The sequence below is a fragment of the Dermacentor andersoni genome, chromosome 1, assembly GCF_023375885.2.
Source record: "Dermacentor andersoni chromosome 1, qqDerAnde1_hic_scaffold, whole genome shotgun sequence".
NCBI lineage: Eukaryota > Metazoa > Arthropoda > Arachnida > Ixodida > Ixodidae > Dermacentor > Dermacentor andersoni.
This window is the reverse complement of record NC_092814.1, coordinates 345558203-345702381: the sequence shown is the minus strand read 5'-3', so window position 1 is coordinate 345702381 and position 144179 is coordinate 345558203. Positions and strand designations below refer to the sequence as shown.

The 144179-nt window shown below is 46.5% G+C and overlaps 1 protein-coding gene across 1 annotated transcript; it reads left to right on the top strand.

The window, feature by feature from the left end:
- The first annotated feature begins 83279 nt into the window (after window positions 1–83279).
- LOC126516550 (ATP-binding cassette sub-family C member 3-like) lies at window positions 83280–143615 on the top strand. The gene is made up of 8 exons (XM_072289296.1): window positions 83280–83609; window positions 88776–88877; window positions 108864–108935; window positions 109989–110159; window positions 112736–112894; window positions 119545–119711; window positions 130306–130500; window positions 143486–143615. Exons 1-8 carry the CDS (start codon window positions 83280–83282, stop codon window positions 143613–143615), a joined length of 1326 nt encoding a protein of 441 aa, XP_072145397.1.
- The last annotated feature ends 564 nt before the right edge of the window (window positions 143616–144179 follow it).

Here is a 144179-nt window from a genome sequence, read left to right as displayed (position 1 = left end):
CCACGCAAACACAACGCCCACGACAGCGCAACACACAGAACACGTACACGATCTGGCAGTGGAACTGCAGGAGGTACAGGAGGAAACGGGGGCATCTTCAACAATTCCTACGCAACCGGGAACGGCCCGACGTAATACTATTACAAGAAACCAACGACCCGGTCAAGCTGGCCGGCTACAAAGCGATCGACGAGGCCGTGACCGCGGGAGCACCGCCTGCCTCTGCAACGCTAGTGAGACGCAACCTCACTGTGGCGCAACGCGAACTCAAGAACGTTAGACTACCGCACGTACTGATCGAACTTATTCCGACGAAAGGGCGCGGCCTGTTTGTATTGAACGTGTACAGTAGACCCAAAGGCAAACACCGCTTTAGCATGTTACTGCGAAAGGCGAGCGAGGCAGCCGGCGACGGGCCCCTAATAATCGCGGGTGATTTCAACGCGCCTCACGCGGCGTGGGGGTACAAGTACGAAACGCCGAAGGGTAAGCGCCTGTGGGAAGACGCGCAGAATGAGGGGCTGGAGCTCGTTACGGACGCTTCCGCGCCCACACGCAAGGGCATCAGCGTATGTACGGACACCTCGCCCGACCTCACGTTTACGAAGAACGTCGCTGGCGCGCGGTCGCATAACACGCAGGAGGACTTGGGTAGCGATCACTTGGTGATCGAGATCCAGGTCGACGCGGGACCGCACTACCATCACCACGGTCATCGGTACGGCACCAAGGGCAACCACTATCGGCTGGTGGAATGGGACGCGTTTCGCAAAGCCCGGAAAGAGCATAACCGCGACACTCAGGAGGGACGTTGAAGCGGCAACGCGAGAAGTACCGCAGAAAGCACACCTAGAGGTGATAGATAGTAAACTCCTACACATGTAGGAAGCCAAGCGCAGCCTGCCAGGTGGAAGCCAAGTGGAAGCGTCAACGACGCAATCGAACGCTACGCAGACGCATAGCACGGCTAAACAGGGACATAGAAGACCACGAATTGCAGGTATGCAAAACGCAATGGGAGGAGTCGTGCAACGGTATGGATAACCAGCTAGGAATGGTCAAGACGTGGTACCACCTCCGGCATCTCTTGGATCCTGAGGAGACTAAATCAGCGCACGCGCATAAGATCAACAGGTTAGCACACGACTACGAAGGCACGTCCGCGGACTTTCTAGAAGCCGTGCGAACCCGTTTCTTTCTAGAAGCCGTGCGACTAGCCCAAGAACGCCGATTCCGCAGCCGAGCGTGCAGACAGAAAAATTAGAGTACTCACATCGGACGGCATCGTCATCCCGCATGTTCACAACATTAGGGTACTGGGATTACACCTGTTGGCCAACGGCCATAACGGCGAAAACGTACGCAGACTGGCGCGTGCGGTCGATGAAACTATCCGGTTACTGAAACGTATCACAAACAGACATAGTGGAATGAAAGAAAGTAATATAATCCGCCTGGTACAGGCGTTCGTAACCAGTCACATAAAGTACGTCGCCTCCTAACTCAAGTGGCAGGTGGCCGAACGAACGAAACTAGACCGCCTAATCCGCAAGGCGTACAAACGTGCCATAGGATTGCCGATCAATACCAGCACGGATAAATGTCTCGAACTGGGTTTACACAATACCCTAGACGAGATAATAGAAGCGCACAACGTCGCTCAGTACGAGCGTTTGGCAACAAACAGAACCGGACGGCACATCCTCGAGACGCTGGGCATCAGTTTTAGCCACACGCAGCAGGGCAAAAAGGTGACCATACCCACACCGATTCGCAAACGCATCGTCGTTTCGCCGTTGCCCAAGAACATGCACCCGACGCATCACGTTGACCGGCGCAACAGGTGCGCGTGAGACTTGCAAAAGAAATACGGCAGCAGTAAAGAAACCGTTTACGTAGACGCGGCCCGTTACTAGCGCCGACGCGGTTTCGCGGTCGCAAGTTGCAATCACGGACCACAGCGGAACTTGCGTCGCTAGCGCGACGATACGCACGGAAGAGACGGAGGCGGCCGAGGAAGCAGCGATAGCCCTCACGGTAGCCCTCGCGGTAGCCACCACGGACGTCGAGGTGATAATAAGCGACTCGCAGGCAGCGATACGCAACTACGCTAGCGGCCGGATATTTGCCGCAAGAACGAGTTTCCTCGTATGGATCCCCGCCCACACGGACCCTCCGCTCCTGGGAAACGAGACGGCCCACGCCACGGCTCGAGGACTTTCATGCCGAGCCGCGGCGCCCGCAGGCAATCCCGACGTCTCGCCCACTGCGACAGCGATGCGAGAGTGGACGTGGGGGGATCGCATGACCCCTTTCAGAGACATCACGCAACACTACGGATTGAACAAATGTAAATACCCACCACCGCACGCCAAACTAAACAAGAAACATGCGGTTTCCTGGAGGCAATTGCAGACACACACATATCCGAACCCGGTGATCTTTCACCTCTGCTGCCCCGACATTTATTCGTCCGACGATTGTAAAGCGTGCGGAGCCAGAGCGACGCTGCAGCACATGCTGTGGGCACGCACCGGTAGCCAGCAGCAGGAGTCCCCTACGAACGGGGTAGACATGGCAGTCTCGAACCGAGGGGCGCGTTGGGAGGCGGCCCTGTCAGCCACGACTTCGCTGATCAACTGTGGGCCGTCCGGCACGCCGAGGAAGCCGCTCGAGTCCAAGGACTCGAGGCCGTCACCTAGGCTGGGGTGCTTATGGCCCCACCCCACCAAAATCGCAGGACATTTACAATAAAGTTTTCACTCACTGTATGCAACAACTGCTTCCTATTGTATGCAACTGAGGAAAGCGGCTTATAAACAACGAAAGAATTGCAATAAGGAGAGCTCTCATCGCATTAGTTTTCCAACCTGCACGAGCCAATCCAGCCTTGCTTTGAGAAGATTGGCGGCTTTTCTAGTAAAAAGGCTGCCATCCGTGACTTTAAACGCCTATATGTACGGCATGCTTGAAAATGAAATATTAAAGCTCTTGCGCTGCAATATTGGGGCCATCTGTCGGAAGTGCCTCACTTGCGTAGTATGAGGAATCACGCGGCGCGCTCCTCATAGGTTTCGCTTACGGTGCTGAATAAAAACAACACGGGGCAGCCCTCCTAGACATTTATGTAGGTACTCTCAAAACGAGGGAACTTTTTGACTGACGATATAATGATCTTGGCCAAACTGAAAGCACAGAATCGTTTACAGACGCTGTCTCTTTACCGAATATGTACAGTGAACGCCACTGCGCGAGGTCGCCGCGATGGAGTCTCCCGAACCGGCTTCTTGCGTGAAAGGTAGGCAAACGATGAGATTAAACTATGTGAAATATGTTCTTATATTTGGCTGTCTGTATAACGAAATGGGGCATAACAGAATGAAGCCTCAATGCAGCGATCGCACGGTTTCGCAGCGACCGACTGCGCGTCTCCATGCATGTCCGCGCACAATGTTTTGCTTTCGCTGTGAGCGCATTTTCGCACCGTGCCGTGAGCTTTAGGCCGCAGCATATGGGCATTTGACAGCAGACCAGTAACCACTGTTGTGTGGATGGTATCAGAACTGTTTAGAAATAATTTCGTTATAGAGTCTTCGACGGCTACGGCGACTCTGATATGTCGTCGCGACGATTCAATCTTTTTTTGTCTTCTAAATTCTTGGACATTTCAATATTATTTCTCAAGTTGCGTCGCGCTGTATGTTTATCGGTCTTCTAGGCGTGCGATTTCCCTCTGCTTCTTTTTCGTAATCCAGTGCATTAATTCGTGACACAAACATGACCATATGCCATGCCTCCTTTTAATGCGCTTCTTACCGCTCCCTTTCCATTCCAGTGAACTTGGCAGAATCTAGTATCAACAAGTTCGTAGACCTAATAAAGCGTCATGACATTAGCCGGTCAGCGGGCGCAGGCGAGCGCAGGCGAGTTTTCTGCCTACTCACCGAACATAGCGTAGTCCAGGCGCCGTAGCAGAAACCTTCCTCGCATCTGTGCTTGCTTCATACCCGAGTTGTAGGCGATGGCTGTTTGCCGGTTGTAAGTTTCGCCAGCCAAACTTCACGCAGCTCCTTGCCCTGCGGCTACGTGTGAATAAGGCTGACAGCGGGCTCCGTTGCGTACATCCTGCACTGCGGCACCGAGCAGTAGCCTACCATGCTGCACGCCTCCAAAGGCAGCGAATACCTATTATAGTACTTCCATATGTTGTCAAGCAGACACCCAAAACGGTGAAGCCTCACCACTTAATCAGAACCGCGGCGCAGGTGGGACTTTAAACTTTTGCTTTCAGCTCGCTTCGGCGCTGCCGAAGCAGCCGACCCGGCCACTGTGTCCACGTGATCCCTCATGCCACGTCACACCGACGGTGGCGCCAGCTTTTTCAGTGGTGGAGCTCGCCCCCAATAGAGCACGTAGTTGAACATTTTAGCAGCCAAAGATAAACCAGAATCAAAAGCACTGCTATCGAAACTGAAACGAAAAGAGAGCTAAACCACGTGTATACAATTTCCGAAGACAAACTAGCGGTCTGACGAGCCGCTCAGGGCGCTGGCGGCAGTGCAGTAGCTCGGCCGCAGGGCCCTACGAGAGTGTCCGCTCTTTACCGATATGTTTCTCTATGAAAAGCGTGCTAAAACCTATTGCCAAAGATATCAATTTGAGGTGCACGATTGAAGCGCGACTAAGTGAGGGGGGGGGGGGATAAACACTGAAACTAGAAAACCTATCTGAAAAAAAAATCTTCGGAAAGTTTAAATCAGAATACTGTCATATACGAGTAAATACTTTGTTTCAAATAAATTTGCTGTACTAAAACAACAAATATTTTTTTTTTCTATTTCACAATTTATTCGTTCGCTCTTGCTGACCACTACCAATAAGTTATTCTGGCGCAAGACTGTGCAAGCCAGTTATTATGTCGTGCGGAATGGCATTGCTCACATGAACACGGTGATTTCATCCGAGTTATTTTATTTGCTTGCATGTGATGTTAAAAGTGTGGCTTGTGCTTCATTTCAAATTTTGCCTGAATTGGCGCACGGCATTCCTTGGCGAAACGTATGAGTGAAGGTTTTTGTTATCGTCCAAGTTCACGCTGCTGTATCCGACGCGCTGTGTCTGGTCCTTACGATAAATGCGGAACGCTCCGCGAAGAAACGTCGCGCTATGTTCGTTCATTCTCCGTAACACCGGCTATGGGTGTCCGACGGGCAGCAAAATTAGTAAGTCGAATGTTTTCAAAATGATAATGTGTGACAATGTTGTCTTGTCTAATAACTGTTGGATATGAATACATGCCGTACGAAATTACGAATGATTTTGCGGAAAGGTTTAGCATATGTTGCTATACATTACGGCTGTGTGCTGGCTACAGTATTTTTGATCCATTGAAACATGTTTGCTTTGATCAATTATATTGGTTGTATTATTCTAGACAAATCAAAGTGAAGTTGCTTTTGAAACCTCTGTGGCCCTGTCATTTATTTTCATCTTATTGGCTCACCTTCCTAAAAAACCTACTGAAGCTGTTGCCGTCAGTAACATCAATTGAAGTCATACCGCTGGATTGACATGGACAAGAAAGACAACAGGACGTGCGTATTTCTTGTCCGTATCAGTCCAGCGCTATGACTTCAGTCGATACAACTAACCAACTAGCCCAAAAATCTGCACGCCGTCAATAACAGCCTAGTTATGTTCGCATTAAGACATACGCCACTCCTACAGTTTAAGGACACGCTGGCGCTTGAGCTGACGCGAGTCGCAAACTCGCCTCAGCCTCAAAAGAAAAACAATTGCTGGCGTATAGATCGAAATTCCGTACGCGAAAAAAATTCAGACATTCGCGTCAAGCAGCATAAGATCTTGACGGCACTGCCATTTCCGGTTGTGATGTGACATTTTATTTTTTATATTTTGATTGCTATTGTTTGTCTCCCCGATGCGTAGATGGCGACGGTTGCAAGGAGCCGCCATTTTATTGACATGTGGGCTTCTTTGGAAGCTTCGCTACCAGTTTACATATACCGTTGATGCGGCGCAGAGAAGGCAACACGGACAGATTGTCAACAAACGCGTGTTTATTAAGCCAGGATATAACACAATGCCACGATCATGGCTTCTGGGCAAAGGCTCACTGCAAGACCGATCGGGCATGTGCGCCTGCACTGAACATGACATAACGCAATATAATCATGTCATGCCATGCAGGGAGTTTTTATATTGGGGCCGCTAAGGTTTTGTGACTGCAAAAAGATAGAGAGCGTCAACGCCACTGCGCATGGGCAAGACGCAAATAGGGCTTTGCGTTTGCTTCGACGACGCTATTTCACCGAAATAGAGCAGCGACCCAAGCTCGACGCAAAAGCTTTGCGTCAACGAACATGGCGGCACCCATCGAAGTGCCCGCTCTCGCGGTGTACTACCTTCGACGTCATTCGCTAATACCATTCTGAACTATGTACCACGTGCGATTCTGATCACAACGGCTCTTTCACAAAGCCCCGCTATCACCCATAGACATCGAGAAACCTTACCTTTATTCCTAAAATGGGACATCCTCCTTCGGAAACCTCCGCGGTACCACGTGGACGCGTTCGATGAATACCGGAATAAAGCCAAAGCAAGACGGTACAGCGGCATTACATTGTACGTCCGTCGGAGAAAAATGCACGAATGACGAACCTGACGACTCCGAAGGGCCTATAGCACTCGTAGCTCTAGGTACGGGCCTCAGTTTTCTTCTATGATGCTGATGACAGCGTGTTGTTGGTTTTGACGTCAGTTTGCTAGCTGCGAAGCATCGACGGAGGGAAGGTTTCGCTTTCATACATGCTATGGCGCAGGCTTGGCGCAATTTTACGCCAATATGCCGTTTTGACGCAAGTTAGCGCAAAGGATCGTTCTCAGCGCAGTTTGGCGCGATTGGCGCAGCTGTTCTACCACTGCGACAGCTTCACACACTTGATTTCGTTCACTCAACCTCGGCGTGCGTTTGCCACGCCTACTATGTACGCATATTCCAGAACCCCCGCAGGCCCGCCGACTAAATCTACCGCTTGCCTACCACGTGAGGGCATATTTCCCATCAACCCATTCCTCTAGATTTTTTATGACTATGCTTCAAGATTGTCTCGTGACTCCCCCTCCTAGTTTTTTTCTTCCACCCTGCCTGGACTTTACACGGAAGATTGCGGCGACGCCTGGAGAGCCCATATAAGTGCTTCCGCAATAACATGACCTAAATAAGTGTAATGTGATAAAACTGTCGCGTGCAAGGGGCTGCCCTTCTAATATTGCCAGCAAATAGCTGTTCCTTACAACAGCTTTCAGTCTTGACAACAGAAATTAAACAATAGGATAGAATTAATTATAATTATGAGCATCATATAACGATGAAAATCAAATTTCTTATGCCTTATTAATGTTATCTTTTCAGGTGATGACCATGTCGGCAGAAAGCGAGGCGCGCTGTGCGGCGGGCCACATCGCCTCGCTTATTTCTGTCGACTGCTCACTCGTTTGCAGCTTTTTCATAGGCGCTCCCACGCCACTATTTGGCACATTGGCCCTGCCAATAGTGTTTTGGATGCTCTCCAGGCGTGTTGGCATTGCACCCACGCTCTGCTGCAGTGCGTGGACTATTCTTATCATCTCTATCCCATTCTTCGCTTCCTTCGTCCAGAAGTGCGTATGGGTGAGTACTGCTCTTCGTGCATAGAAACGGAACATTGGAAGAAGTTTCGTTTTTGTTCATCTACAGTTTCACCGCTTTTATTGCACATACACGCATCAGGGTCGATGCCGCTCGCGAAATGTCGTGAATTATTGCGACAGCGATCCCGCATTGATTGTAATAAATCTAGGATGGTGGAAGCACAACGGCGATTATGTAGCCGTCGTAAATTATTCATGCTGAGGTTGATATACTTCATAGTGTCTGTGAAAGGAAGTAAGCGTCAAAACAAACCACGAACGAACGATAAGAAACGTGGACATTGCCAGCCCAACGAAAAACGAGCTGATGAGTTTATTCAAACAGTTTACTAGCTATACGTTTATCGATATGGGAACATGCCTATCATATTGCGAGGGAAAGAGGTCAGCTAGGGCGATGGGCGTCTTCAGGCGTAGAAGACAAATATCACCGTGAGGCGCATTCATTACAGCTGCTGACAAAGCTGTCTGAGATGTAGGCCTGACATACGATAGACCGTTTAATAGCAACTATCGAATGATTGATTAATTCATTGAGTTTAACGTACCAAGGCCACTCTGAAGTTATGAGAAGCGTCTCAGCGTGGGACTCTGGAATAATTTTGACTACCCGCAATTTTCTAACGTGGATCTAAGTCTAACTGCACGCAATATAATTATATATATATATATATATATATGTATATATATATATATATATATTGTACTGAAGGCACTGGGCAGTGGGCATGGTGCTGGTGCAAGAGAAGACGACGAGAAGTGCTTGCTTCCCCGTTACGATATAGCGCCGACCTGTTTACGCCTAGTGCTACAACCTATATCTAGTTACCCTTCTGCTAGGCGAACACCCCCATGGCATTTGGTGGAGCTGCTGGGTTTCTCTTCGACATCCTGGAACTCCACAGCCGAACGCTACCACCAGCTGTTGCAATGGATGAACCGGGACCGTCCCAGGCTGCCGCTCCCGTGCCCCCCGCCATCGTCTGTTCTGGCGTCATCCGGCAGCGCGATCCGGCTATATTTAGCGGCACAGACGACCACGACGTGGAAGACTGGCTCGCCGAATATGACCGTGTAAGCGCCTATAATAAGTGGGACGACCGCGCCAAGCTCACAAATGTCATCTTTTACTTGACTGACGTGGCAAACCTATGGTTCCGCAATCATGAAGCCGATTTTACCACCTGGTCGGCTTTCACGGCAACTTTGGCGGAGGTCTTCGGCCGGCCCGCCGTTCGCCGGCTTCGCGCTGAGCAGCGCTTGCGTGGTCGAGTTCAACGCCAGGAAGAGACCTTCACTAGTTATATTGAAGACGTGCTCTCGCTATGCAAGCCCGTCAACTCATCTATGAACGAAGCTGACAAGATTAAGCACGTCATGAAAGGCATCGATGACCAAGCCTTCCAGATGCTCGTCGCGAAGAGTCCGCGGACGATTGCCGAGGTCGTACAGCTCTGTCAGCACTACGACGAGCTGCGCAAGCAGCGTGCATCAACGCGCGCTGCTCAGCAGGACACCACGGATCTATCTCCGTTGGATTTCGGCCGCGACGCTGCCGATATCTCTGCCTTAATGCCGGAGATAAAGCAGTTCATCCGTCAGGAAGTGGCACGCCAACTCTCTCTGGCGAACAGCACACCCGAGCCGTCGACAACCTTGGCTCCCTCGCTTCGCCACGTCATTCAGACCCAAGTTGCCGCGGCGCTGCCATCTGCCCCTCCTCCGCAGCCTGCAGCTGGACCGCTCACTTACGCTGACGTTGTTGCCCGGCCTTACGCTCCTCCGGCTCCTGATGCCTTCCGGGCCACTGGCACCTTCCATGTGCCGCCGCCACCTTCACGCCCGATGGTCGTCCCTTACTCGGCCGCTGGAGCCCCTGTCGTCAACCCGTGGCGTACATCTGACAACCGGCCAATATGCTATTTCTGCCATTTTCCGGGCCACGTAGCACGATTCTGCCGCCGTCGCAGCCCCCGTTTACCTGCCAGTGGGGGCGCCTCAAGCTACAGGCCTGCTCGACTTCCTCGTCAGGACCCATCTAGCCTTCCTCCGGACTCATCTTACAGTCGCCTCCCTTTCGATGCACGCCGGTCACCTTCCCCACGTCGCCGATCCATTTCCCCGATGGTTCGCCGACCCAGCCCGGCCCGTGAGGAAAACTAACAGTCGCAGTTCCAGAGGCAAGAACTGCGTTTACGTCGAACATTTCAAGGCCTCATTCTAACCCGGTGAACGAAATTGAACTGTCCGTAGACGGCGTCACCGTACACGCACTTATCGACACCGGAGCCGCCGTTTCTATTATTAGTGAGAAGCTTTGCCGCAATTTGAACAAAGTGACCATTCCCCTTACCTCTCTTTCTCTGCGTACGGCAACCTCGCATCGCATTCAGCCTTCAGCGTCGTGCACAGCCCGGGTTGTCATTCAAAGCGTTATGTATGTTATAGAATTTGTCGTCCTACCTCGTTCCTCACACGACGTTATTCTTGGATGGAATTTCTTATCTGTCAATCAAGCTCTTATCGACTGCGCTCGTGCCGAACTTACGTTATCCGTGCCGTGCTGCGACCATGACGACCATTCTTCTCCTAAAGTTGTTGCCGCCTCTGACATCGATATCGCACTTTTCTCCGCCGCTCTGGTTCCTGTGTCATGTAACTCTGCTGCGAACTCATCTGTTCTGTTTACACCGTCGGCCAATTGTGCGCGCCGCCGGAACTTTCTACTTCCGTTTGCTGTCGTCACTTTTTGCGACGGTTCTGCTGCCCTTTACGTGTGCAATCCGTCCGCCTGCCCATCATCCCTACTCCGCGGCGAGTGCCTGGGTACCGCTGAAGCTTTCGATAGCGTTCTCCCGGCCACCATGTTTGGCGACACGGCATCACTTCCGATTTGTTCCGTCACTAATCCTGCCGCGACTGATGCCCCTGTAGACGTCTTCGCTCGCGCCGTCGACGCAGAACTCACACCTGCGCAGCAAACAGAAACCATCAAACTCCTCCAACGTTTTCGTTCCTCATTTGACATTGACCAACCATCCTTGGGTCGAGCGTCCGCAGTCGTTCACCGTATCGACACCGGTCAGCAAACACCATTGCGCCAGCGTCCCTATCGTGTGTCGGCTGCTGAACGCCGTATCATCGACCAGCACGTTGACGACATGCTGGAGCGTGGCATCATCCAGCCCTCTAACAGTCCCTGGGCATCTCCGGTTGTCCTCGTTAAAAAAAAAGATGGCTCCATTCGGTTCTGCGTCGACTATCGCCGCCTTAACCGAATAACGCGCAAAGATGTCTATCCTCTGCCGCGCATCGACGATGCTTTGGACTGTCTGCAGGGAGCGGAATTCTTTTCGTCGCTCGATTTGCGCTCCGGGTACTGGCAAGTGCCAATGGCAGAGGCCGATCGTCAAAAGACAGCCTTCGTAACGCCTGATGGGCTATATGAATTCACTGTCATGCCGTTCGGCCTCTGCAACGCGCCTGCCACTTTCGAGCGAATGATGGACAGCATTCTTCGAGGGCTGAAGCGGAAAACGTGCCTCTGTTATTTAGATGATATTGTGGTTTTTTCCACCGACTTTGGGTCGCACCTCAACCGCCTCGGGCAAGTACTTGCGTGCCTCTCCACTGCAGGACTGCAACTAAATTTGAAGAAATGCCACTTCGGCGCTCGTACACTTACTATTCTCGGCCATGTAGTTTCAAAAGACGGTATCCTTCCGGACCCCACAAAACTTAGCGCCGTATCCGAGTTCCCTAAACCAACCACCATGAAAGAGCTTCGCAGCTTCATCGGCCTGTGCTCCTATTTCCGACGTTTTGTCCGTAACTTTGCCTCTGTCATTGCCCCCTTGACGCAGCTTCTCACCGGCCGTTCTGACCTATCAGCCTGGTCCTCGGCGTGCGACGACGCATTCCAAGAACTACGACGCGTTCTCACCTCGCCTCCAGTACTGCGACACTTCGATCCCTCTGCTCCAACTGAGATCCATACGGACGCTAGTGGTGTCGGGCTCAGCGCTGTTCTTGCACAACGCAAGGATGGCTTCGAAGAGTACGTCGTCGCGTATGCCAGCCGCACCCTTACCAAAGCCGAGGCGAACTACTCAGTTACTGAGAAGGAATGTCTGGCCATCATTTGGGCTATCGGCAAATTTCGTCCTTATGTGTACGGGCGTCCATTTGACATCGTGACCGACCATCATGCCCTATGCTGGTTATCTTCACTAAAAGATCCAACTGGTCGGCTTGCCCGTTGGGCATTGCGCCTACAAGAATACGACATCCGCGTTGTTTATCGCTCAGGCCGAAAGCATTCAGACGCAGACGCTCTATCCCGGTCACCCCTGCCCTCTGGCCCTGTCCACTCGTCTATTTCTACCTGCGGTGCCTTCGCCCTCAACATTTCCGACATGCCATCAGAGCAGCGCAAAGACCCGTGGATCTCTTCGCTTATTGACTTCCTGTCCAGCCAGTCGCCAGCACCGATCTCTCGGACGCTTCGTCGCCAAGCCACGCACTTCATCATTCGGGATAACCTGCTGTACCGCCGCAACTACAATTCCAGCGGCCGTAAGTGGTTGCTTGTTATACCCCGACACCTCCGCTCCGACATCTGCGCCACGTTCCACGACGACCCACAATGCGGCCACGCTGGTGTATTAAAGACATACTCTCGCCTGCAGCTTCGGTACTACTGGCGCGGTATGTACCGCTTCGTTCGCCAGTATGTCCGGTTATGCCACATATGCCAACGACGCAAGACGCCACCTCAACATGCCACCGGCCCCTTGCAACCTTTACCATGCCCCGCGCGCGCGTTCGACCGCGTCGGCATTGACCTATACGGTCCGCTTCCCAACACTCCAAGCGGCAACCGCTGGGTTATTGTTGCTATCGACCACCTCACGCGGTACGCTGAAACTTCAGCCCTAGCATCTGCCACAGCAAAAGACGCCGCCAGTTTTATCCTTCAAAATCTGATTTTACGCCATGGAGCACCTCGAGAATTACTGAGCGACCGCGGTCGCGTTTTCCTCTCTGACGTCCTTTCAGCATTGCTAAAGGAGTGTCGCATCATTCACCGCACTACCACAGCATATCATCCTCAAACTAATGGGATGACCGAACGTTTCAACCGCACCCTTGGTGACATGATGGCCATGTATGCTTCATCTGACCACTCGAATTGGGATCGCATTCTATTTTTCGTCACCTACGCTTACAATACCGCCACGCAAAGCACCACTGGGTTCTCCCCTTTCTTTCTCCTTTACGGACACGAGCCTTCATGCACTATGGACACGATTCTACCTTACCGGCCAGATGCTTCGGAGTGTACGACTGTTTCTAGAGCGGCTGCTTACGCCGAAGAATGTCGCCAGCTCGCTCGTTCGTTCACATCCCAGGACCAGTGGCGCCAAAAGCTTCGCCACGATTCATCCACTACGGCTCCGTGCTTTGCGCCTGGCTCGCTGGTCTGGTTGTGGGTGCCCTCTACTCCTCCAGGCCTTTCCTCCAAGCTGCTCTCCAAGTACCACGGTCCTTATCGGGTACTGAAACAAACATCCGCGGTCAACTACCTCATCGAGCCACTGGAAACGCCTTCCGACCAGCGTCGTCGGGGCCAGGAAATTGTCCACGTCTCCCGGCTCAAGCAGTGCCATGACCCCCCTGTGTTCTCCTGTCCTTAAGTCTCCAGGATGGCTACTCTTTCGGTGGGGAGTGATTGTACTGAAGGCACTGGGCAGTGGGCATGGTGCTGGTGTGCTGGTGCAAGAGAAGACGACGAGAAGTGCTTGCTTCCCCGTTACGATATAGCGCCGACCTGTTTACGCCTAGTGCTACAACCTATATCTAGTTACCCTTCTGCTAGGCGAACACCCCCATTGCAATATATATATATATATATATATATATATATATATATATATATATATATATATAACAAAAAAGAAGGAAAAGGGAAAGCGAGGGGCTTGATTTGCTGCTTGTTAATCATGACCATATAGAGCCAACAAGCTATATATACGTAAACAGGGTTATCCTTTTAATGTTTTCGGGAATTTCGTTTTTTCGTACGTGCGTGCCGAACGTTCAACTGCATATATATATATATATATATATATATATATATATATATATATATATATATATATAAACCTAAATATCGCCTACTACCTGCCCTGTAGTATATCTACTTACGAAATCGGCAATACAGTTAGTTTCCGCATTGCATACGAGGCCTCTGAGTGCCTAGAAGAAGCTAGCAGGTCTCCTGCATGCCTCGTGGTAGGTGCAATTTTGGCAACAGACTTAAGAGCTAGTAAACGAGTTCATAACAGCAGCAGTTAAAAACGAATGTAAAGGGTGCTTTCTTTTTGACAATGGAGATTTTTTTCTGAAAAAGCAATAAGTGCAGCCAGCATTACGTTATTGCAGACGAGTTCCTAGCCGAGGTGGACATACTTTGCCGCTAATAACGCGACCTTACGAAGGCTAATTAACAAAAAACGTATTAACAACTTTTTATTATTGCCTGAGGAGCAGTTCTTTAAATGGCGCATTTGAAGGCAGTCACGATTTAACGCACCCTCAATTTTCTAAAAAGGATACTGAAAGTGGTGCCTAATTCCAGATATTTATCATCGAAATCCAATGATGAATCTAGGCAATATCGTCACCGAGCCCCGCAGGAGTGCCAAAAAGGCGGCCCCGCGTTGATGTGAGACCGAAACTCGCGTGAGGACAAGCGCGAGGAAGTTTGAAACTGAACGTCTCAGCCAGCGGCGGCAGCTACTGATACGGCACGCTTTGCCTGTCAAGCCTGCGCGGATGTGTGTCGGGTCACGATTGGCAGCGGCATGCGATCATTGAAACTTCGCCTCACTCTTCTTTCTGGTGCGTCGCCGTCCGACGCGTAGCGGGTCGCGCTCTGGCTCGATGTTGCCTCGATTCAGCTTTGGAATTTGATGATGAATATCGCGAATGAGGTGTGGTTTTCCCAATTTTCTAAAAAGACAGTTGTGCCTGCAAATGTCACTGCCTCCAAATCAGCCATTTAGACCACTGGCTCCGAAGAACTAATCAAAAGTTAATTAATGCATTTGTGTTAATTAGTCTTTTAAAGCTCACATTAATAGCCGCAAAGTATGTAAGCTTCGCCCAGGAACTCATCTGCTAATACACCAAGTTTGCTGCGCTGATTACCTTTTCATAAAAAAATATTTATTGTGTAAAAAATACACTTCCCGACATAATCATCATCAACATCAGCCTGGTTACGCCCACTGCACGGCAATGGCCTCTCCCATACTTCTCCAACTACCCCGGTCATGCACTAATTGGGGCCATGTTGTCCCAGCAAACTGCTTAATCTCATCCACCCGCCTAACATTCTGCTATCCCCTGCTACGCTTTCCTTCCCTGGAACCCAGTCTGTAACCCTTAATGACCATCGGTTACCTTCCTTTCTCATTACATGTCCTGCCCATGCCCATTTCTTTTTCTTGATTTCAACTAAGATGTCATTAACTCGCGTTTGTTCCCTCACGCGATCCGCTTTTTTCTTTTCCCTTAACGTTACACCTACCATTCTTCTTTCCATAGCTCGTTGCGTCGTCCTCAATTTAAGTAGAACCCTTTTCGTAAGCCTCCAGGTTTCTGTCCCGTACGTGAGTACTGGCAAGACACAGCTGTTATACACTTTTCTCTTGAGAAATAATGGCAACCTGCTGTTCATGATCTGAGAATGCCTGCCAAACGCACCCCAGCCTATTCTTATTCTTCTGATTATTTCAGTCTCATGATCCGGATCTGCGGTCACTACCTGTCCAAAGCAGATATATTCTCTTACCACTTCCAGTGCCTAGCTGCCTATCGTAAACTTCTGTTCTCTTCCGAGACTGTTAAACATTACTTTACTATTCTGCAGATTAATTTTAGACCCACCCTTCTGCTTTGCCTCTCCAGGTCAGTGAGCATGCATTGCAATTAATCGCCCGAGTTACTAAGCAAGGCAATATCATCAGCGAATCGCAAGTTACTAAGGTCTTCTCCATTAAATTTTATCCCCAATTCTTCCCAATCCAGGTCTCTGAATACCTCCTGTAAACACGCTGTGAATAGCATTGTAGAGATAGTATCTCCCTGCCTGACGCCTTTCTTTATTGGTATTTTGTTGCTTTCGTTATGGAGGACTACGGTGGCTGTGGAGCCGCTATAGATATCTTTCAGTATTTTTACATACGGCTCGTCTACACCCTCATTCCGTAATGCCTCCATGACTGCTGAGGTTTCGACTGAATCAAACGCTTTCCCGTAATCAATGAAAGCTATATATAAGGGTTGGTTATATTCTGTACATTTCTCTATCACCTGATTGATAGTGTGAATATGGTCTATTGTTGAGTAGCCTTTACGGAATCCTGTCTGGTCCTTTGGTTGCCAGAAGTCTAAGGGGTTCCTGATTCTATTTGCGAATACCTTAGTAAATACTTTGTAGGCAACGGACAATAAGCTGATCGGTCTATAATTTTTCAAGTCTTTGGCGTCCTCTTTCTCATGGATTAGGATTACGTTAGCGTTCTTCCAAGATTCCGGTACGCTCGAAGTCACGAGGCATTGTGTATACAGGGTGGCCAGTTTTTCTAGAACAATCCGCCCACCATCCTTCAACAAATCTGCTGTTACCTGATCCTCCCCAGCTGCCTTCTTCCGTTCCCTCCTCAAGTCTAGGCTAATTCGAGTTCTTACCATCCTATGGTCACTGCCGCGCACTTTGCCGAGCACGTCCACATCTTGTATGATGCCAGGGTTAGCGCGGAGTATGAGGTCTATTTCATTTCTAGTCTCGCCATTCGGGCACCTCCACGTCCACTTTCGGCTGTCGCGCTTGTGGAAGAAGGTATTTATTATCCGCATATTTTTCTGTTCTGCAAACTCTACTAATAACTCTCCCGTGCTATTCCCAGAGCCTATGCCATATTCCCCCACTGATTTGTCTCCAGCCTGCTTCTTGCCTGCCCTGGCATTGAAGTCGCACATCAGTATATAGTGTATATTGTTTTGACTTTACCCATCGCCGATTCCACGTCTTCATAGAAGCTTTCGACTTCCTGGTCATCATGAGTGGATGTAGGGGCGTAGACCTGTGCGACCTTCAAATTGGCTTCAAACAGGCCGTAGAGGTCGATGCCGACGCGGTCGAACGTACGAGACGGGCATGGTAGTGGCTGCAACGGTCCTGTGAAACGCTGTGTAGGTGTCTTGCCTTGTTGGCATGTAGTGCAAGACTGAATGTACTTTTGCACAAAGTTGTACATGCCTCTCCAATAGCGCTGACGCAACCTTGTGTAAGTTTTTAGGACGCCGGCATGAGCGCTTAGGGGGTCAGCGTGAAAAGACGGGCAAACGTCAGAGCGCATATGAAGAGGTATAGCGAGGAGCCATTTGCGTCCGTCGGGCATGTAGTTTCGGCGATATAGAATGTTGCCCCGCACTGAAAAGTGGGTTGCTTGGCGACGCAGTGCTCCTTTCGAAGGCACATCAGACGGAGTAGCAAAGTAGTCAAGTAACATTGCAAGGGATGGGTCCTTGCGCTGCTCTGTGAGCATGTAAGTGATGGTGAACGGTGACAGGGTGGACGAGGAAGCTGACAACGACGCCAAATCAGGCGTCAGTGGGGAGCGAGAGAGCGCATCAGCGTCGGAGTACTTGCGACCGGAGCGGTACATGACGCGGATGTCGTACTCTTGCAAGCGAAGCGCCCAACGTCCCAAGCGTCCAGACGGGTCTTTCAAGGAAGAAAGCCAACAAAGGGCATGGTGGTCAGTAACAACGGCGAAAGAACGGCCGTAAAGGTATGGGCGAAGCTTGCTTAGTGCCCAGATGATCGCTAGACACTCCTTTTCTGTGACGGAGTAATTTAATTCTGCTTTCTTTAGAGTACGGCTCGCATAAGCGACGACGTATTCATCATAGCCATCTTTCCGTTGCGCTAAGACCGCGCCAAGGCCAACTCCGCTGGCGTCAGTATGGACTTCCGGGGGAGCATCAGGGTCGTAGAGGCGAAGAATCGGTGGTGAGGTCAACAAGTGGCGCAACTGTTGAAATGCTGCATCGCATTCAGGTGACCATGCCGCTATGCCGTTACTGGCGGAAAGTAAACTTGTCAAAGGCGCCATGATGGATGTGAAATTGCGTACGAAGCGACGAAAATAAGAACATAAGCCAATAAAACTTCTGAGGGTTTTGATAGACGTGGGCCTTGGGAACTCTGCAACAGCGCGGAGCTTGTCTGGATCCGGGAGGACGCCGTCTTTTGAGATAACGTGACCCAATATGGTTAGCTTGCTTGCAGCAAAGCGGCACTTTTTGAGGTTAAGCTGTAGACCGGCAGAGGCGAGACAGGTCAGAATGTCATGCAGGCGAGCGAGGTGCGTCGGAAAATCGGTTGAGAAGACGACGATGTCGTCGAGGTAACATAAACAGGTCTTCCATTTGTGGCCACGAAGGATGGTGTCGATCATACGCTCAAAAGTAGCAGGCGCGTTGCACAACCCGAAGGGCATGACGTTAAACTCGTAGAGGCCATCGGGTGTAACGAATGCGGTTTTCGGACGGTCAGGCTCGGCCATTGGAACTTGCCAGTACCCGGAGCGCAGATCCAAGGAACTGAAGTATTCTGCGCCTTGTAAACAGTCGAGAGCGTCATCGATTCGAGGCAGAGGATAAACGTCTTTCCTCGTTATCTTGTTTAGGCGTCTGTAGTCGACACAAAAGCGGATGGAGCCATCTTTTTTTCCTTTTACTCACCAATACGACAGGTTAAGACCAAGGACTTTGAGAGGGACGGATGACTTTACGTTTGAGCATGTCGTCCACTTGCTCCATGATGATTCGGCAGAGACACGACACGGGCGCTGTCGCAAGGGGGAGTGGGAACCGGTGTCTATGATGTGAGAAACACCGGTGGCACGGCCCCGTGACGTCTGGTGACAGTCGAAAGAAGAGACAAACTTGTGAAGGAGAGCGAGAAGTTGGCGGCGATGAGATGGGGAAAGTGCAGGGTCGATGGTCTTGTCAAAACCCACTGAAGTTGATGAGCCGGAGACCGAAGCGATGGCGTCAACGTGACGGAGGCAGTCGGCAGGAACATCGAGGTCGTCGACATAGTCGACCGCTTGGAAGTATCCTACTGTCTCTCCACGCAGTAGGCTGATCGGGTACTGGTAGTAGTTGGTGACCAGCATCACAGTTGACCCAGATGTTACAGTAAGCACGACAAACGGAAGAACAATGCCCTTGCGTTGAGCAAACACTTCGGATGGCGTGAACACTACGGTGGCGTCAGATGCGGCATCAGACGACAAGACAACAGCCATCGACGACTCAGGAGGTATGGTTGTGTCGGCATCAACAGTGAGTTTGTCGGCAAAGTGATGAGAGCTGGTCGGCAGTGATTCACATAGTGGTAAAAGCGACACTTCTGCACGCGAACAGTCAATGACAGCGTGATGACGTGACAGGAAATCCCAACCAAGGATGAGGTCGTGAGAGCACGATGGTAGCACGAAACACTCGATTATGTACAGAACGTCGTTGATGACGACATGGGCCGTGCATACAGCTGAAGGGTGAATTCGCTGCGCGCTGGCAGTGGCGAGCACCAGGCCAGAGCGAGCTGTAGTCACTTTTCGTAGCTTGCGGCAAAGGCCCTCGTGAATGACGGAAACGGCTGCTCCGGTATCGACTAATGCCACTGCTGGTACTCCCTCTACGAAAACGGTAATTACATTTTGCGGCGAAGATTGAGGTCTTGAGATCGTCGATGTATTTGCAGTTCTTGCCTCAGGAACTGCAGCAGTCAGTTTGCCTCTTCAGTGGGAACTCTACGACGCAGGGGCGAAATCCAACGCCGACGAGGGGAAGGGGAACGCCTAGTTTCCAACCGGCGATCAGTGTCGAGACTTCGCGGTGATAATGGAGGCGTGGCGGCGTATTGTGGTGCGTAGCTGGGCGTGTCAAAGCTGGCACGCGCAGTTGAGGCGCGGCGGCGACAGAAGCGCGCCACATGGCCAGCAATGCCGCAGGCGAAGCAGATAGGCCGGTTGCCTTGAGTGCGCCACGTCTCGGTGGGACGAAAAAAGTGTGGTGACGGTTGGGCAACTGGAAATGAAGCCGGATGCATGGGCGATGAAAAGGAAGCTGTCTGCGCAGGTGGCCGCGCAACCACGGCTGCATAACTGAGCGGCAGCGACGTAGGGTGATTGGCAAAGTTGGTATGGGCCAGCGGCACACTCATAGGGTTGGGTGGGGGGGGGTGGGGGGGGTTTAGGAGCTGCAGGAAGCGTTTCAGATATCTGATTTCGGATGGCTTCCTGCAGCGTTGGAGGCAAAGCTGCCGCAGGTGCGTCACTGTGAGGCAGCAGCGAGAGCTGCCTGGCCACCTCTTCACGGATAAAATCTTTGATATGCTGCGAGAGGGTCGAGTTGGTTATTTCGGTAGAAACCGCTATGCTCGAGACGGAATCGGCGTGCTGAATGTTCTGGCGGGCGATGGAACGTTGGCGGCGCAGCTCGTCAAAGCTCTGGCAGAGGTAAATGAGGACGGGCACGCTAGTTGGGCTTTAGCCAGCAACATCTGGAATACGCTGTCCTCGAAGCCCTTGACGATGTGTTTGATCTTGTCATCCTCTGAAATGCTGGGATTTACCCGCTTGCACAAATCGAGAACATCCTCGATGTAGCTGGGGAATGTCTCTCCAGGCTGCTGTGCGCGCTGGCGTAGACGCTGTTCAGCGCGTAGCTTACGCACAGCTGGGCGATCAAACACTTCAGCAAACAGAGTCTGAAACGCGGACCAGCTTGTAAAGTCTGATTCGTGGTTGAAGAACCAAAGTTTGGCTACGTCGGCGAGGTAGAACGGCACGTGGGTCAGCTTAGACTGGTCAACCCATTTGTTATGGGCACTTACACGTTCGTACGATGAGAACCAGTCTTCCACGTCGTGTTCGGCGGTCCCACTGAAAATGGGTGGGTCGCGTTGACGAGGGACGCCGGCGCAGATGACAGTGGCAGCCGGTGGTGCAGGCAACGAGGTGGCGGGATCAGGCATAGTGCAAGGTGATCTTGTTGGCAGGGTTCGAGTGCGGAGCTCCAGGACGAGGCGAAGGATATCAGCAACCTCCACCAAATGCGATGAGGTTTATTCTCGTTCACAACGTTGTGGAACGCTACGTAAATCAAGGCACTGCAAGGGCTGTCCGAAGCATGGGGGTCGCTCGAGATCACGGCACGGCCCTACGTCTTCCTCTGCAGACGGCACATACACAGGGGCGCGTCTGCTTCATTACAATATATATATATATATATATATATATATATATATATATATATATATATATATATATATGTATATATATATATATATACGTTTCAACGTTTTGCAATGTATTTAAAATTAGTTTTTCATTTTCGTGCGGTTCTTGTATTGTAGTATGTCGTGGGGATTTAACAATTTCAGTCATATTGTGCCATTTGTTCGTAGTTACAATTTTCCTTTCTTCTTGCCAGGCAAAATAACGGCCACCCTGCGGTAGCCACGTTCATGACCATCGCCATAATATTGTGAGAAAAAAAAGAAACCACAGGAGACATGTTTTTCGGCTTCGTGTTTCATTTGCTAGACACAATGGCACCTAGCAATTTTAACCGGACATCTTCAGGAATAAATCTGATTAAGCAAGCATGAGGAGCAGAATGTTGAAGGCGGATCTAGCCTTGAAAATCGTGCCGGAAATTGCTCCGGCCGAGCGCGTTTCGAGAAAAAAAAATCATGCGGCTAAATTTACTTTTGGACATGTCACGGAGGCTCAATGTCTATGGCGTTCTTCAGCTGAGCACGAGGTCGCGGGTTCCATTCCCGGCCGCGGGGACCACAATTCGGTGGCAACGAAATGAAGAACGTCCGCGTGCCGATATTTTGGGGCACGTTAGAGAACTGCATGATATTAAAATTCACTCGGAGCCCTCTACTTTGTATTTTCTAATACCAACTGTGCAGTTTGATGATACACCCCACTAGTATTCAATTATTTTTAATTTGCTCTCGGCAGGAAAAGGTTGTTCGCGCAAGGGACGAGCGTCTCAAGACTACAGCGGACCTCCTGTCCACAATTCGCGTGGTCAAAATGTACGCATGGGAGGAAGCCATGGAGCATAATGTTCTGCGGCCCAGGAACACCGAGCTCAAATGGCTACTTCGGGCGAACATCTTAGACGGTATTCTGGACTGCATATATTCCTCCACCAGCTCAGTGGTGAGTCATGGTTCAGGCACATAGTTGCTCGGTATTCCATAATTTGTAATAACAGCAGGAACGAACGTATGGATGGAATTAACGAAATAAAAACAAAACGGGACGGGCGTGGCCATTTCGCCCTGCTACATAATTCTTCACGAGTATGCATCAAAACAGATTCTGCGCAGTTCTCTATCTCAAACAAATGTGTTTGAGATTGATGCCGTCGATTTCCGCCGTCAGAAGTGAAATGCAAGGAAATTTTCCAGAGGGAACGGGCTTTTATTCCTATTAGTGCAGCTGCACAGAAAGCTCACATGCTTAAAGACTTTCGTACAAGAACAAACCTCGCCAATCCGACCTGCACATCCGTTCTTTAACGCTGCGCGTCAAGGTACTTTCCTCGCAGGAGACCATGCGGGCCTTAGCACGCCATAATGCTTCGGAAAGGAAAGTAACGTGCGATCAGCTTTAAGCAAATTAGACACAATAATGATGACGGTCATTGCAGTGGGTCATGTGCTACGCTACGTAGAAATAAACAGAACTCAATGCTGGTATATACAACGGCACTGCGAAGCACTGTCGGTAAAATTTGCGTAGTTTAAAACAAGTATTTAAAACCTTCGTGACTTTTACGTGAGAAACATCATGTAGCTGTAACATATCCTCGCGCTTTGCATTCGTTGATAATGTAATGATAATTGTACAGCTTTTATGCGTTGTGTAATAATTACGGTGTAACCTTTTCCCTGATATTTACAGCGAATGTTTCTTTTTTTTTCGTTTTGCTCTTAGAGCACACGTTTCAGGGAAAAACGTTATCTGCTGTGCAGTTTCAGGAAGCTAAAACCTACTATTTCTTTATTGTTCATTCTTTATAAAGCAGTGTGGCGTTAAAATAACGAGCGGCTAACAGCTTTCTTCGATGCTGCAAGCATTGTCAGCCCCAGTGGGCACGCAACCACCTGCTTATAACCATGCTTCCTTTCTAGAAGCGACAAAACAATCTCACTTTATCGCAAACAAATTTTGATGGGAACAAAGCACCGGTCTTATTTTGTTCTTGCTTTCAAATATAGCGTGTACTTACTCTAAAGTAGCCAATGGATTCGCATAGGTTTGTTATTTGCACCTTCTGCAGCTTAATATTCATAGTTGAATTTTGTTTGTTTGTTTGAAACCTTATGTCTCTTACCTTGACCAGCAAAAAGACAGCAACCAAGTGTGCTCCGGTGCGCGTGCTTGTCTCTCTGAATGTCTTTCAGCATTTCACTGTTTTACATTTACACCTGCTTCTGATCTCGCGTAGCATTCGCGCACCGGAACTGTGGTGGCGTAAATATATCGTGACTGATGAAGTGCTTTTAAAATGTAAGCTGCTTTATTGTCACCTTCCATTTGGGACATCTCAGTGACCCGACCCGCCGGTTACAATGTCCAGTCCTTGTCCGAAATGCATGAAAGTGTTTTAAGTACATAATGTCCTAAGCTTAGTGTGAGCCAGCGTGTTGCTACAGGTTGGAATATGATGCCACGATTCTAATGCCTGCTTGTGGAACCCACACTTAAATAGAAGCGGAATGCCAACGCAAGAACGAAAAAGATTAAGGTAGAAACCTTCCGGGCAATTTTCTATGTGATGTGAATAGATTATGAAAGCTATAGATGTCGAAAATATGTGCAGAGTGGCGGCGATGATAGCTTCATACAGCAGGGTGTGACGCCGACTACATTACTACCATTGGATGACGACGATGGTGTGATTACGGCCGCGTTACAACCATGGTTTGACAACGATGCTGTAATGACCATTGCATGGTGACGCTAGAGTGAAGACGATGGTGGGACGACGACCGAGTGCTGACAACGTGATGCTGATGCTCGTGTGATGCCGATGGAATGACGATGTTAAATGTTTACAACGGTACGACGACGTTGGCATGACGACAATAGCATGAAGACGACGGCGTGTCTGCAAAGGGATGACAGAAGTGAAACCTCGACGATGGCATGAGCGCAAAGGTATAACGACACTGTATTGACGACAGTGCAATGGCAATGAAAAAATTACAACGATAGAACGAGCACGATGGCATGACGGCGACTTTGCGATGATGACGCGATGTCGACAAAGGCATGACGACGATGGAATGATGACGCCGTCTTCGCGACGATGGCTCGAAGGTGGCCTGATGGCGGTGTGATAACACAATGACAGCAACAGATGAAAAACGGTGGCAGGATGAAGATCACATGACAATGAAAAAATAGTCACAATCTCATGAAGGCAATAAAATCACGGTGCCGGAATGACGATGACAGCATGAAAACGACTGGTTTTTATTTTGCGATATATTGGATGACGCGGACAATGTTTCGCGTGGCAGGTTGCAAATGGAGCGAAGTGGGGCGCGACTACCTCGCTAATCAAGAGATCGCGAGAGGCAGCGTGTGGGTGACGCGTAGGCGCAATTCACAGCATCCGCCGGAGACAGAGCTCCAGGGGACGCGCGCTGCTCTGGCGCCATCTCGTAGCCGTCCTCGCCGCACTATGCTTTTCTTCTCACGCTGTCGCCGTGCCCTCATCCGCTTTCCTACTCGCGTCTTTCATCCCCGCTACGCTCCGCGTTCGCTCTTTCATCCTTCGCTGTGCTCGTACGCTCAGTTACGCTGACGCCAACGCTAGCCGCCGAAACGGTCTCCTAAGAGCTGCGCTCTAAAAGCATAGGTAGCCTATGAATACAAGCACGTGTGGATTCAGTAGCGTCCACATGGGGGAGACGTGAGAAATATAAGCTGCAAAGACGCAGCCAGTGGAATGCCAAGGGAGAGGGGCCACATACAGCATGCGAGTGGTCGCAGCTACCAGAAGAGTATTTCTATACTTCATTGTTTGAAGTTACTGCAACTTTTGTGAGACCACAAAGACGGTCACTGCCCCCCCCCACTTGGTTATATCACACCCATACTGTTGCCTCCACTAACCCCTGAGTTCCGCGAACTCCATTCCATTCCATTCTTTGCAGTAATGGTTCTTTTGTGATTCTGAGACTTTGGAAATTGTTTTTTTCTACAAAGTCTATGCATGTATGAAAAGTGAAATAAATAGAAATGAAAAATCATATGACAAAGTGAAGTAATAAACATCAACACAACAGAAGTGCGAGAAGAATCTCTAATAAATGTTCTGGAATGCGTATATAGCTTCATAAACATGCCATATATTATACAGGGTGTCCCACGTAAATTGAGCGAATATTTTAAAAATGAAAGGCCCGCTGGAAGTGAATTGAACCGAACACATAATACACGCACTGGCCTATAGTAACTGAGGCATTTTTTTTTTCTGTTTCCCATACCTAATTTAGTTTATTTGCCCAACATTTTAAATATTAGCTGAGGACCTCAGGTATGATACTCGTATTTGTCGAGCACCTTCAGAAATCACCGATCGAGTTGTTTCCTGTACGATACATCTCACGTAGTTCTTCATCCCCCCCCCCCCCCCCCCCCCCAGTTTCAAAGAAAGCCAACGAAATATGAAACAAAAAAACACGTGACGGAGCATTTTAGCAGTGGTGCCGTGCTTCTCTAAAGCGCGTGTTCGGTGAACAAGGTCAGTAGAATGCATTTGCGCTATCATCTGACGGGAGCCGCCGGCCCCAGGTGCCTATAATGATCTTAACTCCCTGCAGCTTCCCCGTCGCCAGACGCGATGCAGCCGACCTTGTGCACCGAACGCACGCTTGAGAGCAGCATGATACCACTGCGCAGGCGCTCCGTCACGTGGCTTTTTTCATATTTCGCGGGCTTTCTTTGCAACCCAGAAAAAAGGACTACGTGAGACGTATCGTACAGGAAACAGCTCGAGCGGTGGTTTATGAAGGTGCTCTGCAAACCTGCATACCCTACTTGGGGTCCTGAGCCCATAATTAAACAGTTGGGTAATTATACTTAATGAGTGAGTTATGGGGAAAACAAAAAAAAATTACTCGAGGTACTATAGGCTATTGGGAATAATAGCTGCTCGGTTCGATTGGCTTCTGAAGTGCATTTAATTTTTGAAGTCTTGCCTCAAATAATGTGGGACACCCTGTATACCACATATAACCGCTAGTCAACGCATAAAACAGAGGCAAAATATTCGGTGGTGCACCAAACATGACGGCACTCTTGTAAACATGTCTCTTGCTAGTTGAAAATAAAAGTCAGCCTTCTTATGCTTTCCTTAATTCTCCTAGAAAGTGTGCTGAACTTGTATATTAGAAATGACTCGTAAGCGTCTCTGTAGTAGTGAGCGGAGAAGCCAAGTGTTCGCACTAACTCCGTGAATAGGCGAGCTAGTTTCCCGTTCCCTTAAATTTCGTGCGTGATTTGCATTTACACCGAGTGTTTGACATAACTTCAACGAAACTTTGAAATGAATACAAAATCTTAGGAGAATAAGACCTACCGCATTAAGGACAATAATTCAATGAGAAATCCTTTTAGGCTTAGTCCTTGTAGCTAGCGAAGAATAATTAGATGGAACCAAATCCCATGTTGCCTAACGTGCAGGCTGGACCATCTCACGAACTGGATTAGGATTGTGACGTACAAAGTTGACAACCATTTTTTTTAGTATTAGAACATCACAAGCTGGAGAAAACGACCTCAATCAACCTCCGCAATGCTGTACAATTGTTCAGAAATAGATTTCAAGGTTTATTTTGTCTCAGTTTAGGAAAATTGTGATAAATGATGTGTAGAAAGAAATACCGCATCATATTCTTGTGCTCTTTGCAGCTGATGATTATCTTGTTCTGCGCAATCACCGTAATGGAACCTGACGTCACCTTGACTCCATCTGTGACATTTTCCTGCGTATCTCTGCTCTACGTGACGGACATAGGAATGAACACCTGTGGGCAAGCGCTGCGAATTTTCAACCAGGTAATCGAATGGGTCCATTACCCCTGTCATTTAGAAAGCAATAATAATGACAGCATGGGGATGACTGCTTGGTCAAGATACAACAATGAATATAAGTGATAGGTCAAGAATTTCATATTGCACAAAAAATAGAAGATAAAAACTAACCCAGAACTTAGCACCCCTTCACAATGACTGTGAAGTTTCGACACCTGCGCGCGTGCATTACGGCCGGCCTTGCATTGTGTAACTCATCAAAGCGACCTTCCTTTCCTCGTATCTATAAAAAAACAAAACGTGTGATTTTGTGCACACTTTGACGGGCTCGCTCAACACACCTCAAGTTTTCTCATAGTTGCAAAGTAGGTGAAGTCCGTCGATAATGCTCTAAAGAAACGTGCGACCTATGGTGGGATCGATCCTCAGTGTTTCAGCCCACTGCTCCAACCATAGGGCCACGACCACACGAATGCTTCTCTCGTGTCAAAGTCGCTCTATGAAATCTCTGGCGCCTGCGTCAAGCGCCAGTTTCTCCCTATCTTCTCTCGTGACAGCTAGCGCTTTGAGACGCTGTGTTAGAAGGCTTTTCTTTTGATAGCGACTCATTCGTGTTTGTTTGTTTGTTTTCTAAATGATGAACGAGTGGGCAAATATACCACTGAGGGGGGGCTGGCTGTCCGATTCTTCAGAAATAAGCTCAAGCGAGTGAAGAATAAACAATAGAATAAAGAAAACAAAGGAAAAATGACAAATGAGGAAGTCAAAATAGCGCAGGAATGGAGCATCACATAGCTCCGGCGTAGCCTGCTATACAACATAGTCAAAGGCGCACTGTATATCGGCCACATGGAAGCGTCCAGTCCCAGCGACCGTTACCAAAGCGGTCTTTATGTTTACAGCTATGACATAAAAAAGCAAAATGCAGTGAATCATGAACCGTAAAAAACTGATCCATGTTCGCATAAAGGCACGCAAAGTGAGATAGTGAGCATGGTCACAATTCATCACGATTCAAAGGGACTGCGTCAAGAATACCCAACTGTCAGGAAGTTATGCAGAGTGGTGGCAGCGTGCCTTTAAGTGCGGCCATAGACCAAGGTCCTCGACAGATAAAGGATGCCTATCCAGCCGATCCAAACGACAGCGCAGGGTTGTTCGCTGGCGCTCGAATTGCGGTCACTCGATGAGCAGACGCATCCGGGATGTTACAGTGGGTGTAAGCAGCGGATGGCCTCTTCTTGATTATATGAAAGGTAACATGTGCAGACCCCCGCCCCCCCTTCCAACGGCCTAGTCGATGTATGAGCGATTGAAGGCGCGATCTACGCGTTGATGCGTTATAAAGAGCAAAAATCTCCCACTCTGTGAAGGAGGATGATCAGCGAAGCTTTGTATGTGGGCCCCCTAATAGTGAACTACACCTCCGCCACCCTCGGCTCAGCATTGCACTATCTGCGGGATGTGTCCACGTGTGAGGATGGCTTAACCCCTGCTTCACCTCCGCCGCGAGTCGCCCGCCATTGCACTACCTTCGAGATCAGCCCACGTATGGGGAGTGCTTAAGGCCTGCTTCACCTCTGCCGCGGGTCGGCCCGCCATTGCACTATCTTCGGGATCGGGCCACGTATGGAGATGCTTAACCCCTGCTTCTCCTCCGCGGCGTGTCGGCCCGGCATTGCACTTACTTCGGGATCGGCCCACGTATGGGGAGTGCTTAAGTCCTGCTTCACCTCCACCGCGTGTCGGCCCAGCATTGCACTTACTTCGGGATCGGTCCACGTATGGGGAGTGCTTAAGTCCTGCTTCACCTCCGCCGCGGGTCAGGCTGGTATTGCACAACTTCGGGATCGGCCCACGTATGGGGAATACTTAACGCCTGCTTATCCTCCACGGCGTGTCGGGCCTACATTGCACTATCTTCGGGATCGGCCCACGTATGGGGAGTGCTTAACGCCTGCTTCACCTCCACGGCGTGTTGGGCCTGCATTGCACTATCTTCGGTATCGGCCCACGTATGAGGATGCTTAGAGCCTGCTTCACCTCCGCTGTGGGTCGCCCGCCATTTCACTATTTTCGGGATCTGCCCACGTAGGAAGATGCTTAACGCCTGCTTGACCTCCGCCGCGGGTCGCCCGTCATTGCACTATTTTCGGGATCGGCCCACGTATGGGGAGTGCTTAACGCCTGCTTCACCTCTGCCGCGGGTCGGCCCGCCATTGCACTATCTTCGGGATCGGGCCACGTATGGAGATGCTTAACGCCTGCTTCTCCTCCGCGGCGTGTCGGCCCGGCATTGCACTTACTTCGGGATCGGCCCACGTATGGGGAGTGCTTAAGTCCTGCTTCACCTCCACCGCGTGTCGGCCCAGCATTGCACTTACTTCGGGATCGGCCCACGTATGGGGAGTGCTTAAGTCCTGCTTCACCTCCGCCGCGGGTCAGGCTGGTATTGCACAACTTCGGGATCGGCCCACGTATGGGGAATACTTAACGCCTGCTTATCCTCCACGGCGTGTCGGGCCTACATTGCACTATCTTCGGGATCGGCCCACGTATGGGGAGTGCTTAACGCCTGCTTCACCTCCACGGCGTGTTGGGCCTGCATTGCACTATCTTCGGGATCAGCCCACGTTTGGGGAGTGCTTAAGTCCTGCTTCACCTCCGCCACGAGTGGGGCCGGTATTGTACTATCTTCGGGATCGGCCCACGTATGGGGAGTGCTTAACGCCTGCTTCTCCTCCGCCGCGTATCGGGCCTGCATTGCACTATCTTCGGGATCGGCCCACGTATGAGGAGTGCTTAAGCTCTGCTTCACCTCCGCCGTGGGTCGGGCCGGTATTGCACTATTTTCGGAATCGGCCCAACGTATGGGGAGTACTTAACGTCTGCTTCACCTCCGCCGCGGGTTGGCCTGGCATTGCGCTATCTCCGTGACCGGCCCACGTATTTGGAGTTTTTTGCTTACCACAACGAGGCGAAAATTTCCTTGGACGGTAGAGGTATAGAGTTTCGCTGTAAAAGGGGTCAATGCTGAATAGGAGCGATGATTTTCCTGACCGATTTCGCGATATTGCTTAATATTTTAGTACTGCTAATGCTTTTATTTGAGGCACGGATATGCTGGCATCTTGTGGGCTAAATGTACTGCTATTGCAATAGGATGGAGCAACTGCTCGCAATCATTCCAGAAATACGATTCCTATGAGCAGGTCAACGCGCGAGCGTACGTGTGTGTTTTCCTAGGACTAGAATATGAAACAGAGTAGGCATGTCCGGGGGTTTGGGCAGCAAGTATCGGCGTCAACAGTCGGCGACATATGCGAAGGTGTAATACTCAACGGGGAACGACTTTTGAAAATTGACTGCAGCGCTATGCTTCTTGTTGATGCCATTCAACTTAGTTCACTCACAAAATAATATCTCGCATTGCGACGAAAGTGGCTTTACCTTTAAATATTTTTGGGAGTTCAGTGGCCACATTTATGCACTCGTCAGAACTCTCCAGTATTGTAAGTTGTATAGTGTAACACTGTTTATAAAATTCATGTTACAGAAATGCGTCTATATGCGCTGAAATAATTTTAGTCACGTAACCACTAGGGCTCACTCTTGTGACATGTCAAGTTTGCCGTTATTCCATAATGTCATTGGAGTTCGAAACCAACTTTAGTGGCTTTAGACTTTGCAGTTGAGAAAAGCAACATTGCGGGATGCGCACCTTGCAGGCGTTTGCCAGTATCCCGAAAATCCGTGAACATATTGAGCTTTTACATATAAACTAACCTTGAGGGCGTGAAAAAGCAAGCAGCTGAATGACACTGTGGGGCGAATAACTCCTTACAACACAGATTTGTTCTCGTCAAAACTTTGAATCCTCTGCGGCATTGAACGTGAATAAGAGGGTTTCAAACTTCTAAAAGAAGCAAGCGTTGCCGGAAAGTAACCCTAAAATGGGCATCGCTGTCATGAAGTCCTTGTTACCAACACCATCTGGCATTGCTTACTAGCATAAAGTAGGTACACCCGTTGGTCCATCTAACTTATTTTCGAACTCATGACTCCAACATATCAGTAGCGAATCGAAGGGCCTGCCTACCTCCGTCGCGGCAACCACGAATACTTTTGAAGCCGCCCGTAGAAGGATATTTGGAGGAATAAGCTGCTTTTAGAAAAGTGGCATTAACTTCCTGATGTCTACGAACACCTAGTGCGGGACGTCAGCTCAGCATTGGGGACACGTGTGGTCTAGGCAGGCCTCGCCTACTGCGGCTGACCACGGCAGAGATGTCTTCCAAAACATTTCTGATGCAGCAATTTTTGAGGTGTACGACAATTTCCGCACGCGGACCAGCGTTCCAATGCCAACGAGTACGGCCAGGAAACTACCGATCCCACAAATGGGCTGCCAGTGGTCGCGATATCGACTGCCTTCCTTGTACAAGGATCTTTTATATGGCCGAGGCTTGAGCTACAACGATGTCAACAGCCTGACTGACTCGTACAGTGCCATTTTCGGGTTCACACTAACTAAACAGACGTAAATCACTGATTTCCAGAAATAAGCACAGTGTGCTTACTTTTGTGGCCTAAAGCGTCATTACTGAGCACTTTATTCAGTTCTGTATCGTTATATTTTAGTCCAATTATGACGAACTGCTCAGATAGGATCACCTTTTGCGCAACGACAGTGTGTATTGTGTCCTGGCTAGACTTATACCTTTTTGTTTCATTTGTATTCGGATTTTCAAAATGCCTCGTATGCCGGCGTAACACAAACATCGTAAGACATTGCAATTTATAAAATAATAATTTTATTCATATTCTCGTGCTCAGAATTTTTCGTACCTAAGTCTCAAATGAAATTAGATTTAAGGTATCTGGGCACTAGAACAAAAAGGAGTGTAAACCTGGCATGTAATACATTTTTTCAGGCTATGGTGGCCCTAAAAAGGATAGCCGATTTCTGTACGGCAGAAGATCAGCGAAAGCCGAAAAGGGAAATGAAGGAGCATTCTCCAAGAAACGCAGGTATTTTGGCCCCACTTATTCACATTAGGATGCCGTACATTTGCAAACTTAATGTTTCGTTAGTCCAGCTTGAATTTATAGTTAGAAGGGGCAAAAAGATTGAGATCGAGTCATTAACACTGGTTAATTCTTCATTCTGACTAGAATTTAAGAAGAAAGGAGTGCGTCCGTATTTAAAATTCAGATGAAAATCCTATGCTTCATATACGATTAGAATTCCTGAATTAATGAAAATGTTGTACTCGACACCTGCAAATATTAGCAGCGGCCAAACATGCTGGGCTGCCGTACATTTTTGTGGGCGCGTGCCTGTACGCGACATAAGCGCGTGTACGGTAATTGTCTATTAGCCGCTCGAGTGTTTCTTATCGAACCTAACAGAAAATGCATCGCAATTTCATCAATAGCTGATTCTGAGTGTTATTTTGCTATGCTACAAGAGTATTATCTTTGCAAACTGGGCCGACTGCAGGTGAGCATTTGAAAGAAGCCAGCTTTGCAATCTCCGTGGTGACTCGATGGCTTTGGCGTTCTGATCAGCCCTAGGTTGTGCTCTCCATTCCGATCCACGGCAGCTAGATTTTGCTGAGGGCGAAACACACAAAGCCTCATTTATTTATTTAGTCTTTTTAAAGACATATAAGCCACCGGCACGAAGACGTGGTACCCTGTTGTTCAGCAACAATGACGATGTTGCTGTCGGGCACCGGCACCCCAAACATAAGAAATTTTTAAGTGCCGGGGCAAAAAAGAATAACGCATCAAAGCCAGATCGAGTCGCTCGAAAAGGGGTAAAGAGAAGGATTTTACTTAGCTCGCGTACAAAGTGCCTCCTCGCAAACAATTAGCGGCCCTCCCCCTCCTTGCTTGTGCGCGGGTGTGTGCGACGGTCGATATGCACCAGGAAATAATAAAAGGCCCGACTGACATCCGAAGCTATCATACCTGCCGCCGGCGTCCAGACCCTCGCTATTCAATGAACGAGAACTCTGGCAACATACGAGGGTTTATTAGTCAGCTGTCAGCTCCTAAAGTTGTTTCTCTTATTTATTTATGGATACTGCGATCTCGAAGACAGACAGCAGGTGTGGTACGTAAAAGTTGTCTACATAAAAATACGCAAACACGCGAAAATAGGAGCAGTATATAACAATGAACGAATAGAAGAATTGGTTAAATGTCAAAAGCAGTGAGCACGTGCTAGTGGGCGAGTTGGTTATGCATGACTACGAAGAAGGCGCCAAATAAAACGACGGACGAAGGAAGACGACACGGGACAACCCTGCAGGCGCTTGGGAGCGGCGCTTAAGGAGCTGTTCTGTATCGTCTTTTCATTGCGTGATGCAGATGACGGCACTGTTTTTTCTTGATGTTTTCACTCTTGGCAGTCGCTACTTATTCCTGTGTCAAGAAATACAACGCTCAGTTGTTAGGCGCCTGCCGTGGTTGTCCCGTGTCATGCACCTTCCTCCTTCGTTTTATTTAGCGCCTTCTTCGTAGTCAAAAACAGAAAATTGATGAATAACAGGCATGATTTAGATACAAAACAGCAAAGCCTAAATAAGACGCAAAAGGCTGAACAAGAACAGACAACACTGCTCGCGTAAGAAACCCTAACATAAGTAACAGTGCTAAAAAGTTATAAGTACTTCACAAATGAAGGCAATTCATCTTGGGTTACAACATCATCGGCAAGGATATTGCATTCAACAATGGTTCGGGGAAGAAAACAGTACTTAAAGCAGTTATTTTTTGGAACTAAAGTTATTGCAAACGAATATAGTCTGGTAGCATACCCTTCAGAAAAAGTAATAATATCTGATGTATCTGTGTTATAATTCCCTGCTACTAACTGGTAGAATAACCGTAGTCGACAAATTCGATTTCTATTGATAACTGAAGGTAATCCGCTTCGTTTGATGAGTTCAGTAACTGAAGGACGTCCGTAAGAACTATAGATATATCGCACGTACTCCCCTTTATCTGTATTCTTTATTGTTTGTTGATGTTTGTGTTTGTGTACCAGTCCCAAATGGGCACTGCATCCTCAAGCGTAGGACATATAATAGACTGATATGGAAGGAGACGTAAAGCCGGTGTGGATAATTTTAAAGAGTGTCTCGAGAAAAACAATTTCCATAGCACTTGTAACCACGTCTATGTGCTTCGTCTAAGACAGATTATTTGTGATCCATAGGCCCAGATATTTATACTGTGTTATCTCTGAGAGATTAATGTCATTTCCTCCGTAACTAAGTTCACGCACTACGTGACGCAATTGGTGAAAAGAGTGCTTCACATTAACCGCCGTAGCCATGAGTGGTTTTGGCTAACGCTCCTCGGGTTATATTTTGTCATCATCATCATCATCATCATCATCATCATCATCATCATCATCATCATCATCATCATCATCATCAGCCTGGTTATGCCCACTGCAGGGCAAAGGCCTCTCCCATACTTCTCCAACTACCCCGGTCATGTACTAATTGTGGCCATGTTGTCCCTGGAAACTTCTTAATCTCATCCGCCCCCCTGACTTTCTGCCGCCCTCTCCTACGCTTTCCTTCCCTTGGAATCCATTCCGTAACTCTTAATGACCATCGGTTATCTTCCCTCCTCATTAGGTGTCCTGCCCATGCCCATTTCTTTTTCTTGATTTCAACTAGGATATAGTTAACTAGCGTTTGTTCCCTCACCCAATCTGCTCTTTTCTTATCACTTAACGTTACACCTATCATTCTTCTTTCCATAGCTCGTTGCGTCGTCCTCAGTTTAAGTAGAACTTTTTTCGTAATCCTCCAGGTTTCGGCCCCGTACATGAGTACTGGTAAGACACAGCTGTTATAAACTTTTCTCTTGAGGGATAATGGCAACCTGCTGTTCATGATCTGAGAATGCCTGCCAAACACACCCCAGCCCACTCTTATTCTTCTGATTATTTCAGGATCCGCAGTCACTACCTGTCCTAAGTAGATGTATTCCCGTACCACTTCCAGTGCCTCACTACCTATTGTAAACTGCTATTCCCTTCCGAGACTGTTAAACATTACTTTAGTTTTCTGCAGATTAATTTTTAGACCCACCCTTCGGCTTTGCCTCTCCAGGTCAGTGAGCATGCATTGCAGTTCGTCCCCCGAGTTTCTAAGCAAGCCAATATCATCAGCGAATCGCAAGTTACTAAGGTATTCTCCATTAACTCTTATCTCCAATTCTTCCCAATCCAGGTCTCTGAATACCTCCTGTAAACACGCTGTGAATAGCATCGGAGAGATCGTATCTCCCTGCCTGCCTGACGCCTCTCTTTATTGGGATTTTGTTGCTTTCTTTATGGATGACTACGGTGGCTGTGGAGCCGCTATAGATATCTTTCAGTATTTTTGCATACGGCTCGTCTACACCCTGATTCCGCAATGCCTCCATGACTGCTGAGGTTTCGACTGAATCAAACGCTTTCTCGTAATCAATGAAAGCTATATATAAAGGTTGGTTATATTCCGCACATTTTTCTGTCACCTGATTGATAGTGTGAATATGGTCTATTGTTGAGTAGCCTTTACGTAAACCTGCCTGGTCCTTTGGTTGACGGAAGTCTAAGGTGTTCCTGATTCTATTTGCAATTACCTTAGTAAATACTTTGTAGGCAACGGACAGTAAACTGATCGGTCTATAATTTTTCATGTCTTTGGCGTCCCCTTTCTTATGGATTAGGAATATATTAGCGTTTTTTCAAGATTCCGGTACGCTCGAAGTCATGAGGCATTGCGTATACAGGGTGGCCAGTTTCTCTAGAACAATCTGCCCACCATCCTTCAACAAATCTGCTGTTACCTGATCCTCCCCAGCTGCCTTCCCCCTTTGCATAGCTCCCAAGGCTTTCTTTACTTCTTCCGGTGTTACCTGTGGGATATCGAATTCCTCTAGACTATTCTCTCTTCCATTATCGTCGTGGGTGCCACTGGTACTGTATAAATCTCTATAGAACTCCTCAGCCACTTGAACTATCTCATCCATATTAGTAATGATATTGCCGGCTTTGTCTCTTAACGCATACATCTGATTCTTGCCAATTCCTAGTTTCTTCTTCACTGCTTTTAGGCTTCCTCCGTTCCTGAGAGCATGTTCAATTCTATCCATATTATACTTCCTTATGTCAGCTGTCTTGCGCTTGTTGATTAACTTAGAAAGTTCTGCCAGTTCTATTCTAGCTGTAGGGTTAGAGGCTTTCATACATTGGCGTATCTTGATCAGATCTTTCGTCTCCTGCGATAGCTTACTGGTGTCCTGTCTAACGGAGTTACCACCGACTTCTATTGCACACTCCTTAATGATGCCCGTAAGATTGCCGTTCATTGCTTCAACACTAAGGTCCTCTTCCTGAGTCAAAGCCGAATACCTGTTCTGTAGCTTGATCTGGAATTCCTCTATTTTCCCTGTTACCGCTAACTCATTGATCGACTTCTTATGTACCAGTTGCTTCCGTTCCCTCCTCAGGTCTAGGCTAATTCGAGTTCTTACCATCCTATGGTCACTGCAGCGCACCTTGATCAGCACGTCCACATCTTGCATGATGCCAGGGTTAGCGCAGAGTATGAAGTCTATTTGATTTCTAGTCTCGCCGTTCGGGCTCCTCCACGTCCACTTTCGGCTATCTCGCTTGCGGAAGAAGGCATTCATTATCCGCATATTATTCTGTTCCGCAAACTCTACTAATAGCGCTCCCCTGCTATTCCTAGTGCCTATGCCATATTCCCCCACTGCCTTGTCTCCAGCCTGCTTCTTGCCTACCTTGGCATTGAAGTCGCCCATCAGTATACTGTATTTTGTTTTGACTTTACCCATCGCCGATTCCACGTCTTCATAGAAGCTTTCGACTTCCTGGTCATCTTGACTGGATGTAGGGGCGTAGACCTGTATAACCTTCATTTTGTACCTCTTATTAAGTTTCACAACAAGACCTGCCACCCTCTCGTTAATGCTATAGAATTTCTGTATGTTACCAGCTATGTTCTTATTAATCAGGAATCCGATTCCTTGTTCTCGTCTCTCCGCTAAGCCCCGGTAGCACAGGACGTGCTCTCTTTTTAGCAATGTATATGCTTCTGTTGGCCTCCTAACTTCACTGAGCCCTATTATATCCCATTTACTGCCCTCTAATTCCTCCAATAGCACTGCTAGACTCGCCTCACTAGATAACGTTCTAGCGTTAAACGTTCCCAGGTTCATATTTTGTACGCATATATAAATGTGAATGTGGGAACAACCGTGGCCGTTCTTCAATCGCTACAGTAAAAAACGCTTGTTGCGGAGGGTGCTGCCGGCTCCCACCGGCGGCAAGTAGTTTTTTTCGTCGACTTTCATTGCCCTTTGCATTATTGTTGGTACACTTCAATGAAAAGCAAATATACATTTTCTCAATACTATTCTTGGCTTCATTGACTGTTGACTTGGCATGGTTGCGACATCCCTGGCATGTCACACAGTGTTAGCTGCAGCGCAGTGACCATAGCACTGTCGGGAACTTGAATTTAACAAACTGCGCTCATGGAAGCGTACGCAGAAATGAAGCCTCGTGGTCACAGTTCAGCTTTAGTGGCAGTATAGCAGGAAAGAAGTTTGGGCGTGTTGGTGGGATACATACAAACTGGGATACATAGCGCAAGAATGGCACAAGTCCTACATCGTCCTTGTGCCATTCTTGCGCTATGTATCCCAGTTTGTTAATGGCAGTAACCCGTTTTTTCCCCAGCTGCTGGAAACCGCTTCTATACTGTGCCTGAATCGTCGAGTTATATACAAATGATTTAGAGAGGACTATCGTTTTTGCTTCTTACAATATGCACAAATTATTTTGCCTTGAACGTAACCGAAAGAAACCCGAGCATTAAAATATTAGCTCTAAATTCTTAAGAAGCGCATGCATGAATAACAGGAAAGGAGGCTTACGGCAACACCTCATACCTTACATCACATGGAGAGCAAGGGCTGATACACTTCTGCCTGTGCGCATTGAACAATGTGGCCAAATTTCGCGCTGGCAGGAAATGAAAAATAGCCTTTTACGTTCTCACATCGCTGTGAGTGGAACCAAAATCTTTTTGTTTTTAATTTTAGTTTTCAGAAACAAGCTTAAGGGAAATTCGAACACATATACTCTCTTGTTACTAAGCAGTAATTATTACGTTGCCGGTTACTGAGAGCAGATCAGGTATGTTCGTCGGGGACCATGTGTGGCCTAATTCGCAAAACTTTTCGCTAGTAAGGGCTGTTTGCCATTATCCGGATGTCATCACTAACATATACAAAAGTGAAGGTTGGCTCCCACCTGCTCTTACAGGAACTGTATTAGCGTAAGAACATTTTTGCTAATACAGGTTTTGCTTTTCACCTTCACACCTATGTTTTGTAGTCCTTAGCATATCTTAGTGTACATGCAGATGCAGTTGTCTTAATGATTCCATATCTCAGCTTTCCTGCTTGAGCCATTGCTTCGACTAGTGTTGTTTTGATGACTGCGTGCGTTCCGCTTTACGGAGAACTTTGTGCGATCGATTACAACAAAGGGCATCTTCTCTCCTTGGTGCTTCTCTCCAGGAACAGTTCTGATGGAAAAGTGCTCCTTCGCATGGCCAAAGACTGCGGATGGCTTATTGGAAGCGCAGCTCACAAACGTCAATTTGAAGGTTCAGCCTGGGTCTCTCGTCGGCGTCGTGGGCTTTTTAGGAAGCGGAAAGTCTTCGCTTCTTGCTGCGATTCTTGGAGATATGCACCTGATTGAAGGGAACGTTACGTGTACTGTGAGTTCGGCAGAGTCTTTGGATAAAAACAAGGGTGCGGCCATTTTTTATCGAATAATTCGAAGCAAAGATGCATAGTATAACAAAAACACAAAGTTTAAGAGCCCGCACGTTTGATAACTTCGTCTACGAACTATACTATTCGAGCTTTTCATTGTTTGAGTGCCTTAGCATTTCGGTCGACGTCTACGGATTCGCTCTCCGTGATCATAAGATATAAATTAAGGTTGCACAGAGCCTAGGCAACGCCGGGCAGGTAAGTCGCATATTAATAGGCAACGGCGCCGATAAGGTTACGGTGCTCAGAAGGCTGCGCCAACTGTATCTCTCAGAAATTAGTGCCGAACGCTTGGTTTGATGGTCCGTCCCTCGGTGCAAGAGAAACTGTGGCCCATTCACAGTGTCCAGCGGAAACATGTTACCGCACAAACCAGAGCATGGGGCACTGGTTCGTGTGCTCATGCGAGTAGCTTCAGTGTGTGAGCTTCGTCCAAGCAGCTAAGAACGAATTCATCCCAAGATAGTGCGCCGTAAGCGTAGTGACGATGTCTAACGCAATAGTGGCAGCGGTGAACAAAGCGCGCAGCGAGCATGCGCTTACAGCGAGGAAAGAGGCCTTTCAACTCTCCCAAAAATACGTAAGGAAACAGCGTGGACACTTTTTATAGTGCCATGGAGTACACTGTGAAGAAAAAAGGTGGAATGTGTTTTTCGAGCTCAAGATAGCGACCTTGTTCCAGCTTGCATTATTGTGGGTTAGTATATATAAATATATATATATATATATATATATATATATATATATATGAGCTGCTGTTTCAAAGCAAACTGTAGCGCAACATAACACTTCCCTGCTTTCAGGTGAATACAAATCATTACATGAATTAGTTTGTCTTATGTCAGCGCGGTGCTAATTTTGAAAATCTGGCCATCTACGGGAACGCTTCACCTGACTTAAGGAACTGTCATTCCTGAGAAGCGACGAAAATAATTCAGGATAAATTTTGAAACCGTCCTTGATGCGCGAAATATGGAGTTTTATAGCAATTAGCATTCACTTCACACAATTTTCGGCCGATGACTGCCCATCTCTCTCTCTCTCTCTCTCTCTCTCTCTCTATATATATATATATATATATCTATATATATATATATATATATAATAAAAAGATTTATTGGGGTTCGTAGTGACTGTCGGTTATAGAATGCACCGAGCAGTTCCCGAACTCGAGCCTCTGCTGCGCGCTTGATGCTGCCGATGCTGCTGACTCTGTGCTCACGTTCGTAATCTTCCTTACAATGGCCCCGCGGAAATAAGGGAGCCATCCTGGCGACTTAGTTTTCTGGAAGGACGGTAGAATGGTGATACGGCTTGAGACGCTGAACGTGAACGACTTCGCGGTTACGACGTCGCATGTCGGACGGCGGTGTGAGCGGCTCAACCAGGTAATTAACGGATGATGTTCTCTCGAGAACGCTGTATGGCCCGTCGTACTTCGGAAGGAGTTTTGAAGCGAGCCCAGGCGTGCGGCGTGGCACTAACAACCAGACGAGAGCGCCCGGGAGAAAAGTGGGAGTCGAGTTCTGGGCATCCGTGGCTTTTTGGCGGATCTGGTCGTCCGAGGTGAATCGGCAGGCCAGTTGGCGGCATTCCTCGGCGTGTTTGGCGGCTTCCGAGATGGGCAGGAATTCAGATGGGTCCGGCCGGTAGGGCAGAATGGTGTCAATTGTGTGCGAAGGATGACGGCCGTAAATAAGGTAAAAGGGTGAGAATCCGGCAGTGGCCTGAGTCGCGGTGTTGTAGGCGCAATTGACAAACGGAAGAACTAGGTCGCAATTAGAGTGATCAGGTGAGACATACATGACGAGCATGTCACCGAGAGTTCGATTAAAGCGTTCCGTGGTACCGTTAGTCAGTGGGTGATAAGCAGTGCATTTACGATGAACAATAGCGCTTTCAGCAAGCAGTTGTTCGATGGCTTCAGATAAGAAGGCGCGGCCTCTGTCGCTTAAAAGTTCACGTGGACCTCCATGACGAAGGAGAAAACGGCGAAGTATGAAATTGGCGACCTCCTGCGCTGTAGCATTTGGTAGAGCAGCAGTCTCCGCATAACGGGTTAAGTGGTCTACCGCAACGATTATCCACCTGTTGCCGGTAGGAGTCAACGGAAGTGGCCCGTAGAGATCTATGCCCACGTGATCAAAGGGTCGGGATGGGCATTGTAAACGCTGGAGTTTAGCGGTGGAGTTGTGCGGTGGTGCTTTGCGGCGTTGGCACTCATGACAAGAGTGGACGAACTTTCGGACGAAATTGTATATTCCCCGCCAGTAATGTCTTTCGTAGGTCTTCAAGACTCCCGCGTGGCCACACTGAGGGTCGACGTGGAACAAGGAGCACAGCTCTGATCGCAAGATTCTCGGAATGACGAGTAACCAGGTGCGTCGCTCTGGGGCATAGTTGTTGACATAGTAGCTGGTCTCGAATCGCAAAATGAACTTGGCGCCGAAGCGTACGTGACGGCGGAACTTTCGATGTATCCGAGAGAAGGTCCAGCAGAGATGCAGTCCAGGGATCATTACGTTGTGCAGCAGCGATAGTGTCAACGTCCAGAGAGGATAATGTGTACTCGCAGGAGGAGTCGTGACTGGCCTTCGGGGGAAGCGGCGATCGGGATAGCGCGTCAGCGCCGAAGTGCTTTCGCCTGGAACGGTAAACCACGCAGATGTCATATTCTTGGATTCGCAATGCCCGGCGGGAAAGGCGGCCAGATGGATCTTTGAGCGTCGACAGCCAACATAGTGCGTGGTAGTCGGTCACTACGTCAAACGATCGGCCGTATAAATATGGGCGAAACTTGCCAAGCGCCTACACAATGGCCAAACACTCCTTTTCTTTAACGCTGTAATTAGTCTCCGCCTTGGTTAACGTGCGACTCGCGTATACGACGACATATTCTGTGTGGCCAGGTTTACGCTGTGCCAACACAGCGCCAATGCCTACCCCGCTTGTATCAGTATGGATTTCGGTTGGCGCTTGAGGGTAAAAATGGCGAAGGATGGGTGGCGTCGTGAGAAGACGGCCAAGGTTGTGAAGGTGCAGTCACACGCTGGAGACCATGATGAGAGATCTCTAGCTCCACCAAGGAGCTGCGTGACAGGCAATATAATGACCCAAGGTTTCGAACGAATCGCCGCAAGTAAGAGCAGAGGCCGATAAACCTGCGTAGCTCTTTCATAGTGGTAGGTTTTGGGAACGCAGTAACAGCACGTAGCTTCTCGGGATCCGGGCGGATGCCCTCCTTTGACGCGACATGCCCTAAAATTGTGAGCTGACGAACAGCAAATCGACACTTCTTCAGGTTAAGTTGCAAGCCGGCGTTGGTCAAGCAAGTGAGTACGTGCTGGAGGCGGAGCAGCTGCGTTGCGAAATCAGGGGCGAACACCACAATGTCGTCAAGATAGCAAAGACAGATTTTCCATTTGAGGCCACGCAGAACATTATCCATCATTCTTTCGAACGTAGCAGGTGCGTTGCAAAGTCCGAAAGGCATGACGGTGAATTCATACAAGCCGTTTGTTGTAACAAAGGCAGTTTTTGGGCGATCGGCCTCTGCCATCGGAACCTGCCAGTAGCCTGACCGCAAATCCAGCGAAGAAAAGAACTCTGCTCCCTGCAAACAGTCCAGAGCATCATCGATGCGTGGTAATGGGTAGACGTCCTTCAGCGTGATCTTGTTCAACCGTCGAAAATCAACACAGAAGCGGATGGAACCGTCTTTTTTTTGCGACGAGGACCACGGGAGAGGCCCATGGCCTTTGGGAAGGTTGAATGACGCCTCGACGGAGCATGTCATCGACCTGGTCTGCAATGACGCCACGTTCCGTAGCGGACACGCGATATGGTCTTTGTCGCAGCGGTGAGTGAGAGCCAGTGTCGATGTAATGCTCAACCGTCGATGCACGGCCAAGAGAGGTTTGCGCAACGTCGAAATAACGGCGGAAGTGCTGAAGGATTGCGAGAAGTTGAGATCGCTGCGAATGCGTCAGATCTTCGGCGATGAACGGGCTGAGCACACCAGTCCATGTTGAGTCTGGTACGGAGAGGGCACTCAGTTCATGGACGGCAGTAGAAGGCACTTCGTCGAGGACGGAGACAATTCGTGTTGAATCGACCGACTCGACGTAACGAAGGCATTCATGGAGGAGCAGTGATAGCGGCGATGAAAGATGATTGTAAATGGGCATCGTTCTGACACCGTCGGCAAAGTCAAGAGCTGCAAAAGAAGCGCTTTTCGGGCAACAAAGTGATGAGAGGGCATGAAGAAGACCGTCCCGTCGTATATGGTACTACAGAAGACTGGTGCGAATGCTGAAGAGCACGGGGGAATACAGGTGTCTTCTTTCACGACAATTTTAGCGGCAGGATGAGCATCGACGGAGACCAAGTCACCAAGGTGGAAAAGTTCAATCTCAGCCCGAGGGCAATTGATGATGGCATTGTGGCGTGAGAGAAAATCCCATCCTAGAATAACGGCGTGGGAGCACGATGAAAGAACTATGACTTCAATCATGTACAAAACGTCCTGTATGGTCACACGGGCAGTACAAGCAGCGGTAGGCCGAATAGGTTGAGCACTCGCCGTTCGAAGCGACAATCCAGACAGAGACGTCGTCACTTTACGAAGTGAACGGCAAAACCTGGCATCCATAAATTCAATAGCGGCACCGGTATCGACGAGGGCGACTGTAGCGACATTTTCGCTAAACACATCAATGACATTGGCAGGTAAAGGAGGAGGACTTCATCATGTCGACACTTGCGCAGTTCTTGCCTCAGGAACTGTGTCGTCTAGTTTCCCTCTTCGTTAGCGACGGCGGGTCGTCGACGCATAGGGAAAAGCGATCGGCGACTTGGAGAGGGTGATCGGAGGCGTTCGAAGCGAGGTGGGCCATCAGTCGGAGAGCGAGCTGGTGACGGGTTGAAGGGTCCGTAAGGCGCATTTGAATCAGGCGGCACATAGGGCGCTCGGCGATCGTCATCGTACGCATGCAATCGGCGGCGGCAGAACCTTGCGACATGACCGGGTTACCTACATGCGAAGCATATAGGAAGATTGTCCGGCGTACGCCATGGGTTAACGATGCCAGTGGTGGTCCAGGGGACGGGAGGGGGAGGGCAGTGCACAGGCTGCTGGAAGCGACGCACGAGCACAGTGCGAGGGGCCATTGCAGCAACCGTAGCATAAGTGAGTGGTGTAGTCACGACATCCTGCTGGTGAACAGCCGGCAGCGCTTCCGCGACCTATTCATGAATCACGTTACGGAGATGAGACGGCTAAGTGCTGGCAGACTCCTGAGTGACGGACACCAGAGATAGCTGTCGTACGACTTCTTGGCGGACGAAATCCTTGATTTGGGTTATCAGGGAGGCTTGTTCTGGGCCGGTGGTCAGGCTGCAGAGTGACGCCGAATTCAGAGTGGGATGTCGTTTTGTCAGAGCTCGCTGCTTACGTAATCATCATAGTTCTGGCACAAGCTTATGACGTCGCCAACTGTGCGCGGGTCCTTGGCCAGAAGCATCTGGAACGCGTCATCATCGATTCCCTTCATGACGTGCTTGATCTTTTCCGCTTCCGTCATGGCAGCGTTCACGCGCCTGCACAAATTTAGAACGTCTTCTATATAGCTCGTGAGTGTCTCACCCGTGTACTGTGCGCGTGTACGCACACGCTGCTCGGCTCGGAGTTTCCTGACGGCGGGTTGGCCAAATACTTCTGTAATCGACCTCTTCAACGCCAACTACGTTCGGATATCCCTCTCATGATTTCTGAACCAGAGACTGGCCTCGCGCGCGAGGTAGAATGATTCATAAGCCAGTTTGTCCGAGTCATTCCATTTGTTGTGAACGCTCACCCATTCGTAGGACGACAGCCACTCTTCAACGTCGTTGCCGTCGGCTCCGCTGAAGATAGGAGGTTCCCGCTGGCGAACGGTGCCAGCGCAAGGGACTGGTGGCGATGGAAGAGCCTGTGGTCGGCATCCGGCATGGCGGAGGGTAGCGTCCGAGAACGCAGTTCCAGGATCGTAGAATGAAACGTTACCCAGCACCTCCACCATTTATAAAGAAGATTTATTGGGGTTCGTAGCGACCGTCGGTTCTAGAATGCACAGAGCAGCTCCCGAGCTCGAGCCTCTGCTGCCCGCTTGATGCTGCCGATGCTGCTGACTCTGTGCGCACGTTCGCAATCTTCCTTACAATACAATATATATATATATATATATATATATATATATATATATATATATATATATATATATATATATATATATATATATATATATATATATATATCAATCTCTAACTGTTTTGCCGCCTACGTGGGTGACTGGGCAGTAAGTGGTCGAATGGGTAGTGGATCGGGCTGTTGTTCTAAGGGAACGTGGTTCGATACCTACCGTCGGACCAAGTTTAGTCACTTGGTATGTGACACTCGGTACGCGCTGCTCTTCAGTGAAGCTCTTCCTTCGCAGCTTAGGTCGCTGGGCATGGGGCCAGCAGGCATGCACTGCTCTTCGATGAACGTCTTTGGCCCCACTTGAGTAAATGGGTCAGTGCGGCTGCGTATGGGCTGCTATACAATTGGAAAAAGATTATCCTTTAAATTCATACGATGCTCGGCGGGATTGAACCCGCACCACGGGTCGTACTCACGGTGCTGCCGCTAGATGGCACAGCGCGTGCAGTGGAAAGCACGAGAAAGGAGGCCGGCTGCTTGCACGTTTCTCCGTAGGCCGTACGGTGAGTCGTCACATTGCTTCAATGCTACTCGCATTAGCGTCGAAGTTGATAGTGAGATGGGGCTGGCGGAATTTTTTAGTCAGCGCATCGATATCTATACCTGCGGTGATTTCTGAGAGTGGCGAACACAGTGAAACACAAAGCAAAATTAGGTTAATGCAAGCAAAAACTATGTTGTCTTAAGGAAAGGTAGCTGTACTACGACAAATATTTCAGAGCAACGTACACGTAGTGAAATCTAGTGCTTAAAAAAGTTCAGCATGCCACTTTTCACTCCTATAGGCATTTTGGGCAAGTATCCATGTTCTGCTCCGGTTACAATTGTCTTCCAGCTGTCGCACTCGGTACTCTTCACAATTTAAGCATGTTTTATTTTTCTTTCAGGGCCGGGTAGCATTCTCTCCACAGCTTCCAGTTGTGCATAATATGACTATCAGAGATAATATTTTGTACGGCAAGCCTATGAACGCCCCCTTCTACCATCGTGTTATTCGTTGCTGCCAACTTGTTGACGACATAAATAAGCTGGAGGCTGGAGATTTGACTGAAGTCGGTGAAAAGGTAGGATGAAATTTTGCTACACATTGCAAATTCTATTCTTGCCTTAAATATTCTTGCTGAATGTTTTAATGGCCGCCCGTGGGACTTGCGCAGTCGATGCCCTTGCCGCAGTTTTCAAGATTTGATGCGTCTTTGTGAACACTCCTGTTCACTATGGCAACTTCCTCCTTGTAGCAAAATTTTCTACATCAGATTTTATTCGAGGCGTTTTCTGGGTTATTTATGTCAGTCTGTGGCACAGCTATGCACATTACCATTGCTGAACTTTTTGACGACGTTCGAAGCAAATACAGGTGCAAGAGACAAAGAGCAGCAGAACTAAACCAGGCACAACTAGAAGCTTCATGTGAAATAAAATAATTTGCACTTAACCAGTCACTTTCATTTATTAACGGTACTGTCAGGGCCATTCACACTTAAGAGTGAAGTTGTTACATTGACTCAAAGAACAATAAAACATTATAGAAAAGTATTCTTAATTGGAAATGCTAAGTGGTATGCCCTTGAACAGATGATGGTCATTGAGAGCCACTGCTTGTGTAGAAGAGCGATTGCACTATTGTGATATCCCTTCTAATATATCAATGTCATGAAGGGTCATCCTTACAAAAATAATGGCTTTTTGAGTAAAGCAAATATAAAATAAATATACTGTGGACACGCGAAAGGCTTATCACGAAGCCGGTGAAATTACGCCTGAAAAGATCTCAAGCGAAGTAATGTGTGGTGATGTGTGATATCTGGCACATCGAAGCTTGAGTTCATCACACAAAAGGGGCCAAATATTTGTACCTGAATAGCGAACAAAGTTATTCTGAACAATTTCTAAGGAGCAGATTATACTTTTAAGATTTTGGTCCCACAGTAATGCAGTAATTTATGCTCTAGCTTGGTACCAAACATTTCGTTATGGGTAGGTTTACAGAATAAGCAGCGTTTTAGAATTTAACAGTGATATAGTCTAACATTCGGATACCATCTTTATGAAACAAAAATTCTATAAGTTCCAACAGAGTTCATCTTATTTGGCATTCCTAGATCTTTAATATATGGTCATTATAAACCTCTTTTATGTTCACTGTCAGACGAAAGCATGTTCCAGTGATTACCGATATCCCTGGTCTGCGTGAGCGGATTCAGTCCTGAGGATAAACTGCGACTCCACGCAATATCTTCACGAGCACTAAAAACACACTAATCTACGGAAACACTGTGCTAGCTCAAATTGCCGGACACTAAGCACCAATTGAAACTGCAACAATCTTCCAAGCACAGACATCATAGACCTCTCCTGGGGTACGCCACACCACGCCGGCGACGTCACAGCGTGATGTCATCGGCACACGTGTAGTGACCCTGGCTGGTAAAACACATCCGCCGCCGACTTTCTGCGTGGTGCAGTCGCGCAGTGCTTCGTGTTAATGGGCGCCACGTGGACGAGTGTTTTCCTTTTGCTTTTTTTTACGTGAGCCTCCGCAGTTCTCCTGCCAGCCAGATTAACAGTATTGCATGCCGGAGAACATCGCCATGTGGTAAACTGCGTCATGAAAATCTGGCAACGCTCTTTTTTTTTTTACTTGCAAACGTAAGCCACGTGGTGTCCTGTGATGGGTTGTGTGATGAAGAATATCGGCTTCTCCATGGAAGTGTGACACACTTGTGGCAAAGTGTGCGGCGAGAAACAGCTACAATGACGGCTCATCTTTTCGTAGGAAAACGGACCACATTATGTGTGGGTGTGTGTGTTTGTGTGTGCGGGTGTACAACGCGATTAGCAATACACCATACTTGCGAGACTGTGGACGAGTGCTGCGTGTAATAAGGTCAGTCGTAGTGATCAGGCGCCGATAGAACTTCAAGACCAGTCATTATTGAACGAGTGAGAATGAATGAGACGCGATGATTAGCGAGCGCATGTATCTCGGTGCCATCTGCGGTGTGTGCAGAAAAAGAAAGAAAAAAAAATTGACTCACCATCCCGACTCTGCGAAAGTGGATGGGCAGCGAGACTGTTAGGAAACCGGTTAAATGCCGACGATGGGGATATGAAATGTTTTATTATTCTGCCAAGCTTTAGCACGACACTGTTGCTGAGCATTACGATTTTGCACTCTCTGACGCTCATCGTATTCACGCTGCTCTTCGGGAGTCTTTGCGTGGCCCACTCATAGCCGTCTTGAAATGAACTGAATGAGTGTCTAGGCAGGTCTCACTTTTATATATGAAGTTTGGTAGCGTCGCCCACTGATTCGTATGCTGCTGTTACCCCTTTCCCACCGGAGCAGCTTATGCAACCGTAATCTTTACCGGAAAACACACGCGGGTAGAAGGAACATGCCTCGCATTGTTCACAGGGGTCTTATCATCCATCATGCGGTTTCGAAGCTTCGTTAGTGGTTTTATTTATTGAAATGAATACTGAGCTCTGTGTTGTATGCCTGATTCCAAAGGAGATATGCACTTTTTCTCGGTAAAATGATTTTTTTTTTTCTGACGGACACGAAAAATCCCGATCACCTAGAGGCTAACAGCTTCGTTGTGAAATAAAAAAAAACAGAACTTCATTTGAGTATATTCTATCGACTGAAAGATATAACTATAAATGAGCTCGTAGCATCTTTTGTCTACTGCCGAAGCTGCGTGTATGCATTTCACGACGCGGAATATCCAAAAGTCAGACCACTGGAATTATCGCGTTTTAACGCAGATCTCGCGGGTCTTAAGTAAAACTGAACTGTTTTTTTCTTTGCTATTATCTCATTTTTACTGCACAGACTTCATGCTTTGATGATGCACATCGACGTGCAAAAATTCGGTCTTACAAAGCTGAGAGTAGCAAAGGGAGGCAGCACACAGAGCGAAGTTACCGCGCAAGGAATTACGTACTTATGTACGCTTCTCCTTTGTAGATTCACATAAAGATGACTGATAATCAAAATTAAATTATGGTGTTTAACATACCTAAGCTGCACAGCGGCTTGTCGGGGCTCCGGATTGATCTTGGCCACCTGGGCTATCCTACCATGCTCCTAAAGTACGGTAACAAAGGTTTCCGGATTCCTCCCTGATCTGAATTTAGACGCCGCCGCTTGGTACGGCTCCACTGAGCAGCCGTGATGGGCATGGCTGATAGTTTGTAGACGAAGTTCATCTTGTATATCGTTTAAAACTACAGTCTAAATGGGGTGCAAATGAGTACATTCATGACCATGCATTACAAATTTTTGTTAGAAGACGAGTCATTCAAGCGAAGAATCACTTCAGCCCCGTGAAAATGTGCATCATCTGCATTAAAATGTTCACGTTCGAAGAGTAATAGAATTTCGTCGCAGTTTGATCTATGGAAGAGGCACATTCTTTCGAAATCACTACATTCTGACTTAAGGGAACCATGCACTCGGCAACAAAGCTGCGTTATCGGGCCGGTAAAACGGGGACGATTATACTTTCCCGAGCACATTTCGTAAATGATGTCGCTTCCAGAAATAGCAACATGCGGGAATAAGGATCGCGGCAATTGATACGCAAGCTGCGCGCTTACGCAGAGAGAACAGGTCGCATGAACGTTTCTTTGCCAACCAGCGCTTACTTCGGAGGTGCGGCAGATGGGAGGAGCACTCGCAGTGACGTCACGTTGTTTCTAAACAGGGAGAGGTCTATTATAGCTGCGTTTCGCAGCAGTAAATGGCTAAGTCATCAAGCGTTAAAACTCCACTTCAACATTTTACGGTGCCTATCAGAGCACGTCGGCAACAAGGAAGCACCTGTCATCCTCAGCTAACAGTGGTGGCCTCCCAGCCAATCGCCTGCGGCAGCACACTCCATCGCTCACTAGCGGTAGCTCGACCGGCGCAGAGTGGCGTCATTAGATTCGAAGGCTGCCACCTCCCTATCGAAGAATTTCCTTTATAGGTCGGCAGTTGCGCCGGCCGCTTATGTTGCGTGAATCAATTTTTGCTAACGTTTGGCTCAAGATCGCACCATACGTTACCATTGTATACAATTCTTTTGTCGACTAGAGCGCTATTTTTAAACGTGTAAGCATTTCTATGCCTAGCCAACGAGGAAACCCGTCCGCCTGTCCATGCATAACGTAAGACGATCGCTTTTAAGATAGGGCCTGCATCATCGAGAGAATTGACCCTCGTGCTGCCTCTCACTTCAACGCGAACTAAGTGGCGAGAAAACAGCGCACACGAAGCTATCAGCACTCCGCGCACTCTGTCCCCATCGCCGATCGCTTTCAAGATAGGGACCGCGCGGCCACGTCATACGCAGCCGCTGCAGGAATATGGTTGGTCACTGTTCAACATGGTTCGACGCGGATAGATAAGGCGCTAAAGAGCGATAACGGCTTATAATGACCGGAGCGTCATCAGCACACCTGGCGCCGCCACCTGCAGTATGTTGTGTGTGTCAGCAATTCACCTTGCGCCGCTGTGCGCAGCAGTTCATGTCGTCGCAGCGTTGCCGTCTGTACTGGCCGGATCAAGTTTCCTAACATTGATAATGACACCGGGCTGCGTGGAGATGAGCAAGTGGCACAATGCTTACGCATAGTTAGACAACTCCCAGCGGAGTTTCTGCGTGAATTTTTTACAGTGGGGGTCATCGTAAGTTTGTGGATCTTACCATGACCACCAAGATTGTGCGGCACGCACGACCAGCCGATCTCCGATGATGTGATCCTACGAAAACCTTTAGTTTTGTGACTTTGTTTGTTTTATAAAACATTAATTGTGCCAAACTTTATTCATAAGTTCTCCTTCTGAATTCCGCCCCCTTTTGCTAATTACGCTGACGCATGAATATGCTGTGTGACTGCAGATCCTGCTCTTCAAATTGTAGTGGCGCCTGGTAAACATTAAAACAAAATTTTCGAGAAGCAAACTAGCAAGCGCACCCCACAAAGCACCACTTTGACTGTGCAGTAAATAAAGGGGACCGCATTGGGCATTCTAAAGCAAATAGAGCGAGACTTATTTGCAACACCATTAAGGTACATAGCTCGACCGAATAATACAAAATCTTATTAGGCATTACAGTCCTGTGTAACCATTAGTGAACTTCCAAATTTGGTCCACTGCCTAAGCCGCAGCGCGATGCTTCTGATGACCTAGGCCAGAGCTCCCACATGCCCTCTGCGTACCCTTCCCCCTTCCTGGCTTCTCGTTTTTGACACAGCGGCCACCAAACGGGCGCAAATAAGAGAAATACATAGTTCAGAATGCTTGGGTGGCAAGCTGACGCATGACCTTGACGTCGCTCAAATCGTTGATTCGCTGAGGCTCGCAGCTGCGCGTGTCCAGTCACCGTCTGCACCCTCTGGTAAATTTTCTTCCAATGACCTTTTCCAGTTAAAAACGAATGTCGGTAAAAATGATTCGTTTCACCCATTTATTCTTTTTTTTTTTTTTTAAACCCAGTATAGGCGTCAACAACTCCACAGGGTCGACCTGCGTTGTGTCACAGGATCGACTAACTACATATCTACGTGGTCGTGATCATATCCTACCCATAGCACAATATTGGGAGACTATAAACGGGGGAGACGGTTTATGCGACAGGCCTCAAAGTGTCTCGACTTTGGAAGGTTCAATGTTACGTGTACGACCTGGGAAACTGCATAAAGAATTTAAAAATGCTATAACCAGTGAGATTATGCTGAGCGGTAGTATAGGTACTCATGATAAACTGCAAGATGTCGTCCCACTTTCAGTGTTTAGAATCTGCATACGTAGCAAGCATGTTCGTGGGAGTCAGCGGTATGGGGAAGCCATGTGGTTGCATGGCTAAACTTGGCAGCAGGAAGACGGAGGAGCTTCTCGAAGTCGTCGTCCAAGAACTGGCGGCCACGGTCAATGAGAGCTGTGGCTCAAGGTGACAAGTCGGATCTTGAAGCGCGGAACGTTGGCCGACGTTGCTGCAGGAAGTGTGGCAGTTTCAGTTTATCGCGTCATGTGAGCGACATACACGATAAATTATAGTTTAGTGTTCGTCGATCGCGTAAAAGACTGAGAAGGTGAACGCGCGCGAGTTTGTATAAATATGTTTTTTTAAGTCACCGAATCAGGGTGGCCTACCACTTTTGGTACGTTGCGTTTTATCTCTATTACGCTCGTTATCCGAAAGAGGCTTTGAATATTACACTCTCGGGCCACTCATGGCCATGAATATAACTATAGTTATTTTCTGAATGCGCCACGAGGGTAAAGCTTCAGATTAAGGGCTCATTTTGGGGCCTCGTCTGAGGTTCTGTGCGTTTTTGAGTGTTTTTTTTTATATTTTAGCACTGTCCCAATACTGCACTTATTCGCCCAGTACTTCGTCCTTACGAAAATAGAACGCTTCGTGCGCGGTAAATGCTATTCCGAGAAGTTGATCCCTTCTCTTCTACGTGCCTTGTTTCGTTTAGTCCATAAACATAGCTGTTGAAATTCCCCTAACCTCGCTATTCCTTTATCCTGAAACACAACGCAGGGAAACAGCCTCAGCGGTGGTCAAAAACAGCGCATATCCATCGCCCGCGCTGTGTACAGCCAGAGTGACGTGTACCTGCTGGACGACCCGCTTAGCGCCCTGGATCCAGTCGTTGCTAGCTGCGTATTCCAAGAAGTCATAGGAAATAATGGCTTGCTTCAGCACAAGGTAAAATTTGTATAGATTCTAAAGTAAACATTATCCGCTTTATATACCGTTTCAGAGAATTCGCATATCTGACACATTAGTATGATTTAATATCAGTGATGAATAGGAGATTTGGTAGCACTGTTTTTGGCGTTCGTGAACCTTTCGTCATATCGCAGGTTTGTGCACAGTTAAGCTTTTTAAGCGTCTTTGTTTTGCGCTGTAGATGCTGCAGGCTGGCTAAACGCAAACGTTGCTTCCATCTGGCTTTCATGTGCGATAGCTGAGGATTCATGTCGATCTGTCGTGCCACTTGTACCTAGTGTGTGCCTGTGATTACACTGTAAGTATTAGTTTCAATTCAAAATTTTTTGTCGCTTTTGGGCGCCTTCTCCATTGAAGCTTTGTAAACAGTGGAGCATCAGTTTCTCAAACCTGCCACAATGTAGGCCTGTGGGTGCGGTGTTACGCTGCTGAGATCGAAGTCACGGGTTCGATGTCTGCCATGGCGGCCGCATTCTGATGGGATCACAATGCAAAAAACACTCGTGTACTTAAATTTATCAAACAACCGTAGGTCAAGCGTCAAACAACCGCTGGTGGTCGAAATTATTCCGGAGTCAACCACTGCAGCGGGTCACATAACCAGGTCATAATTTTGGCGCGTGGAGCCCAAGAATTTATTTATTTATACTTCCAAAACCTGCGTTCAACCGCACGTTTTGCTCTTTTTTTCAGACGCGAATAATGGTCTGCAATCAAGGACGTTACTTACACCACATGGATAAACTCATCTTTGTCACTAGGGGAAGGATTAAGGTATTGGATAGGATTGAAGATCTCCTTAAGGACCCCGATGCGCCAGAAAACTTCCGAGCAACGCTTAATCAACGTTCCCTGCAGAACGGGACAGCAATGTAAGGAAATCTCTTCGTATCAGTGATACATTCATACGGACAAATATTAGTGATGTTTTTAATTATTGTTAAGATGTTATGGACGTTATCTTTGAGGCAACTGAAGACACGATGATACTTCTTTTGAAAAGCACTGTAATCATGTAATCGGCCTCCAGGACATTATAGACACATCATTGCTGCACATCAGGCTGGTCTGCTTTCAGTAATTGCAAGCTTGGTTTCAGTCCAGGCCTGCGGATTATTGAAGAAAACGACATGGTTGGACGACTCACTGTGGATGAACTGGGACAATCTGAAATGGTGAGTATTTGTACACGCGATAATACGATGACGTGAGTTCACATACAACTACTCTGACAAGTCGAGACCTCAATTTTTTTATGTCTACGTTACAAAGTCGCCCCCATAATAGTGACTGACTATACGACAAGTCGCCAAAACACAGAGGTAAGCCGTCCTAGAGAAAACAAAAACGGTTGCAAGGGCTTTTAGAAACAATGCGTGCCCCTACTTTCCGTCATGTCGGTTATCTATTTAAGCAATGAAAATTTCCGTAAGACCTGGCAATGAACCGTTTCACTGCTCTTGCCAGTTTAGTTGGGAATCTGGTGGGAATGACGCTGTTTGCTTGCATCGGATGGTACCTGGACATCATGACGTGAGCCCATATATGCGGTGGTCGGCTTCCGGTGCGTTCGGTCATCGATAGATAACGTACTTGATTTAGTCACATCTATTCGAAATATATATACATCGAAGAAACGATTAATGATGGTGATGTTCCTTCCCGGCAAAGGCCTCAATATTTGGCACAACGAGTTATCCTTGGTGCTTTTATCGGTGTGGGAGTAGGAAGGGGGGGACGTATATGTGGAGAATTTACAGGTATTTCAAGCGTCTATCTTTCTTTGACTTTACCGAGTACGAAATGTCCTTACTTCAACCTGCAAAGGCATCCCGCATAGAGGAGTGTTAAGCTGCACGCTGTTTAACTACAGCACTTCTAGGACTTTCGGTCATTGTCAATCACAGTCCAGATATTGAATTTGGGAGACCATAGCGGGGTTTAGGCATTCGGCGTCGCATTTTTGCAGCTACGAGAGAGACTGCAGAAGGCGGCTGCACAAACATCTTCCTAGCTGCATCAGAAGGGTTTCGTACTCGCTTCAGAAAAGTGTCGCTCACTTGCATTTTCCCACAGCGCAATGACGCTATATCTTATGCTTATCAATAGACAAAGAATTACACGGGAAAAAATCACATGGTATTGTTGAACGCATCAGCAACCATGATTTTGTTTGGACGTGTCATTATTGATGGAAATGTTGAGTGCGAATATGCAATTACCCATATATTCATGCACTCTTTTAAGGAGAGTCGTGCGTGGGATCTGTGCAATCGATGCCGCAGCGATATAACACACTATATATAGGTTTGTTAGCGCATACCATGCCTGTGCTGTGTAACATCAGAAATATAAACTTCCGCGTGCTTCGGTATCCACAAGCCCAAGTTCTAAGGGCGTGCCTGGTCTTTATTAAGTGCACATCCACGACAGACACTATCACCAGAAGGCGTGACACGCGCTCGGCCACCCGATAGTGACGTACATTGTGATCAAACTAAAATGAAATGTAATTAAGAGGTTCTATGTGCCAAAGCCAGGATCTGATTATGAGGCACGCCGTAATGGTGGACTCCGGATTAATTCTTGTAAGTTGGAGTACTTTAACGTGCACATAAATCTAAGCACACGGGTGCGTTTGCATTTCGCCCCCCATCGAAATGCGGCCGTCGTGGCCGGAATTTGATCTTCAAGGGGAGTATGGTAGCGTATGGAGTATGGGAGTATGGTAATTTGATCGCGCGACCTCGTGCTCAGCAGCGCAACACCAAAGCCACTAAGCAACCACGGCGGGTACATTGTGGTCGACGTCCACAATCGACATGTCGCATGCGTGAATACCTTTCCAGAATCTTGCTTGCTTACCAATAACTAGGCCAGACACGAGTTTTAGCCACATCCCTTTGCTCACTCGACCTCGTTACCATCGAACAACATTCCTGAAACGCGGTCTTCGTCGCCATTGTTGTCCCTGCATACAGCTCGAATAACAACTACCATACGAGTCATCATGAAGAAAGCGCAAATGTCATGAGTAGCCTTGAAAATAAAACATTCCTATTATTGTACGAGGTCAACAGTGACCCCTCTGTGTGCTCGCACGCGATCTAGCACAGGCCCAATGAAATTCAACGGAATTTACAAACTAATGTCTTTGTTCCCTGAATTCCGAACAAACACTATGTCTTCCACGCAGCTCACCACAGCGTGACATGGTTCTCAGATGTTTATACGGTTGGGAGTAGCATTTACAAATGCCCACTCCTTTCTCATCGGATTGTCCTGAAGTTCCGAATGTGTAGCTTGGGAACGCAAAGAAATATAGCATACATTCTGTACAAATGTTCTCCTTCAGCGCCGGAAGAATGGCGCTCTGTGCCGTGCCCGATGAACTTGACAACCGTCCGTTTACGGAAATCAGAATCCCTAACTGTACCCTGGTCCCAACCGACTTCAGCCCGCGTTGCGTAGTGTAGAAGAGCAGGCGTGTTTCTTGTACTGTATCGGGACTGTATGAACGACTGTATTCGTTGTCAGACGCCTCCTTTTTTTTTTTTTTTTTTTTTTTTGCGGGGACCGGCTCTTCAAGCTTCTTTTCTCCTCGTCTCTTTTTCCCTTTCCGCTTCCCCCACGGCAGAGGAGCCAACCCCAGTCTAGTGAACTTCACTGCGTTTCATCTCATTTATTTCTCTCTCTCTCTTTACAGCGCATTTTAAAGACGTAACGATATGACCATATGAGCCCCCCAATAGAGTGTCATTTGCAGTTGACCTCGATTGGTAATGGCGAGACCGTTCGGACACCACGATGCCTTACTGGCGTTACTATTAGTGGCAATAATGCATGAAAAAGGTTCTGGTCATGTCCGTAGTAATATCTTCGCAATTGCAAGCAAAAAGTGGGTAACCGCAACAGCTAATAGTTTTCACAGCCCAGCTATTTATGAATGGAACAGGCACACAGATGCACATAGCTGAAGATTAATAAACGGGACGGCCTTGTCTTGACCGTCGTCCCTGTGGCTGTGGTGACGAGCGTAGTGAATTATTCCTATTAGCTATATAGATTTCTATGTTTGGGCCCACATGTGTTTGATATCTAGAAAATAACACGAGTGCGGAGTGTAGTTTGTTCATGTCTGTACTCTTTGCGCCGGCTGTACCATGACATGTAGTTATAAAGCTTCAGGTATGTAACTTCACGCAGTTAACCAATGCACAGGTGCTACATGGTGCGAGCTGTGAGCCAATAAGTCTGGATGCAAACACACATAGTATTTACCTTTACGACACGATGTGTAGTATTCCTTTCGTTGTGTTGTACGATGCGTTGTTCGTTTTGATCGTTTGTTCCGATCTATGCAGTGCGCTAGACCGCATCATGGTGTGCCCATGATGTGCTAGTGATAGCAACCGGAATGTGACAAACAAGAACTCAAAATTTGACTCTGCTGTGTTCATTGCTTGTTTCTCTTTCTAAATTGGAACGTACCTAATTATGGTCGCGCAAGGGGTGCCTAAACACCATGTAGGCCTTACTACATATCTGATTTTGACAACGAAGGTGCAATAATAATGGTTCCAATGTTTTGTACTTGGTGACTGAGCTAGTAAGGCTCAGTCACCAAGTACACCAAGTACACCAAGTACGAAGTAAGGCTTAATCTAGTAAGCGAACATCAGTACTTCCAGGGTATTTCAGTACTTCTCTTCTGGTCATGAAACTATACAGCGTAACGCTGCGAGACCATTCCATATCGCACACGCAGTAGAAGCGCCGCGGTGCAGGCATAATATGACGGCATCGGAGTGGACGCCGGAGGGACACCATAGGTGATCTGGTAGTACGGCCACTACTGTGCAAGAGTCACTTGCTATTTGGAGAATGTGACCATTATACAACCTGAAATTTCTCGCTCCTTTTCTGTACATCTCTCACCCGTTATGACAGCGATGTTTCGGGAACGCGACAACGCGTATTACAGGGGTGACCGGACAAGCATATGCAAAGAGCCATAAAAAATAATCTACAACCGCAGTTAAATGAAGAGCGTGGCATTTCTTTTATATCATACAACAAAGCTGCTGGTCGCACTTAATTACCCTCATGTAGCGTTTGCTCTTTGCGCCTCTGCATTGCGCTTCCCCATTCGTGAAGCAATCACCTTGAAGTTTGGCTCGAATGACGAGGTTTCACTGCGGAGCAGCTCTGTTATATGTTCGTCGGGAAGGGTCGCACGTTGTCCTGATTTAATCCCTTTCGTTGTTTCAAACTGCCTTACAGCAGTAGGTGGATCCAAACATCGTCCACTGACAAGACAAGGATAACCCTCAAAATTGCTATGACCGGCTTTCGGGGTGGACATTCCTCGATAGATAACGTGATTTACCGTCTCTCGTCTGTACAGCAACGATAATCCTAAAGAGATTATCTGCGGCGATGTTCTTGGACGTTAAAGGCGCACACGACAATGTATCGCATGAAGCTATTCTGGAAGCCTTTGGGAATGTTGGATGGGGAGGGCTTGTCTACTAATGTATTTACAGTCATTTGAAGGGCAGAACCTTCCTTGTAAACACAGAAGATGGTACAACAACGCACCATTGTGCTTGTTGCGGTGTGTCTGAAGGTGGAGTCCTGAGCCCCACTCTCTTTAACCTTGCGCTCATCGACCTTGTTGATGTACTTCTGCGGTCCGTGCATCTGTCAATATACGCAGACAATATCTCCATCTGGGTATAAGGGGTGATCGGTCTACACGTACGTGCCAGGCTTCAGAGAGTGGCTACACTGACGTCAAACTTCCTTCAAAGAAGGGACTGGAGCTGTCGTCTGAGAAGTGCTCGCTGGTTGCCTTCATGCGCAAGGCGATGGGCCCATACGTCTTTAAAATCAATGGACAGGCTATCAGTTATGAGAGGACCCACCGCCTTCTGGGAGTAATGATAGATCGCGATCTGTCCTGGAGCCGCCATATTGCCTACATGAAAAGAAACTCACTATGATCCTCCACGTGCTAAGATTTCTTGCGGGAAAATCGTTGGGCGCGTCTGTACGAGCGATGCTTTAACTCTAGACTATACTTTTGCTCGGGTTCATGCGCTAGAGCTTACCTGTGTTTGGCACGACCTGAAGAACAAACGTACACGTCCTTCAGTCGATTCAAGCTCATGCACTGAGAATATGCCTGGGCCTTCCGAGATGTGCATCTTCAGCAGCGGATGTCGTCATCGTGTGTGATCACCCAATCACGACATATATTCGCGTCGATGCCTTAAGAATGCACATCAGGAATTTCGCCCAGATTCGATCACACCACCTCGCCTCACTTGCTGCTTCTAGGTCACACTCTGCGTTCAGCGATAATATTGCTTCGCATCGCTGAGTGATTCCTTCCACCTTCACGCCTGCACCTAGACTACCATTAGCGTTGTGGTACATACGTCCTTTCGAAGCCCTTTAACCTTTTAGCCCTACAACAAGCAGCACTACTGCTCCTGCATGAGAAACACAGCGGACGTCTTCACATTTACACGGATGGTTCAGTTCTTCTGCAAGCTCAGTAGGAGCAGTGTTTATTCATCACCATAAAATTGAAGACATCACATTTTACATCATCGACGGCTGCAGAACTCGCCGCTCTCCGTGCTGCTCTACAATTGAAGAACCGCAGTAAACGTGATGAATCTTCTCCGACTGCAAGGCCGCTCTCCAGTGCATTATATCACCATTTTCTCATGGACCGAATGAACAATTAGTCGCTGACATAAAACTTCTTCATCACCATGCAAGAGAGAAAACACACAACATAGTCGATCAGTAGATACCGGGTCACTGCGGTATCTACGGAAACGACCCTGCAGAAGAGGCCGCCCGATCTGCTCATGATGGCATCCCCTCTGCAGCTATACCCTAATCCAGAACAGACGCAGCTACAGGACTTCGTTCGCTCGCATGTGAACTCACACTATCACAGCGGAACTCAACGGAATTTACCAACGCTCGTCTCCGCTACATGGATCCGCATCTACGGCTACGTCTTCCGTCAAGTCTATCTAGAGGCGAGGAGACGCTTATGTGCGGCTTGTGGCTTGGCGTGGCCTTAACGAATGCTTACTCGTTTCGCAATGGCCAACAGCCCTACATGCGATAATTGTGGGTGTGAGAAAACAAACGCCCACCTTCTCTGTGAGTTTCCTCGCTTCCATTCTCCCAGGAAAGAAGTTTCGAGAGCGTTAGATAATCTTGACAAACGCCCTTTGTCGAAGGAAATGGTGCTGGGACACTTGGCGAGACCGTCCTCAGCAAAGAAGGCTTCGAAAGCGTTGTTGCGCTTCTTGCAGAGAACTGGTCTTACAGACAGCCTTTCAACAGTGCCGTATTCTGCTTTCCTTTTTCCCCGTTTTTTTTTCTCTTCTTTTCTCTTTTTTTGTAACAACTCTTTTTTATTATTTTTTCATCCCCTTACCCCCTTTCCCCAGCATAGGGTAGCCAGCCGGTCTGAGGAATGGCTAACCTCCCTGTTTGTCCGCCTATTCCTGCTTCCTTCCTTCCTTAAAAGTGCTTTATGAGGTAACCGGTCGGCCCTTCTGTTAAGCAAACAGGCCGTCTTGCAAAAGCATGTGCAGCTGGCAGAGATCAGAATTTCTACCCAAGGAGGTTTTCAAATAATTTTTTTGCTACAACGCCTGTGTTGCCTACTCGGGAAAATGAGTCGAATAAGGTTTATTTACTTTTTCTGGCTGCCAATCTTTTTTTTCTAGCCGCCACCTTCATCTGGTTTACTACAACGCAGTTCACTATCTGTCGTAGTGGCTAAGTGGCTATGCCATTCCGCTGGAAAGCAAACGTCCATGGTTTCCAAAGCCCTCCCATAGTCCCATGTTTAGGATCTTAAGCAGAATGAAATGAACGAATGAATGATGTCTCGTAACTGAAAGCAAGAATTTCCATAGGTGATCCATGCATACTACTTAGAACGATCACGCGTCTTTTACGTGCTGCTGCGACTTGCGCAAGGATAGCTTAACGCGCGAGGTATCTGCATGGCTTTCACCTTGATGGGTGGTCGGTGAAGCGCTTTAATAATCGTAAAGTTAGGAGAATGGTGTGGCGAAACGATATCGCTCAGCACGTCTGACCGGAAGATGTTGATGAAGCAATGCGCATGGCAATAAATTTCTCAAATGGGCGTCCCATGCGCGTGGCCGACTTTGCGAGTTCGAAGAGAGAGAGAAAGGCAAAAGAAAGACGGGAATTACAAAGACAGTAGCCAACCTGAGATTATCTCCGGTTGGCTACCCTGTACTGGGGGAGGGGCAAAGGGATGCGATAGGTGAGAGAGAAAAAAGGATGCTAGTTCCAAAGTCGACGTTGGGCAAAGGGGCTCACCTGTTGTGCCTTAAGTATGGCTTGGCTGGCGTGCTGCGACGTGAAATTTGGATTATTAGGAAGGAGCGTCCCGAAAGGTAGCGCAGGGTCATGGCTGGGCAATATGAAAAAAATGAAGAAAACGAACAGTATCGTGGCGAGTGAAATTATACGAGAAGTTGATGAACTTCACCGCACTGTCGCAGTCGCGTTAGTCTGCGGAAACGTACATTGAGAGCACGTCAGTAATGGTTAGAGTTGAGGCTTTCGGTGAGACCATTTATTTGTGAGTGGCAAGCAATACAAGGTCCGTGTTTAGTCGCGCACGAGGGTAGAATGTCATTGACAACTTTGGCTAGAAACTACTGGCCTCGGTAAATGAGAAGCTGTCGAAGGGCACCGTCAAGAAGGAACATGTACTCTGGAAGACAGTCGGCGACATAGGCTGCAAAGCTCGTCATAAGAGCTTGTCAGAATAGCCCGTGTGATTGCGTATTGGCTGGCGTAAGCTGTTGCTACCGTGAGTCATTTATTCCCAGAAAGAAACATAGAAAATTTGCTTAGGCGGTCAACTCTATACACAGAAGAATCGCTAGGATCGTACGTCAAGCAGTAGAAGCCATCCAACCGAGAGTATTGTCATTTTTCCTTTGACAAAGCTCGCAGGTAACAAGACGTCGTGGTAGAGACTGGGCTTTGAGAAGCGCCGGTAATTATCCACGCAAAGCCTACAAATATTAGTTCACAAGCCTTCCATAATATTATTGAAGAAATGCAAGCCGTAAAATTTTTGTCCTTTGATTCTCATTACAAAGCTCATCGGCATGCTGGGGCGCCATGAAGAATTCTGAACCGACTTTTTTTTTTTTTTTTGAATGAATGCACCAGCTATTTTACATCAAGAAAATTATACAACGCTTTTGAATGGTTCGTGCTGACTTCGCTGACATAACTAACAGAAATTACAAGTTCATACTGACCGCGTCTCACAATTTTGGGAAAACTCGGACACATGTTAACGCGTTTGCTACTTTTTTTTTCGATGAAGGGTGGGTGGTTTTTTAACCATCACTTTTAACCATCACAGACAAATGTTTTTAACCATCACTGTCTCGGTGCTCTTTGGCCATACCTGGCCCTTGCGCCACTAAACAACATTCATTCATTCATTCATTCATTCATTCATTCATTCATTCATTCATTCATTCATTGTTTTAACGCCGAACCACAAACAGTGAACCTTGATAGCCGAAGCCCAGAGTTGTAGCTCAGGCGCACGAAATACTGAAATATTAGACGAAAGGTTGTCAAGACGGATCGAAAAGGTCGCAAAAAGCACGACGACGTCGTCCAGGTAGCAAAGGAAGATATGTAATTTAAAGCTGTGCGAAACGTCTCTATCATTCGTTCGAAAGAGGCCGGGCCATTTCAAAAGCTTAACAAAGTGCACTACCCTCAAACAAACCGGCTTACAGAACGCCTCAAACGCAGGATCACTAATATGCTTTCTACCATCGTTTATTTCGTCTGATCACTGCGACTGGGACAATTCCCTGTCTTTTGTCACCTTTACGTATACCTCCTCACGCCATGACACCGCTAGCTAGTATTCCCTCTCTCTTTTGCATGCAAGAGTACCAACCCTGCTTTTCGAGACGCTTTTTCTGACCCCTGCCCAGCTGTCGACTGATCACTCTCGCGACGCCATTGCTACAGCAGAAAAAGCACGTCCGACTACCCTTCCTTGCCCTTTTGCGACGCAGGTGCGTCCTAAGTGCTTGTACGACATCAACTACTGGCTCGCCCGATTCAGTGCGAGCGATCTAATCCTTCTCTGGTTTCTGCCACGACCCACGTTGGTCTTGCCGAAAAGCTGCTTTCAAGGTACTCCGACAGACCCTTACCGAGTGCTGCGATAAGTGACCGATGCTACGTATGAAATAGCCCTGCTCTATCCTACCAAGTCTTCCACTTCATCAGAAGACGTCCACGTTGCCCGGCAATCCCACAGCTTCTAAGAAGCGCCTGACTGGCGCTTTCGCAGTCGGGCGTAAATGTCACGACTTACTGCTAGCATTACGACAACTAGTATACCTTGGTCATTATGAGGTAGAAGACAACCGGGAGCTTTGGAGATAAACTGTCCGCCATCCTAACTATTTGGTTGCACTCTGTCAATAATTTGTGATTATATATACATCTTTAGCTCTATCCGTGACAATACAAATATCGTCAGCACTTTCAATAGAATCCCGTCATATTGCTGTCCTTCCGGGGCGTGGCATAGGCCGACGTGTTTAAATGACTGTCATACCTTACCGTGAAACCTGACTGATCAAACTATTCTAGGAGCGTAAAAAACCAGCATTTTATTTATGCGCGCAGAGAGGTAGCAAACCTTTCCAAATACTACTTTTCTTTGGCGTCGTTCTTGAGCACCACCGTGCAGGATAGTTCGCTCGGTAACATATTTTTAAGACACATCTTGCTTCTTTTGCTAGACAGGGTGGCAGCTGCTGCGTAGCCTCCTGCAGCTGGTGCAGTGGCCGGCATTTCTGGGTGTACTGGCTTTCTTCGGAGCGGCGTGTGCATTTGCGGCAGAGCAACTGTGGATCAAGCAGTGGACAGATGCGGCATTGGCTGATGACAACACGGATTCGCCGTCTCGGCAACTTGCCTGGGTCAAAGGGTTGGTGGCCTTGTGCTTGACTGATGGTACGTTTACAGATTGTACGTGTATTTGGGACTGAAAAATAGCTGGGAAGTTCGGAAGTTAAATTATTATTTTCAGTTAGAGGAGGGGTTGTCAATGGCTCCAGAGAAAAAGCGTGACTTTATTGATTCACCAGCCATTTTTACATGCGTATGTAAAAGCTGATGCATATACTCGTAAACTAATTAATCTACAATTCATCAAAACTGAAAGCTGGGCGAGCGAGTTGGTGGGGTTTGATCTTAACAGAATACTGCGCGAGAAAGACATGGACGAGCGAAGAAACGACAGAGCCCGTGTTTGTTATTTCATTGCTCGTCCACGTCTTTTTCGCGCAGTTGTTTGTTAATATGTAATGTACAAATATTTCGCTAAATGGAAGATGCCCTTTTCCGGGTTATTGCCAATAACAAATTCTCACCCTTAGTTCTCGCAGGTTACACATCGTCACAGAATAAAGAGAAAAGTAAGGCATTGAAAACACCTCATGCTTTCTCAAGAACAGACTTTTGATTAGTGGCATAAATAGCAGGAAATGGCTTGCTGTGTTGTCAGTGTACGCTGGGAGGAAGACTGCGTTAAGCACTTGCAAGGAATCGCGGGTTGTGTCCACCTTGGTTGTATACAATTCCATAGGATTAAGGGGAGATAATGGCTGCCTTTAGAGGTAAACTTCCTCTTACTAAGACAAGCGTAACTTCATCCTGATTGGGGACCTTAATTCTGACTCTGTCACAAAGTGGGTAGTTCCCTCCTGGGCCCAAGTATAACGGGAGCAGCGAATACGTTTATATATGCATCATTCCTGACGAAGTCCAATACGAAAAGCATCTTTTCATATTGCGTTATCTGATACGATACAGTAAACATACACGCAGACAGGCATGTTTCCTTTGTGCGTTTCTTTTTTGGTTGGTTTTCTTAATGTAATGCACCAACTAGACCGACAACGTGTTTAACTGATACGGCCTTTATAGTGAAATATGTCGAGCAACAATGACACTGAAGCACGTAATAAAAAAAAAATGGAACATTTAGTGCGGTCTATTTTCGCTTTGTTTTGTCCGTGCCTAACGTGATCCGTTGTTAGCCTTGAGGGAATCCCGTTAAACTATTTCAAATAAATCAGACTATGCCCAATTTAGAAGTGTTACAACGTTCAAGGTTATCGATGCAGTATACATATTGCTCTTTATGTCCGGCTTCCATTCGATTTCTGCAGTCATGCCTCCAAAAACCAAGTACTTTGAGTCTCTTTTTTTTATATTGTTGCACGTTGACGTTTCTGGTGACCACTCCAAGAACCCGAAACCCAATTTACTGTCGAAAGAAAAGACGCAGATTATTATAATTGATTCAAGCACAACCATGCAAGCGTATGCATCTAAACTTACTTGGCGAACCAGTAAGTCCTCATCACTTCAGGCGATTGTTCATAGAGTAATTCGTAATTAAACTACTATGGTTTTTCTTGCGAGATGTGGAATGCACTAGTATGGATAGCAATTTTAGAGCGCAGCTCTTAGGCGCCCGTTTCTGCATCGAGCGTTGGCGCCCTTGACGTACGTAACCGAGTGAACGAGCACAGCTCCTGGTGCGTTAAAGTATAGGCCTGTTCAGAGTTGCCTGCGTAAAATTATTGGTCTTTTGCCTTGCGAAGAACATGCAGTAAACTAGGTTGTAATAAATATTCATTTTGTCTTTGTCTGATTTTATGAAATAGTTCTATATATTACGCATCAGAAGAAATTTTTATGCATCCTGCAGTTCATTCAAAGGATGTTAGATTGTACGTCAATCTGAAGGAATAGCGAGAGGACAGACCGACGAAATAAATGATCGAAGAAATTACTTATATTTATAAGCGTCGATCAGGTTTATGTGTCGGCAGCGGCACTTAGTGGGCTCCCGTATTAGAAGCCTTCTAATCTGGCCCGCTTTGTACAAAATATGAACCACTTTGGCTTTGTTGTGCACTTTCAGAGTAAGCTCATAAGCAGCCCACTACTTTGAGCAAGACTATTTTGTGTAATGCAACAAGCGGCATAAGAGAAGAGATGTCTGCGCTATTCACGGCTCTTACGGGCGCTTAAGCTATTGCTAAGAGCGCGTATGCCAACAGCCGTAATGTCATTCTAATATATAAGAACTTTTTATGTGTGAATACGGACCAGAAGTCTTTGTGAATTCGGGCTCACTTGCATATAGCTCTGTGTCTGATGAGTGACTTTTCGACGCAATCGTGCTTCAATACGGAAACCAGAAACATTCCCACGTTCTTGCGCTGCCGGGCGTTTGATATATAACATATGCGCAATTGACAAAACATACCATGTCCTTGTGTCTGGAGTGCTGTCCATGTTCCCTCGACTCGAAGCTTAAGCGATTAATGTCGGCAAAATTTTCATAATGAGTTAAGCAGGAGGCGAGCCATGCCACCGTGCGAACTGATCTATAGATCCCAAACGAGGTGTTACAGGGTGACACGGAACGAAAGCTTTGGAGCTTGAGTGACGCCCAAATGCATGCCTACTGCCACATGGACAATTGACTGCAGGATTTCACAAGTAACTTAAGAGGAAGCTTTAGCTTGGGTGCTCCTATCTAAATACATGTAAAAGGAGAATTCAGTTTTCTCGGCAACCACTGCACCAAGTTTGACGAGATTTGTCGCATTAAAAAAAATAAAAAACTTATAGTCTAGAGACTGTTGGTTTCGAGTTTTTGATTTAGGTCGTCAATCTTGTATTTAAAAATGTCAAAAATTTTCACAGAACGATACTACCAAGTTTACAACTCTGTTACTCACCAATAAAACATAATATCACAATTATGTGACTTCCATATAATAGTACATCTAAAGGGGACAAAATTGATATGTTACTCATAAATCTTAAAAATTTAGTAATAAAGAAATAGGGCTTTTGCAGAACCCTTGCACACAACGTAACAAATTCACGTAATATATAAATTGACATATCGAATTTGTCCTCTTTCAATGGTCTAATGAATGCCGTTTAGAGAACCGTGATATCTGTTTTTGAATCGGCATTATCAATTTGTAAACGTCATCCTTTTGCAAACTTTGAAAGGTTTGAAAATTCCTTTAACATAATTCAGGCCCTACATCAAAATTCCGCTACCACAGATCACTAGAATTTAGCTTTCTCTTTAAAATACAACAAATTTCATTCGAATCGGTACAGGGGTTATCTCAGAAAAGCGTATTAGCGTTTTACATGTATTTGCATGGGCCGCGTCGCAGTTGAGCCCGAGCTAAAGCTTCCTCGTAAACGTGTGATGCGTGAGCAGCCTGCGGTGCGTTTAAGCTTGTGGCTTACGTCAGTGGTGCATGCAGACTTCCTTGCATTCGGGGGACACCAGCGGCTGAAGGTGAAGCCACGAGAAACGGAGCGGGTAACAGAATTAAGACGGTGGCCGCAATAAGCGATAAAAAACCCATTGCTGACGCTCTATGGTGTGAAACCAAGAGCTCCGTAACAAAAGAACAGCCTCCATAACAATAAAAAAAAATTCCGGAAGAACCCATCCTTTGGGGATGTTAATCGTCCTTATTACGATTAGCATTCAAGCAGTGGTGTACATACAATTTTATGGTGGGAGATTCATTACTTAGAGGATTGGTAAAACTTCGTTTATATCAGCCGCGTCAGCCGCTGAATTCAAAACAGCCAGCGCCACCACCGAAACACGTGATGTATGAGCCGTGCACTGCTGGCGAGATCCCATTCGCGTGTCCTTCTGGACACGTAGTGCCATCTAGCGGCGCGAGCGTGAAGGCCCCAGATCTTTTGCGTGGCCTCTGAGATCGCACTGGTGCCGCGCCAGTGCATGGTAACGCTGAGAAATAATCCCAGCTGGTGATCGTGGCCGAGCGGATACAGCATCGGGTTGCGGCGCTCGGGGACTGAGCAGTACCGAATTTTCAAAGCGAAGCTTTCTTGCCTTTCGCTTTGACTTTTCCACTACTGCTGCTGCTGATGTGGCTGATGTGGCTGCTGCTGTCCCACACACTGCGTCGGGGGGTGACTCAGAGTGTGTATATAGACAGAAGTGTGGCAGAAAAAGAAAGAGACGCGAAGAACTCATTTGGATCGCACCGCGTCGGATGTGCACAATACCCTATAGAGCTCCCGGTCGTCGCCACATTAACATCTTGACAGCTGTAATGATCCGTGGCCCACCGTGAGCTCTTACCTTTCTACCAACGTGCAAGTCCAGAGGGAAGGTAGAAAGAATGGAAGAGGTGAGGGGCAAGAGGGGGCAGGAATGGGTAGAACCGAATCGGTCGCGAAACGAGTGACTAACAGCCTTGCCACTCTTCGCTTGCAGTTCCCATACAAATACAAGGGGGGGGGGGGGGGGGGGGGGGTATGGAAAAGGTGACGTGAGACGGCAAGGAAACGCTGAATAAACTTAAGTTCAAGGTAGGGTGAAAAGGTATTTGTGAAAAATACAACCATGCAAATATGTCCAGGGCAGAACTTACGCAGGGCGTGCAGAAGCAGAGCTGAATTAATTAAAGCGCACCGCAGGTTCTAGGCGACACAACGGAAGCGGTCGCACGTCAAATCAACACTTCTGCGCCCGCCGCGATAGCTTTGCTACTATGGCATTGCTCAAGGTCGCGTATGTGACCGAGGCAGCCGCATTTCGATGGGGGCGAAATAAAAAATAAAAAACGCTGATGCACTTTGATTTAGGGACACGTTAAAGAACACCCCGGTGCCATAATTAATCCGGAGTGCGCCACTACGGCCTGCCTCATAATCCGATTGTGGTTTTGGCACGTACAGCCCCATAATCCAATTCAAGTTTAATCCTTCTGCCACGATGTGATGTACCATGTGAGGCAATGAGAATTCTCAACCCTCTCAGAGGTCATGAAATGTGGTGCACAACAACGCCTGAAGCAAAAACCGCTCCCTGTGTGTTCTGTATACTACGCAGACAAACCGCAGTGGTGCATGCAAGGTAATGTTCAACATCAACTCACCATTTCTGTGTTGGACAAAACGTTGAAGAAATCAAACATTCGCCGTCAACATCACCGCTAATTATTGGCAGTCAAAGTAAACAACACAGAAAGCTTCGCTTACATCAGTTCCCACAGTGCGTGGGACCTGCATAATTTTTTCATGTCTTTCTCTTTATTTGAAATGTCGCCCGAGTGAAGAGCGTAGACACACGATAAAAACAGCAAAGTGGGGGAAGCAGAATACTACTCGCATTATTACAGCAGAATTTCATGCAAGGCAGGAGCTGACCTGCTTCGAAGAAGTATACTTGGAAGGAAATTCAATCCGCGGTTTATATTGTGACACGCTGACGAAGAAGATGTTTTACTCCTGGTCGGAAGAAGACGCCGCTCTGGACTTCACGCACTGTCTACCGTGTTGTCAGCTGTTACGATTATTGTGAATATCTTGTAAATTTACGTCTGACTATTTTTGACCCCGTAACATTTTTGGTGGAGGTGCGGGATCATTATCAAGACGGATTTACGCAGTGGGTGCTCTTTTGCTGCATCTACAATGCCAGCTCAAGGCGAGAATGCTTCGGGCCCGTCGGCACCCACGCCCACCGTCATTCTAGCACAACCCCGTGACCCAGGAACCTTTCTGGCACCGACGACACTGATGTTGAAGAGTGGCTTCAACTATATGAGCGGGTGAGCGCCAGCAACCACTGGGACCAGACCATCATGCTCGCAAATGTTATGGCGATGTTGGGAGTATAAAAAGACTGTATTTACAATATACATACGAGTCAGCGTAGTTAGGATAGCTGACCATCAACAACACGCAGCAGCCAGCGTCTCGCGATCTTTCTTCTTCCTCTGTCTTCTTTCATCCTTCCGTAACAGGACCCCCGGGTGGTGAACCGCCGTCTCGGTGCATGGTAGGCGAATAATTGTGAGCGAAGTATGGCTTCAGCAGCGAAACGTTCACGACGCCAACAGGCGTCGGACTTGAGGATGCATCAAACAGTAGTGGCGAAATCTCGTAATTTACGTCGTTAACTTGACGTAGGACTTCATAAGGCCCTGTGTATCTAGAGAGAAGCTTCTCAGAGAGACCAACCCGACGACATGGCGACCAAAGGAGCACCCAAGCAGCTGGCGCGAACTTAACATGGCGATGGCACCGGTCATAACGGTCAGATCGGGCGACTTGACGTGCCATGTGAGCGCGATCGATGACTTCACGAGCGTACTCAGTTGCAACTTGTGGCACAGAAGGGAGGATGGTGTCAAACGGCAATTTGGGGTCGCGACCATACAAATCATGAAAGGGTGAATATCCTGCGGTGTCATGTCGGGACGAGTTATACGCGAGCGTCACGTAGGCCAGCGTGGCGTCCCAGTCGCGATGATTGTTGGAGACGTACATCGACAGCATATCTGTGATTGTTCGGTTGAGACGTTCCGGAAGATCATTCATTTGTGGGTGGTAGGCGGTGGACAGCTTGTGCTCAGCGGCACAAGAGCGGAGGAGGTTGTCGACAACTCTAGACGAGAACGAGCGGCTGCGGTCTGTAAGTAAGTGTCCAGGCGCATCATGGTAGAGAATAACGTCATGACGGAGAAAATCGGCGACGTTGGTTGCGCAACTAGTCGGCAACGCCTTTGTTATCGCATAGCGTGTCGCGGGAAAACAATAGCGACGGCGATCCACTTTTTCCCTCTAGTCGTCGTCTGAAAAGGGCTAAGCAGGTCAAGGCCTACGCAAAAGAACGGTTCATAGGGAACTTCAGTTGGATAGAGTCGTCCGACAGGTGGCAGGAGAGGTTTCTTCCGGCGCTGGCACAATTTGCAAGTTGCGACATAACGAGGCACGGAGCGGTAGAGGCCCGGCAAGAAGACACGGCGTCGTACGCGCTCGTATGTACGCAAAACTCCAAGGTGTCCCGCCGTCGGTGCATCGTGAAGTTGATCGAGAGCGACGGATCGCAGAAGATGAGGAAGGATAAGGAGCAACTCAGGGCCGTCAGGGTTCATATTGCGGTGGTACAGGATGCCGTCGCGTAGCACGAACACACGGCACGTGACGCCAGTGCCGCCAGATTGCGTGCACTCCGGCGAAGATGGACTTTAAGGATTCGTCGCGTTGTTGTTCAACGCGAATGTCGGTCATGTCAGTCAAAGCCATCACGCAGGTCACCAGATCATGCGCAGCATGATCAGGGGGATTCACGGGATGACGAAATAGCCAGTCAGTGTCTTTTGTGAAGGCGTCCAGTCTTGTAACTGACGATAAATGAAAATTCCTGGAGCCGCAAAGCCCAGCGACCAAGCCATCCTGCCGGGTCACGGAGGGGAGGCAGCGAACAAAGGGCGTGGTACTCTGTGACGGCTGAAAACGTGGGGCCGTACAAATATGGCCGGAACTTGGTGACAGCCCAAACTAAAGCCAAGCACTCCCTCTCGGTAATGGAGTAATTTCTCTCGGCTGGTGACAGCAGGCGGCTGGCGTAAGCTATCACGCACTCGGTACCATTCTGTTGTTGGGCGAGAACAGCGCCGATGCCATGGCCGCTTGCGTCAGTGTGGACTTCAGTCGGTGCAGATGGATCAAAGTGGGCAAGTATGGGAGGGGTGGTGAGACACCCGAGGAGAGCGGTGAACGCGTGAGCGTGCACCGGGCCCTATGAGAATGGCGGGTTCTTTTTTAGAAGATATCAAAGGCCGAGCAACGTCGGCGAAGTTTTCGACGAAACGGCGAAAGTTCGAACACAGGCCAACGAAGCAGCGCACGTCAGAAGCAGAACGTGACACAGGGAAACTGCGTACGGCGTGAACTTTCTCCGGATCTGGTTGAACACCGGATGCGTCAACAAGGTGTCCCAACACGGTAATCTGACGGTGCCCGAATTGACACTTCCTTAAGCTCAATTGGAGGACGGCTTTTCGGAAGACCGCAACAATGGCAGCGAGTCGGGTAAGGTGGCTGCCGAACGTGGGAGAAAAAAACAATAACGTCGTCAATGTAACAAAGACAGGTGGTCCATTTGTAGCCTCGCAGAAGAGAGTCCATCATACGTTCAAATGTCACCGGAGCATTGCATAGTCCAAAGGGCATGAATTAAATTGTGGGGTTTTACGGGCCAAAACCACTTTCTAATTACGAGGCACGACGTAGTGGAGGACTCCGAAAATTTCGACCACCTGGGGATCTTTAACGTGCACCTAAATCTAAGTACACGGGTGTTTTCGCATTTCGCCTCCATCGAAAAGGGCATGACTTGGAACTAATATAAGCCATCCGGCGGGATGAAGGCTGTCTTGTCCCGGTACATTTCATCAACTGAAATCTGCCAGTAGCCGGATCCAAGATAGATGGAGGAGAAATATTTAGCTCTGTGCAAGCAGTCCAAGGTGACATCGATGCGTGGTAGCGGGTAGACGCCTTTTCACGTGATCTTGTTTAAGTGGCGATAATCGACGCAAAAACGCCAGGTACCATCTTTCTTTTTCACAAGGACGACAGGCGAAGGCTAAGGGCTGGCTGATGGCTCGATGACCCCTTTGCGGAGCATTTTGTCCACTTCTGATTGGATGACTCGACGTTCAGCATGCGATACACGATAGGGACGCCGACGAGTAGGATTCGTGTCTCCGGTGTTTATACGGTGGTGAACAACAGATGTTTGGCCTAAAGGCCTGTCGCCGAAATCAAAGATTTCACTGTACGATTCAAGCAGGAGACGTATGTCCGTGGCCTGTGCCGAGGTGAGATCAGGTAAAATCATTTTCGCGAGGTCTTCCGTTAAGGGACCAGAACTGTGGCCTGCAATTGGTGCTAATAAACCACTCTCGACATTCAGACTCTCAATGTCAAATTCGGAACCACTAGAAACGCCGTTCAAGAACATGCTGGCCGGTATCACTTGAGCGCACAAGCTGAAATTCAGCAGCGGTAGAACGACGTGGTTATTAGTAACCGCTACCAGCGTATGCGGACCAGCAACGTTCCGGTTCAAAAGCACGTCGATGATGGGGCGAAGCACATATTCACCGTCAGGAACCAGTGGTTTGGCGGTCAAAGTGACGTAAGTAACTGCCTCGGGTGACAGACGCACATCGTGAAGCGAGCACAAGTGCGGTGGGGCGGTGCTCTGAGCATCGGCGAGTTGACGCAGTTCTATCTGAAGAACGCCGGTCGCGCAGTCTATGAGAGCAGAATGAGTGGATAAAAAGTCCAATCCCAGGATAACGTCGTGAGGGCAGTTATCAATCCCAGCAAAGAGAACAGAAGTAGGGCGGCCGGCTATACTTAAACGCGCAGCACACATTCCAAGAACAACGAGCACGCCGCCGTCGGCCACACGAAGCACTCGGGCAGCTGCTGGGGTGAGGACCTTCTTTAAACGTCTACGTAGGCTATCACTCATCACAGAAACGTGGGCTCCAGTGTCGACGAGTGCTTGGACAGGTACGCCGTCTATTTTAACGTCAATTACGCGTCTCCTTGTAGGCACAGACAGAGGATTTGCTGCAGTAGTAGGCAATGCAGCACCACCTCCGAGGGCTGCATTTCTTGTTTTCCCGAAAGGGTGTGGGCAAAAGCCACACGGGACGAAAGGCGACGTGGCTGCGGTGAACGGGAAGATGGGCGACGCGTTTGCGGTGAACGAGACTGGTGTCCGCCCGGTGGTGGTGAGCGACTGTACCACGTGCGGGCATTTCCTTCAAAACGTCTCAGGTTGGCCGGCGTGTGAGGTGTTGAGCGCCATGAGTTGCGCCGGTATCGGGCGACATGACCGATGCGGCGACAGGTGAAACATATCGGCTGGTCGTCCGCAGTTCTCCACTCAATCGGGTTGCGATAAGGCGGAGAGAAGAGTCGGGGTGGAGCGAAAATAGTAGATGGGCATTCGGTAGCTCTGGGATTGGCGACCGCACACACAGACTGTAAACCAATGTTTTCGATTTCCTGGCGAACGATGACTTGTACGAGAGCAACTGAAAAAGGGGTAGCCTCATGGCTACGGGAAGAGAAAGCTGCGGGCGCCATCGCATCCAGTTCACGTCGGACGATTCACACCACGTCATCTGATGGCGACGCATGCTGCTGTGCGGGTTGATCTTCACACTTCGACGTTGGTGCAGTATCGGGAAGTCTGGCGAATGGTTGCAAGACGCGTCGGCTTTTGGCCTGCTCGAATTGTGGGCACTCTTTAATGATGTCATCAACTGTAGAACAGCTTTTGCACATGAGCAGATTAAAGGAGCAGAGCACTTGCCCTTAAGCACGTGCCCCAGCTTTTCAGCTTCTGTCATGTCGCGATCGGCTTTACGACAAAGTTCCAGCGCGTCCTGGATGTACAACACATACGACTTCGTGGGGGATCGGGCACGGGAGGCCAGTTCCTGGGCTTTTCGGCAATGTTGCGGCCGTCTGTCTGGTTTGCCAAAGAACTCTGTCAACTTCTCTTTGCAATGGTCCCAGCTCGTTAGCTCCTACGCGTGGTTTTCCTACCACATCTTTGCCATGCCTCATAGGTAGAACAACGGGTTAGCTAGCATAAGCGTAGGGTCCCATCTGTTGATTCCACTCACGCGTTTGTACATAGCCACCCAGTCTTCAACGCTGCCTCCATCGGTCCCGCTGAAAGTTCCAGGATCCTTGGGTTGCACAACTACAGGCGAAGGTGACAGCGACGTAGGTGGTGACGGTGACGTTGGAGGCGGCAACGACGTTGATCCCGCGTGCCCACCGTCATTCATGGTGCGGACGTTGATGCGACGTCCGCTGCGGAGCTCCGTTTCCAGCCGTGGTACCCCGCACCTCCCACCAATATGTTACGGGGAAATTGGGAGTATATAAAGACTGTCTTTACAATATATATGCAGGATGAGTCAGAGTAGTTAAGATGGCTGACCACCAACAACACGCAGCAGGCAGCGTCCCGCAATCTTCGTCGTTCTCTGTCTTCTTTCATCCTTCCGAAACAATATTGTACGATATATATAATATGCGACCCAATAGCACGTTGCCACCGTTTGCCCACACTTGCAGCTAGCACCCATGTACACGGCGACAAATTAACCAACCAGTACAGTTTGCACACCGTTGGGACAAATAAACGCCCCATGCAAGACGCTGCCCGCAGTACAAAAAAGAAAAATCGGGACGAGCATCTTGTTACACTTGCGTGTGATGTGGTAGCACCTGTGAGTTTGGCCTGCTTTTTACCTTCATGGTGCTGTCATTCAGGGCGTTTCACTTCCGACACCATCGCTTGACGCCGACCAACATTCGTTGTTTCTTCAACCGACGGCTCGCGTTGCGTCATGTGCAGTGGGCGTGGTGAGCACCAAGTCGAAATATTGAAGGCTGAGAATGGTAGAACTTGACACCGGCGCCATGGTTTGGCATATAAAAATTTCCTGTTTCGCTTTGTCGGCTTCAACGCGCCGACAGTGGGCGTTGGACAGACTCCAAAACGCTCATCTGCTTTAGCCAATTATGATCGATAATTAAAGCAAAAATTGACGCAACCTTATTATTTCGTTTATAGTCGAGCAAATTATGTCTTTATTTGGGGCTGGAATATACATTCGTATATTGTCAGTAATGTTACTGACTTATATTACTCTAATTTTAAAATTTTGGTGTAGGTAAAGAAACATACAGTATATGCGAAACAATCACTGTAGTGATTGTTTCGCATCAATCACTGTAGTCACTGTAGTGATTGTAGGCCATGAGGGGAATATTTTCTCAAACGCAGAATTGTATATGCATTCATACTTCTCTATCTTACTGACCAGCGTGATCTGTCATTTGCAGTACTTTATGATCGAAACAGCTCGGCTGAAATTATGACACGGTTCGCGTCGTTTTCTTCTCCGCTTAAATTTTAGCTTATCACTTCTGCGCAAATTTTCTATCATTTATGTAAAACGCCAGTGCGATTAACCATTTTTCCAACTCTATACTTCTTGAAGGGTGAAACGTATTCATTTCAGACAACCAGTATACGTAGTTGCCTAGGGCATCGGTGTAAATGCACAGAAAGCCTGACAGAGCGCCGATCCCCCGTTTAATTTCACGCACCCCCGCGCAAGTTTACCATGTGAAATATTGAAGACTTCTATGAGGCACGCCGGGTTATATTCATGCGGGCCCATCATCAACATTGTACAACATCCCCAAAATCGGCCTTGTAGCGGAGGATGCAGCAGGATTTCGGTGACAGCATGCGCGGGCGTTCGAGGCAATTTCCAGTTCGAGGGCCATCTACTGCTCTGTTCACTTCAGGAGTGCCCCTTAACGCTGTACGAGGCCACTCATCCGCCTTGCGATTGACGCTCGCGTGATAACATTAAATTTTCTGGAGGCTGTACACTCAATACACGCCACTGCGCATGCATGTAAAGGACAAGAATCGGAGGTATCTGTCGGAGGTAGAGTCGGAGTCCGGATTAGTGCTTTGGAGTGCCGCGTATTTTATCGGTACCTGATAATCTGGTTGAACCATAGTATTATTCTTAGTATTGTATGTAAACATAAATATGATAACACGTTATCCATGTGTGAACTACATTGCGCCGTGCGTCCCTCAGGGGCAACAAACCTTTAATTATTTGCCATATTGAGCACAATCTACAAAAGTCGACGTACGAGACGGCATCGCAGAATGTCGTCTCTTTATGGTACGTGAGTGACCATCATGAAAATTGTACTTCTTGATGTCCTTAGTTTGTCATATGGCGGGAATATTTTCTTTCCTCGTGTTATCCGCGAATCGATCACTTGCAGTGGGTTCCCGCATCGTGGGAAGCATGCTCCTCGTGCTCTCGGCGAAGGAAGCGTCACGATGCCTGCACGACGACATGCTGAGACACGTGCTTCGTAGTCCAGTATCTTTCTTCGACGAGTCACCCAGGGGTCGCATACTAAACCGGTTCGCCACCGACCTGGAGTACGTGGACGTGCGAGCGTTCCTGAGCGGCCAGCAAAGTGTTCAGAGTACACTCGTCACACTCTCTAAGACTGCTGTGATTGGAACACAGTCACCGGTACTTCTAGTTGTCGCGATGGTCATTACAGTTTTCATCGCTTTTGGAATGGTAAGCATTTCTTCTTGTTCTTTAGCATTGGCTGTGGAAGACATAAAGACGCCGCGGTGTATAAGTGCATCAATCTTGAACCTCCACTGAAACGTCAGTGCTGCAATATGTTGTTACATTTTTGTCTGTGTGTGTGTGTGACAGTATGAGTAGGTTGGTACTTACGTACGTGCGTGCGTCTATAGTACGCACGTACTACAGACGTTGGTACGTGTACGCGTACACGTTGGTACGTGTACGTGCGTGCATTTTGTATAGATCTTCTTAATCATTTTTTTCCCTTCAATATCTACCTTGTACCACTAGCTATGACTATTAGAGATCTGATTGTAGCAATCTCTTCCCTGCTTTTTTTTTCCCACCAATACTCTAAACGTCCCTTGCTTATCTCGATTGCTGACCAGTTGACGCTTCCGTCCACTTTAAACCCAAGGGTTTCTGGAAGGTGTACTTTGCCTACGGTTCTCATGGGGTGAATCCCTTCGCATTCCATTGGGATGTGCTGAGTGGTCAGCGGATTTTCGCTGCAGCATACATGCCGCATATTGTGCCGAATATTTGCTCCATTATGTATTTGTTTTTAGCAACCGGCTCGAGCCTCAAGAAGCAAGGCACAGCCCTTTGTGTTATCCTACAGACTTTCCCTGCTAGTTTCATTCTTCTCATTCTTGTAAACCTCCATGGAGCTCTTTTGTTTCCATTCTTTCCATCCAATTAACTGACTCTTTTTCTCTCACTTTCTTTCTGATGGCTTCTGGTTCTCTACTTACAGTGTCAATTAACCCTGTACTTGGTTGCCAACTTTCTTGACTTTTTCCTCCATTATGTGTCGACACTCTTCGAATACAGATATACTTGTGCACTTTAGCTGCCCATTTAGTTTCATCCATGCTCCTGAGTCTTTCTTCAAAACTAACTTTGCTCTGTGCTTCGCTGACGTCAAAAGAAGCCCGAACCATATCACCCTGCACTGCCTCATTTGTGGTTTTACCGCGGGCTCCCAAAGCCAACCGGCCTACCGATGCTCGATAACTTCCAACCCGGACAAGGTATTCGATTATAAGCACAGAATGGAATTCGAGAACGTTAGCGCTGGTACCATTACTCCTTTCCAGATTTCATACACCACATCATACTTATTATTGCCCCACAGTGCTCTGTGTTTGATTATTTCTGCATTCCGCTTCCGCTTTATATTCATATTCTCTTGGTAGGTGCTTGAGTCTTTCCTTCGGTTTGTGTGAAATGACATCGCTGCCATCTAGTGAGCAAAACTCAAAACACTTTCGCGGCTCTCGGTGGCGTCTGAGGTCTAAAAGCGTGAAAGCAAATAATTAATCAAAATAATAACGACAAGACAACGCCGCCACTTTGACTTCAGCATGAGATGAGACGAAAGGATGGTAGAGTGTAGAAGCGCGACTGAACGAGGACGTAGAAAGAAACAGATACACAGACGCAGCGCTTGACTTTCAACTATATAGTTTATTTTCGCACGCATCGATAAATTTATACCGTACGAGCGGAAACAAACGTGACAGCAAAAAAGAACATGCAGTGGTGCATTTCGATCAACCGTACACGTGTGCAAGGTATGGTGAAAGCATGTACTGCAATGGTCACAAAGATAAGCCGAGCAATCGTATCTCCTTTTCAGATAGCGACACCGAAGGCTTGCTTACAAACTTCTCTAATTTTGCAATCTCGTAGGCCTCCACAATCTCACTCGTCGTCCTGCTATGAGCCCTATACAGAATGGAAGTGCTTTCAAATATGGGCCTGCAGGAGGAATCTCGGCAGTAAATACCCAAATGACCGAGATTGCCCTAGTGATGTTATATCGATGCTCTTTCAATCTCTCATTGATGCATCTGCCGGTTTGACCAAAATACGTTCTTCCGCATGAAAGTGGAATGGCATAGACAAGTGCAGGTTGTAAATTGTTTGCGATGTTGAGTAGAACATGCGTGCCTTTTGTTATTCTCTGTATTAACCTGCTTGCATAGCTTCTGTAGACGCTCAGGGGCAGAGAAAACCAAGTGCACCCCCGATTTTGCTGCTATTCTTCTCAGTTTATGTTAAATGGTCTCCACGGCACCCCGCTACCGCTTGGGTGCCCTGGAGATCCTGCGCCGCATGCTTCTATATATCCTGAGGTGCTCTCCTGAGGCCTCCGTTTGTCGGTTACACGTACCCTCCTGGAACAGTGCTTGTAAAAAATGCAATCAATCGTCACGACTAAAAAATCAACCCGCGACTTATAAAACACCAGTCAGAACCTGGCCCCTTGATACACAGCGATCAGCAAACTGGGCGTCCGTGCCCACTGCCTCACCGCGCGGGCAGCCAGCGATGGAGCGTAAACAAACTGGACCGCAATCCGCAATGCCGGCATGCCTAGGGGACAAACGCATACAACACGCATTAAGATACCTCCTCCGTTGTGCCTATGTAGACTCACATATTCAAGGAGCAAAGGCCCCCAGATTTTGTCTCTCGCAGCCGCTAAAACGCCACACCCCACTGTACCCACTAGCAATTGTAAAAACGCGTCCCGGGCAGGAAGTAGCCGCGCGGATAACCGGGCGACAGACGAAATTTTCTGGCTGCTCAAAAACCGGTGACGCTCTATTTCGTTCTGACTAACACAGAGGGAGCCTGTTCGAGGGCGCTGCTTTATGATGCTGTGGGAGCGCAGTCACGAGGCATTTTATATATTTCGGGGGTTTTATTTATCAGTCGGAAAAAATTATTGCGCATTTAATACGTCGCTGAAAATAGCGCAGTTAGATGTCCCTTGGCTGTGCTTACAGGTGCCTATTGAAACTTTTATCATTAGGAGAGTACTTCTCGAGTTAAATTAACTACAATTACCTAATAAATCTCAGCAACGAAAAAAATTACTGGCAGATACTCCACTTTAGTGGAAAAAATATGGACTAGGTTATCTTCGAGTAACGAAGTTGTTCTTTTTTATATTTTGTTGCATGATAGTTAGAACACGCTGTATACTGAGTGTAGCATCACTAACTGGGTCCGGTATACATAACTCCTCTGGCTAATCCCATGGCTGACCTCCGCTGAATTTTGCACACAGGTACCATTTTGCATGAAAGCTAATATAACGTATGAAGCCTAGTTCAAAACCATTTTTTTTTGCCAGAAATGGGGACTTTTTTGTGCTTTAGTTGATGTGTGATTTATTGGAAAATAAATTACAGCAAAATTGGATTCGTGCGTGTAACATAACATGAAAAAATTATGTTGCATTTTTGTTTTGCTTTTTAAACGTTGATATTAGCTTCAAGTAAGAAATAAAGGCTTAAAATCATTTGCAGCGTGCTGCCATCGGAGATAAACTTAAGCTCTCGCATGGGGTACGCACTATGAGTGAAACATGTTTACATTATTTCAGGGTTTCTGCGCGTTAAAGGAACACCATATTGCCTTGATTTGTCATTTTTTATGCGTTGAAGTTATCTCATTTATTCTAGGAGCTAGATCATGCTTAAGTTGTGAGTGCAAAGGTGCAAGAACCGCACGTTTGCCGGGAATCAGTACATAAAAACTGCAGTGCTTAACAAATCTGGTGGCGGGAGTGCTTGGGGAAGTTCACTGTAACTTGGTAACCTAATGTGCAAGATGCCTGCAGTATTTTGAAGTGAAGCTCTGGAAAGAAACAATCGTCAGTCTTGACATTGCGTCAAATGTTTTCCTGCCCTAAATGAGTGCTGAAATTGTACAAATTGGAAAAGGGAAACCAAAGACACCTATATAAGTATTTCGACTCAAGTTTGCTTTACATAATGCTCTGTGTATTTTAAACAATACTAAAAAGAAGAGGCATACTTTATACGCTGGAGCAAGTTGTAATAGGACCTCACCTCTACAGAATCGAAACTTGGCTTACAAATCACTGGCCGCTCAATCTAAGGCTTCCTGTTTCCATACTGATGGTTCAAAACAAACTAGGAAAGGCCAATACGAGGTGCCGCCTGGGCAAAATTGGGCAAAAAGAAAACGAGAATCAGCAGGAGGCGTGCTATGAGTGTTCTTGTGAGCACTGCAGGTGTTGTAAATCGTTTTGGTGACCTTCTCAGTACGGCGTTTCTTTAAGCTCTTTTGTAGGCCCACAAACATAACTTGTTTTCTAATAGATATTTTAAAATTACACTGTGTATATTATTTCTTATCTAGTTGGCCTTGCAAGAATCACAATAATGAAACCCTACGAGTACTTTTGATATACAGGATGCTCCACCGAACCCCTGTTGTCTGTTGCCTGTAGCAGTTACTACAATTCTAGTTCATGAGGTGGTCTACTCGAATCGGCGGACACTGCTTGCACAAAAAAATGAAATGCGTAATCCACTAAATATCCCTTTGGCTAATAAACCAATGAGCCATATTGGAATTTAGAAATTCTGGTCGTGGAGTTCGCAAGGCAGATCCACTTGGAATAAATTCTCAGGATGAAACCAGTTTGAAGATATTAATTCCCGAAATTTGGCGAGAAATGCATTTGCGTTCCAGTTACTTTCTTAACAAAATGTCGTTTTATGCATTCAAACACAAAAGTAACTGAAACGCCAGTGCATTTCTCCGCAAAGTTCAGGAATTAATGTTTCGAAACTGGTGTCATCCTGAGAATACGTTCCAAGTGTATCCGCATTGCGAATTCTCCAGCTAGAATTTGTAAATCGCAATATGGGCCATAACGTCATTAGTTAAAACTTAATTAGTAAATTTCTGTTAATGGGTCGTATATGCTTTTCTATATTTTGTGCAATTAGTGTCCGGCGCTTGGAGTAGTCCACCTCACGAACTAGAATTGTGCTATCTGCAACAGGCAACCTTCAAATTTTTTTAAGTGTTCGCTGAAACACACTTTATATAGCCCGATTTTATAACACGGCATACCTAACCAGAAAACCACATTATTGTTTCATCATTATGCTCCAGGATTCTTCAGGTCGGGTTAGTTTTTCGTTCATTACACAGATCAAAGTTGCTGCTATGTGATTGCCAGAAAGTTTTTTTAGGGTGATTTAACGGGTGGGCATGCGACGCACTTTTTTTAAGAATGCGTATATAAAAAGAAAGAAAAAAGTTGTAATGTCTTATGACAAATTTTTATACGAAACATGCTGCGTAAGATGGACTAATACTCTGTATTTTTGGTCTTCTGAAAAAAAAATATTTAGATTGGCCTCATACCTTCATACCCCATTTACGGGCATTACTTACAATTCTCGACATTCTACTGTTATTCTACTGCAAAGGAACTGGGAAGCTATGGGTCACTGCTACAATGAACACCGTGTTTATGCGGTAGCCATGAAATGTTGCGCCATCAGTCCTTTGTTGCGGAGTAGAACATTTTGAGGGACACCGTCGCAAACGACACCAAGATGAGTTTTATTATAGGCGACAATTGTACGTATTACACGCAAATTTGTTATACAAATACATTTTACCAAACGACGCTTTTTGTTGTGAACATAGGTCTCCAGAGTTCCTTCTGCACTCCTAGTACTATGCTACTGCGCTCAAAAAAACAAGGCTTGAGTGCTTCCTTTGACTTCCGACATGTTGACTAACATTATTTTAGGTTTTATACCGCGTATCCCAGCTAACGTTAGCCTAGCTGTTCAATAACAACAAAGCAAAACGACTTTAAAGAAGACGCCTTGCAAGATACAATCATAAGACTTACTGAGTTCGGTCGTCAGGCTTCTGATGGCCTAGCACCGTAGGTCTTATAATTGTACCTTGCACCGTGTCCTTTAACTATTATTTTTTTGTTGAACAGCTTGGGTAACGTTAGCTGGGACGCCCTATATACATGCCTGTGCTTTTAGAAGCAATATTTTGGAAATAACATCGCGGCATATTATTAGCCAGGTTTTGCGCATAAAGCAGTTATGCTCGAATCGATGACAAATATTGACCACTAAATTATAATTTCTTTCGTTTCATTGAAAAAGGGAGTGCACTGCAGAAATGCACCTTACACAAAGAAACACATCCTGAACTTGAATACGACTGAAATAAGTTGTTATTCTCTTCGTGAGTAATTTTTTTTGTCATGAAGTGCTGATGCAAGGGCTATAAAAGCAAAAAAATGTAGCAGTGACATCTCGATCCGTGGTTTGAAGGTATCATAAGATTTGCATACGAATGAAACTCTGCAATGGTGCGTAGTCGTGATGGGTATATACATTGTAGAAACCTAAATTGTGGTTTCTCTTGCTACAGGAGAAACGGCAAAGTGGTAAGGGGTCGCCAATTTCTTTTCCAGAATATGGCTGTCAAGGTTTCTCACAGCGCTCGCTATTACGAGAGCCTGTCCATGTCCCGGCTTCTGCAACACACAACCGAGACGGTGGACGCCCTGAGCAGCGTGCGAGCATACGGCGCGACTGAGTGGTTCCGGCGACACTGCTTCCGCCTTGTGGACGACGCGATGCGTGGCTACCTATGCTTCAGCATCACGTTCCGTTTCATACGCACGCTGACAGCCACAGGGGGTTTCGTGGTTGTGATGTGCACGCTGCTGGTAAACGTCTTGTTCCCTGGCCCCAACGGGCCGGATCCCAGCAGCCTAGGGTTGGCTCTCAGCTCCGCCTGCTCGGTATGTTATTCAGGGGCCGAATTAACAAGCGTTTTTGTTAGTAAATGCATTTTGCTATTGGCTGGTTGCTTCCGCTGATAATGTGTCCAACATCACGATGCTTCACGAGGAAAATGTCTTTTGGGGGTGCTGATGCAGCAGGCCAGGTTAGCCTGGCATACATAGCCGACAATTGTTCCACCTGAGCGTCCTGTGAGGGTCACTATGTATGTCACCAAATCTCGAAGAGCCCAGTGTCTCGCATAAAGGCAATCGGCAGTCGTCGCACTCTCTTGGCCCTCCGAAGAAAACAATTGCTTCAAAGGTTCTGGGCGAAAGACCATTCGATTGCAGGCTGTCGACCATCGCTTTTCTTTCTGTGTCGAACTGCGGGGATAGACAAATGAAATGTTTGATGTCGCCGATGGCACAGAGAGGCGAAGCGCATCGTTCATTCTTGAAAAACCAAGTCGGGGTGTATGCGGAGTCGGTTCTGATGCTGTGCAGCAGCGTTGCTTTTTTGCCAGTGAGTCAGTGGGTCACGTCGAAATGTACTATTACGTTAGTTGAAACGAGAAGTATGTTGTGTTTTCACCAGCTGAAGACTGGAGATGAAGACGGATTCTTCTATATTCTGCTATAAATTGGTTGTCGCAGGAAAATTGGGGCAGATAGGGACTCAGTTATTCCATCTGTGTATCCCATACAGTAAGAAACAAATTTTTCATGATGAGAAACATAATAAATCAGCAACTAAATCAATGCACAAAATGACAATATTCATCAGCGACATGTTTGAGCGCTTCACCATGCTGGCCATGCATTAACGAAAAATGAAAAAAAAGAATATATGCAGATCCCACGCACTGTTGGAATCAATATTGCGCGAAGCTATTTGCAGGAAGCTTTTTGGCTAGCTATCCAGTATCGTTTGAATTTCCACAACCCATTACCACGTATACCATCAAGTTTGTTTAGGGCGAACAGTTGTATTTGTGACGCAAGCGTGTGCGTGTGACAACAGCAAGACGGCGACAACGGAGACGATGATCTTGGCGATGGCGGGATCTCTACTCCAGCTGTTCGACACCAATTTGCCACATGTCAGTTGTTGAGCACTGGAGGGGCGTAAACGAGATAAACATAGATTGTAACGTCATCGGCGAGTCAGTGATATACAGCTGTGCGTACCTATGTTCTCGTCCTCCACCGCGGTGGAACAGCGGCTATGGTGTTGCGCTGCTAAGCACGAGGTCGCGGGAACAAATCGCGGCCGCGGCGGCTGCATTTTGATGGGGGCGAAAGCGCCCGTGTCACGTGCATTTCGGGCAGGTTAACGAACCCTAGGTAGTAAAAATTAGTCATGTATCCCCCACTACGACGTGATCATGGTTTTGGTACGTAAACTTTAATCTTTACATTCATGTCATGTAACCTATGTTAAAACAACGATAGCATTCGCACTCCGGTGAATAAGTGTTAAAACCTCTTTGACCTTGGGCGATCATGAAGTCGGTAGAATGTCGCACAACTTCTACGTAGTGCCAGGTGCCACAAGTGTGGGGCATGCGGGCCGCTCCCGAAGGTGGTGCAGTCTAACAGCATCTCAAAGCGCTGGTTATCACGACTGAAGAATGCGAAACTGTCACGTGGCACGTGACATTCAGATGCCTCATTCATTGTTTTTCCGTTATGTGCAGTCCAAACTAGCGAGGAGCAGATGGACAATGAATGGGAACGAAGACGCGCCCCATTAGTGTGTACTGTACATAGCAGAATAACAATTAACGTGTACCAGCTTGCCAAATCGATCGCTCTGATGAGATGTCTCAAAAAGCAATTCGGCTGTTGCAACCGTGGCCGAATGGTGAGAGCATCAGGCTGATTTGATAAAAGGCAGGGATTCGAACCCGCCATTGGTCACAGGTTTTTTTTTTATTGAAGAGACTGGCAACTAGGCGAGACAGGTACCTACCTACCGCAACTTACCTGGAATATAGGGGAAAATGCTTGGAATTGAAAAAATAAAGTCACTTACTTCCTTTTCACTGTTTCCCTATTCGGTTACGTAGCCAGTGAAGCCTAGCACAATGAGGCTGCTGCTATTTCACCTGCAGTTTTTTACATAACTTGAATACAAACGTTGTCTTTCTTTCGTTTATAGCGTTTAGCTTTATTTAGGAACTGACCGCGATTTCCTTGTGAATATCTAACCATTTTCGTTTGCCGATCCCGAAGATCGTGCAGCACTACAGAGCTTAATAAAGGGAAAATCAGACATCCACCCGTTCGTAGCGATTGCTACAAAGGAAACCCATACGGGTTCCTCGAGAGAAGAGCCTCATAGCTGAAGAAAAATTCGTCCTGGTCCGGCACGAATTTTCCTTCAGCGGTGAGGCTTTTCTTTCGAGGAACCTGTATGGGTTTCCTTTGTAGCAATCGCTACGAACGGGTGGATGTCTGATTTTGCCTTTATTAATTACTTCTCTCCACCTTGCGGGTTTCCGCTGAACTATTACGTCAGCACTAAAGAGCGAATAAAAATCTCAGTGCTCTTCCACTCTGTGAAGAAGAATGACCAGCGAAGCTGTGTATGTGGGCCCCTTAATTACCTCCGCCGCTGGCCGGCCCGGCATTGCATTATCTTCGGGATCGGCCCACGCTTGGGGAGTAGTTAACGTCTGCTTCACCTCCGCTACGGGTCGGCCTGGCATTGCACCATCTTCGGGATCGACCCACGTATGGGGAGTGCTCAAAGCCTGCTTTAGCTCCGCCGTGGATCGGGCCGGTATTGCACTATTTCCGGGATCGGCCTACGCATGGGGAGTTTTTTTGCTTACCACGACAACGACACCAAAATTTCCTTGAATGGTAGAGGTGTACACCTTAGCTGTAAAACCGCACGGCGGTACTGGTGACACGGAGAGAGTATTCGCGGCATTCTGCTGTGACAGCTTACGTTTTGAGATCCTGTTGTTGAGATGCTGCACCTGTGGTCGCAGACGCAGACGCTGTCGCTTTTACCACTGCGTCTCTAGTCACGGCGTCTGCGCTTAGCGGCGGTCGCAGACGCGGCACGGGTTTCCGAAGTGGTCCTTAAGGAAGACGTGCTTGAAGTGCAGCAGCTTGGCTCCCGCGTCCGGGTGAGGCACGGTGATGAAGGGAGCACCACGCATAATACATCGTGCAATATACACTCTTAGAAAAAGGTCGGGTCAGTTACTAACCAAAAGCTATAGTAACTGCTTGTTACGAAGGTAACTATGGTTGTAGTAAGGGAAGTTAGCAACGGTAACGGCGCCGATTGTTTCATTTATTACCCAAAGAAGGTTGTGCGTACGACTAGCCCAGGTATTCACTTTACGAAGCATAGATACTAATGGCGCTGGTATAGTGGTATATTCGAATTGATATAGTGGGGTCTTTATGCTAACAAAAAAAAAATGGTTCGCCGCTCTAATTACCAAGAAATAATTAGATTGCTTCTCTTAAATATGTGTGCTATAAACACGCATGTGAAAAGAAAAAGAAAAGCGAGTACCGCATTGCCACACAGTTTACAGATGTTTATAACACCATCAAATATTGTCACGCGAACGTCATGAAAGGAACATATAGTTTCATGTAATAAACTGCACTGTAAAGAAATTAACAAACCACAAAGGAGAACAACGCAACGCACAATAAACGGTCGTGCTGCTATATGCGACAATTTTCTCACGATGACCTTATCAGGATGTGTACGCATAACCTTCAGAAGCACAGGCTACATAAGATTGATATCCGAAATAAAACGCGGCTTTAATCTATGTGTGGATAACTTACAGCCTGTATATATGTGTTCCACAACGCAGCACATAAGCTTAGAACGACAGATAGCTGAACTAGTTGGTAAGGATTCATTATGCAAAAAAGAGGTAAGGCGTGAAGAGAGGACACAAGAGTAGAGAAGTGGACAACATGAACGGCGTTCGTGTTGTCCACTTTTCTGCTCTTGTGTCCTGTCTGCACGCCTTACCTCTTTTTTGCATAGCAGCACATAAGTATTTATAAAACATAATGATAGAAAAACTGTTTATCTAAACATCGCATTAAGACCCCTACTACACAGCATAATTGACCACGTGACAGTGGCATTAGGTTTTACTAACTAGTCTGTCAAACCTAGTTACTGCTTAGTAAAGGGAACATCTTCTATAAACCTGTAATATCGAAGGTAGTAAACAGCTAGTAATGTGGTAGTATTGGGTGAGAAATTTATTAACTGCACCTGTTACTTCCTTTCTGGCCCCTTTTATTGTAATTATTTTTTTTAGAGTGCAGGGCCACAAATATCCGCCTCCCAAAACATGCTGAGTGAATTCTGGGATAGCACCGGTCTTGGTTCTTCCGTATTAAAAAAAAAAAAAAATTAAGCATACTCCCTTTAGCCGTGTACACGTGAATGGTGAGTCTCCTCCTTCATAGAACTCCGCGCATTTAATGAAAAAAGGCAAAATTCCAATCACCGTTAGAAGCCTTTCATTTATTGTTGACATAAAGTTTGAACAATTGGCCGGAAGGTGTTTTAATAAATTCAGATGAAATACCACTGCGACTCGGCCACACTGTATGTAAGGAATTTTCCAAATTCTGTAAACCGCACGTCATCAGACGTTTTAACGGCATGAAAATTACCTTGTGAGTTTAAACATACATCGAAATCAATATCTCGGTAACGTGAATTTTCCAAAAGTCGTGTGGGCAAAATAGTTTCATCTTGTAAATCCGCGTACGCTATTAAAATATGTCTGATTTAGTTGCCTCAAGAGATTAGGTTCTCGGAAATGCGGTGTCTGCTTTTGTTTTGTAACTGGGTTTGTAAACTTGATATTTCAATAATTATTTCAATTTTTCTGTGGTCGTCGATTTTAGCGAAATTATCAATGGTGACAAGTTCTGCCCATTAACGAAAGTAATTTCACTTTACACTTTGGTAAGTTCTCATATTTTCATTAAAATAATTTGAGAGCTTGTTTTATTTGTTTTAGTTTGCCCATTTGATTGTTTCTCCACTTCAAGTGCTCATCAGTTATGGCACGAGGTGAACCTTCTTCGTAATAAAGCGAAAAGATGCGGATGAATACAGTGAAATGCATTTAAAGCTTCGTATTGACCAGCTTGAGCACATTTTCCTGCTCTTTCCAGATACCTCTGTCACTGATGTCTCTGTGCGTGGTGCTGTTCAACGTGCTGCAAATGACTGTGTCGCTTGAGCGCTGCCTGCAGTATACGAAGCTTCAACCAGAGGTACGTAATTACTAGCGAGGACATATGACAAATCAACAACGCCCATGTGCAATATATAAATATGGAACCTTACCTACCGTAGATCCGTTCTCTATTGGTGCATTTGCAAGTGTGTAAGGGGGATTTCACGTAGCAGAAATGCTAAACATCCCGTACACACGTGTTTTCTATGAAGATCGCTGTGGACGATGCTGTTGGCAACGAAGGTGACAACGCGAAAACGTAAGCACACAAAAGGCGCAGTTGTTGGTATTCGCATGCAATAAGGCCGGTAAGCTAAAATATCACTACTACAGGTTTTCCCGCTCAATTTAATCCATGCGCCAGTCAATTTAATCTAAGCGCCAGTCAATTTAATCCAAGTGCCAGTGATTTTAATCCGAGCGCCACTCAATTTAATCCAAACGCCACTCAATTTAATCCAAACGCCAGCCGAAATAATCCAAACGCCAGTGAATTTAATCCAGGCACAACGGAATGCAAGAACCTTTGGATTTCAAAACCTGAAAATTTGCGAACATATTATGAGTTAACACCGTGAACTCGAAAGAGCGGGGAAGTAGACCAGTAGCTATCCTGCCACGGGACTAACGACAACTTTTGGAGGTATTGAAGCGAAAAGTTTCGCTACGCTAGTCAACACCGTGCATGGAGCGAGCCGGCGTATGTCGGAATTGGCTCCGTAAGCATGTTCGGAGTCGAATTGGCTCCGTGAGCGTGTTCGGAGTCGGCGCAGGTGGCCACTGCCGCGCGCTGTGCGTCATCGTTTCAGTTCGCCGCAAGCGCGTGTTTATCGCAGAGGCCGACTATATAACCGCTTGCCAGAGAATAGGCGTGCGCATTCAACATGGAAGGAGAAGAGAGTGATACTACTGATACAGAGAGCTGTGTTTATGGCTGTACAGAAATCGCAAGAGACTGTGCTCAACAATGATGAATAAAGAAGTTTAATAATCCTGCATAACTTATGGTATATATCATTGATAAGCAATTTGCAAAACTACACAAGGCACACGTGTAGCATGACCATAAGCTAACCAAAGCATATCCATAAGTGAAACCGTAAGCATAACCATAGGCTAAATCATAAAGCATAACCATAAGCTGAACCCCATGCATATCCATAACTTAAACCATAAACATATCCATAAGTAAAACCGTAAGCATATCCATAGGGTAAATCATAAAGCATAACCATAAGCTAAATCTTAAAGCATAACCATAAGCTAAACCATAAGCATCACCCAACCTTTTCGATTCGAGATATCCAGGCTTAACCTTAGCTAAGCCCCAGGCAATTTTCTTATTTTCTACTTCGTTTTGAGAGCGACACAGAAGATGAACATTCTCCAAATTGAGAGGAAACGTCAGCATGGGTACGTCGAGTTAACGGTACGCATGCGATTTGGTCATGGCTATCATACGAAAGAATAAAGGTTGATTCGATGATAATCACTGGAACCTCGCCGGGAGGGTTCGGTCGCTAGCGAATACTATTCACTATTCTACTGCGATATCCGCAGCCTCCAATCAAACACCTTGTCATCGGTACCGCTAAAACAGTCATGAATACCATTTAATTGCATAACTTATAAGGTCGACTCACTAGTGATCACAAGTGAAATACAATGCGCAGTTCGGGGTTCTTGGTGTTTTGCGCAACATAAGGTCATATGCATTCAATGAAATACGATGAAACGAGTGGCCCACTATGCCTACTATAAACTCGTATACTTAAGTCATTGGCGAATATTATTCACCTATTTTACTATCCCTGAGGCAGCTTTCCTTCGTGAGTGCTGTCAGTAGTATCAATGAAGTTGTAGCACGATGGAGCACTTTTGCGTTACCACTGCCAACTGATACCGCCGAGTTTTTAGCCATCACTAGTGATACGCTCACTGCGATGTCCACGAATTTTCATGCAGAATAGCGTCATAGATATGAAATTAAATGTAATTCAGGCGGCTATTCACTAACTATAGTTTGATAACTATAGGAAATAGAAAGATTGATTCACTCTAGTGATGAAGAATCACTTTGTGTAGTTTGACGGTCACAGCCATCATTCATGCACGCCGTCAATGGTATAAATGAAAGTGTCAAGAAATGAGAGTTTTAATCAATCAACATTGCTAATTGACATTGCAGAGCCATTATTGGTCACTAGCGATAAGCTCTGTTCGGTGTTCTTGCACTTTTATGCTGCATAGCGTCAGGCATCTCAAATGGTAAGTAATTCAAACGATGATTCAAGATTAATAACCTGGAGATCATAAGAATTAGCCACTAGTAATCACGAATCACTTTGTTATGACAGCGGTAGCCACCATTCGTTCATTTTGCCACAGGTATTGAATGTGTTTCCCTAAGAACTTTCCTCTGAGATTGCTGATGTGATCGAATTACTGGGGGTCATTGGTGACTACGTTCACTTTAATTTTCTCGACTGCTCACCAATCACAGCTTCATGGACATAAAATGAAAAGTTTCTCAAAAGGTGATTAAGTTATGACAATTATGAAATGAGAAGATTGAGCCAGTAGTAAATATCAATAATTTTTTACCATTACAGCGTCTACTTGTACGCGCTGCAATTGAGTAAAGTTTCAATAAACCAGCAATATTTCGAAGAATAGGAAGAACATCAGCGAGTCATTAGCAATAAATAGTGATTTTGCACAGTTCTGTTTGCCGGGTATATACAATTCTCCACTGTAACGGCATCTCAAGAAAAGTCATTAGCAGCATAATTAGATTATGCTGTGTAGGTTCTCATATGGTTTAGTCCCTGGAGATGATAGATCACATCACATTTCCCGTACGTCGCATATATGTAAACGTCGGTAATACGCTATGAACTGAACAGGGCGTTCACGGTGATTTACAATGCGTATGGTAGCTGTGATGCGTACAGAACGTTTTCGCAGGTCTGATACGTTCAGAGAAAGGCGGCTTATTTGACAGTTTGCTGTTCTAACAAATTCCTTGAAAAGGCGAATGATGTGAATTAGTAAAAAGGGCGGCAACAAACGACGAAACGCCCAAAAGGACTGGAATGGACACATAATTGATCAAAATGCAATCTGCAAAAACGGCTTTACAATAATTTAAAAAAGAAGCATCAAGCCTCTTGAGAAGCAAGCGTACCTGCGTGCACTACAATTTGTGTTTTGTTTTCCTTCAGTTAAAGAGGGCCGTACTAATAACAGGGTAAATGATAAATGCCTAGAACGGTTGCATTTGTTTTGCTTCGACGTGTTTCAGTGTACATTATTCCTTTGAGGGAGAGCTTAATTTGTATATATGGCCTTGCTTATCGTCATATCTCTCAGTCACTGCTTGTGGACAATAGTCAGGTCCATCGTAGGGGATGCTTTCTTCTTGCCAATATTCCTGTATAATTCTGTTCACTGTGTGCGTCCGCTGGATGCGCGCTCGTGAAGCAAAGGCTAGGCGTTCCTGAGCTTCATCGATGGCTGACAAAAGTGGCGAATCTTGAACTGCGGGAAAGCTTACTCTTGCGACCGCCATAAGCCTGCCACTTTCGTGTCTCGACTTTAAGAAGCCCTTCGAATGGCCACAATGAATTTTCCCGTTAGTATCACAGTTTCGCTCCCGGTCTTTGCCATATGCTACTGGCTAGGCGAAAGTAAGACGATGCCTATATACTATGGGCTCGCAAGAAGCTAGGAGGGTTTTGGAAAAGCTAGACTTCCGAGCATCAAAGTACTTTGATGTCGTAGAGAAAAAGTTCAAAGTAATTTTTATTCATCAGCCTAATAATTTGTGCTCACGCGTCAAGTGATTCTCATCGAATCAACCTTTATTCTTTCGTTTGATAGTCATGACCAAATTGCATGTGTACCATTAACTCGACGTACTTATGCTGACGTTTCCTCTCAATTAATTTGGAGAATGTTCATCTTCTGTGTCGCTCTCATAACGAAGTAGAAAATAAGAAAATTGGCTGGGGCTTAGCTAAGGCTAAGCCTGGATATCTCGAATCGAGAAGGTTCGGTGATGCTTATGGTTTAGCTTATGGTTATGCTTTAAGATTTAGCTTATGGTTATGCTTTATGATTTAGCCTATGGTTATGCTTACGGTTTCACTTATGGATATGCTTTGGTTAGCTTATGGTTATGCTACACGTGTGCCTTGTGTAGTTATGCAAATTGCTTATCAATGATATATACCATAAGTTATGCAGGATTATTAAACTTCTTTATTCATCATTGTTGGGCACATTGTCTTGCGATTTCTGTACAGCCATAAACACAGCTCTCTGTATCGGTAGTATCACTCTCTTCTCCTTCCATGTTGAATGCGCACGCCTATTCTCTGGCAAGCGGTTATATAGTCGGCCTCTACGATAAACACGCGCTTGCGGCGAACGTGAAACGATGACGCATAGCGCGCGGCAGTGGCCACCTGCGCCGACTCCGAACACGCTTACGGAGCCAATTCGACTCCGAACACGCTCACGGAGCCAATTCAACTCCGAACATGCTTACGGAGCCAATTCCTATATACGTCGGCTCGCTCCATGCACGGTGTTGACTAGCTTAGCGAAACTTTTCGCTTCAACACCTCCAAAAGTTGTCGTTAGTACCGTGGCAGGATAGCTATTGGTCTACCTCCCCGCTCTTTCATCTTCAAGGCGTTAACTCAAATTATGTTCGCGAATTTTCAGAAGTCTTGAAATCCAAAGGTTCTTGAATACCGTTGTGCCGCGATTAAATTCACTGGCGTTTGGATTATTTCGGCTGGCGTTTGGATTAAATTGAGTGGCGCTCGGATTAAAATCACTGGCACATGGATTAAATTGACTAGCGCTTAGATTAAATTGACTGGCGCTCGGATTAAATTGACTGGCGCTTGGATTAAATTGAGCGGGAAAACCTGTAGTTTCTCCAATTGCACAGTCTAAGGATTTCAAGATATTGACTCAATTCCACTTCATCATAGGGAGCGAATATTTGCCCCATGCCAGATCCCGAGTCCTACATCTTTTGCGGAGGCAATCTGGCAAAGTGAAGTGGGTACGAACCATCTTGTTCGTTCATATAGGTGCACTAATGTTGATTGAAAGGGATAGGATAAGCCCTTCAAGTTCATCAAAGAGCATCTGTCATCCACGTACGCCGAGAGGCTTTTTGTGCCTATCTATCTATCTATCTATCTATCTATCTATCTATCTATCTATCTATCTATCTATCTATCTATCTATCTATCTATCTATCTATCTATCTATCTATCTATCTATCTATCTAATCGCTGGAGCCACTAGGTACTTGCTCGTCGTCATGATGTCATCGTCGTTGTTGAATACTCGTAATTCCAGCTTCGTCAATTGCCTGTGGCCATGTCGTCATCGTCACCTCATCATCCTCATGCAGGCTTCGTGATCCAGTCGTCGTTACGTCATCGACGTCATACACCCTCGTCTTCATCCGATTATCATACCGTTGTCGTGCAATCGTCGTCACTGTATCTTCTTCATACAGTCGTCGTCATGCATTAGTTTCCAACCATCGTCGTGACACACCGTGATCGTTACATTGTTGTTACTTTAACTCCGTCAAGCCGTTGTCATGCCCTGCTGCTCACGTAGTCGTCGTCGCGCCGTCGTCGCCACTATGTCGTCTTAGCATTGTCGTCACTTGTCATCCTAAGGTCGTTGTGCCATCGTCGTCATACTGCATTTGTCTTTCTGTCGACGTCAGTGCTTCTTCGTCATTCTGTAGTAATTATACTATCGTTATTCAATCGTGAATATTCCGCCATGGTTATTCCACCATCGTCATTGCATCGTTGTCAGGCAGTCACTGTCAGGGCACTCGCTGCCATGCATTCGCTCTCATACTGTCGTCATCATGCCATCGTGGTCTGGCCGTCGTCATCATCTACCTTTATGATCCGACTCGCGCCATGCCATCGTCGTCTCACCATCCTTGGCATTCATGAGTCATCATGCAATGGTCGTCATAAGGTCACCGTCATCTCATTGTCCTCATATCGCTGTCATGCAATCGTAGTCATTGCGCGGTCATTGCGTCGTCGTCATACAGTCGTCGCCATGCATTTGCTGTCATACCATTGTCGTGATGCCGTGTCGTCGTCGTTCTAACTTCGACATCCGACTCTGTTCCTGCAGTCGCCGTTATGACATCGTCGTCACACACTCGTCGTCATACCGTTGTCATGTCGTCATCGTCATGCTGTGGTTTTCCCTGCGTCGTCAGCTGAGTAACGTCAGCCCATTGTTGCAATTCCGTCGTCATCATACCACTTCGTCGTTCCATCGACCTGGTTCATTCTTCATCATTCTATCTTATTTGTGTCGTCATTGAATCGTGACTGCACCGCCGTTACCATGCCTTCGTCGTGATTGAGTTGCTTTGAGAGAGTCGCTATCATGCATCCGTGGACATAACCTTCTTCGCCATGCCCTCTTGGTCATGCCATCGTCATCACTCCAGCTTCATCGTCAGGTTGTCATCATACCGTCGTCGTCACGTCATCATCGTCGTACACTCGTGGTAATTCCAGCGCCCCCATGTGTCGTCGTCGTCACACTGCCGTTGTTATACCTTTGTCATCATTTAACAACCTTCATCTTATTGTCGTCTGGCCGCTGTCATCATACAGCCTTTGTCGCTCCGTCGACGTTATTGCTTCTTCGTCATTCCATTGTCGTCAGTGCGTCGACGCCACACAGTTGTCGTCATGCCGCCAAGCTCATGGGTCACCTTGGCAAGCGAGTGCAGTAGTAATATGGGGACATACCAAATTATGTCACATATAGCCGAACCAACGGAAGTCTCAGAATGGCAACAAAGTACAGATGTTAAATGAACTTGGCTTCAGATATACTGTGTATCGCTGCACTACTCGAATGTTCATCGCATAACCATCGATCATTATTGTGAAATCAGTTCTGCTGTAATTTTTTTAGCCTAGAGCAGCAACAAAAAACGCATATGCATGTGCTCTCAGCGTCCGCACACCATGTTCAAGAAAACCTTTACTCTCCTCCCCCCTTGTTTCCTTTTGCAGTTCAGTCAGATTTTAACTTCTGGAGGCATTTCGTGGTACCTACTTACGCCATATCACAAGAATACGTATTGTTAATATTCTCGAATACGTGTAGAGTGCTAGTGCAAGTTCGTAGAGTGCTGTCTGCGTTCATACTGATATAATTTTAGGACTTATGACGAAAAAAGTGCTTGCAAATGTAGAGCACAAAATGCAACCAAAATTCAACCTTGTGTAAAATAACATGTTCTGCGGAGTCACAACCATATCAACCCAGGTAGCACAAAAGAGATATGTAACGTTTTCGTAGCGTTTATCCAAGACGATATAGACGGGCTAAAGAAGACACGAATGACAGAACTTCGTTGGGAAAACGTCGTATATGTCTGCTAATGTCCGGCTTAATTACTCGCTTGAGACAATCTAGAATAGGTCTGCAAAACGTATTCGAAAAGCTGGTCCAGAAATAGGATTGGGAAAGACACAAATAATCCCTTTGCCAAAAGTATTCGTAACCAATTTCCAAACGTTTTTAGGGCGTTATCAAAAAGCTGGTCTAGAAGTGGTCTTGAAAGGTTTACGATAATCTGAAGCGAATTTTCGCGGGTGCCAGGGGCGCGATCGGACATCGTTGTTCTAAACGTGCGTTCAGTTTCGCCTCACGCGACTGTCCTATGCCACGCCGACGTCGTCAGCCGCACCCGTCGGCACGGCCTAGGCCAAACGCGTGAGGTGAAACTGAACGGGCGTTTCCAACAGCGATCTCCAATCGCGCCCTGGATGAGTAGAAGCGTCGGTGTTGACTGTTAGAGCCATGGCGCAGTGCCACGCACTGTTGCCCGCATGGCCGGCGTATCCTCTACCAAGTCACATGAAAATGAACTTTTTCGAATAATGAATGCTTAATACCGCCTTTATTAAGCTACGATGCTTACACCCAAAATGGGAATGGCATCCGGCAAAGAACAAATGGTCACGTCTTGGCAGGCGGCCTGACCAAGGCATTCATGCCAAGAGTGCATGAAATAAGAACATTGCGACCAAGCAAAAACACTTTATTAAAATGTAATGCTTATGCAAATTTCAAGCAAAATGTGTGAGAAATGCAAATAGAAGTAAAAGTACATCAACAATGACAAAAATCGCAGAAAGGATTTGTAATGAACTCGAAAGTGAGTATTCACTAGTGCATAAATAAAATTCCAAGAACACGTACAAAAATGAACAGAAAAACATGGAGTGTACTAAAGTTTCTCATTTATCATAGTAAAGTGCACGTGCTATTAGATGGACTAGAGTTATCCAGAAGTGACATCGGAGCGAATGGAAGAAGTAGGCTGAAAAATGCAAGAGCTTGAATCGGATGGTAACTGCCTCCAAGCAATGTTACCAATCAGCTAGAAGCTTGAAAAGAGCACAGTAAGAAATACCACCGCATACCATCATAAAACAATCCTGTGACAGAAATCAAACAATGGAAACAATGCAAAATCGGAAATATTGCCTTTAGGATATATCACAGAAGGTAATGGCTAGAAAAAGAACTATACAACAAAAAAGCAATGAAGTGAAACTAGTACAGAATACTTAAACGGGGGAGTCAGTGTAACAAGTAAGCACGACAGTAGTAGGGTGAACGATGAGACTGAGTAATGCTGCATCTTGCCACTCCAGAACGTGAGAAATGAATATGCAAGCCTCTTATTAGAAACTTACATTAACATGGAAATAAACTGGAGTGCACTGGAAGCTGCATTTGTGTAACAAAGGAAGCAATGGTCATAATAAATAGTAATTGGTTTATGTAAAAAGCCCCGTACAAGAGGCAAATTTGTACCACTCTGGTAAAAACAAGCTTGCAAAGAATAATTTGCAAACCAGCAAATACATTAATTAGCCCACTGACATGTCATACTTTGCGCACATCTCCAGTCTCCTAAAATAAAAAAATGAAATAAAATAAATAAAAAGCACTCTGAATGAGAAAAAGATTTAACACATGTAGTCCAGAGCCAATTCTTAGCCAGTTCGCCCACACTTTCACATCCAAAAATATTTGCCACGGAGTCCAGGCACAGTTCCACTGATGTTTACGAGTTCACCCCCACTTTGACGTCCAAAAATATTTGGCACACAGTCCAGGCAGAGCTTCATCGATGAACAGCTTGAGAGCACACTACTCAATATTCTGCAGTCCCGCTGGAAATAGAACAGCCGCACATGCTGGTAGTGGTTTCAATGTAGCCACACTTGCTGCCTTGGACAGGTAAGCCCAGATATCTGCACTGGTGCTCCATTTTGTCGAAGTAGACACATTGATGCACTACGCTGGTAGCTGAAATGTTTTGAATGCACAAGCATTGGCTTCACCAGAAAGACTTGCCCACATACCACTGCTGGCATATATATGCACTTGCTCTTCATTCAGTAGCATTGAACTTAAAGTGTTCCCTATGTGGGAGCCATGTGTAATACCGGTGTCACACAACCACTCTTGATCGCGATCAAGCCCGATCCGGATCAAAATTATCGATGCAATTCCCTCACCCGCGCAGCTTGCGCAAAGGAGCCAATCACGACTGAGAAATTCGATTTGTAACGGACTGGATCGCGGTCAAAAGGGCCCCGTGTGAAACCGGTATCAAATAATGCACAGACGTACGCTAGGAAAATGTTTTGCACAAGGACAAAGAACTGCGGCATGCCCTGTTGTGCGAAGCGCGCGAACAGAAGACAAATCGAAAAAAAAAAACCGCGCGAGCTCTTCGCAAACTCCTTGCGCACACATGGCACCCGCATGAACTCGGCAGGCGGCCGACTAAGTAAAGCGCGAAGGGCGCACAGCGTGCAGTCCGACACATGTCCCAAACTGCAAACAATCGTGCTACCTGGAGCATACAAGTTATTTTATACCAAGGGCATACCCGCCTAACGTACGCAGTATCCACAAGCGAGTTATGCAGCGTACATGCTGTATCCATTAACCAAGTAGAAAAATTGATAACAAGCACAAAGCTACAAGGAGCTCAATATATTACTACCATTTGAGGCGTCAAATAAAATTGAATTTGGCCGTTTCATATATCGGACACAAGTTCCCCGTAAGACCATGAAATACCCATCACGTGGGTAAAGGGAGCGAAAACACAATCGAGAACCTGAAGCGCAAACGATAGAAGCACGGCATATATGGTGCACGCAAAATTCTGTCAGTGCGCTGAAGCGCGAGGGTATAGGGCGGGCACTTGACCTTACCTCTTGGGATACCTTACCTCTTGGGATAAAGTACTAGTACTCAATCATTAAAAAAAGCCCGTTTGTGAAAGTTCTCTTCTCTGCAACACTCTTGCTAAACGGGAGACTAAAATACCACGATGACGGCTCTATCGCGGAGATCGGCAAGGTGCACAGAGACAGCAATTTTGCCGCCTTTCTTCGCATTCTGCAAAATGCGACTTTCTTGTTAGGATCACGCATAGCGGCCGATCCCGATGCTAGGGACACACAAGCACGATTTCGTCCCTCTAACTTTCGTCCTTATACTGCCCTTAACTCCTTAATTACAGCGTTATTGAACAGGCGCCTCACATAACATGACAATGAACTTGAAGAGCTGATTAGTGCCCTCCACTCGGCGCCCTCGAATTGAAAACACTACTGATTTCCAAATGAAAACCACACAAACAGATCGCACAACCTAAACTAATCACGGAATGTCGTTTTCTAGACGGCAAAACACTGCTACACTCACATGACAAAGGGCAGCGGCAGCACATTGAGAACAGCCGCAAACATACCACAGCGCAATGTGAGTGCGATAACGCTATTATGCCCGGCTCAAACAGATCACACAACCCAAACTAATTACAGAATATTGTTTTCTTGACAGCAAAACACTGCAACACTTACAAGATAAAGGGCAGTGGCAGCACATTCAGAACAGCCGCAAACATACCACAGCGCCATGCGAGTGCGATAACGCAACTATGCCCGGCTTCACGAATAACGTGGCCGCCTTGGTCCCATGTCAAATGAAAACACTACCGATTTCCAAATTGAAACCACACAAGCAGATCGCACAACCAAACTAATCACAGAATGTCGTTTTCTTGACAGCAAAACACTGGAACACTTACATGACAAAGGGCAGCGGCAGCACATTCAGAACAGCCGCAAACACACAGCGCAATGCGAGTGCGCTGACGCAACTATGCCCGGCTCGCCCGGCATGCTGCCCGGCATCACGAATCACGTGGCCGCCTTGGTCACATGATGTGACGACGGTATCGCCACCTTGCGCAACGTTGGATTGCGTTGATTGGTTGTTGAATATTGTACACATTGTACAAGCCGCTAAAGAGGCTGACGCGCCGTGGTGTGGCGCCTTGGTGTGCGCGTCTTGCGTGTCGTGCGCATTGCGCTTTTGTAGTTCTCGACCCGTGTATCACGTTGCGCAGAGCCAGACGCCGCGCGCTCTTCCATTGTTCTTTAGCCACTCCATCTGCAGCAAGAGTGGCGAGCTGGAAGTTGCCACTGGGCGTTCCGCAAGGCCTTTCAGTTTCCTCCCTCATTTCGGACGCTTTCCGCTTTCAGTGCCGCGTCATTGTGGTTACCGCATGTTAAAAAACAATCGCCGCTTCTATGTAGGTGCGATCACACCACCCTCTGCGCCCAAGCGTGGCGAGCCTATAACCACGAGTTTCAGAAATATTAAAGCGAATAGCTTTCTGTCCCCTCTCCGTCGGATGTTTTCGTAGTTCAGTCGTCGGTGGTCGGTCGTCGGACTGTTGATCTGCAAGGAAAACGCTCGCGCGTTCGTTCGTTCGCTCTCACGCTAACTATATTTTGCTCTCTCGCTCACTTTCTCTAGCGTGCTTTTGTTCGCTCGCTCGTTGGGACTAATCTCTTGCATTAACAATCATCGACGATGTTTACTGCAAATTTTTTTATGTACATTGTGGTCACAGTATAGAATTCGTTGCCACACATTCTACGAAGCACCGTTACCAGAAGCGACTGTACCGATGTGACCGTCCGTTGGCACCAAAAGTGATGTTCGCTTATTAACTCGATACTTTTATTTATGCTGCATGTGACTTGCATGATTTAGCGCGCTGGAGCCAAGCTCCAAGTTGTTCATGGGTCTCACGGGGAAGCGCGTTGTTTGATGAATAATGCACGCTTACTGTATTGCATATGCATATCACCTAAAATTTCATATCGAGTTAAACACACACATTATATATATATATATATATATATATATATATATATATATATATATATATATATATATATATATATCCACGTGCTCGGACTGTTTATATTAAAACAGCAGTTTTCATTATTTAGACAACTGGGCACAAAGTGTTACCTTCATACGCACGAAAACTGTACAGCACTCGTGCCTCAGCAGTAAAAAACATTGCGCCCTTCAGCGGTAAGGTATTCACATCACTGCATTGTGAATAAGAAGAAACACGGCAAAGCTGCCTCGTCCAGCGGGAATCTTGAAGCATTTGCATGGGACGCTGCTCATTTTCCAGGAGCTCGTTGTCAAATTTAGTGATGACACCTTTGATATGCCAAACACACTGGAAGGAACCGGGTAGTCATACAGATCTTTCTTCCTGTTGAAGTCTCGGCCGGCTACCATTGCCGTAAGGGCGGCTTCGATGTTTCTGTATTCGCGCTCCACTTCCTCCTGGAGCAAAACACTTCCCCTTGGGATACCACGTTCATTTGCAATCCTTCGTCTCTTCTGACGTGAGGTTAACACCACAAAAGAATTTCTTTTTCTTGCCGCACTCATTCTGATGTAGGTCGAATAGAGGAGCAATCGACACGACGAGTGCTGTTTGACAAGCGAGGAATTCTCCCGCCAAAAACGGCGCTGTCGAAAACGTACCCGGTACGCTTGATAACTAAACAGATAGAGCGAGTTATGTGAAGTCGTTTTGAAAACGTGTTCACCCCTCGTTTTTAGGCTGTCTTGTTTGGAACGTCTGTGATGCGTCAATTTTGGTCAAAAATCGGTTTCAGACGTTGAATCCCTTCATACGACGTTTTCAAGACTTTGTGTGCTACCTGGGAAACAACAGAAAATGAAGACATGGAAAGCACACGGAAAAAAAAAAAGCTGTGGCTTTTAATAGAAATGTAGAAGTAATAAGCAAAAAGGAACTAAGTGTGGACGAGAACTTGCCAGCGGTCATAGCCTACACACATCTACATAAGCCATGCGATGCTCTACCATTAGAGCTGTCGGCGTCGGTTATATTCCTGCGGAATATTTTCGGTGTTTCCGTATGTCAGTATGTGTACCATATGGGCTCTTCTACACGGTGGTGGCCGAGTCGCTGGCTAACACTACCAGGACTCGGTACAGCGCAGCGCGGGAACGATTATTGGAGGTGCTTTGACTTTCTTATTTTTGGGCAACGTTTTCTTTCAGAAAGCAGTTTGCGGCTGTCTAAATATACTCGGATGTTCAGCTGTCTCCTCTACTAGCATCGCAATGATTGTGTAGAGTGGTTCACCGTTTTATGACGACAATCAATATGTCGATTCAGTTTTCTTCCAATACATTCCACTTGAAAATTTGCAGTACATCCTTTATGTTGGTCGCTCCCTATTCGCTTCGAGACCGCAGGGGCCGTAGTTAGAAATACTGAAGTGTCTCTCATAGCCCATTTGCGGTTTTCGGTCTTTAAGACCATCAACCATTAAATACCGGTGGCTGATTATAGCTGACAGTGGTTCGTAAGCTTCCGCCAGTACCACATATTTTGTAAGCAACGAATGCGTTCCCCCTTCTGAAAACGGACAAAATGACCGGTGACGGAGAAAAGGATCAATACAGAGTAAGGGTTTGCAATTATAGTGAAGTAAGACATGTTTTTTCGCTTGACGGTTCATATATTCAGCAAAATTTCTAAGACTGCGCGAGGTAGACAGGACTTTGTGTGTGTGTCTATGTTTGTGTTCACATCCTGTCTTCCTCGCGCAGTTTAAAAAAACCTTGCTGAACATGTAAGTGACCAATTAAATCAGGAAAGTCAGCATGAAAAACACCGTAGACGCGGGAAATGGAGAACTGCACAATTCAGGGAAATTATAACCATAGGTCGGCGCACTCACTTATGAGTGCACTCACTCACACTCACTCGCACTCATTTCAAAGGCGTGAGTGCCAGTGCGAGTGAGTGCCAGTGAGTGTAAGCGGAGGTGAGTGCGAATTCGAGTAAGTGCCAGTGAGTGTGAGTGGAGGTGAGTGCGAGCGTGAGTGGGCGCTTGTGAGTGTTAGTGGAGTTGAGCGTGAACTTGAGTCAGTGTGGGGCCTGGAAAAGTTAAGGTGAGTGAGTGTGAGTGAGTATTCTCTCACACTGCCGACCTATGGCTGGCATGCACTACGGTGCTCTGTTGTTCGATGTTCGCTCGCCCGTAGCGATGTAATAAGCCAGTCTGTTTTACGTTGTCTCGTCGACGTGTCGTTCCCTCCTCGATGATCAACGAAGGACAAGCTCCGAGCGAATGCTGTTGAAGTTGGCGGCCACTCGAAATCATCAATTTATTTAAATATAAAGCGTTAGTATTGAAACGACTGAGTTCATTCCGTTCCCTAATTGTATTAAGGAAATATGAATATTTGAATGAATTTGAATTAAAGGGGTATTCATTATGTGTTCTAGAGTACTTGTGGCCTGTTGACCTAGAACAATTCATATAATTTTGTACGGATGTGTCAATCGGTTTGTCACCACGAATAAATTGAAACAAAAACCTTGGTCGTGCTAGTTTTGCCCTACTTTGTAGTGTTAATAAACCGGCTCTTTTGAATAATTCAGTCGATTAATCCGTTAACTTGTATTTATTATAAATGAACCTCATTGCCTTCCTCTGCACCCTCTCTTGTGATTTCTTTTGTGCACGTAAATAAAACAATAAATGAGTACTCCACCAATGGTCGAAAAAGCATTTTCTAGACCAGCAGATCTGCTCGAGCAAGACGAAGGCGTTTTCTCATAAAGATGAGTCGCTTTGGTGCTCAGCATATACATTGATTTGTACTTAAGGTTATGTTGTCAACATGGGTTTCCCATCGGAGAGTGCGTATTAAAGTGACACCTAAATATTTACCCTGAAATGCACTAGTGAGAGGTGTGTCATTAATAATGTAGGTAAAATCGGATATCTCTTTCGTTCTACTTTTTGTTAATATTACTTTGGGCATTTAGAGTCATCTGCCACTCCTGACACCAAGAAAAGGTAGAAAAAGTAGAAAAACAATCGTCAGTGAATAGACGGACCACTCAGGTTCTGAAGTTGCTATGGTGGCAGTAGTCACTGCAGAGAGGCGAATAGGATAAGGGGAAAGGCAGAGATGGTAGTGGCGGCGGTAATGTCACGAAAAAGACTAGGTACAAGAGCGAAAAAGACAAAAGTTGCCTGTACGAAAAAAGGGTCTCTAATCCACGCTGTGAAGGTGGTTGGACAGCTAAGCTGTAAACAACTAGAGCGAGTACCCATTGCGACGATGGTTGAAATTATTCACGTGCCGACATTCACATATATTTTTCCTAATTGTCAGCCGAAGGCTTTTCGACAGCCTGCGACTTGGCTTGCGCCGCTTCTTCGTGCACCTATAAAGAGTGGACTAGGGAGAAGAAAAATTCGCCGCGACTCGCGTGCACGCGGCTCATTCGGAGTCATCGCTATACGTGACCTTCCCATAGCACTATCACAACGCAAATAATTTAATAGGCGGCTTTTTCTTTTAAGTACGAAAGTGTAGTTGCATCACTCCCTGGTTTGTATGCGGCAGTCAAGCTGCCATCGCCGCGGCAGCTTGCGCAACAGTAATCGTTACCGTGTAACGTATGCGAGGAGCGCTACGTGCTTCGCATTGTATGTAGGCGCAGGAGCGCCTTGTAATCAAATATATGGTTCGGATGCTTGTTTTCAGCTTGTTCTTTATTGAAACATATGCTGCTCTGTATGTTGTATGTGTTAGATGTAGGTAGATCTTATTGATAGGAAAGACAGACAGGTCGACGTGAGCTAGCGCACTCTATAGCCTGCTACTCTGCACTGGGGCAGAGGGAAGGGGAATGAAAGTACTGGGATAGATGATGATAATGATAAGAGAAGTGATGAGTGCTTATGTAGTACATTAGACGATGGCCCTACTAGAGCCGCTGGTCTAGCTAGTTTTGTGTCTCGCAAAAACTTCAATAGCGCTTTAGCCGTCGGCATTGAAGTTGCAGTGTCAGGCTATGGGCCGAGATAGCTTCCTTCGACAGTGGTTGCCTGACAACGTTGGCTAGGAAATTATCTAACATCCTTCGCTCCAGCATGTGTGCTGGGAAATCGCACAATACGTGTTCCAGCGTTTCAGGCGTCCGCATTGTTTGCAATCAGGGTGGTTCGACTGGCTGGTGACGTGTGCCTAGCGGCCGGTGAAAGCAACGCCCAGCCGAATCTTGCGTAGCAATGACGCTTTGCTCCTAGTAACCTTCGGGGGCAAACAGAATTTACCTTCTGGGTTGATCATATTTAGGTGTCGGTGGATGCTGTCAGCGTGGGCTCTGTATGCCTTTGTTAGGTCCTTCATGAGTGCCTTGATCATTGAGTTGGTGTCAGGTCGCGAGTAGGCAATCCGTACTTCATCAGAGGAAGAGAGCACCAATCTTGCCTCACTGTGAGCAAGTTCTTTGCCAATAACAGCACATTGACCAGACACCTATTGAAAAGTGATCAAGTGGCCACCTCGTTTGGCACTGTGAAGTTCGGCAATTACCAGCACAAGCAGGTAATACGGTTCTTTCTTTAAAAACCATTTTAACGCCTGTAACACTGATTTGGCATCGCAGAACACCGTCCATTTATTAGGTGTCTGCGTTCTCATAAAGCGGACAGCGTCTTGTGTTGCCGCCTAGTTCCGCAGCCGTAGATTTCGATTCGTGATGCAATTCAAGTCGCCGTGTCATGCCAAGTTGCAAGATAACAAATGCTGCCGTTTTGGCGGATGGCGTGACCGAACCATCGGTATATACTTGTACACTCCCAACATATAATGTAAATATGTGGGACAGGGTTAGCTGCTTCAAGCCAATGGTAGAAACGTAGGATTTGTTCGTAAGTACAGGTATTTGAAGCCTCACTAGTGGTTTTGGTAATGGCCATGGAGATGTTTTGGGGATGTTGGTGGCCTGATACCTTGCAGGTATTATGCTTGCGTAACATGCAGTTGCTTTAGAAAAAGTACACCCAAGCTTGTCCTTGGAAGTGATGACAGAGGATGGCGTTAGTTTCTGGTCAGCAGACGAAGACAGGTTCGCACAGGTTAACAAGACCTGTACGCGTCGATTAGGCAAGCCCACGCTTCTGCTATTGTGCCCTTTATTGACGTGCAGCGTGGTAAACCAAGGCATATATACACTGCTTGTGCCTGAAGGCTCTTCTGCGTGCGCATACAAGGTGGCCCCATGTTAGCACAGGCAAGCTGTAGCGTATGTAGCCCACAAAAAGTGCCTCGTCCACTTGGAGCAAACTTCGTTCAGAAGGGCTCCATCTCAGTCCAGATACTAAACGAAGAACGTGTATGAAGTTCATCCGCTTAGCCCTTAGGCGCAGTAACATGTTTTTTGATGGGGGCGAAATGCGAAAATACCCGTGTACTTAGATTTAGGTGCACGTTAAAGAACCCCAGGTGGTCGAAATTTTTCGGAGTCCTGCACTACGGCGTGCCTTATAATCAGAAAGTAGTTTTGGCACGTAAAACCCCATAATAAAACCTTTTAACATGTTTTGTTCAAGAAAGATTGCGGTCTACTATCACACCAAGAAATCTATGGTGGGTGGCTAAAAAAAGCGCCATTCGATCGACAACGATGAGATATAGTGATTTTGATTTGCTCCTGAATGCCAACATTGCACACTTAGCTGCTGAGACTTGCAGGCCTTTACGGTGCAAGTACTTCGTCATGGTGATAGGCGTACGTCGAAGCCTTGCATGCAAAGGTAGACGTGTGGCCCCAGATGACCAGATACAGATGTCATCCGCGTACGTGCTGATATGCGCTGTGTCAGGACCACCAGTATAACATTGAACAATATTCGGTTAAGGACGCCACCCTGCCCAACCCCCCTGCGAACGTTATATCTATCAATCTCGCCATCCACAGTCGACATGAAAATGATGTGGCCACTAAGATAACTATACAGGCACGCATTCATCTGGCCTCTAACGCCGATATCTTCAAGTGCCTGAAGAATCGAATGGTGCAAGATGTTGTCGCAGGCACTTCTAATGTCCAGAAATATTTCACATACCAGACGATGGAGTCTTTTCTCCTGTTGGACAGAAGATAACATGTCGATCATACCGTCAATAGACGATTGGCCTCTTCGGAATCTGTCGATAAAATCAGGAAATCTACCACTTTTCTTGAGTAGCCATTGCAGTCTGCTCGGTACCGTCTGCTCCATCACTTTAGCAACACAGCTTTCCAAGGCTATCGGCTGATAATGTGAAAGATCATGAGGGCATTTGCCGGCTTTCAGCAGAGCCGCAAGAGGACTGCGCTTCCAGTTGTCAGGCACTGACGCTGAGTTCCACGTAGAGTTGTAGAGCCACAAGAGAATTTCTCGAGCTTCCACATCAAACCGATGAATCGCGGAGTATGTGATTCCATCTGGTCCTGAACAAGATGACCGGTGGGAAGCAGATATCGCAGCGTCAAACTCGTGCATAGTGAAAGGCGCATCCGAAAGCTCATTACTAGATGGTGGAAAAGTCACTTGTGCTTGCGTTGGTAAACTGCTAGAGGCACTCACAAGTAATTTGCAGAAGTCTGCGGCGAGCTCAACTTAACGCTGGCCTATGGTGACAGCAGTGAACGGGTGCAGCAGTCGTGGAGGCGATCGAAGGCTTCACGTTATTTGCCAAATTCTAGAGAAGTTGTACATATGATTCTAAAGAATGTATCCACTGTTCGTTTGACTTTACTGAGTTCTTGTAGCCTCTGCCTTACGGGGGTATGAGCCATTGCATTTTGGCGTATGAGTCATAGATGATAATAGATTTCTGTCGACGTTACGCCACGAAGAAATCCTCGGTTCCAAGCCACAGACAGCTTCGTTATAAAACATATCTGTACAATAAGGGGGGCTCACCGGGTTCAATACTAGCTGCAAATACTCAGCGCAGTAATTCGTCCGTATCTTTCCTGTTGTTTCCAATATCTCATTTAACTAGCCAGTGACATCTTACATGCCCTTCCTTTCTAGCCAGCTCATAGCGAACATTGGGCGTAGCAGTGTGCATGGACATCGCGAATCACGGTGTATCACACCACATAGGCGAAAAAACTGATTACGTCATAATTAAACAAAAGGAACCTCTCTACTTTCATATCCAAATGCTGCACCGTTAAAATAGCTTAAAATACGTGTGCTGAGAAGGGTAAAACCTTTTTATTTTTGAACGAAAGAACAGTGTCGCAGTTTCTTCCTGAAAGACGAAGCCTTTAGAGCGACAGCGAAGTATCAGACAATTACACGAAGTAAGTTTCGTAGTTTTATCGGCCGTATACATTGCAGTAAACATATACACTTAATATTTACCAACTACGTTGTCATGTGCGCACAGACAAACATGAACAGTCCTCACTCGATGATCTTGAGCACTCGCTGTCACTACGCTGGCGTGATGAGGAGTGCCGGCAACGGGGCGCGAACGCTTTTTGCTGCCGCTTGCTTTACCGTATCTCCGAAACTTGGAATACTTGACCTCCAAGAGTAGGCGTGCGGAAGGCGCAGCAAAGGGAGAAAGTAACGTTGTCGAAAATTAAAAAACAAGAAACACAAGCCTTCAGGCTTTCCTATATACTTGCCCCTGGGAGGGGCCCTCAGTCCAGAGATCCTGCTGCTTTTCTGTCTCCCAGGCCCACAACACCATCTGCTGCTGGTGGTCCCACGAGTCCGAGCTGGACAGCACAGCCTCTCACGGTTCAATGGTGGGATTGGACGTTAGCATGTATTGTGGTAGAGGGATGTGTAGTCGCCACCGTGAGGGCATTTACACGAGTAAAGAGCGGGGTGCTCTCGATGTTGCGAACTGCAAGCATTTGTTAAAATTTGGGTAGCCTCCTGGAACGTTTTATTTTTGCAAATGCTGGCCACAGAGATAGACTGATGCAGTGCGATGAAGTTCGACAGATGGCCCAAGGGGCAATGCCCACGGTTTACACGTTTTTCTCTAATTGTTCAATTGGTCGTTGCAAAACCGCCCAGTTACACGTTCTGTCTGCCAATGCATGCTTTATTTTCTAATGTGACTGGAATGTTACGTTATATGTCATACTAGTGGCTGTGAAAGTTCAAGTATTCTGTATGAATAAAAATTAGGTCGAAGTAGCATGTTTTTGCGAAGCAGCGCAAGTATCTTAATATTTGTTTGCAGTTCTTTTCTCCATTATACCGGTGACCAGGATAAATAAATTATGCCATTTTACATGCCAAAACCACGATCTCATCATGAGGTACGCCGTAGTGGAGGACTTCGGAAATTCGGACCACCTGGGATTTTTTTAGCATCCGCGCAAATCTAAGTACACGGATGTTTTCCCATTTCGCCCCCAGTGAAATGCGGCCGCCGTTGTGGCCTGGATTTGATCCCGTGACCTCGTGCTTAGCAGTCCAACACCATAGCCACTAAGCAACCACGGTGGGTTGGTAACCACTACGGGCGGATATTTTGTCCTGCCCAAAGAACTTTCAATGAAATATTCAAGCAATCGTATACTTTTATCCTGTTTTACAAAATGAATAAATGACAAACAGGCATTGCACGCTTTAATGAAAGATTATTTAACGCTTTCGAAGAGGCCTTGGCTAAAGACTGCTTTAATAGTATCGGAACCCCATGCTATACTACACAAAACATTCTTGCTGCATAATGTAGTTCTTGTTAACGAAGGGTACATCTTTTAATAAGAGTAAACAAATTTAATAACTAGCTTTTTATAGTGCGTACTCTAAGGATTATGAATTCCTGATCCAATTTGCAGGCCGACGTACCAACGGGGTGCAGCAAAACAAAGCCTCCGCTCTCCGAATACCTGTCCAGCTGGCCCAGTGAAGGGAGGATTGAGTTCCAGAATTACTCATCTTCCTATCGTCCATATGTGCTGCCAGATGTGCTAAGTGACGTCACGTTCGAAATTCAGCCCATGGAAAAGGTATCCGTACTGAACGAATCACTTCTAAACATGTGCGAGTCACAGACTGTCGAAGACTAGAGTGGCCTGTAGCAGGTGCCAACATCTACCATTCCAGCGTTTTCCAATAGTGCTTAACGAAAGTGGTAAGACGATTGAGTCGTGCTATCTCAGTAAGCTTGGATTGTTCTACGAAGCATTGAGTTGATTATTTTTTCTAAGAAACGCATAACCCATTGTTTTCTGGGTGCTTTGCCTTTAGGCGCTACTTGCGGATGGCCCAGAAACTACGTATTCTTATACTGCAATTGCCCGAAAACAAAGACAAACGGTCTTAAAGGCTGAAAGTGCGGCCTGCATTGAACGACTAATCTAGAGGCTGCCAAGAAGTAAAGGTAGCATCATTAAGTATGAACACGCGTTTATAATTTCTTTGCGGTCAGCAAAAACAACGCAATGTTTGATTTTTTAAAGAAGGCATAAGCATGTGTCTTGGTTATGGCATTGTAGTCTTATTGTTAAGCACATGGGATTTGAATGGCAATTACATTGGGTTTAGGAGATTGATTAACAAACAGGTCTGGTAATCAATTTGGTCACATTTGCGTCCTTTTGGGTATGTTACTGGTAGAAAGTAACATATTTTCGTTGGCTACTGCATGTTGTAAACTACCCGAACATACATTTTTTTTTTAACCTTGTTAATTTGCTTGAGTATAATTCATTCTTAACCCCAGCACCTCATGGCTGTCCTAAAACTTTTTCATGTGAAACACAACTAGTTTCATCGATTCACATGCTACATCGAACTTTCGATCGGTCTTCTTTTGCCGATTGTATTTTGTTAGATTTCTTTAAAGCATTTGGGGGAGAGGGTCAAGGTTTGCGACAGACTTTTCTTGTAGAAATTGAATAAACTAAATCTAGATCCTAACCTCCTCACGTGGATTAAGTTGTTTCTAACAAATCACACTCAATTTGTCAGAGCTAATAGATTTAGTTCTCCTTTCAGGGATGTACACTCTTGGGTACCCCAAGGTTTAGTTCTGGGCCTTCTCCTTTTTCTCCTTTATATTAACGATCTCTGTGCTACACTATATCCTCTAACGCACACTTGTTCGCTAACGATTGTGTTATTGTTCACGAAGTAACCAATGAAACCGACGTTAACATGTCGCAACTCGATCTCAACGGACTATATAATTGGTGTAACTTGTGGTTAGTGGAAATAAATATTAACAATTATAAAGTACTACATGTGTCTCGTGTTTTACACCAACACACAACTTACCCTTAAAAAACGTTCCTTTAGAGGCGGTTAACTCTTATAAGTAACTATCTGTCCATATGACTACAAATCTACCATGGTCAATTCACACCTAGTACGTTATTAACAACACTAGCCGTATTTTAGGCTACTTGCGCCGTAACTTTTCTACCTCACAATCTAACCTAAAACACCTACCCTATAAAACTCTAATATATCCTAAATTAGAATATGCTACATCAGTGTGGGATCCCTGCCAGGATAACCTCATAACAAGTTTACAACTTGTCCGAAATATCCGAGTTCGCATTATCTTTCGTAAGTATTAGGGAACTGCGAGCATTTCTTCCATGAAATCCAACTTTAATCTTCCCTTGCTGTCTATCCGACGTGGAATTGCATGTCTGGCACATATTCATAGGCTTTATCATCATCCTACAGTGCATGCGCAATTCTTTACAAGATCACTGTCATAAAGTTCCGATCAATCTGTGTAACATAAAGAATGTATCCCAGTCATTTTTCCCTCACCCATGTGTAAATTTCAACCACTTTATCCCTGATATTGTAAATATTCCTGGTAACAGCCTTTTCCGTGAAACTTTAGCTAACATTGCAAAACCAGGATTTTTTTTTGTTCTTTTGTGACACAGCAGCTAGCATTCCATAAAAAGAAACCATTTGTAATCTAACAATCTGTTCTGTATTAATCACTGTGTTTTGTTTACTTCCGATGTACCATATATCCTTTTGTACCACTCCCCTCTATAATGATTCAAGCCCTGATGGTATGTTAAATAAATAAATAAATAAATAAATAAATAAATAAATAAATAAATAAATAAATAAATACTAACACACAGCCGATCGACCACAGCACGCACGCACAGAGGTCGTGTTTTATTTTTGTATGATTTTTCCTTTTCATTTCCTTGGGCGACACGCCAGAACTGCTGGCAGTAAGTATATGTTAACGAAGACACACATCTGACTTTGTTGAATTTTGCCACAACTTTGTTTAAGCAATGGAGCAGAGGCAGGGAAGACATGCGCACGTGCTACAACATGCATTAATAACACGTTACTTTACCGTGGCGTGTATGGAAATGAGATGGTTGAATAGTTTCCCTACTAATGCTGTCCATGGGTACCTTAATTTATGCGTGCTGTGCTCTTACGAAAACTACTAATCGCACCTTTGGTTGCTTTTAAATGTCAATAAAAGAGGAGTGCGCGCTTCTACACGCAAACTGAAGCGTGCCTTGTTTCAACGCTCACTTCCTGTCATCCATGCACTTGTAATAGACTGATGGTTGTCCTCACGTTACAGGTCGGAGTGGTGGGGCGCACCGGAGCGGGCAAGTCGTCACTGGTACTCGCCCTCTTGCGTGTGCTCAGGCCAACCGGAGGTCGCATCCTCATCGACGGCGTTGACATCTCGACGGTACCACTCCAGATGCTACGAAGGAGCATTACAGTCATCCCGCAGGTGAAGATGAGTTAGCTGAAGAATGTTCCCCAATAATACCTTGGGTTCTGGCTCATATTTTGCGAGTTGTGGCTTAGGGAAAAGTTCCAAATAAATCAGCTCCTCTGAAGCAGCGCAATGACCAGACCGGACCCCGGCCAGAAAGTCAATGAATGGCTGCATACGTGCGGTGCGTCTACTTCACTATATATATATATATATATATATATATATATCATAAGAAACCAACAAACAAAAACACCAAGGACAACAGAAGGGAAATTACTTGTACTTATTACTTAAAAGAAAATTATAAGTTAATGGAAAGAAAAATGGATTAAAAACTTGCTGCAGGTGGGAAACGATCCCACGTCTTCGCATTACACGTGCGATGCTCTAGCAATTGAGCTACCGCGGCGCCGTTTTCGCATCCACTTTCTGGCGTATTTATGTGTTGGTGCTAAAACTAACCCTGGGTGGATAGATGGATGTTATGAGCGTCCCCTTTGGAACGGGGCGGTGGGTTGCGCCACCAAGCTCTTGCTATTATACTGCCTATGTCCTACCAAGTTTAAAAAGAAAAAAGAAAAAAAAACCCACGATGAATTCTCATAACCAAATATTCTGATCGCCCTATTGTGATCTTTGTTTTTGTACGTCTCCGTTTTTCGCCGTTTCCATACTTTTCTTCCGCCAATCTTCCAATGAGCTATTACTAATCTCTATTGCGGACATGTTTCTTTCAGAAGTGAGGTTAAACAGCGCGAATAAAACAAGGACACAAGGAACAAGGACATTCTTATTCTTCTGATTATTTCAGTCTCATGATCCGCATCCGCGGTCACTACCTGCCCTAAGTAGATGTATTCCCTTACCACTTCCAGTGCCTCGCTGCCTATCGTAAACTGCTGTTCTCTGCCGAGACTGTTAAACATTACTTTAGTTTTCTGCAGATTAATTTTTAGACCCACCCTTCTGCTTTGCCTCTCCCGGTCAGTGAGCATGCCTTGCAATTTGTCCCATGAGTTACTAAGCAAGGCATTATCATCAGCGAATCTCAAGTTACTAAGGCATTCTTCATTAACTCTTATCCCCAATTCTTCCCAATCCAGGTCCTTGAATACCTCCTGTAAACACGCTGTCAATAGCATTGGAGAGATCGTATCTCCCTGCCTGACGCCTTTCTTTATTGGGATTTTGTTGCTTTCTTTATGGAGGACTACGGTGGCTGTGGAGCTGCTATAGATATCTTTCTGTATTTTTACATACGGCTCGTCTACACCCTGATTCTGTAATGCCTCCATGACTGCTGAGGTTTCGACTGAATCACACGCTTTCTCGTAATCAATGAAAGCTATATATAAGAGTTGGTTATATTCTGCACATTTCTCTATGACCTGATTGATAGTGTGAATATGGTCTATTGTTGAGTAGCCTTTACGGAATCTTGCCTGGTCCTTTGATTGACAGAAGTCTAAGGTGTTCCTGATTCTATTAGCGATTACCTTAGTAAATACTTTGTAGGAAACGGACAGTAAGCTGATCGGTAGAAAATTTTTCAAGTCTTTGACCTCCCCTTCCTTATGGATCAGGATTATGTTAGCGCTCTTCCAAGATTCCGGTACGCTAGAGGTCAAGAGGCATTGCGTATACAGGGTGGCCAGTCTTTCTAGAACAATCTGCCCACCACCCTTCAACAAATCTGTTGTTACCAGATCCTCCCCATCGCCTTCCCCCTTTGCATAGCTCCCAAAGCTTTCTTTACTTCTTCCGGCATTACTTGTGGGATTTCGAATTCCTCTGGACTATTCTCTCTTGCATTATTGTCGTCGGTGCCGCTGGTACTGTATAAATCTCTATAGAACTCCTCAGCCACTTGAACTATCTCATCCATATTAGTAATGATATTGCCGGCTTTGTCTCTTAACGCATACATCTGAGTCTTGCTAATTCCCAGTTTCTTCTTCACAGCATTTAGGCTTCCTCCGTTCCTGAGAGCATGTTCAATTCTATCCATATTATACTTCCTTATGCCAGCTGTCTTATACTTGTTCATTAACTTCGAAAGTTCTGCCAGTTCTATTCCAGCTGTAGGGTTAGAGGCTTTCATACATTGGCGTTTCTTGATCAGATCTTTGGTCTCCAGCGATAGCTTACTGGTATCCTGTCTAACGCAGTTACCAACGACTTCTATTGCACACTCCCTAATGATGCCCATAAGATTGTCGTTCATTGTTTCAAGACTAAGATCCTCTTCCTGAGTTAAAGCCGAATACCTGTTCTGTAGCTTGATCCGGAATTCCTCTATTTTCCCTCTTACCGCTAACTCATTGATCGGCTTCTTACGTACCAGTTTCTTCCGTTCCCTCCTCAAGTCTAGGCTAATTTGAGTTCTTACCATTCTATGGTCCCTGCAGCGCACCTTGCCGAGCACGTCCACATCTTGTATGATGCCAGGGTTAGCGCAGAGTATAAAGTCTATTTCATTTCTAGTCTCGTCATTCGGGCTCCTCCACGTCCACTTTCGGCTATCCTGCTTGCGGAAGAAGTTATTCATAATCCGCATCTTATTCTCTTCTGCAAAGTCTACTAATAACTCTTCCCTGCTATTCCTAGTGCCTATTCCGTCGTCGCTTATCAGTACAGTGTATTTGCTTTTGACCTTAGCCATCGCCGATTCCTCGCCTTCATAGAAGCTTTCGACTTCCTGGTCATCATGACTGGATGTAGGGCCGTACACCTGTACTACTTTCATATTGTACCTCTTATTAGGGTTCACAACAAGACCTGCCACCCTCTCGTTAATTCTATAGAATTCATGTATGTTACCAGCTATATTCTTATTAATCAGGAATCCAACTCCTAGTTCTCGCCTCTCCGCTAAGCACCTGTAGCACAGGACGTGCCTGCTTTTTAGCACTGTATATGCTGCATTTGTCCTCCTAACTTCACTGAGCCCTATTATATCCCATTTACTGCCCTCTAATTCCTCCAATAGCACTACTAGGCTCGCCTCACTAGATAACGTTCTAGCGTTAAATGTTGCCAGGTTCAGATTCCTATGGCGGCCTGTTCGGATCCAGGGATTCTTAGCACCCTCTGCTACGTCACAGGTTTCACCGCCGCCGTGGTCAGTTGCTCCACAACTGCAGGGGACTGAGGGCCGGGGTTCGATTGTTGTACTCATATGGGAGGTAGTGACCAGGTACTGCACCAGGGTGGCCAATCCTGCTCTGGTGAGGGAGTGCGTTACCGGATCTGGTCACCAGGATCAGGCCGCAGTCCAGGCTTGTTTCTGCAATTTTATCAACACACGGATTTTTTTTTATCCGGTGGAAAATTACGCCGCACCGGGATTCGTACCACGGTCCTCTTGCACGCGAGGCGGATGCTCTACCTCTACGCCACCGCTGCACCATCAGCACTTATGCATTCCACTAACTCTTGATCCGTCTCTGTGCAATTATTTCCGGGCCACAAATACGTTTGCTGCAGCCAAGTTTTTTTTCTACTCATTGTACCTGATGACCAAAGATGCTCTTGACATTTCAATTTACTCTTTTCTATTTGGCTCCATGATGGATGAGCATTTCGACTCCCCCGCCCTTTCTTTCCGACCTATTTCTGTTGAACCATTCCCAAACATGATCCTCAATCACTGGCAGCTCTTCGGAGTCTGTTAGGTGCGTTTCTGCAACCGCATACACCTCTATTTGTTGTCTATATAATCGTTCCTCAATCTCTGACCATTTTTCCTGTCTTCTGCCGCCATGCATGTTGATGTAGCCTATTGCATGGCGAGCTCTCTTGTTTTCTTCCTTTTTCTGTTATTAATAGCGATGCTATTCTGAGGTTCTCTAGGGGACCTTCTTCATTACTACCTACTCTGGCCTCTTGAGTGACGGTAGGCCCCCTAAGAAAGCAACAGCGCCACCAGCAAGTCCCCAGGCCACTTCTCGCCCAAGCCTGTAATTAAAGTGGATCCCGTCTCGTTCAAAACCACTGCACCTTCTAAATGCCATGTTTACTTCGACAACCTTCGAACCGTTCTCTAGGCCCATTTTTCATGTCGCCACATTAGCAGCCACAACGACTGTTTGTGCACGACTGTCATGTACAGGCACCTGAGGCACCGTGCACACCAATGTTTGCACCTGAGGGGACCGCTCGCGCACGCCGTCTACCCCCTTCGCCAAGCGCTGAGCTACTGCGGTCCCTTTCCTGTTTAGGACGTCCTTGAGCCCACTTGCTACTGGGACAAGGTTGCACACGTGGGTATTTTCCGTGAGCTTTGCTTTTGCTCACTCAATCACAGGACTTAGTGTCCGCCCTGGAAATGTCCCTACCGCCACTCTTTTATCGTTTTTCACCCTCTCCACAATTGCTTCTGAGCACCTAGCCAGTTTTGAATCACTGGTGATAATGACCATTTCACTCTCTCCTACCTCTCTCTACTTCCCGTTGTCCTTTTCCGTGTGATTCGCACTTGACAAAGGGCATTGACCACTGCGCTCCTGTTTTTGTTTTTGTTTGGTGGCCTCAAAGTAGATACCACTCTTTCCATCTATCGCCTGCCCACGTTGCACACATTCCACGTGCTTTTCTGACACTCCCTCTCCTTTCACGTCCGGGGACTGCGTTTCATTGTCACGACCACTCTCGTTCGCAATGGCGGCCCTGTTCAGCTTTTCCTCGACTGCTTGAAGTCTTTTTTCCACTAGCTTCCGTGCATCACGCTCTCTACTTACCTCATTTTGGAGCTCTTCGACGTGTTTGACAAGCTCATCCTTGAAAGCCTCCATTATCTTGAGCCTAGGACGACATCACAGTGTTTGTCGATTGCCTTGATTCCCTCTCCATTGTCATCCTTCCCTTGAGGGACCCCCCAAACACTGCAAGCTTTCCCGCCTTTCTTGCCATGTATTGCGCGGCTTTTTCTAATGCAAATACTATAATACTATATTACTATAATGCAGGGCACGTGCTTTCTAGCAAAAACCGATATGCACGGAATCTAAATCCTTAAAATGCCACAAATTAAGTCACACCAATGTTTTTAAAGCAATCAATGCCGCACAGACTTAAGGTATGACACGTTTTCGCAAGTGTTCAACCACGCCGGCACGCTCTCATTGTCCTACCAAAGCAATATTGCAGTGCAAGCACAGTGAAGCCACTAATAGCTATTAGTTTTGCCACTTCCAAGATACTATTTAAAGGCTATAAAACTTAACGTCCCACCCGGTTGCACGTGTTCAAGCACGTGGCGTGAATTGACGCTCTAAGTGTCCTGCAAAACCAAACATACACGAAACACACTATTGCACACGAAAAAGAGAGAGAGAGAGAAAAAAGGAAACTGCCCAATGGATATTTAAAGGGTAAAAAATCAGCAAATAAAAAAGAGAAGAAAGCTCAAAGCATGCACAAAAAATGTATGATTTCGTCTATTATGAAACCTATGAACACGTCTATTCGCCACGAAATACAAACTGGTAGACAGCGCCACCACTCACAAACCTTGGTGGCGCATGTGGAAGATCCTTTCAATCACAGGCGTCATGAGTACTTGAGCTTGGATGAAGGCAACTGGCCAATGAACCCACACATGCTACCTAAAGGCATCAATATATATATATATATATATATATATATATATATATATATATATATATATATATATATATATATATATATATATAATTGAGCTGGGCAGGCCATATGGTGCGTAGGATGGTAGACCATTTTAGTTAGAATAGAATGGGGGAGGAGCGGTAGGTTGATAAAATTGGGAAATTTGCAGGCGCAAGTGGGATCAGGTGGAGCGGGAGAGGGGTAATTGGAGATCGCAGGGAGAGGCTTTCGTCCTGCAGTGGACGTAAAAATAGGCGGGTGAGGATGCTGATGATGATACAGAAAATTGCCGCGAGTGGCCAGTCGCGCCGAGAAGAGGCGGAAAGCGCAGAAACGTTGGCACAGCTGGAGTCGCCCACTACTCCAATTGCACGCTGCGCGTGCGTAGAATAACTTCATGTGCTTATGAGCTGACAAACGTTTACGCGCATGCTCATAACTGTCGTAAAAGATGGAGCCATCCTGAGCTGCCTCGTAGGGCCCAATTGTTTTACGCAGGCTCACGAAGGATTGTCATCGCGCAATTTCACACAAGATACCACTGTGCAGGGCCTTTACTCTACCGTAACAAGAGTAGGCTAGAAAAGGCACGAATGAACATAAAGCTCGCAGCTCAGCGGCGGATCAGCTCATACTGTGGCCTCCAGTCGGCCTTATAATGGTGCTAGCAAGTCTCAAAATCCACGCTTTCACATTCACACCTATGCTTTAGGATCTTCTTAGCAAAAACGTCTTGATACACTCACGCGTCACGACGCAAGAACTTTTGGCCTGAATTTGCTATTCTCTTGCTAACAAAGTTTAAATACATTTATATGTTCTTTGGTGCAGATGTAACTTGTCTAATACTATTGGCTACATCGAGGTTACCAATTTGACATGAACTGGGGGGGGGGGGGGTCTAACGCCTCAAACCAATGCTGCGTATTACTGACGCTGCATTCAAGAGCTTTACATTATATTTGACTATAGTGCTGCTGCTGATTAACCGGCACTTGAATGCATGCACACCTTATAAAAAGTACTACAATTTTCAGGACCCGAGCCTTGTTAGGGGAACACTCAGGATGAACCTGGATCCCACCAATTCTCACTCTGATATGGACATCTGGCAAGCCTTGGAACGCTCCCACCTTGCCAAGTTCGTCTTAAAGGACCCAAAAGGATTATTGCTAGAAACAAGAGATGGCGGCGACAATCTAAGGTAAGTCTACCAAGTGCGCTAACCACGCTAATGGGACTCTTTTCTTTGACAGTATATTTGTTGCAGCTTTTTTATGAGCCTGTCCAGGTGCGATGTAGTAAACTAGGGTTTCTAAAGGTGTGGATTATGACGTCCAGTGGGGCGACGAACAGTTCAGTGGTGGATCGCGAAGTATTGCAGGATCTTGGGTAAAAACGAAGGCTGAAATGTACTACGTGACGCTCGCTGCAGGTTCAATACCCAGAAAATGGTCTTTCTGTTCGATACTTCCTGAACACTTTGTGAACGGAGGATTATGTGATGCTTTCGAGAGAAGACACCGGGCTAATAGGACGACACAACGACATATTCTTGTTTCACATTTATTCGCATATACAGGAACATGAAAGGAAAATGATGTCATTTTAGCCTGGTATAGTTTCCCTTCTAGCTATCAATCTACTGCTTTCAATTAAACAGGTCTGGTGTTAGTGAAGATATGAAATCTCTACGTGCGTAATCTTTCTGTTTCCATGAAATTCTGGCGTTTATGAGCTGTTCTTGGTGGGTGAAAGTTGTGAATGAAAACTTAAAAGCTTTGAGGCTGAGTATCTGCCTGCTTTCTGATGCTATGTAATTGTTTACCGGTAGGTGAATAAGTAGCCCCTTTCGAACGCTTTGAAATTTGATGTGGGAACGTCAAGGAGGCGTCGTCATCCCTAATGTTCTGCGGCTTTTCTGGCTAACGAGAATTCCAATGGCGGACCAACTGACATGGACGGTATTTTAGAAGTGTTCTCAAGGCTGAAGCGTAGTTATTATGTCTTTTACTGTCTGATTAAAAGTATTTGTTAATGTTTTGAAACACAGAACAATAGAGCGCATTAATATTTGCTCGAGTTTCGGCTTAGGGCAGTGAACTCACACGGATTAAGCTTATGGTACACGAAGGGGAAAAGGAAACTCACTAATTGGGAAAACAGCGCGGATATGCGTGCCCAGATGGGTGCCCAATTATTGCCAAAAAAATAAAATAAACAAATCCGTGATTTTCGTTGATCTTGTGGACATTGAAACGCTTTCCTGGAAAGAAAATTAAAATTTTCACTCTTATGACTTGCTGTTCATGAACTAATATAAAGCCTGTGGTGCCACAAAAACTGCCTTTAATTGGCACGGTCGCAGTGGGAAAGTCGCAGTGCGAGGTTTTGTTGGGTTGGAGTAGGAGGTGGGAAAGAGGAAGCTTGCAAATCCTGAAAATGCATGAATTACGGCATTCACTCGATGCCTGCTGTCCTTTAATGAGCTCAAAGGATGATAGAGTGATGCCAGGGGCTCGAATTTTCGTTAAGCCCCAAGCGTACGAAGAAACATACAATGAAGCTAGAGAAGCGATACGGGAAATTATTCGCTATGTTTAATTGAAATGCAAAAATTTTATGATAAAGGTAAACCAAAGCTCACAAAAAAAAAGAAAAACGACTCGCCAGAGGTGCGAATCGAATCCGCATCTTCCGTTATACGCATGCGGTGCTTTTTAAATTAGGAGACCGCGGAGCTGTCCTACACTGCCCACTTTTTTTTGAATATTTGTGTACGGGTACAAGACTAGCCCTGGAGGCGTTCGCCATCACCGCTCGCCGCCAAGGTGCCGGATGTGGGACATGCATTTCAGCGCACGCATCACGTAGCAGTTGAGTTTCGTTGAAGGCAACTGTCAAGCCAATCCTCGTATGCTACCTCCTAGTTAGCGTCAAGACTGCCAGACTAGTGGTCCCCGCTATGCAATGAGCAGGAAGAGTAAGGTTAATTTTTGTTCGTCAGAGCCGTACGAAGAAAGCGAAAGCTACGCCAGAAAAAGCACAAAGGAAATGTATTGGTAGGATTAATTGAAACGTGGAAGTAATAAAGGAATGGAAAATTAATGAAACCGCACGCCTAATGCAGACGATGTGGGTTTGGTTCACACCTGCGGCCAGTTATCTTTCTGTCGAGCTTTATTTCCCGTTACAATATTTCTTGTGCCTTTTAATTATTCACAACAAATAATTTTCCCGATGCTTTCTCTCGCTTCATTGTGTACTTTTGATTTCATCGGTATTTCAAGAACGGAAAGTCGCACAAACGGTCTGTGTGTGGTCAACACCGGATACTCCTGTATTAAGGCGACACTGTTGTGGCTCGCGGGTTGAAAAATCCGTTGTCCGGCATTCTGGAAACAATGACCATCCTGCACTACGGCCCCAAAATTCAATGGCACCAAAAGTGATGGTGGCACCTGAGGCCATTGGCGGGAGTCGAACCCATGACCATTGATAGGAGTCGAACCCATGATCTCTACTATGTGTACAACCCTCGACCTTTGGTGGAACCAAAGTTCAATGGCACCGAAATTGATGGTGCCATCAGTGATGGTCGACCCCACGACCATTGGTGGGAGCCAAACCCACGATCTTTGGTGTTCGTTAAGGTGAAGTAAAAGTTAAAAGGCGAAGTTAAAGTGTAGCTGAGTAGTTCTATGGATATTTATGCAGTACCAGTGGCGCGCAGGACGATAATGGAAGAGAGAATATTCTAGAGGAATTTGAAATCCCACAAGTAACACCGGAAGAAGTAAAGAAAGCCTTGGGAGCTATGCAAAGGGGGAAGGTAGCTGGGGAGGATCAGGTAACAGCAGATTTGTTGAAGGGTGGTGGGCAGATTGTTCTTGAAAAATTGGCCACCCTGTTTACGCAATGCCTCATGAATTCGAGCGTACCGGAATCTTGGAAGAACGCTAACATAATTCTAATCCATAAGAAAGGGGACGCCAAAGACTTCAAAAATTATCGACCGATCAGCCTACAAAGTATTTACCAAGGTGATTGCAAATAGAACCAGGAACACCTTAGACTTCTGGCAACCAAAGGACCAGACAGGATTCCGTAAAGGCTACTCAACAATAGACCATATTCACACTATCAATCAGGTGATAGAAAAATGTGCGGAATATAACCAACCTTTACATATAGCTTTCATTGATTACGAGAAAGCGTTTGATTCAGTCGAAACCTCAGCAGTCATGGAGGCATTGCGGAATCATGGTGTAGACGAGCCGTATGTAAAAATACTGAAAGATATCTATAGCGGCTCCACAGCCATCGTAGTCCTCCATAAAGAAAGCAACAAATCCCAATAAAGAAAGGCGTCAGGCAGGGAGATACGATCTCTTCAATGCTATTCACAGCGTGTTTACAGGAGGTGTTCAGAGACCTGGAGTGGGAAGAATTGGGGATAAGAGTTAATGGAGAATACCTAACTTGCGTAACTTGCGATTCGCTGTTGTTATTGCCTTCCTTTTAGTAACTCAGAGGACCAACTGCAATGCATGCTCACTGACCTGGAGAGGCAAAGCAGAAGGGTGGGTCTAAAAATTAATCTTCAGAAAACTAAAGTAATGTTTAACAGTCTCGGCAGAGAACAGCAGTTTACGATAGGCAGCGAGGCACTGGAAGTGGTAAGGGAATACATATACTTAGGACAGGTAGTGACTGCGGATCCGGATCATGAGACTGAAATAATCGGAAGAATAAGAATGGGCTGGAGTGCCTTTGGCAGGTATTCTTAGATCATGAACAGCAGGTTCCCATTATTCCTCAAGAGAAGAGTGTATAACAGCTGTGTCCTACCAGTACTGACGTACGGGGCAGAAATCTGGAGGCTTACGAAAAGGGTTCTACTTAAATTGAGGACGACGCAATGAGCTATGGAAAGAAGAATTATAGGTGTAACGTTAAGGGATAAGAAAAGAGCAGATTGGGTGAGGGAACAAACGCGAGTTAATGGCATAGTTGAAATCAAGAAAAAGAAATGGCCATTGGCAGGACATGTAATGAGGAGAGAAGATAACTGATGGTCATTAAGGGTTACAGACTGGATTTCATAGGAAGGGAAGCGTAGCAGGGGGCGGCAGAAAGTGAGATGGGCGGATGAGATTAAGAATTTTGCAGGCACAACATGGCCACAATTAGTACATGACCGGGGTAATTTGAGAAGTATGGGAGAGGCCTTTACCCTGCAGTGGGCGTAACCAGGCTGATGGTGATGATGAAAAGGTGAAGTAATTAAGACATGTAATTAAGATAGACTTAATTAGCGGACTCGAACCCACGACTTTTGGTGGCAATAAAGGCAAAGTTAATTAAGGCCCTCGAACCCACGACCTTTGGTATGTAAACAACCCTCGACCTTTTGTGAGACCAAAATTTATGGTGCCACCATTTATGGTTGAACCCACGACCTTTGGTGTTAAGGCTCTAGCGGCGCGACTAACACCTCCAGAGTCGGTGAAGAAGAAGACGGCTCACGCACAGGTGCCGCGAGAATAGAACGCGCAAGGCGCTCGACCTGAGCGGCTGCAATATCGGCCGCTTCCGAGATCCCGGGGCATCATGGCTGGCCGATCTAAACAAACCATGGCCACTGCGGCTACCTCTTCGCGCCGCCTCCCACAATTTGGTGACACCAGACGACCGAGCCCAGGCATGCCAGTGTCAACGCGCTGACTCTACTGACGCGAGAATGACGTGGCCTCACGCGGTCCGGCAGACGTTGTAGGATGTCCGATCCGGTTGTAGGATGTGCGGGAATTCTACATCGACATGCAGGACATCTAGTTGATCCAGCTGGAAAGCAACTTCCGTATCAACAAGGTTACAGGCTCCGGCTGCCACCTCGAGGCCCCAATTTTTACGTGGACTTGCGGGCCGCCGTTCTTCCTCATGACGCACCTCAAGCGCTCAGTCTCACCAGCTCTCGCCATTTGAGCCGTCGTGTCATTGTGCGTCTTATCGTCTCACATCACCTTGTCCACCCGTGCTGATCGTCAGCATGCGTCGGCCCCCCAGCATCAAACCCCTACTCTGTCCATGAGCCTCCTCCCCATTTCAAAGACAGCTGCGCAACGACTCTTTCGAAGGAATTCACTGGACCAAACGCAAGAGTTTCGGCTGCACTACGGCCCTCCGTTCTTCCAAGGACGTTCACGCTAGCTCTCCGCTTTAAGTTGGGGAGCACCTCACTCATCACCGATTCAGAGGCTCTCTCACCGGCTACAATAGGCGCCGATGTCACTTTCGCAGACATGGCGGCTCCACAAGCAGAACTTTCATGATGCCTTCAGCGACCTTCGCAACTCTGATGCTATCGGCATTCCAGATTTCACCACAAGCAGCAGCAGGCGATCCTTGCGATGTTCTGGGTGCACACCTTCCGCGGATGCGTGGCTTAGCGAAGCGAATCATGACATACATAAACATTTGAGAAACGCCCAATGCAGAACTCTGAAAAACATCCAACGTACACGCGACACACAAGAAGCAACGCTGCCAATGTATCTAGCCACGATAATGTGTGCCTCGAAACCGCCTAGCAAGGAGCTGTGCTGTTTTCAGAATTACGACTCATGCTCGGTCATATACGTGACTTTCCTCTCCGAAATTAACAGATGACCTTAATGAATACAAAACAGTTAATTCACAATAGTGAGAAAGAAGTCAATGGCGTAATTTTTCTAAATTAGTATGTCATTCTGTGAGTGCTGAAGGGACTTCGCACAGTGCCGACGTTCACGGCCGAAAAGTAGTTCGTTAGTTACAGCTGGTTGGTTGGTTGTGAGTGAATAAACTTTGTTTCGGAGACCAAGCTGTTGATGGCCGAAGGCGGGCTGCCACCCTATTCCAGGTAGCCGTGGCCGTCTAATGATAGCTTGGGCTTTTTCACCAACTGAAGTCGGCCCTCGGGTTTTGGGATTGTCAGCTGTCCAACCCACTGGTCTTCTCTTGTTGCTTGGATAGGCATTGTCGGCGGGTTCTTTTTGCATTCCCAGACCATGTGGTAAAGGGAGTTCGTTGTATTGCTGAAAAACTTTATTGAGGTCCTGTAAGGCTCGAGATAGCGCGCAGCGGGCGACTCCCACGTTAGTTACAGTAAGCAAGAAAAATGTAAGTGCGTGTGTGTCATGGCAAAATTACCTTTGTGCGAAATAGCGGTAGCGCAGCAAGAATTTGTTACGTGTAAGCATCAACCGCAGCAGCCGACGTAACACCTAAAAGTGCGTAGTCATACATTTTTTGACCGCACTACTTGCTCAGCGTCCAAGCAATGTATCTCGGTTGTGAAGAGGACCTACATCGCTGATCTGTCGAATGAATCCTCACATTAGTAGCCAGCAGGCACGCTCTAAATCAGTGTCTGGGATAGAGCATAATGTTAATGCAATATCGGAAGCAACTACATGATCAAAACAGACGTGCGCGTTGAAAATTGGATTCACATCCCTCCGTAACAAGCTTTATTTACAGCATGTACTTACGTCCTACAGTTTTTCTTGGGCGAAGATATCCGTACACTGATGCATAAAACAGTTACTTGCACTCCAGACTTTCTCATTGGAAACACAGCACCGCAACGAAATTGAAATACGCCATTCATGTGCGACTAGCACGGACGTCGTCGCTCGAACATTGGCTGCCATTGCTACGCGGTTCTTTCAAACATTACACCGGACCTTGTCATAATGTACTCACAAGGACACAAAAGTCGCATTTCACGTACTCAAAAACACAAGCAACGGTCACGGAGCGCAAAACCACAGTCAGAAACCTGAGCCGTCATCACGAGTCAATGAGCAGCTTCGAGGTATACCTAAGCGGTTTTCCGCGATTGAAAACATTGCTCATGCATTCATCGTTGTAAGCAAAGTGATCACAGCTAACGTACTTGAAGCTGAGATACAGTGAGCTTCAGGCACACCTATAACACTTTCAGGAAGGGAATACGGGAAGCAAATTGACGGCAATCAGTCACGGAACACTAATTCACAAATGTAAAGAAACTGTCAGCGATGAGTACTGCTGACTCCGCCGAACGCGGCTGGTCGCTAGCGCGGCTCACAGCCTCATGGGATGCGCCACGTGACGAAACTGTTTCGGCGTGGGGAGTTTTTTAAAACTCCCTGTGCGGACTTTTCACAGGAGAACAAGATTTTGAAGCGCTGTAAAATCGCGTCATGTCGCCTGAAACCTCCCGCAGCCATCCAACGAAATGAAACGAGCGAATGCCGCGGTATTGCTCGTATATATCGGGGTAAATATTCAAGGACGGGGAGATTTTAGGGCCCATCACCTGTTACAAACTCCCAGGTGGTTCATTTTCGTTTACACGGGAAATATAGCGCGACGCGCTCTGTGTTCTTGCGAAATTCAAACTTCAACTAACTTTTAGTTTTTGTACGGATATTGTACGTGCGAGTGTGGTGCTTAGCTAGCGTTAAGTGTAATAATATCCATAAATTGTTGGTCCTTTTACCAGTGTCCCTTTTTCACCTGCTAACAAGTGTTAAAGCTATCGGTCTGCCCAATTCGCGCCTGCATGTATCGCAACTTTCCTTAATGTTGTCGCGCATTCTATCGTGATATAACCTTGTCTGAAGAGACTGCAAACGCAAAGGGAACAGTGGTTTGCATTCTAGAGCATACGCCAGCGCCAGTGATTGCGCTGGAACCTAATAGAGTCTGTAAGTGCGCAACACGCTTGTCCGATCAATCAGAGTTCGACGATCGACGATCATGCTCTCTATTTGGTTCTGCTCAGAGTATTACCTGTCCTCCAAGGCCCAAGATCGCTCAATAAAGAGTTAACTGCTAAGTCGAGCCTTTGGTTATGTCTATATCTTTGTAGTCACGACAATATGACAATACGTAAGAACAGACAGAGAAGGGCACGGGATACTAGGCTGTATAGTTCGACTTACACCGACTTTGTTGTGCAATTCTAGCGGCGTGTCCTTCGATCGCTCTTCGCCGGATATTTCGCCTTTTGTAGCTAATTGCAATATCTCAACGGGGTACAAGCAACACTTATAGCAACTTTATACAAGAAAACAGAATCATTCTGCAGTCTTTCATATCACTGCGGGTTCGCATGAATGCTATAATTCGGAGGCTGTGTTGCTGCTGTGGCAGAGGAAATTGCACGGCCTGTAAACGAAATACCACATCACAGGGACAGCTTTAACTTCGGCCCAGGCTCACGCACAATTTTGATGTTGTATACTGCAGTTTTAAAATCACCTCTGAATTCGCTTCTATCCAGCCCGATAAACCCTAAGGACAATTGCTGATAGCTCGCTTCCATTTTCTCACGGCGAAATGGTGGACCGCACTGAATTTCTATACGGAAGGTGCAAAATAATTACGACATTTGATGCTACAGGGTGCTGCCTGTTACGCATTGTTGCAATCTGCCGATGCTTTAAGCGTTAGATATGTTCTTCCCATTAACTTGCTTAGACCCAAGGGATAGTATGTGATTATTACCTAGTGGTAATAGCTAACGAATGCTCACTTTATTGTATATATCACTTTCACCACACTGCAGTGAAACACTCAGACAAGTACACAGTGCCGATGAACAGATAGCTGCACCAACTTCCTCGAGTTTTTGCCATTAGCGACTTTAGTGAGATACATTTCTGCGACTGCTCGCCACGTTTAAGCACGAGTCTGTTTTAGGCAAAGCATTACTCTTTCAATCAAAATGATGTTCCCTGAATAGGGAAAGGCGTGCATTTTGCTCTAGTGCGTTTATAAAGTTAAGTGCAGGACAAAATTTTACGTAAGAGATATCTATTCCAAAGTTTTAATTAAAAAAATTAAAACTAAGATGTGTGCTTAATGCGCTGAAACTCAACAATTGCTTCTGATGGAAGTCGTAGTGGATAGCTCGGAATTCTTTTAGTGACGCGTTATTTAATGTGGGCCAAATGCAGGGTGCGCAAGCGTTTCCACACTCCGTTCCCATTGGAATGCGGCAAAAACGTCCAGAAGCGAACGTGCGACCAATAGGGCGCACCAGCGCAACGCCATAACTATAGTGAGGCACCATGGCGGTGTAGAAAGTCCTCAGTGCAGGACGACAAAAAGGCTATGCCTGCTGATCGCAAAAAGAAAAAAAAACGATCTGCATTTTTTTCCCTTTTTCACTGTCCTTGATAAACAGGGTTACAATTTATACCACATTTTTATATTTGTTACAACGGCGTATTATGCTGCTCTAAAACACGCGCGCCGCGGTGGCTTATAGCGGCCGCGGTGTGGCGCTGCTAAGCACGAGGCCGTGGGATGAAATCCCGGCCGCGGCGGCTCCATTTCGATGGGGTCCAAATGTTAAAACGTCCTTTTCCGTGCCTTGGGGACACCATAAAGATCCCCTGGTGGATAAAAAGCCCGGAGTCCCCTACTACGGCGTGGCTCATGATCAAATCGTGGTTTTGACACGCGAAGTCCCAGAATTCAATACAATGTTGCTCTAAAGAGAAAGAATAAGAAAGCTATATTGATAAAAAACGTGTTTCTTACAAACACAGGAGGCATTCCATTTATCTAGAAAAAGGAGGAGGAGTCGATTTAAGGCCCGCCACATGAAACAAATACTGACGTTGTTACATTATGCCAACGCGCCTGCTATATTTATTGTAGACGTCATAGCCATCCAATACCTACCCGCTGTGTAACTGTCTCATCCCCAAGAAGAAAGGGGATTAACCGAGGGGCCCGATTTTTATTAGTCATATCATAAGAAGCCAACAAACACTGACACCAAGGACAACATAGGGGAAATCACTTGTGCTTAATAAATTAAATAAAGAAACGATAAATTAATGGAAATGAAAGTGGATGAAAAAACGACTTGCCGCAGGTGGGAACGGAACCCACAACCTTCGCATTTCGCGTGCGATTCTCTACCAATTGAGCAACCACGGCGCTGTTTCCCCATCCACTTTCTCGGGTATTTATGTGTCCTAGTAGAACCCTGGGAGTGTTAGCCAGCGCCACCACTCACAGCCCTTGGCGGTGGACGTCGAACATCCCTTTTTGCCGCAGGCGTCCCGAGAACGTGACATTTTTTTGGGGGGGTGAAGGCAACTGGTCAATAAAACCACATATGCTGCCTGAAGGCGTCAATGTTGTCCTTGGTGTCAGTGTTTGTTGGCTTCTTATGACATGTCTCATTCCCAGTCACAAAGCAGTCCTTCACTTGAAATTTCCCAACAGCTTACGAAATGAAGAAAACTTCACTTCTCTCAGCGAAAATGTAGTAATCCCTGTGCCTGAAAGCACATTATTAAAATTTTGTAATCCTAGAAAGCAGCGGATCTGTGGTGAAGTCGCTTTGATCTCGGGTTTGGGTGGCCGTACGAAAGGTGACTGGGTGTCTCATTAGGACATTCCAAACGCCACGCTTAGTGCGGCCATGTTAGACTGCCGAGAACTGAATGTACTAATTAAATAATTTATAGTTGTGTGAAAATTAGCGACCACAGTGTGATGAAATCCTGAAAGGAGTTCAGACCATTGAGCGACATAGAAAAAAAAAACATTTACGACTTCATTGACGTAAAGACTGCTTCGCGTATTCCGCAGAATAGTTGCCGAAGGGAAGAGATTCCGGGGAAAACAAAGTGCTGTGGCATACATGGCATATATACGTGTATATATATATATATATATATATATATATATATATATATATATATATATATATATATATATATAATTTGGTGCGTCTTTCGCAGCGTGGGTCAGCGGCAGCTTGTCTGCCTGGCGCGTGCCCTCCTAAGGAAGTCCAAGATCCTGTTGCTTGACGAGGCCACATCACAGATGGACGGTGACACGGATCGCCTCATACAGGTCACAATCAGGGAGGCATTCGCGGACTGCACTGTTGTCACCGTGGCACATCGCATTCATACGGTCCTCGACTGCGATAGGTAAGACATGACCTAACAGGCAAGACGCAGGCGTAAGTGCGCACCAGAAGTAGATAATGATGATTACTACGACGGTGATGATTATGCCTTGCATGCATAAAGTCTTTTTCTGCCTCCAATGAAATCAATCGCAGTAGGCTATCCGCCAACCCCCGCTTTCATGCCTTTCGGCGCTAAACATTAATTTCTTAAGCGGCAGCGTCCATCGGTGCACGTAAGCTGCTACACGTTCATTGGCGATACATGGTGATGACCGTCGTGCCATTGACGGATGGAAAGGGTTGGGCACGTGTTAGCAAAGCAGCATGAACGCGCGAATTAGGATCACAAATAGCGCTGAGTGCCACCTAAGTTTTGCTGCTGGGAATGAGGCTTTGTCATCAAAATATTCGGTTACTTACGCGAAAAGCCGCATAAGCTTAAATTTAGAGTGAACCTTTCACCTTTTTTGTGGAGTAACTCACAGGATATTGGTTGTGGTTGACATGGCGGTCGTATATTTAAAAATAATAACCTAACGCTAATCTTCGCCCATCAACATAAAGAAATGATAGGCGACGCTAATCCTTGACTTAGGTGTCTCTTATTGGCACACACACCTCGGCGTTGGTGTTCATTAGTTTAAGCGAGTGAACGTCTTTTCCCCGGTATGATATGCGGGCGAGGAGTGAGGGAGGGCGAGGAGGAAGCGCAGCGCATTCCACCGGGCGGGGCGTAGCCCCCTAGCGAGCAGCGCTCGAAATGCACCTTACGTGTCCTCTCCAGTGCTGGCGTCAGAACATGTAACAAGCGCGTGCGTAAATGTTGTGAGCTAGCAAGTAAGGCAGCAGGTGAACGCCGGGACAGAAGCGAGAGAGGAGGAAGTGACGTCACATCCACTCTGCTAGGCAGATGTTCAGTCTGTACTAGGCAACTGTGTTCTATTAATTAGCATTAAATAGCCGGTTAAATATCGTACCACCTTCTCGTGTGCGGCACCATTAGTGATGTCATTAGTTCCGCTTTCTACTTCCGTGGTTCGAGGAATCTCGCCAAAGTCGTGCTCACGTGGCAGGTCTCTAAGGTTTGCAATTCTGCGCTTTGCTGTGCGGTAATCAGTGATTTCTAATTATTGTTAATTATTCCAGGCACTTCAGTAACCAACATGTAACTAAACTTATGCTCTCATGTCATATCTATAATGAGACGCATGGATTTTGTACTGTACTATTTGTTCTATATTTTTCAGATTTATGTTGAATTTCGCTCTCTGTCGACTCAGGAGGGAACCGACGTACTGCACAAGAAACAATGGTGCCACTCGATGCTCGTGCCACTAGAAAAACAATTATTAAGTGTTTCACAGAGCAAAGTATACAGCAACAAAAAGATAGGGCGTTCCAAAGACGTATACACAGCACAAGGTGTATTGTGCGCAATTACGCTAACTAAACAGTTTGTATTTTTTTAAAAGAAATAGTAAGTAGACAGTGAAAGAAAAAGCAGGATGGAAAAATGCAATAACGGTCGTGTACATTGATTTATGTGCACGTTAAGGATCCCGGTCCATTGGTCAAAATTAATTCAACATATCCCACTACGGTAGCATAATATCGTGAGTTTGGCGCGTGAAACCACCGAACGCAATTTTTTAGAGTATAATGGAAGAGACAGACAGGGGCAGCACAGGCTTCAATCAGCCATTATCTTAGGCCGAAGGCCGCTTATACAGAGCAACCCATGCAATACTAGACGAAATAAACAAAAAAAAAACGTCAATGCAATAAAGGAAGACGTGGCCGCACATAGGCATGTTATTGGCTACTACTGCATGGAGACACATAACATATTTTTTTTTATTCCGTCTAAATACAGGATTAGTCAGGATTAATAATTGGTTTCGTCAGCACTAACTTGAGGGAAGAACTTCCAATGCAAAAGTTGTGAAATGTTCTATGAAATGTTTCATTCAGTGCTTTCCAACTTCTCATCTACTATGCGATAATTTTGTCCGACATCATATTGAAAGCCTGAGAAATCCACGCGACCACACGCTTGCCCGTCGCAGTGCTTTCAAACGTGCCGCGCATCAACGAACAGCGCTTTGAACCTAGTGCGCTGCCGCTCAATAATGAGACGGCTTTAGCTTTGTATGATACGTGATACGCTAACGGGATACGTGGCTGCGTGATGCGTGATGGTAAGGGAATACATCTACTTAGGACAGATACTGACCGCAGATCCGGATCATGAGACTGAAATAATCAGAAGAATAAGAATGTGCTGGGGTGCGTTTGGCAGGCATTCTCAGATCATGAACAGCATTAGAACGACAGAAAGCTGAGTTAGTTGGTAAGGATTCATTACGCAAAAAAGAAGTGAGGCGTGCAGACAGGACACAAGAGTAGAGAAGTGTAGGAGTTCGTGTTGTCCACTTCTCTACTCTTGTGTCCTGTCTGCACCGGCGCTCGTGTTGTCCACTTCTCTACTCTTGTGTCCTGTCTGCACGCCTCACTTCTTTTTTTCACATGAACAGCAGGTTGCCATTATCCCTGAAGAGAAAAGTGTATAACAGCTGTGCCTTACGAGTACTCACGTACGGAGCAGAATCCTGGAGACTTACGAAAAGGGTTCTACTTAAATTGAGGACGACGCAACGAGCTAAGCAAAGAAGAATGATGGGTGTAACGTTAAGGGATAAGAAAAGAACACATTGGGTGAGGGAAGAAACGCGAGTTAATGACATCACATCTTAGTTGAAATCAAGAAAAAGAAATCGGCATGGGCAGGACATGTAATGAGGAGGGAAGGTAAGCGATGGTCATTAAGGGTTACGGACTGGATTCCAAGGAAGGGAAGCGTAGCATGGGGCGGCAGAAAGTTATGTGGGTGGATGAGATTAAGAAGTTTGCAGGGACGAGATGGCCACAATTAGTACATAACTGGGGTAGTTGGAAAAGTATGGGAGAGGCCTTTGCCCTGCAGTGGGCGTAACCTGGCTGATAATGATGATGATGATGATGATGATGTCCACTGTGCATGTGTGCCGTAGAGTGCCGTGAACTACAACGGTAGTTGGTGAGGCTTACGGCTGTTAAAGGCTAAATATAGTCCTACGTAGCGTGAGCGCGCGCACACGTTACGACATGTTGGCGAGAACAACGGCGTCTATAGTTCTACTGATGGTTTGACGCACTGGTGCAGCCAACGTAACCGGACGCGGCCAACGGGCTCAGACGCACCCGACATCAAGCGACGCTCGCCCGTGCGCCCGACAACGTAGGTCTATAAACGCGCCTTTACCGTCATTGCGTTGGAACGTGGCAGCGACCAGACGGCTCACTTCTATGCGACTTCGCCCTTGGTACTTCGTTAGGCCAAGAAATAAATAGTATACACAGCCATTTCTTTGTCCCATCTCACGATTAGGTGAAAACATTAGCGATATCTTTTGTCTATGTATTTATTTATTTACTTATTTATTCATTTATTTATTATATATACCCTCGACGTCCCATGCACCACAGAAAGGAGTGGTAGCATAGCAAAACAATCTGTAGACAATTATCTAAAGGAAAAGAAACATTGTTATTAGCAATTCTTGATGAAGACAGTGTTATAAAAGAGATGCCAGCGAGACAGGGTTAATTTTTTTATCTGCCAACCTGACGGTGCCAAAGCGGATCGGCGATGGCGCTATGCTTTTTCTTTGGTCTTCCTGCATGTCTCCTGTCGCTCCACGGAGAGGCGCTCATGCGCAGTGGGCGTTGCGTATAACATCACGGATCGTGATCCGCATAAACCTAATGGACTTTATTTGTAGGGCAGTGGCCTAGGAACTGGCGCAGAAATTAACTCTACGGATCGGCCTCGCTAGCCTTGCGATAGCGAGAAGAAAACTGAAGAACCCGAAATCATCGCGTACCTGCCATTTCCTCGGTCGCAGCGCAACGGTGACCACGCTGTTCGAGAACCGTGCGATTGCAGCTTACGAGGAACTGGTCGTGTGCTTTTATATTGCAGCTTCCTTGTCGAACCGTCATGGACTTGGCTGACCGCGGCTGCTGCTACTGCTGACGTCTTGCCGAATAGCTAAAACACAGGACAGCACTCAAGTAATGAATCAGCTGGCGTGTAGCCTCATATGCTCTACCCTTACGGAGATATGGCAGGCTCTGTTCTCTAAATTACCGATTGAAACAGCAAACGCGGCCTAATTAACAAAGCTGCGACAAACACACACCTGCGATCGCGTAATTGTTCTTTAGAATAAGCTTTCTGTGCCATCTTTCCCATGGTTTAGCGTTCCTGCTTCTCAGGGATTGCTTTCTTGTCGAACAAAGTAGGACGACGGGGAGATTGTGCAACGTTAAATTGGGACGACCTTGGGAGACAGCGGCAGGGAAAACGTAATTGAACACGCTGGCCGGCACACACATACTCGGGACAGTCTGTCAGAGGACATTTCCTATGCAGTGGGGTCTCGTATAAAATAACTTAAATGACTCTCAGATGCCACTTGCGCTGGACTGTTAATTGCCTGCACGCGCATATTCTCGCACATTTCACCGCCTTGCTCTTTGATACGACGCTGATTGACGACGCAGGGGACGCTCGCTCGTCGCTGCCAAAAAAAAAAAAGAACACGAGAAAAAGAACAGCAGACATATGCGAGCTTTCGAAACCACAGCTAAATTTCAAGCGAGGCTGTTTAGTTTAAATAGTTGCAATGAACATTTAAGTTGCCTGCAAGCAAATAGCACACATTAAACGTTGCCCGCATATGTGGGTGTAACGCTTCTATAGTGCCGTAGTGAAGCCACGTCTACAAAACAAACTTCACAGGCACATCAGACATAGAGTGCGCCCAATTTCCACCAAAGCTGAAGTAGTTGCCAGCCTGTGTTCTCCGAAGACAGCGGGTAGGCAGTCCCTTAAAATAGCATCAAACGAATATTCTGTAATTATTGACCTAGCTGGCATTTCGCTTGAAAAGTTATGCTATCGCCACACATTACCCCCCTCCCCCCCCCCCCCAACTTCCTTTTCGTGGAATGTTAACGTGGTGTAGCGTTCTGTTCACCCAGTACAGCGGAAAGTCTTGCGCAAAATGACGGCCTTATAAGGCTTTGTTTGGCTTTGGTGTGGACACGCTTGTCCACATGTTATGCCCTTGCGTGTGGACTTTTTTCGGTGAAGCCATAACCAACTCGCGCTTTTGAAACTTGCCCGCATATAACAAACACCAGCTGCCTCCTATTCACCCAAACAGCAACTTTTGGGGAAGTAGATTTTTTCTCAGCGCATTGGTAGTCTTTGTACACGGCTTGTAAACTTGGGTTCGTACACTCCCAAATACTTGTGTAAGTCTTCTTTATAAAAGCTGCAATTAACCTGCACAGATTAAACTTTTATCATAGACCACCCACGCAATTTGCCCCATTCTCAGGCAAATTAAATTTCGGTGCCATGTTTGCTTCTCCCAGCACATGAGGAAAACAAAGTACGCCCTTCACATTACGCCGCTAAAGAGGAAGACAACGATAATTTGTAAATATTTCTTAAGTTCCTAATTAAGCTTTACTCTCGAAACTGTCTTTCCCCGTCATTTATAAAATAGACCCTGCTTTCAAGAAATATATTATTGTTGTCTCCGTTGCTTGGCCCAGGCGAGCGGGGAACTTTCCAAGCCCTAATATAACGCCTATAAATTAGAGTTAGAAATTAGAGTTCAACCATTTTCATTTGCCGCATAATCAAGCCATGCACTTCAAAATTTGACCGCACATCACCGATATTATGCGCCCCCCCCTGCCCCAATCTCTTCTAAATTTATGTATGATTGATGATACGTTCTCTAACGATACACGGAAAAGACGCCTGTAACGTTTTCAAGAGCCCTAGTCCCACAAGCAGCTTCACTTTAGAACTGGAAGGATGTAGAATAGAAATGATAGATGTACAGGTATGAAATTATATGCAAAATATGCAACACTAGCCATACGTACGGTGGCGAGTTCAACTGTGGGAATTACTTGGCTCACTGTGATACATCACATTGGACAGCCGTGGGTATAAAGGAAAGCAAAGCAACAGAGATGACATGCGGCGACAGTGCGAATCTGATGTTGCGCCTTCCATCTTCATAAGCAATGAGGACTTCTACACTGTATTCATGAACGATACAATGCAGTGTCGATTTATTTTGTGTCTGACTATGCCGCTCTATGTTTTCCCTATCTATGTACACGTACTTGCTGAGTGTCGCGTCCCTATTCTTGGCTCCTACATTTCTAGCATAAAGAATAACCGGTCAAGAAAGGTAAACTTAGGGATACTTAATAAAGTTAAGATTTATTTGCCTCTTCTTTCTTCGTTTTGCACTTTCTTCTTCTTTCTTTCACCCCGCCTCCGGTGGGGAGGGGGGGGGTAGGGGGTTGGGAACGTGTGTAATCTACATGGCAGGAGCGCGGGAGAAAGGAAAGGCGACGTCAGAAAGTATGCTACGTGGGGGTCTATGAGACCTTTCCAACGAAGCCTCCCTGTATCTCACCACACTGCTCTCTTGATGCGTCACGCCCCTGCAAAGCAATCCCTGTCCACACACTATCCTCTCGTCTCAGGTGCCCTACACACCCCGGTATATTCTAAAACACCAGACAGCGCTGTAGCCCCCCCCCCCCAAAAAAAAAAACAAAAAAACCTTCAGTTAGGTGTAAGGGAAGCGCATGAGTGGTGCTGCCTGCAGAGAAATGCATACCCGCAACTACGGTGAAAACATGCCTTCCACCCTACCGCATACGTGGCGCGGAGGCCAGCCAACTCTCGCCCACATTACGTGGGAATGCGAGCTCAGGCCACCCAAAATTGATACGCCCCACATTACGGTGCGAAAATTCAGAACACAGCATTGGGAGACCTGGCTCGCTAGCGAGGAAAAGGAGGCCCAAGAGGCACTCCTCGGTGAAGCACGGCGGGCTGCTGAGGAAAGTGGAGCCTTGTAATAGGGGTCCCACCCACCTGCTTCCACAACAATTTCCTTATACAATAAACGTTCTTCAATTCAAACTGCAACCTTTAATTTTGTGCTCTCGCTCAACAGTCAACAGTAAACAACGAAGACAACAAAGACACGGTGACAGGTATCTCCCAAAAGTTCAGGCAGTGGATTTATTGAAAACAGAACTGAAAAGGACATCGAAAAGCGCTTGGTGCTGCAAGAGTTAAAAGGTGACGAGAGCTGCGGGTCGGTGGGATACGTTTTCCCATGTAGTAGTTGTGGGACGTTATAGTATAGCAGCTGGAAAAGGAAGAGCTGGGCAATTTCGTAATGGATTTCTAACGGTAGGAGTCCTATAGGGATGATTTGATAGCCCTGACACAGGATTGAAGGCTGTACCTGGGAAGAGATGAATCTGTCGCGCGATATTGTATCGATTCTATTGGGTTATTTAGGCAAGCTTGCTGACGTCTTCATATGAGTGATGCGCACTCCAATTTACTTCGAATAAACACTTTGTACGCTTGATTTTGTGTAGATGAAGGGCAAGTGCAAGGATACGCCTGGCATAGCCATGTGACTTGCATAGCCTGGCATAGCCATGTGAACAGCCAGTTTCGTGATGTAATCGAACCAAATCGAGTTGCTATTGATAGGCACCGAGGTACCGAAATGATTCAGCGCTGAATATGGTTGTCGATGATAAAGCGTACGGGTAATACTTGTTAGAGCGTTTACGAAAAACCGCCTTAAGTTAAACCTGGAAAGATTAAGTTTCGTTAGAGAACTCGAACGCCAGGTTTTCTTGCAGCATTGCTTGGTCGGTATGGCCTGTAATGCGAAGATAAATTACGCCTTCGTTTGCAAAGAGTCAGATAGACTAGGAAATGTCGTTAGGAAGGTCATTTACGAAAATGGAAAAAAAAGAAGGGGAGTGAGAACGGATCCTTGTGGAACTCCGGGCATCAAGTTGGTACAGGCTAAGAGATGAGTTCCAACAGCTGCATACTGTGAGCTATCCAAAACAAAACAATGTGTCCACGGGGTTCCACACTGAGGCATGAGAGTTTCGCCAAACTTCGCTGACGGGAAACAAAATTGAATGCCTCTGCAAAGCCTAAGTAGATGACAAGGACGTGAAATTTTGTGTCAGAGTTTAGGTGAAAATTGGTAATAAATTCAAAACGCGAACTATTGTACGCTGCTACGACAAAGTCAGTGAGCATGCTCCGAGTGGTCTTTATTAATTGATACTCCAAGTTTTTCGGAGCATCATGATGTAATTTTTATCTGTCGCTGCGACAACGAAAGGCACAAAAAGTAAGTCTGAACGCAGTGGGCAATTTTATGCGTGATCTAAATTTTCTGTGAGGTCGGGTGGAAGATGTGGCTAGACTTTCACTTAAGTCCGCCTTTAAAATCCTTTTTATTGAGTCTAATGCAGAAGCCTTTAGTCAGCAAAGTAAACCAGATACTTTGAACGCGATGTCTGTAGAGAATTTATAGTGATTTTCTTACACCATGGAACACGGTAAACGAAGCACGAAAACACGCTGTGGAGCACGAGGAGAGGCAAAGCGCCGCACGGACGGAAGCGAAGGGATTAGATTGGTTTCGCTTGACTGAGTCGACTGAACAATCTCTACCGCATCAACGCGAACCGCAAGTCTGGTCACGAGGGTCTAAATGCTACACTGTGAAGCGCGGATTAGAGAAATTTCATCGAGAAGGGAACTAGGTGACGCTTCCATGAGAAAGATAATCTTTTGAGTGGTCTCGGCGGACGGGGATAAAGGTGGAAGCAGCAAATGCAACACACAGCGAATGCGACAGATGCACTACTTGAGCATTGATGTACAGATACGACAGTGCTCCTCACAAGAGCCTACGGAAAGCATTAAGACGTCAAAAGTAAACAGCCATTGCCAGAGCGAGCACAAGCCGCGTTCGGGAATTAACTGAAGGCTGCACATGCAGTATCACGTATAATTTCCGAATTCGGAAAACACGAGCCCCGAAGCTAAGTCGTGCATATGGAGACTATAATACGTGGGTATATACAGTGCGGCTTTCGCCGACCCGTACCTGTACTAGTGCGCCACAACGCAGCATTCTTGTCTTAATTTTCCTTGATTTCTTAGAACAAAAGCAATATAGAGTGACAGGGAGATTTTATTTAAAATAATTCTGAGAGGTGGACCTGAGCTGCTGTGCTTCAATATGTTACTCTAGACGAGCAAAACAAAGAACAGGAAAGAGAACGGGATGTGTGATGAAGCAGATTAGAAGAATGCTAGATGTACAATTGTGCAGCACAGCTAATTACAAAGGTCCACTTCGGTGTTGTGGAAATGTTCGAGAACTCGCTCAATGCCAGGGGCTGGCCACTTTGGCCTCGACCTCTGAAGCAAGAGCCAATCCTCAAAAAAGTTCCTGGTGCCAATGCGCACAGCAAATAATAGTGGTCACTGGAAATCATTCACGCACGTAAGACAGACGCATAAAATGCGAGCTTTGAAGGTTGTTGCTAATAGAGCTGAAAAGAGAGACATGCGAGAAAGGTAACGCAGTGAGGTTGACTACACTTTCTCCAGTTTGACACTTTACACTTCGGGAGCGGGACTGAACGAAAGAAAGAGAAGACAACAGTCTGAACCATTACAGACATCGTACAAGGAGGAGGGCATCTATACCGTCGCGTGCTCAAGTATATCGCCATCAGGTACTGCAGAAGAGCTCGTGTGGCTTTCTGTGCTCATTAGATGCGATGTCAGGCACACAGGACCTTTGTTTTTTGCAAAAGGCCAATTGTGCAGTTCACTCAATACACACTGGAGAGTATGGCGTTGTTTGTCGAAGAGTAAACAGTGGCGGAGGAGACCATCGATGGTTTCTTGCCAATGGAATTGAGCAAGCATTGGTGGGTCAGATAGTAACTCATACAGCTAGCTATCAATGCGATAGCTGTATGAGTTAGTCAAGGATACTACGACCCACAGCCGATACAGGAGTTTGTGTCGTATCGGGCATGAAAGATGTGCTGGTAATTGTAATGACCGATCTTGGCTGTGTAAGCAATAGCTGGAGAGCTGCGATTCCCATGAGTTATTGTGTATTACGTGCCAGAAGGAGAAGCTGTCTCGCACTGTCAATTCTTAATAACGCCATGAGCAATGTCGACACTCTAGCGCAGAGACATCGGGCAGAGTCGGAGAGGGGCTTATGAACAATGCCTCAGTTAAAATTGAATTATGGGGTTTTACGTGCCAAAACCACGATCTGATTATGAAGCACGCCGTAGTGGGGGACTCCGAAAATTTGGACCACCTGGGGTTCTTGAACATGAACCTTAATTGTAAGTACACGGGTGTTTTCGCATTTCGCCCTCATCGAGATGCGGCCGCCGTGGCCGGGATTAACAATGCCATGGGGTCACAGTACCTGCTGAAAGATCATATCAGGTCCTCTCCCAGCAACGAAATAAAAAAATTCGTTGATTTGTAACACGCATAAGTTGTCGTTCCCCCGTCTAAAACTTTGAACACTTTGAAAGGCTGACTTCTAGAATATTGCCCATTTTGATGGCGTTACATTTCGAATATAAATTTTACAACGGTGCGAAGAGCAGCGTTCTTTTTTAATTTGTTTCCGTTGATGTCGTGATGTTTTAAGTACTGAACTTCATAATGAATCGCCGATATGGGACAACCAATGGGCCAGTTGCAGTTCACAGACCAAACCGGCAATGCACACACACATGAATTCGCTTAGTGTACGAAATACGTAAGAGCCACGATGGATCTGCTTGTGAGCCACAGTGAATAAAGTGGCCCGCTTTGCAATTCCTGGAAGTGCACGCAAGGTACACAGTAAGCATTTTCAGGCGCTATATGTGAGACGGCGTTTTTGTTGCGGGCAAGCAGCTCAGTGACAGAATGATAGCTCGCCCTAACCTCTATGAAAAAAGTAGCCTACGCACTCTGGTCTAGCAAGTGAGCTAGATATTTCTCAAGAACCTATATTCTGCGGCTTATGTGCGCCCTGGGGCCTCGAAAGGTATATTATATGTAGTCAGTGGGTCATCTTTGGCGATGGTCATCGTTGCTGCTGCTGCAGCGTACTGCATCAGGTAACCGGAAGCATGTAAAAGGCTTGGCGTCGGATATTCTGTGAGGCACGAATACCAGCGTTGAACCGCATGGGCATGCTATATCGCAAATATTTCAGAAAATAAGCATTAGGCGGCTGCAGTATGGCAAGCACCTCTATACAGAGAAGTGGTGTTTCAAAATCGGAGAGAAGCATGAGCGTAGAGTTCAGCACACGTTCGAGCGCTCTCTAAATCTTCTCATTGTCTTTCATTCAGCCCATTTCTGGCTGAGAGCCCTCTCGGTTTGTTAGCTTTCTTGTTTTCCTTCTTGAACTGCCGGGATACTCAGTGCCTATGGCGCTATACTGCTCAGCTCGAAGTTACGGGTTCAATACCGGCTGTGGTGGCCGCATCTCGATGGGGTAAAAATGCAAAAACACTTGTCTACTTAGATTTAAGTACTCCCTAATGAATTCTAGGTAATCAAAATTATACCTGAGTGCACCACTACGGTGTTCCCAATAATCAGATCGGGGTTCTGGCTCCTAAAACCTCAGAATTATTTTTTTCCCGGCTGCGGAAAGAAACAGTAAAGAGCGTGTGCGGAACGAATGAAACCGCGCATAGTGCACTATACCTTATAACGGTGTCTTGCACGGAAAACACGTCTGCTTTCACCCGCCATGCTTTCTCAGTGGCTATGGTGTTGGGTAGCTGAGCGCCTGGGCACGGTATCGAATCGCGGCCGCGGCGGCCGCATTTAGATGGGGACGAAAACACCGGTGTACATGGATTTAAGCGCGCGTTAAAGAACCCCAGGTGGTCGAAATTTCCGAAGTACCTCGCTATGGCGTGCCTCCTAATCAGCAAGTGCATTTGGCACGTAAAACCCCATAATTTAATTAACACGTCTGCTTTCGCCCCTAGTCTCGTGCCTAGTTTCGCCTGATCTACAGGATATAATCATTTTCTCTTTAAACACAGTAAGCGTGCAAGGGCAAGGCCAACCGGCAGGAAACTGACCAAGCGCTGAACAGCGCTTCGTCCGTTTTCTTCTGTTCGTTGTGCCCCAGGTCCTGTAACTCTATTTTGTTTAACGCGTGCGAGCCGGCCCCAGTTGCCACTATCTAGCGTTCTCTCTTCTATCAGCTGTTTGAAATAGGTGACAACAGAAAAATTAAAACAATCAATTACTTGTGTCGATTTTACATGTTCATTAAGATCGTGTATGGCATAAATTCGGAGTTCATGCTGCCATTTCATGCCCTTACTGTTTTCGCTATCTTTCTATTTTCATGCAGGGTCCTTGTTCTTGAAGATGGCAGAGTCCGAGAGTTCGATTCCGTACAAAAACTGCTTGGGGACTCCTCATCTGATTTCTACCATATAGCAGGGGAGGCTGGCATTCAAAGCGCTTCAAAGAAGAGTCAGTCTGCCGTGACGGTGCTCTAATTTTTATTTATGAGATAATTGTAATAAAAGCCTGGGAATGTTACAAATATAATGTGACGCCATGTAATACAGAAACCTTTCACAAGGATTTGCCTCTTCAACTTCTCTTCGTGTCTACTGTAAAATACCGAGTGTGCGCCGATCTCACAATAAGGGGACCCTTATTGTCTTTTAAGCAAAACTAAGAAATAGCAAAGCACCACATGAAATGCCCACAAGCTCAAAATTTTCGGAAGACTGCAGCGCCGAGTCACCGATGATAGCTGCTATACGCGCTACCAGCGTCTGGCCATCCCATGGTCCCAGAATTTCCCCTATTTTACCGCATATAGCGCTTAATTAAGGTGGTTTTTACGCCGTTGCATGCAAGTCTTTACCGCATTGAGTAGCTCTCGTCCGTGATTTCATTCGCTGTGCTTTAGAGCATTGTTTTTGTACAGTGTTGTAAAGTCGATATTGTGCAGGCACCGACAGCGTGACAAGAATGAGGGCCAGACATCACGTGAAATTAGGAATGACTTCGAGCCCGTGCGTGCATGCGACCCGATGTACGATTTTCTCCTGGAATCAAACTGTGCGGAGAATCCAGTCTGAAACAGGAGCTAAGTGACGCAGAGCTTCTCTTCAACGAAGAGACCCATTACGCCTCATTTGAATTCTTTGGGAGTTAACGGAAGGCCGGCTGTGCAGTTGACAGCGGCGAGGACTGTGACCTCCACGACTAAATAGGCTTTTCGTAACGGCCAACACGATAAAAACGTGTGGCTGGATGCACGCCCAAAGCCACGTAGTTAGCTATGATGTATCAACGTTTCTGCACCTGTAATTATTTCTGCTTGTTAGCGACACCAATTCTAACACAATATTTGCCGTTGTGCTTGAAACGTTGCTTAAAACATTTTTTATTCCAAGAATATAAACAGACGCTGTCAGTAAAGAAAACGACAAAGGAATGAAACTTACAGAGACCCTTACTAACATTGCGATCATCATTATCAGCAACAGCCTAGTTTATGTCAACTGCAGGACGAATGCCTTTTGTAGCGATCACCAATTATGCAATTACCCTCGGCTTGCATTAGCAGATTCCAACTTGCGCCTGCAAGTTTCCTGGGGCCCATAGCGTAAAACTATTGCAATGTTTTTTTTTAATTCCAA

Bases quoted from the DNA above. Each gene is read 5' to 3' on its own strand.
- LOC126516550 (XM_072289296.1), top strand. From the start codon at position 83,280: ATGGCTGTCAAGGTTTCTCACAGCGCTCGCTATTACGAGAGCCTGTCC. The intron at 83,610-88,775 runs GTATGTTATTCA...TGCTCTTTCCAG, and splicing joins CTCTCAGCTCCGCCTGCTCG to ATACCTCTGTCACTGATGTC. The intron at 119,712-130,305 runs GTAAGTCTACCA...CGTCTTTCGCAG, and splicing joins GATGGCGGCGACAATCTAAG to CGTGGGTCAGCGGCAGCTTG.